This window comes from Eschrichtius robustus, chromosome 2, assembly GCF_028021215.1.
Source record: "Eschrichtius robustus isolate mEscRob2 chromosome 2, mEscRob2.pri, whole genome shotgun sequence".
Lineage (NCBI taxonomy): Eukaryota > Metazoa > Chordata > Mammalia > Artiodactyla > Eschrichtiidae > Eschrichtius > Eschrichtius robustus.
Window position 1 is genome coordinate 38,856,848 of NC_090825.1, and position 144,179 is coordinate 39,001,026.

Sequence of the window (144,179 nt, forward strand, 5' to 3'; positions counted from 1 at the left end):
TTCCCAACAATATTGCTAAATGAAGGAAATTATGTCTTCCAAGTATTGTTTTGATCCCAGCCTAGTATAGTAGCCCCTAAATCACACAGTAGGTATTAATGTTTGTTGTTCCAACTTTTTTTTCTGCTGTCTTTGTTTTCTTTAGCTTCTTATAGCTACATCTTATTAAGAGACCTCAATGGCTAAGCCAAATCTGATGTACACAAGGTGCATCAGTAAACTCACACCTACTACGGGTTAGGGCTTGACTTTTAGTCCTGTTATTCCAACCCCAGGATCTAGGTTCCCCAACTTCCCTAAATCCACTGTACTGCCAACCAGACTTGGGGTTGAGCATGTCCAAGGGGCCTCTAAGTCATGGCTTAGGGTGGTATTTGGGTTTGGGTGACTCAGCCCCATATTCTGCATTGGTTCACTACTTGAATTTCTCCATCCTCTTCAGAACTGAAGCCTTGCCCTTTTTACTGTGCCTTGGGATTCTTGAACATCACTAGGTCCTGTCAAACTCCCCCATGATGGATTCCATTATTGATATTTTGTGAGGGGCCCTACAATAACATGGACAGATCTTCTACTGAGTAAACTCTAACTTTTTTCCCAAATTATAGTGCTAGGTTATATCTCTCACTACCATGCCCCCCACACACACACCACTGAGCCCTCCTAGAATATATAGCAACTGATGCAGAGTCACTCTTCTCTCAGTGCACAATAAACGAATATACCTAACAATGTATCTGCAATCATTTAGGTTTCTTTCATAGTGATGTTCTTTTAATGATACAAGAAAATGGTGAATTATTATTCCTGTCAGGACAAAAAAAAGGGTGCAAGATAACTTAGAATTAGACAACTTAGAAATAGATATTTTAAAAGGTAAAAACAATTTTTTAAACAGTTGCTTTAAGTAATCCAGTAACATATCATTTGAAAATATCTCAGTCATCCAGACATATGATGCCATGAGAGGCTCTTTCCATTTAGTAGATACATTGTCATAGAGAAACTACACTTTAGGGATACTATCTGCAAATGTTTCCCAGAAAAAAGATAAAGAAACTATTCATTTTTAAAATAAATATGGCATCTCACTGGTCCTCTATTGAGCCTTACGTTAGCAAATCAACAACTGTGTAAAATTCCAGATTTATCTTAAAAATAGATGCTCAATAGTAATCATCTAGCAAAATGATTTATAAGCATCGAGAGGAGAGAGGAGAAGGGCAGGGGGAATACAGATTCAGCTTGCTATGAATACACTCTGTCATCCCATCCAGCAGTCTGATACAGACTTCGTGCTTTAGAGTGCAGAAAAGCACAATCTGGGAAGTCTTCCAAATCCATTTTTATAAGGAGGAAGCACTTGCCAGGATACAGGAAGCACAAACTACAGTCCTGGTCGTTTGTCATGTTACTTCAGCAAGCTTTGCCAGAACTATCCAAGAAGGTTTGAATACTGATGGGTGATGAGAAATTTGAAATTTGAAATTTGAGATATGACCTTAGCCCAATGTCAATGAACTGTTTTTCTCTGGGTGTTAACTGTTCTTCTGTCAAGTATAAAATGAAGGGTTCTTAGGAAAATGAGAGTATTCACAGGTACAAGATCTGACCCTAAGAAATCTAGCACATATGTTGATTTGTTTTAAATTTCTTATTTACTTTCAGCATTGCAGCTGGAATATTAGGTATTATAAGAAGTCTGTTTCTGTGTTCTAGTCTAGTTTCAACCAGGTCTTCACTGACTTTGCAGAGGTATCTTTGATTAAAATTTAAAATAAACAAATCTAATGTGGTTTTACTAGGTATTAGTTTATCTAGTTTATAAAAGAATTATTATTTTACAACAATTTACAAATAACTATTGCAGTGTAATTGGGGAACTAATAAAGTCAAAATTATAGGCTTCTTGCCCTCAAAACATACACATCCCTTCTACTTCTTCTTTGAGAAAGAATTTTGATCTCTTTATATAAAACCATTATATAAGCTTATTTGTTTGTGTATTTATTTATTTATTGCCTTGTTCTTAACAGTAAGGTCTAATGTAGAAGTATATGTACATCATAGAGTTAAAAGAGGGTGAAGTCATTATCACTCCTTTGAGTTTAGTGATGTAATTTTTGTCTCTTTGCAAGCCCTATAGTAACTGCAGCTTTTATTCACACAATTGAACAATCAATATTTGTGTGGCCAATGTAATTAGCTTATACTCTTCCCGAAAGAAGTGAAAGGTTTCAGGCAAAACAAATTATGTAATCATTTTTTGTTGATTTTTTTTCTAATATCTTGTGGAATTTGGAAATGGCTCCAGAATATTACATTCACAAAACATAGTTTAGGAAAGAGTAAAATCATCTATACTGAAAATAAATTAACATAGTATTGAAAAGTCTACATGGCTTAACTAAAGTGTTAAGGGGGTTGAAATTAAAACCAACTGCATCTGCCTGAATTTTATTAATTCTTTTATAAGCTGTTTCTTATTTGATGCTTTCTTCCCATTCAACCTCTTACTGCACCTAGACCACTTCAGACCTACATTACCTCATACACAGACTATTGCAACAGCCTTAGTCTGCTGCCTTAATCCATTTTGCACGATGCTTTCAGAGTAAACTCCCACAGTACCACCAATGTTCTTGTCACGCTCTGACTCAAAAATATTCAATTACTATACCTATTAATTTGATTCCAGTCTATCTTATCAAATATCTTTGACTAATATTTTAAAATGAGCCTCTATTTCAACTGGTTTACTCAACTTTATCCCCTGAATGCTTCTCATATTTATTTATATTTACTCACTCTAATGCCCTTGTTTATAGTTGCACTTTCAATAATGCCTCTTACCTTATAAATAAAATAACAATAAAATTAATAATAGTAATAGTCATAACATATACACCTTTAATGACTTAACACAAATGTTTCCTATTTTATGAAGAATTCTATGATCGACTCAACTGGTGAAAGTATTTTCTTCCTCTAACTCCCTTTAAGCATCTAATACCAATACATTGCTGTGTGCTAATGATAATCTGAATCTCTAATTGTCCTAGAAAAAGTTTAAAGGTATTATTGCTCTTGCACTGTCTCTCAGTATTGCTGCCCCTGAGTTTTAGGATAAATAGAATGAAAAAACAGTTTTTATGGCAGTTGAGGCAGAGAGCGCATGTCAGAGATGTTCTTTCTGAATCTGCAGCTGATCACAGACATGTTGAAATGTGCCCTGACTGCCCCATGGCTGAGCAATTAGGGGTTATTCCTCTGATTCTTATTTTGATACAAACAAATGGAAAGCCAAGAAAATCCTCTAAGGATCTTTTTCAGAACTCCAAGGAATCTATAAAGACATTCAAAAGGACTTAAAGTTAAATCCTTTTATAAGCAACTTACATGAACAGCAAAATTTTACTCTAGCAAATCTCAGGGGAAAATATTAAGCTTAGTCCTTACAAGCAAAAATGGTTTGGTGCTATGGTTGCTTATAGCATGAATTCACTGAGACAAAATAGAGAGGTACAAATTACTTCATGGTACTTTGAGGTATTTCTCTCAAGTTAATAGTCCTCAATTTAATACAAACTCAAAGGAGGTTATCATGGAGATTTTAATAAAGAAACTATTTGCAAAGATCTGAGGTCTACAGGAAAACCAACAAGAAGTAATGCAGCACCCAGAGGTAGCAATCAGGGAGGCTTACCCACCATTAGCCCTGTAAGTACAAGTGGGGGGGGGGGAGCAGTTAATATAACCTGGCAAGAGCTATAGCTGTAGTTATAACGTAGGAAGGGACGCCTAACAGAAACTGTGCCCTATAGGAGAATAAGATCACTGACAAATTGAGGACAAGCAAGGAAGGAGCTAGAAGAATAATTTCCCTGACATTTCTCTCTTTACTCCCCTCATCCTGGGCCAGAAGGACCCAAACTGATGAGGGTTATAAGGTTCAACCTTTGGGGCACAGAATAGAGTGCAGAATAGCTCTGGAACGACAAACAGAAAATAGCCAGCACACTCCCAAAAGTCACGCTATATGGGAACCAATTACCCCAGTCATTACATCACATTTGATTAACCACTTCAAGTTGAAAAATCATCATAAGGGGAAATCTATCAGTACTATCTACAACCTGTTCTCAGATATGGACATCCATACCCTACATACTCTTTACACTAATTCTTTTTGTAAAGTTTTCCACTCAAAATGCAGACTTCCCAAATTTAGGATGCAGAATTTTGCTGGATAGGATCACAAAAATTTACCTGTGCATTTCCTTCAGTGAAGTACTCTTTAATACTACAGTCTATATGATTATTAGATTTCACAATTTCACAGATATGCTAACCTACTGCTATATTCTATTATATACAATTAAGAAAATGGATAGAAGAAATTTAATATTTTTCTAGCATTGATTGACCTAGTAGGCTTTGATTCCGTGAATTTTGTGGAGCGTGTCTGTCCTTGAGCTCAGTGTAATGAGCTCCATAAAGGCTCCAGGCTTCCATGAAGCTTTTAGCACTTACCATATGCATTTACTCATTCATTATATATTTACTCATGGTCCAGTACATACCAAGCATTCTGCTGACCGCGGGGATGAATGACAGTATCAGAGTAAGGAGGAATGGAGTTTTGACACATCTTTACACATTATGAAGTTTTTAGATGTTCAAGTTTCCTTCTCCTGGATGAGATCGCACTACAGTTTTCTAGTATTGACTTCTAACATTGAGTATGTTCTGGGAATATTTCAGATGCCAGGGATTTAAGCTCACAGAGCTCTCAATGTATCAAAATAGACTTACAATCCTTACTACAAAATGTACACAGGAGTCAGATCTGAGTCTTGTAAGTTTAGAAAAAGAGCTTGATATCAGACTCTATCCAAATGACAATGGGAAATCATTGACAAGCATTAAGAATGGAAGTAACATAATTACATCTAAGTTTTAGAAAGAGTTCCCAGGTTACAGCAAAGAAAATGGATGGAAAGTAACCAAGAATACACATAATGACATAAGTTACAAACTATTTAATAGTCCAGAATGAAAAGTGGCAATGGTCTAGATTACACGGGGACAATAGAGATGGACAGAAGTAGACTAATTCTAGAGGCATTCAGAAAGTAGAATTCTTGGGACTTTATGATCAGTTTCATGTGAATAGTGAGAAAGAGGAATCAAGGAAACTCCAATGTTTAAAGCATGGCCAACTGGATATAGAGAGTGTTATTTGCCAGGACAAGGAATAATAAAGATGGATTGTTGCTTTTTGCTTTGAATTTTAATGTTTCTGTTATTCTTTTGTCAGTAGCCATCCATGATTTTTTTAAAAAGGTTTTCTTTGCCTTTTATATCTTCTTGCTTATCCTTATTTTTCAACTTTTCTGTGCCACTTTATTTTTGGTGTGTCTCTCTTAACAACCCATAGCCATTTATACTTCTTAATAAAATCTTATGTTGGCAATTTCATATTAGAGTTTAATCCATTAATATTTATTATGATAACTGACATTTGGCCCATTTTTTATATTAGTTCTGCTGTGTATATTTTACGTGGTTTTTCTCTTTCCTTTTACTCAATTTTCTGTCATCAGCTATAGAATCCAATTTCTTAATTCTTCCTTTTCTCTAACAATTTGGAAGTTACATATATCATTTCCTTTCTATTAAAGATTATCTTTATACCTTATCTTGAACCTGTGTTTTTCTATCAGTATTAAGAACGAAAAAACCATCACCACTACCTCCACTACTTCTGCTCTTTAACACACTGACCCACATGTTTTGTTTTTGTACTGTCTTCTTGAGTGAGTTCCAAATCTGGTTGTTTTTTATATCTAGAATATGCAAAATAATTTATTTAGGAAAAGTATGAGAGGCATGCCTTATGAGGCTGCATTGTTCTGAAATATTAATAAATAAATATTACATATATATTCTTAATGGTCCAATTTTTGCCTATAGACATATCACTTATGCATTTTAGTCACATTAAAATGGAGGTGAGGCAAGTATAAGAGACTTTTATGTGAATTCTAAGAAGGTATGCTCTGACACTCTAGGGGATGCAAAACTAAATGTTGATATTAATAAACATATTAGGAACATTTAAACATATGAAATTGAATATGAAAACTACCAGCCACTGTTTTAGTCCAATATTGTTTTGCAGTACATTGATTAAGGCATTTATTAATTTTTAAACTCAAAGTTCAACTACATATTGAGTTTTCTGGCAATAGAACCAAAGATGTCAGTTGACTTCTAGTTTATTTTGTTAGTCCCAAAGGTTTTTTGTTTGTTTGGTTGGTTGGTTGGTTTTGGTTGTTTTTAAGGTAGGGAATAATAAGCCTTATATGGTATTGCAATTGTTTCAAATAGAGAAAGATCAACTCTAAATTCAGCAACTAAGAGATTTGTTTGCATTTTGGATAGATAGTTAAGGGAAAGAGAATAAGATATTTCTTCTTATCTTTCATTGATGACCTACTTGCATTAATTGCAGTTACATGTGCATCTGGGAGTAGGAGTGCTCCATTATTTGCCAACCGCAAAAAGACAATGTTATATAGGAAATTCGTATGAGCCATGGTCTTTTTTTCCCCAAAGTATCACTCTTTCCCTGCCATTAAATGACCTTTATTAAATTCAGCAACTTCTCTCAGTATGATTAATGATGAAAAAACTCGATTAATGGATGTGTTCCTTTTCAGCATAAATAAGACACACATATCTTTAAATCATTCAATGGATTATTACAGCTTCTGGGAATGAGCCCAAGTTACTTAGCATGCCATATAAGACCCTTCTCAGTCTTGCCCTACATTCTTCCCTCTTCACATTATACTCAAGTTATATTAAAATTCTCTCCGTTCCCCAAATCACCAAGGTCTTCTTCTTTTTCCTCCTCCATGACTTTACAATTACAGCTCTCTCCTGTTGGACTGCTTTTGTTCTCTCTCTACCCCTTTCATCTGGACAACTCTGTTTCAAATAATTAAACTTTATTCATTTGAGAATAAAGTTTCAAAACTACTTCCCCCTAAGAATTTGTTCTGATCACCTCAATATCACCAAAAATTAGCAGGCATTCTTATGTCCAACAATAACAAGCTATGCTTTTCTAGTTTATAGCACTTATAACAGCAACTTATAATGATCTGTTTATTTGTCCACCTCCCCCAAAAGACTCCATTTCTTCATAATGGGGATTGTATCTCATTTACCTTTCTTATTTAGCACTGAAAATATTTATCCACTATAATGTCCTACCCCATCCCCCCACAAAATCTTAATTGACAACATTTGAAGCAATGTTGATGTAAAGATTCTCTTGAAATTTTGAACATTTGAGTTTTGCTTCATTGTCATTATACTGAAATGAACCTTCATTTTGAAAAGACCACATCATAAAAGTTGATAGAACATCAAGAAATCTCTGTCCTGATTTTGGTAAGGATGGTGTGCAGAGCAAATGTTTTAGGAGATCTGGAACTCTCATTTTCTCTGCCTGTGGTGGAGCTATAAAAAAAAAGACTTTGGGAAGATAGAATGGTAAAATACCTCAGCTTTATGATAATAACAAAAATAATAATGATAGCAATAACAAAAATACAGAAGTTCGGGTTGGATGTTGGAATCCTCTGTTGAGTTTTAAAAAATATAGATGGCTTTATTTCCAGACACACTGGAAATTTAGAGTCAGAAATTTAATGCTTGGGGAACTGGTATGTTGTGTTTTCTAAAGTCTCCAAAGGCTGCTCAAACCTACAGATGACTTGAAAACTACCATAATATTATTTCATAGCACTTATAACTTACATGTTGTTTTTCCATATATCTTCCTTTTAATTGTCACAAGAGATAAGTAAAGTATATCCTATAGCCCTAAGAGATAAGTAAAGTATATCCTATTTCATAAACGAATAGGCTGAATTTCAGAGGTAGTTGGCAATATTTAGGGGACTCATAATCAGTTCTGCTTTCAAGCCCCAACCTTCCCTCTAAAACATTAAAGTTAAATATTTCAAATAGCTAAAACCAAAGTGCCTGTCTTACATTTGTTTAATGCTCTGAGATTTATCATTATATTTCTGATAATAGAGAAATTGGAAAACAGTTTACTTCATTTTGGTAAAATGTGAAGATACTCTTCAAATGTTTAAGGACTTAAGATTTTAAATTATGAAATCAGGGATACAACAGTCATTATTTTTATGATAGTCTTTTTTTTAATGATTCAAAGTCATTATGACCTAGTCATTACTATCAATGAGGGTAATTAAGACTTTTCAAGTAAAACAAAAATTTTAAATGGGACCTATTCCTTTCATCTCTAAATTTGAAATCATTTACGATTCCTTGTTTCAGTTATTCTAGGAAGAAAAGTAAATGTATGGTATTTTTATTTTTGATTGAGGTGTAATTATAGACAGATTTAAGTTATAATATGTAGATGTAATATATCTTAACTCCATAAACTCATAAATATTATTTCTCATAATAAAGGGCCAGCAGCGTATAATAATTCAAAATTTTACAATGACTGGTGATTAAGATATTATTTCCTAGAAAGAAAAATATTGTATTTATACTAAAGAAAACTAAAAAGTACTTTTGCAGTAAGAGCTAATTTCAAAGGACATAGTTGATGTGCTATAACATTGAGCCAAATTTTCCCATTACAGAATGACTCTAAAGAGGATCTCTTTAAAATTCATAGGCTAATCCTTCCTTCAGTGTGTATTTGCCTTTAGGTCAGAAGGATGGAAGAAAGTGTTGGTCATTATTTGTAACGTGTTCCCATCTGATAAAGAAAATCAGAGCAAAGTGTATTTTTATATCCAAAGCATCCTTAATTTTCTCAGATTACCTTGCCTGTCTTTTAAAATTCTCATCTTGAGAAATTTTGAGAGTGACATCATTCCTTTACTCCTTAGCTACTCTTTAGAGTAGATATCGTGAATGGGCCATGACAGTCAGTTTGTAGCACTATGAATGAAAGATTTAAGACCTTTAATCTTGAGACTACCACTCGGCGCCAGCAGACAAGCAATATGCTCCTTTACCTGTCCTCCCACTATTCTAAGCTATCTCCTCCAAAAAATATGAATTTACTTGCAGAGTACAGAGATATAAATCTAGGAGCTCTAGATTTAGCTCCAAATCTAAGAGCAACAGATACATATTCTTATTTCACTTAAACATTTTCCAAAGAAAGAAGATACAATATTAAAGTATGATTAAATGATTTTTCATGTGTGAGACAGAGCTTTTGAAACATGGCTTTTAACCTAAATGCAGGTGGTTAGGGGGCTACATTTCTTCAAAATATTATTCAAGCAAAGTAACTTGTATGCTCTATTGACACTCCATAATTTCCTTACAATGACAATGGGAAAATGAGCATAATTACAAATTTCAAAATGCTTTTTTCTAGTTTTCCCAAATGGCTGTTCCTTCGTCATTCATTCAATAAACATTCATGCAAAAGACATTGAATACAGTAATACTTAAAATTAGAATATAAAATCCATGATGCAGGTAGGGATTTTTGTTTGCTCTCTTCATTGATTGGTTCCCAGTACCTAAAAGAGCCCCTGTGGCTCTTCATATACACACAACAAATATTTGTTGAAAGAGTGAAAAGTGTAATAACGAATAGCTAAGCATTTTAGATAAGAAGATAAAATAAGAAAAGATCCCAAAACTCCAGAAGCTCACAGTCCTTTCCCCCTCAAGTTATCTTCCAAAACTAACCTCCGTATCTGTAGGATAACAGGTCAGTCTATGTAACAGGACTATAAAGGAGTGATATTCTGGAATACAACAGTGGTAGAAAGTCTCTTGTCCACTTTAATATCCAGTGTTGTCACTCTATACAGCGAAAACCTTTCAGTAAATAGTAGCACTGAAAATATTTATTTTGTTTAATCTTTGAAGGTTTACTTTGATAAGGAACATAAAATCCAGTCCCAGCTGGGAAACTAAAACATATTTCCTATGTTGCTTCAGTCAGATTATTAAGGCATTTCCAGGAATCCATTTATAGTTCATTTGTTTTTCCATGTAAGTTTAATTTTTTGTTTTCTTTCAGCTTTTGCTTGTCCAATGAATGATCTACTCAAGAAACTTATTTTCTTACAAATTAAAAAGAGTCTTCATTATAAGAAACTATTTTTTAGAAAACTAGCACACTTTAATACCAATGTATATAGATGAATAAACATATTTGAGGTGTTTATAATTAGCTTACTAGGAAGACTATTAACTCTTTTAGTTACATAGGAAATTACATAGTAATTTACATAGTAAATTTACATAGTAAAATTACTATGTAATTTATTCCAGTGCATCAGATGCCAAAAAGAGCTAATACACCTCAGAGTTCATAACAGCAATTCTGATGTGAGAGATTTAACGTACTATTTACAGAAAGATTATTATTCTCAAGTACTACGTTTCACATATGTGTTAATGTGTAATTTCTCATATGGTGAAATTCACTGGAAAGTTTTGCTAAATTTAGTACTCTTCAAAATCATGTTCTCAGAGAAACACATCTCTGAGGTGTTAAGCTAATAAAACAACATTCCCACAACCTGTTTGGGTCACTGAATTCTGAAAATGAGAGACTTCCTCACCCAGACTCAAGTAAGGTTCTTCCAATTGGTTCTTAAGAACTTCAGGATGTTCAAAATTAAGCAATAAAATTGCCATTTGATATGTCTGGAAAATTAGAGGAAGACAAAAGAGTACTATTTCATTATTACAGTTGAAATAGCCACTATTTAAATATTAAAGTAATGTTTTACAATCTAAATCAGAGAAGAAAAGAAGTCAGTTTTCTTATGCACTGTTCTTGAAAATTGCATGTTTTTATACATTTGTAGAGTCCACTTTAAAACCAAAGGTACATTTTCAGGGAGGTCAGCTCGGAGCTTTGTGACCACCTAGTGGGGTGGGATAGGGAGGGTGGGAGGGAGTCGCAAGAGGGAGGAGATATGGGGATATATGTATATATATAGCTGATTCACTTTATCATAAGCAGCAACTAACACAACAATGCAAAGCAATTATACTCGAATAAAGATTTAAAACAAAAAAACAAAAAAAAAAAAACCCCAAAGGTGCATTTTATTTTCTGTGTACAGGTCACCTGATGCTGTTTATGTTAGCAAGTGTGGATGTATACATTAGCAGTGTACGGACAAACATAATGTGGTTCTTGATTTCTGGAAGAATTCAAGTATAGAGATCCAAAATCCCCTTTTATCCTTCAACATATAGAACCCTCTTGTTTTGCACTGAGGAGTTAATTTAGCTCTTTGCCCATACTGTCTTCAGCCTTTGTCCAGCCTTCCATAGATGTAAGCAAAACTATTTACTTTGTGCTAAGCTTATAATCCTTTGCATCCAAGAATAGTATTGCTGACACTGCTTACAAATCTCTTTCTGTGTGTGGTACTGTGTCTGATATGACCATATATGAACAGCAGTCCAGATCATCCTGATGATCCAAATTTTCTACCCTCTGGTCAGCAGACACGTGCCCTTCTTCACCATTCTCCTGGAGAGTTCAGGAATCAAAGGAACACTAGTTTGGGTTTAATGACCAAACATTTGGAATTTTTAAAAAAAGCTAATTGTATCATTTTTTAAGACATTTATTCAGTGTCATGATCAGACTATTACACTTAGCAGTCAACAGTGTGGGTGCAAAATAAAAAAAAATTTTAAACTACATTAAAACTTTTGTTGGAATGCTTTACACTTTCCACAGAACAGAAACTAAAATAACCTGTATACAATTAGTCACAGGTACAATCCTCGAGCTTTTTCACCTATACACATGTATTGTCTAAAACATGTTTTCTTTGTATCAGCTAGGCCCGGCCACCACTGTTCTTGGCTGAGTTCACAAATCTGTTGTAACCTGTGGCTCTCCTGCCACTTCTCTGGCTCTCCTCTCCCTGCTAAACTTTGTTTCCTGGCAGTAATTAAAACCTTCTGACACTGCCATAGCTACTGCTGCTGCTGAAACTGCCAGAGCCACCCTGGTTTCATGGTTTGGCAAGGTATTGGTCTCTACCACCATAGGGGCCAGAACTTCTGCCTCCAAAGTTTCTTCCTTTCATGGGTCCAAAATTTGAAGATGGATTAGTGCAATTGCCAAAGTCATTGTAGCTTCTGCCACCTCCAAAACTGCTTCTGTCATTACTAAATCCATTATAGCCATCCCCACTGCCACCATATCCATCTGTCACCAAAGCCACCTCTGTAAAGTTTCCTCCATGACCAAAGTTGTCATTCCCACCAAAACCACCTCCATGATCACCACCAAAGTTTCCAGAACCATTTCAACCTCTGGCTGGATGAAGCACTAGCCGTCTCTTCCTTAGGGCTTTCCTCATTTCAGCTGTGGCCATTCACGGTATGGTATTTCCAAATGACAGTCTTGTCTATGGAGTCATGGTCATCAAAAGTTACCAGAGCAAAGCCTCTCTCTCTCTCTCTTTTTTTTTTAAAATGAGGTAGGAAAAATCAAGAAAGTCTTTGGCTCTCAAAGTTTTGCTGGTTAGTTCATGACAAAGTTCTTAAAAGAATTGTTGAACATAAAGATAGAATATATTTCTTTTAAATATGTAAAATTTGCCAAACTTAGTGTGATTACAATGACTGCCCATAGTGTCCTCCCAAGATTTTTTAAAAACATAAACACATGTAATCTGTCTGTTGGATTTAAAGTTGGGTGTTTCAACGTGTACGAGTAATTACTTTTCAAAAGTAAATTCTGCAATGGACACAGCATTTTGAAGAAGATATTTGGAAATGTTTCTACTCTTACAGAATTTTATTACTAAAAAAAAGTGTCATCTATTTTTTAATGGTCTTTTCTGTATTTTATTTATTTTTTTAACTTTTTATTTTACATTGGAGAATAGTTGATTAACAATGTTGTGTTAGTTTCAGGTGTACTGTAAAGTGATTCAGTTATACATACACATGTATCTATTCTTTTTCAAGTTCTTTTCCCAATTAGGTTGTTACATAATATTGAGCAGAGTTCCCTGTGCTATACAGTAGGTCTTCGTTGTAGCCTCTCTTCTTGCCACTGCCTCAGTTAAGATTTCAATCACTTCAATTTTCTCATACTGTTCAAAAGAATCTCATTTGTTTGTTTTTGTTTTTATTTCCACTACTAAAATCTTTTGCACAGCAAAGGAAATCATAAACAAAATGAAAAGACAACCTGTGACTGGAAGAAAATATTTGCAAACAGTGGGAATGACAAAAGATTAATTTCCAAAATATACAAACAGCTCATACAGCTTAATATCAAAAAAACAAACAACCCAATTGAAAAATGGGCAGAAGCTGTAAATAGACATTTCTCTAAAGAAGACACACAGATTGCCAACAGGCACATGACAAAACGCTCAACATCACAAATTATTAGAGAAATGCAAATCAAAACTACAAGAAGGGGCTTCCCTGGTGGCGCAGTGGTTGAGAATCTGCCTGTCAATGCAGGGGACACGGGTTCGAGCCCTGGCCTGGGAAGATCCCACATGCCGTGGAGCGACTAGGCCCGTGAGCCACAGTTGCTGAGCCTGCGCGTCTGGAGCCTGTGCTCCGCAACGAGAGAGGCCGCGATAGTGAGAGGCCCGCGCACCGTGATGAAGAGTGGTCCCCACTTGCCACAACTAGATAAAGCCCTCGCACAGAAACGAAGACCCAACACAGCCATAAATAAACAAACAAATAAAATTAAAAAAAAAACAAAAACTACAAGAAGGTATTACTTCACCCCAAGTCTACAAGTAATAAATATCGGAGAGGGTATGGAGAAAAAGGAACCCTCCTACACTGTTGGTGGGAATGTAAATTGGTACAGCCACTATGGAGAACAGTATAGAAGTTCCTTAAAAAACTAAAAAGAGAACTACCATATGACCCTGCAATCCCATTCCTGGGCATATATCTGGAGAAAACTCTAATTTGAAAAGATACATACACCCCAATGTTCATTGCAGTGCTATTTACAATAGCCAAGACATGGAAGCAATCAAAATGCCCATCGACAGATGAATGGATAAAGAAGATGTGGTATATATACACAATGGAATATTACTCAGCCATAAAAAAGAATGAAATAGTGCCATTTGCAGCAACATGGGTGGACCTAGAGTTTATCATGCGAAGTGAAGTAACTCAGATAGAAAAAGACAAATATATGATATTGCTTATATGTGGAATCTAAAAAAAAAAAAAAGATACAAATGAACTTATTTACAAAACAAAAACAGACACACAAACATAGAAAACAAACTCATGGTTACCAAAGGGGAAGTAGGGGGGGGATAAATTAGGAGTTTGGGATTAACATATACACACTACTATACATAAAATAGATAACCAACAAGCACCTACTGTATAGCACGGGAACTATACCCAATATTTTGTAATAACCTATAAGGGAAAAGAACCTGAAAAAGAATATATATATATATATCTGAATCACTTTGCTGTACACCTGAAACTAACACAACATTGTAAATCAACTATACTTCAATGAAAAAATAATAATAATCTCTCAGGTGATGTTCTTTAGCATCTTCTTTAATGCACCAACAAAATCTTTTTCACAGTTAAGTGGGCACCAGGTCTTTGAGAATCTTCTTTTGTGACAGCCCTCTTTGGTTCCATAACTCTTCCACCCACCTTGTGTGACTTTGAATGTGTGGCTGCATGCATCTCCTCCACAGTTGCATATGTGACAAACCCCAAGCCTCTGGAGCACTCGGTGTTTGCATCTCTCATTACCAACAGTCCGTGAGTGTTCCCCATGGCTCAGAAAGGCTCCTCAGACTCTCTTTAGTTGTTTCAAAGCTCAAGCCTCGAATGAAGAGCTCTGCAGCTTTTTTGGCTCTTTGGGAGACTCTGACCTAGAAAGGAGGACAGTGGCGGGGGAGACTTTAAAATGCTTACTTGGTGATGTTCACTGGTAGACAGGGTAACTGTATCATTTCAAATTCAATTTTTAAAAAATTCAATTAAAAAACAATAATTTGATTTGTTCCCTACTCTATTTGAACTTTGGAAAGGTCAACAAACTCTAAGAATTCATAAGGTGTTGTTTTCCCCATCCTGTTTAATTTTTGTTGTTTCCCATTCTTCTGATATGATGAACTCTCCTGAACTGATCTCTACAGCACAAGATTTTATGTCCATGTTTAATGACTGTTCTATAAGACTTCCTTATGTGAAGTCATTTCCATTTGTTGCTACCAATGAAACACATTTATGGACAAAATATGTAACAGCAGTCATAAGTCTCACACAAACTTCCTATTCTCCCCACCTCTGATTATGGGGGCCTATCAGAGCTATTGCAAATTTAGATCTCCTCCAGAAATCTTGGACTCATTAATGTAGCAGAGGCTCATAGCAAAGCTTCCCAAAGTACATTACTTGATCTCTCTAAGATGGCCTCTGGGCCTTCCATTGAATGGTGACAAGAGTCTCCATTCTCCAATAGTCAAGTAGACTCTAGCTTCCTTTCCAGCAATATCTGCAACAGTTAGCCATTTAAAAACGCATTATTTTCCTTTTGAAAACTACAGTCCATAATCCTTCCTGTTAATCTAGAAGAGATAGCAGCCATAAATAGGGATCGCACTAAAGGCAGCACATGGAGGAAATTTTGGTGTTCCTAAGAAAGGACTTGCTTCGCTCAGGAATCTGAAGAAAATGCAAATTTAGAAAATTTCATTATCGTCATACTCCAGATTCTTTTCTGCAATGTTTCTACATGTGGTAGTCTTTTCTCCTGCCCTCTAGTTTTCTATGGCTTCACGTGAAATTCTGGTTATTCCTTTGGACTTTTCCCCGATATGGATCCCGATATTCACTTCACCGAAGGTAATTTACATTAAAGTGTGAACTTACAGATTCAATCCTGGTGGAAGGAAATTTGGAATCTCAAAGAGTAAATTCACTTTAATATCTCAAATATAGATGCAAAGATAGATGTTAGATAACTAGCAGGCTAGCTAAATAGATGGCTAAGATAAACAGATACCTAGATAAAAATCTTCTTGATGCCTCTTGTGCACTCATATTATTTCCTCAAACTAAAGAGACATAGATCACAGGGATCAACAGTGGGTACTCCATTTATGAAAGCTTGCCCATATCTTCCTTGAATAATTCATTATAATTTAATAAAAGCTGAAGACTAATGTGTCTGCTGATACACAATATAGGCATCATATTGTGAATACTAGATCTTAAAAGACATACTTGTACTAGGTTTTAAGTAAAAATATGATTTAAACATTTTCTCAATAATAGTATGTCTGACCACAGTACAGACTGTTCATTAAACAGGCTTCCATCTTTATGTACATTCTGCATTAAAATTATAACTAGATCAACAAAGAGCATCTTCAAATCTGAACATTCTCTATGATACAATTAATATTTTGTTTTTCTCTTTGGAATACAGCTGGATTTCTTAAGGGCACATTCTCATTGATACTGTAATACATGACATGAAAACATAGTGCTGGTTTCCTTAATTTTTCTAACAGGGTATGACTCTCCTATCATCATCTAAAAATCTCTTATTTATGTTAATAGTGGGTGCTATTGCTGATAAGCTACTTGTAATAAATAAGTCAAACAAAAAGGCACAAATTCTGCAGATGGTGGAATAATTCAGTGGGATAATCTGCATAAGCAGATTCAGATTTTCATAGAAAACATTTTAATTTAATGTTGAGCTTTGATCACTAGCTTACTGAACATCCCTAATTTTTTTCATCTAGTTCCCACTTTCTTTTTAATTAAAAATTGTACTGCAATTAGTGATTAATCTTTCTCCAAGTAGCAACATGATTATATTATGCTATGTTATATGGCACAGATTTTCCATTGTTATAATTTTACTCAGATATATAGCTTTATGTCACCTGCTCTCTCAGTGGAATACTGTTCGATGTAAAGGAAAAGCAAACAGTTCAATGTTAGCTTGTATTTTATTCATCTGAAAAGAAAGCACAGGCTTTCTGGTCAGGCATGTAATGAGTTAGAAGTCACCACTTCATTCTAACAACAAGTAAGGAGCTGAACAAACTGAAAAATCAACTCTTTTTAGATCCATCTGAGAACTGAGGTCACAGGACAAACTACTGCCCCCCAAACTGGAGAAACAGACAGGAGGGTACAGAGATTAACCATTCACTAGAGCAGAAATTTCTACAGGAACTGGTGCCAGAGTAGGAAAACCTCAACTGAATTGCTGAATATCTGAGAAAAATCTTCTGCTTCCAGCTGGTGAAGGAAAAAAGAAACCACTTTGAAATACAGCAGAGCATTCTGTTCTTAAGGAGGCCTGCCCTCAGGAGAAACTATTTTACCAAAGTGTTAACTACTGGGGTTTCTTTCAGAGCCCAACCTAACTGGAGGAAGGGAAATACCCAATTCCTGCTCTGTCAAGCCTTTCATGTGGAAGAAGGGAATTACCCAAATTTAGCCCTCTCTAGCTATTCACTCCCATCTAAGGGAGGGGTGGGGAGGGACTGAGAGGCACTGGTGCAGTTCATAGTCCAGGGGCACAGGCTCACTAAAAGACTGAGACCTAATCATGTGACTATAGAATACTTCCTCTCTCCCTACACCTCACCGTCACATTATTAATGGCCTATTTACTGCAGTGCCTTTTATCCAGTACATCATGTCCACCTTTCAACAAAAAATTACAAGACACAATAAAAAGCAATAATATGGTTTGAAGAGACTAAACAAGCATCAGAATCAGAGTCAGATATGATAGGAATGTTGGAATTATCATACTAAGAATTTTTTAAACTATGAATAATAAGCTAAGGCCTTTAATGGAAAAAGCAGACAACACTGAAGAACAGATGATAATGTAAGCAAAGAGATGGAAATTCTAAGAAAGAATCAACAAGAAATGCTAGAAATGAAAAATGCAGTAACAGAAATGAAGAAGGCCTTTGATGGGCTCATTAGCAGACTAGACATGACTGAGGGAAGAATCTCTGAGCTTGAGGATATAACAATAGAAACTCCCAAAAGCGAAAATCAAAGAGAAAAAACACTGAAATGAACAGGACAGAATATTTAAGAATTGTGGGACAACTACACCAAAAGGCATAACATACATGTAATAGGAATACCAGAAAGAAAGGAACAGAAGTGATATTTGGAGCAGTAATGACTGAGAATTTCCTCAAATTAATCTCAGACAGCAAACCACAGATTTAGGAAGTTCACAGAACACCAAATAGGAAAAATACCATAAAAACCTACACCTAGGCATATCATATTCAACCTTCAGAAAATGAGAAATAAGCAAAAAATCTTGAAAGAAGACGGAGGGGGAAAAAAAAAAAAAACACCTCAGAAACTATGCAGGCAAGAAGATAGTGGAGTGAAATATTTAAAGTGTTGAGAGTGAAAAGGCACCAAACTAGACTTCTGTACCCTGTGAAATTATTTTTCAAAAGTGAAGGAGAAATAAAGACTTTCTCATACAAACAAAAATTGTGGGAATTTGTTGCCAGTAGATCTGCCTTGTAAGAAATCTTAAAAGAAGTTCCCCAGAGAGAAGGAAAGTGATATAAATCAGAAACTCAGGTCAACAAAAAGAAAGAAAGGGCATCAGGGAAGGAATAAGTAAAGGTAAAACAAAAAGTTTTATTTTCCTTATTCTTATTGATCTAGTAAATAACAATTGGTTCAAAATAATAGCATGAATGAATTAGAGTATATATATATGAATATATACATATATATTATATATACTCTCTCTATATAGAGTATAGATGTGTATATACATATATATATATACACATATATACACTATATATGGAGTATGCTTATGTGTTCTTATATATAGGTAAAATGAATGACAGCCATGATACAAGGGATGGGAGGGAGGAATTAGGAATATTTTGTTATAAGGGACTTTCACTACTCATGAAGCAGTATGATGCTATTAGAAAGTGTGCTTGAATTAGTTGTAAATTAATATTGCAAACTCTAGGGCAACCAATAAAAAAGCAAAAAAAAGAAGTATAATTGATAAGCTAAGAAAGGAAACAAAATGGAATCCTATAAGATGCTCAGTTAAAATCACAAAAGGCAGAAAAGTTGTGGAACACAAAAATAGGAAAAATGAACAAGGACAATTAAAAGAAAACAGTAACAAATATGGTATATATTAATCCAGCTATGTCGATAATAACTTTAAATTCCAATGATCTAAACAGACCAATTAAAGGACAGAGATTGTCAGAATGGACCAAAAAACAAGACCCAACTATACATTGTCTACAAGAAATCCACTTTAAATATAGACACATATAGATTAAAAGTAAAGTGATGAAGAAAGATATACCATGCTAACACTAATCAGAAAAAAAAAACACAACAACAACAAAGTAGGCATATTAATCTCAGACAGAACAGACTTCAGAGCAAGAAAGTTATCAGGGATAAAGAGGAGCTTCACATAATGATAAAGGGGTCAGTACTCCAAGACAATATAACAATCCTTAACGTGTATGCACCTAACAGCAGAGTGTCAAAATACCTGAGGCAAAACTGATAGAACTGCAAAGGGAAATACACTAATATAGTTGGAGACTTTAACACCCCTCTTTCAAATGGACAGATCCAACAGGCAGAAAATCAGTAAGAACATAGCTGAACTGAGAAGCATCACTTATCAACTGGATGTAATTGGCATCTATAAACTACTTCATCCAACAACAGCAGAGTACAATTTCTTCCCGAGCTCACAAGGAACACTTACTAAGATAGACTTCATTCTGGGCCATAAAACCCACCTTAACAAATCAAAAACAAAATAGCAACCATACAATGTTTGCTCTCAAATCACAATGGAATTAAACTAGACATCCATAACATAAAGATAACTGAAAAATCCCCATATACTTGGAGATTAAACACACACTTCTAAGTAATACATGGGCCAAAGAAGAAATTCCAAGAGAAATTTTAAAATATTTGAACTAAGTGAAAATGAAAATATAATTTCTCAAAATTAGTGGGATGCAGAGAAGCAGTGTTAGAGGGAAATTTATAGTAGCAAATGCATATATTCGAAATGAAGAAAGAGAGATCTAAAATCAATAATCTAAATTCCTATTTAAGGAAAGTAGAAAAAAAGCAAATTAAATCCAAAGTAAGCAGAGAAAAATAAATTATAAAAATCAGAACAGGGCTTCCCTGGTGGCGCAGTGGTTGAGAATCTGCCTGCCAATGCAGGGAACACGGGTTCGAGCCCTGGTCTGGGAAGATCCCACATGCTGTGGAGCAACTAAGCCCGTGTGCCACAATTACTGAGCCTGTACGTCTGGATCCTGTGCTCTTCAACAAGTGAGGCCGCGATAGTGAGAGGCCCACACACCGCGATGAAGAGTGGCCCCCACTTGCCGCAACTAGAGAAAGCCCTCGCACAGAAACGAAGACCCAACACAGCCAAAAATAAATAAATTAATTAATTAATTTTTTAAAAAAATCAGAACAGAAATCAATGAAATTGAATACAGGAAATCAATAGAGAAAATCAGTAAAACCAAAAGCTAGTTCTTTGAAAGGATCAATTAAATTGACAGGCCTCTATCCAGCCTAACTAAGAAGAGAGAAGACAAAAATTACTAATATCAGAAATGAAAGAGGGGTCATCACTATAGATCTCATGGATATTAAAAAAATAATAAAGGAATACAGTGAATAACTCTATGCCTGCAAATTTGATAACCTAGATGAAATGGACCAAATCCTTGAAAGACAGAATCTGCCAAAACTCACTCAAGAAGAAGCATGTAATAAGAATAGGCCTATATTTATAAAAGAAATTGAATCGGTAATTAATAACCTTCCAAAACTGTGAGCACCATGCCCAGATGGGTTCGTTCACTGGTGAATTTTACCAAACATTTAAAGAAGAAATTATGCCAATTCTCTACAATCTCTTCCAGAAGATACAAGCAGAGGGAATACCTCTTAACTCATTCCATGAAACCAGAATTAGTCTAATACCATAATCAGACAAAGACATTACAAGAAAAGAAAACTACAGAACAAAATCTCTCCTAAACATAGTTGCAGAAATCCTCAACAAAACTTTAGCAAACTGAATTAAACAATACATAAAAAGAATTATACACTATAACCAAATCTACAACCAAGTGGATTTATCCTACATATGCAAGGCTGGTTCAACAGCATTCATGGATAAGAAGACTCAATATTGTCAAGCTGTCAGTTCTTCCCAACTTGATCTAAAATATTAAATGCAATCTCACTCAAAATCCCAGCAAGTTATTTTGTGGATATCAACAAGCTTATTCTAAAATTATTGGGAAGAGGCAAAAGACCCAGAATAACCAACTCAATATGTAAGGAGAAGACCAAAATCAGAGGATTGGCACTACCCATCTTCAAGAAGAATAACTTTCTTAAGACTTACTATAACGCAGTATATCAAGTACTCAAGACAGTAATCAATTCAGTGTGGTACTGGCAAAAGAATAGGCAAATAGATCAATGGAATGGGAATTCAAAATGGTACAGACATTTTAGAAGACAGTTTGGCAGTTTCTTATGAAATTAAACATACTCTTACCATACCGTCCAGCAGTTGTGCTCTTTGGTATTAATCCTCGTGAATTAAAAGCTTAGGTCCACACAAAAAGCTACACAATGATGAGTATAAAAGCCTCATAATTGCCAAAACTTGGAAGCAACCAAGATGTCTTTCAGTAGGTGAATGGATAAACAGACTATCTTGCATCCAGGAAATAGAATGTTATTTAGTACTAAACAGAAATGAACGATCAAGCCGTGAAAAGACTAGAGGAAACTTAAATATAAATTACTAAGTGAAAAGGTACATACTGTATGATTCCAACTATGTGACATTTTGAGAAGGTAACACTATGAAGACAGTGAAAACATCAGTGGTTGCCAGAGGTTGGCGGTGGGTGGGGCTGTAGGGAGGGATGAATAGGCAGAGCACAGTGGAGTTTTAGGGCAGTAAACTATTCTATATGATATTACCGTGATGGATCCATATCATTATACATTTGTCCACAGAATGTACACCAAGAGTGAACCTTAATGTAAGCTATGGACCCTGTAGGCTCAGTGATTGTCACAAATGTACCACTGTGGTCGAGATCAATAGTGGGGCAGTTTGTGTATGTATGGGAACAGGAAGTATACGGTAACTCTCTGTACTTTCCACTCAACTTTGCTATGAACCTAAAACGTCTTTAAAAATTAAAGTTTATTAATTTAAAAAAAAATACATCAAAGTTTTTACAGAGCACACATAATTAGCTGGTTCGTTTCCACAGAAGAAATATGCATGGTGCTCAGAATCTGCTTCTTATACATTTGTTCATTAATTCACTCAACAATTACTATTCTCTTTGGATGACAATCTTCACATACAGTAAGTTGAAACTCCTCTAACTTAACAGAAACAGCTATCACTGAAATCTTTTCCCTCACACTGTTTTTCACAGGAGGCTGATGATAGAGTATCCAAGAATCCCTAGCCTGTGAGATAGATGCTAAGCCAAACAAGGATGACATAAGTGAAATCTCAGGTCTCTGTTGCAGTGACAACCACGTTCAAGTCTAGCTCAAATAATAATAGGAAGTGAGACAAGTTTCTGAACAGTAACCTATGGTTCTGGTCCTTTTGTTTTTCATCCTCCTCCTCTACTTGCCTTTAATATGTGCCTATCAGTTAGTCACTGTCTTAGTCTCTTGGGGCTGCTGTAACAAATTACCATGGACTAGGTGACTTGTAAACAACAGAAACTTATTTTTCACAGTTCTGGATGCTGGAAGTCCAAGATCAAGGGGTCAGCACAGTCAGGTTCTGGTGAGGACCCTCTTTCAGGTTGCAGGCTGTCAACATCTTGTATCCTCACGTGGCAGAGCCCAGAGAGAGGAAGCAAGCTCTCTTGTGGCTTTTATAAGGACACATCTCACACATAGGGACACCTTACCTACTCCTAATTACCTTCCAAAGGTCCTACCTTCTAGTATCATTATATTGTGGGGTAGAGTTTCAACATATGAATTTCGGGGGACACAAACAGTCCACAACAGTCACCAAAACATAACCATCTTGCTTGTTATTGTTATCGCCCAATTGTGTACTTAAGATTTGGGAAATTTTATTTATATTCTGTTTGTTTTTTGTCTGTTTTTTTTAGCACACAGAGTTTAATAAATTTGTGAAAAGCACAAAATTATTTCATATTCCTATGTGGGAATTGGGAATTAATAGAGAAATATATTGAGGAGGATTCTGAAAATTAGTTTTACATAATAACAAGAAACAGAGAGAATACATGAAGGGAAGTGAAATCTTACCAATATACCTGGAAGCAGTAAGCCCTGACCTGGACCCACAGAGAGCAGCTACTTATATTTCAAGTGAGAAAGCTGTCTTTTGATCTACGTAGAAGGTATATCTTTTGACCTCAATAGGATATGTTTCAGCAGGAAGGTTCAGACACATAGGTGTTCAGATTTGAATAGCAAGTTATTGATCTTCTGCCAGTTTACAGGATAGAACTATGGTTCTCAAGTTTTAATGTGCCTTAGAATAGCCTGGAGGGTTTATTAAAACCAGATTACTGGGTCCCCAGAAGATCTTAATTTAGTAGGTCTAGGGTGGGGTCTTGCTTTCTAGCAAGTTTCCAGGGCATGCTGATGCTGGTCAAGGGACCACATATTGAGAACCGGTGGGGTAGAAGGTACTGCTGATTTAATGTATTTGCATATATCCTCAGAATGTACTAATTTGTTATTTGTATACCAACAGTCCTCCTCTTTCCCACTCTATATAAATAGCTCTTTAGGTGTGAATTAGTTTTGTTAAATGGGTTTGTCCTATAAGCGCAGTAACTTTTGTACAAAACAAACAAACAAAAATACCAGAGGAGGCCTGAATTTGAAGTAAGGAAGTTTGAGTCTCAGCTTTTTCACTTTTCTGTCCTCAGTGGCTTGGGACGATCAATTACTATCAGAGGCTCACTTTCTTTCTCTATAAAATGGGGTTGATATCCATCTCCCAAAGTTATGAGTGTTAAATGGGATGAGGCATGTGAAAGTGTCCTGAAAACAGCAAAGCACTCTACAAAGGTAACAGTTTATTATTATTGATCTTATTATTGATTTCAGAATGACTCCCCACCTCCAAAGCTCCTGGTAAAGAAAAGACTCATCATAGTGGGTGAGTTTTGTCGACTGACCATAGTAAGCAGTCAATTAAGTATTTGTAGACTGATGGATAAAGTGAGACAGACTCAGTTCCTTGAAAGACATCTTGCAATATATAGATAGATTAGCTGAGAGAACTCTACTTTTCATTTGTAATAGCAAACGAAGGGAAATTAATTGAATACAACTGAATAAGTATTTATTAAGTACCTGCTCTGTATCAAATGCCACGATTAATCATCCCCTGTTAATATTTTAAGTTATTTCAAATAGCAAACACCAAATGAATTACCCATTTGAGACCCAATTGCATTTTGAAAACAGTCCCAGCAAAATGAGAAGTTAGCCTACATAACTCTGCTTTGAATTTATTCAGTATGAATTATCATACATTGTACTAGTGAAGTTAAATATCGAATTCTAAATTGGTGATCTAAACAAAGAATGTTAAGTGAAAACTTAAAATAAAATTACAGAGCAACACAAATCTAGCAATACAAATGTGTATCATCTCATCTCTATATACTTTTAAAATCCATTATACATGGATGGCATATATGGAGTAATGAAAAACAGGTATTTATATATATATATATAATATATATATATATATATATATATATATGAGTTGATAGAGGTTATTTTTGAGGGGAATAATAAAGGGGAAATTTAACATTGTACTTTGTAAATTTCTGCATTGTTTATATGTTACGAAAATATTCATATATATAGAAATTTTGTACTGAAAACAATTAGAAAGTAAATAATTTAAAAAAATATATATCGTCAGTACACTTTCAGGGACTCCTGCTTGGAAAGCAGTATTCTCCCACATGATGAGCTGCTATTCCCCTTCCAAAATATTGACCTGTGAACAAATCATAAGGCTTCCTGACCTGGCTAACACAGAATCCCAATCCAGTTCCTTTAACTGGTAATTCCTTCAGGGCCAGTTCACACGATTCCCATGCTCTGTGTCAAAAGGTACCACCGCTGAGCCCTGGGCTGCCCTTCAAGCGGTCAGTAGGAGTGATGTCTAATCAAGAACAACTTTCCCTGCAGGTTTCTTTCCTCTCATTTACTTCCCACTGATTCTCAGAGAGGTGATTCCGCAGGAAAACTAGAGCTGCTGTTTAATCAGTTCCCTTGATTTCCTTCTGAAATCCATAGGAAGATAGTGTTGTTGCAATAACTCTGTCTCTGGGGCGGCTTTAGAAACTTCCGGCATTTTGCTGACAAGCCGTGTCCGAGCCGGCTCCGCTCTAGGCACTAGATCTGCGTAGAGAAGAGAAGCGAAACAGAAAAAGTGGTCGGCACTCTGTCCCCACGCCGCCTAGAACACAAAGCCAGGAGGAAGGCGTGAGAGATTTGAGTCTAAGAAGAGAAATCAAAATTGGGTGGAAGGCAGCTTAAAAAGGAGCAGAGGAATTAAGGAGGGTGAAGAAAAAGAAAAGTAACTGGATCCCTTTTTTTTTTTTTTTTTTGTAGAAAAGGTAAATTAAAAGTTTTGAGGATTAATGAACCTAGCTCTGAAATGTAAGTTATAATGTAAAAATTTTTTTTAAAATGCCCAAAGTTTCTAAAGCCACCCTAGTGACAGGATGTTATCACCCAGAGAAGACGTAAGTAGAGTCTGCTTCCTAAGACGAGGCTCTCCCCGGCCTCAGGGCTGCCTCAGTTAACGATCAAATTCCACTGTCACGGTTTGTCTGAATGTCTGTCTCCATTCTAGGCCACAAACTGTTCGAAGGCAGAAATCCAGCTCTTTATGCCAGTTTTGCAGTGATGACTGTATCACCCAGACTTCATAGATATATTGAATAAATGAATGAAAATCTTTTTTGCTTTTTTTGAAAAGTGAATTCCTAAAACAATCTAATACTGAAATGTGTTCAAAGTTGTTTTAGAACGATCTTAGATCATCTTAGATCTTAGATCATCAGGTCCTATATTTTTCAGGTGCCATTAGTTAGAATTCTATATATTCTATTCTCACAATCGCATTCATTTTTTTCTTTTATATGGAACCCTAATACATCTTTTCTTTTCATTTTTTTCTAGATTGATTTCCAAACTCACCTTCTTACTCTTAAGCTGAGCTTCTTAATTGTGAATGTGGTAAAACTTCTTAGTCCCTTTATTTTGTTCCTACTTTATGTTAAAACAAAATAAAATGAAATTGAAGAAACCTTGTCAAGGTGACTGTTGAGAATGGAACTCTGAAAGAAGATTGCTGCCAACAGATTTTTTTCTGAGCTAGAGAAAATCACTACGATTTTGTTTGTCTTTGTGCGACTCCTTTGCTACACACTGATTGTCACTGTGGCAAGTAATAGAAGGGAAGGGAGAAATCATTTTAGCACAAGCCTGGCAGCGTGATTTGGGATGCAGAGGAATTCCAGACCTGCCCACCACCACAGGAGTAACCAGACTGCTAGGGAGAGACCAGGAGAGAGCAATCGAGGGCCATTCCAGGCAAGAAATTAGGCCTAATAAGCAAGTGCCAAATGAAAGTCCAGTTAATTCAGAATGGAATCTGGGGCAAGAAGAGAGTAAATGAATTAAAATTATAGAGAATTATAATGCCGCACCGAGCCAAATTTACAGTCTTAATAAAACCTAAATCACACCTCCTCGTGCCATTCTCTCTTGACAACCCCAAAGTGATGTGGGTTCTTTTTCTGAACTCTTCTAGTTTTCAGGAAATGCAACTCCCATCAGATAGCCAGCAAGTACTACTTTGTGTTCAGGTTACTTATCTTGAGCCTGTGTTTTTCTATCAGTATTAAGAACGAAAGAGAATCCGGCCATCACCACTACCTTCCCTACGTCTGCTCTTTAACACACGGATCCACGTGTTTTTTCTATACTGTCTTCTCGAGTTCTAACTAAAATATGCAAAATTATTTAGGAAAAGTATGAGAGGCATGCCTTATGTCTGTATTGTTCTGAAATATGAATAAATATTACATAATGTACTCTTAATTGTCCAATTTTCGCCCTATAGACATATCGTCTATGTATTTTAGTCACATTAAAATGGAGGTGAGGCAAGTGTAAGAGGCTTTTATGTGAAATCTAAGAAGGTATGCTCTGACACTCTAAAGGATGCAAAACTAAATTTTGATATGAATATGATATGTGATCTCTTCTGCTGGGTTATAAATTGCTTTTTAAAAATGTCTACACTGATCATCTCTTATATAATAAATATAAAATTATTGTGATAATAGTTATCATGGTATGATTGAATGATAATCCCAAAGCCTTCATATGAATAATACTGTTAGGTCATCTCAAATCAAGTTCAAAAGATAAAGCCTTCATTCCCTGGTACCTTGCACACCCTACAAAACTGATAAGAAGTAACACATGTCATTGGTACATGGAAGGTGTTCATAATAAATATGTTGTCGACCAGCCCCAGACACTCTCATATCACTATTTTAATTCCTTCACACTCTTAATACTACCTGAAATTATTGTGTTCTCTTTTTGACTGTCTTTTCCCCCTGCTAAACTGTAAGCTCTGTATGTGCAAAGAGCATCTCTGTCTTCCTCACTGCCAAATCTTCAAGACCCAGAAAAGCAGCACTTAGTAGGTGCTCAATAAATATCTATTAAATTGAAAAAGTGTTGTTGATTCTGACCACTCAATATAAAGTTCTACAATACCATGGTCTTGACAGAGCTTATGAAATTAAGACCTTGGTAGAAGAAATTAGGCAAGGGCCTGATTGACACAGAAAGATATTAAAAGATGTAAAAGTATTAATAAATAAGCCATAGACCTGTATAGAAAAACCAGAAATACTTTCAGGAAGAGGCGAATACAACTTCTCAAAGACCAACATGAAGATTTCAGCTCACTATTTACCAGTCTATGTGGAATTCTCCTAAGTTTCATGGCTTCTGCTGTGTTTTATGCCTACCAACATGGATGTTCAAAATTATCTTTACAGTTAGGTTATATAGTTAGCCCTCCATATCCATAGGTTTCACACCTTTGGATTCAAAGAACCGCAGATCAAAAATATTAAGAAAAAAAAAAAAAACCAGAAGTTTCCAAAAAGCAAAACTTGAATTTGCCATGTGCCAGCAATTATTTACATAGCATGTACATTGTATTAGGTATTATAAGTACTCTAGAGATGATTTAAAGTATACAAGAGGGTGTGAACAGGTTATATGCAAATACTACATCAGGGACTTAAGCATCTGCTGATTTTGATATCCGAGGGGGTCCTGGAACCAACCTCTGGAGGATACTGAGGGATGACTGTATACTTAATTCCACCAGTCACACAAGTACTCATAAGAGAGTTTTAGCAATCTGTCTTGCCTTTTGAAGTCCGTCCTTCCATGTTATCTCCTTGACTAATACACATTATAGGAGAAACTCACAAAGGACAATATGCACACACACTGTTCGCTACTGCACATCAAGGGTGAAAGTGTAAATCAGTGCAGCCACACTAGAGATCAATATGGGACCATCTAGTATAGATGGAGAAAGTCATGTCCTAAGTCTATTGAGGACACCAACCTGTGCATGAGGAGACATACACAAGAAAGATCTTTGCAGCTTTGTCAATAAAAGCAGAAAATTAAAAATAAGCTCAAGTTTCATTGCCTTGGAAATGGACAGATACATTGTGATACATTCACACAAGGGACTATTTCACATCGGTCAAAACAAATTAATTACCGATGTATCTGTTAACATGGATAAATCGAAAAAACATAATAAACAATAAGTTAGGTATAACATGCTTTACAAAAAGTAGGAAGTCTAGTCTACCAATTTCTTGGAAGAGAAAAATCCTGCAATGAACCAGCCTGCCATTTATCAAATGGGGATTTGCTCAAAGGTACATATTCCTATGAGAAAAAAAAAAAAAAAAACAACAAAACTCTCAGGTACTTCTAGTCTCACTAACTGCCTCGTCTGACCCAAGTACCCATGTTTTTGGCCAAGGAAAAGAAAATTAGATACCCTTTTATTGGAGGATTTCTCTTCCTTAAGTAACCTAGAAAGCAAGGGAAGAACAGAGAGAAAGGGGCAGAGAGAGTGAAAGAGAAACAGTGAAAGGCGGAGGGATTAAGGAAATAAATGTCTCCGACTAGAGTCAAGACCATCACTGAGAAAATGTTAATAATCATTTTCATTAAGGAAAACACAGAAGCTTTGAACCTACAGATGCTGTTAACTAAAATCACAGTTAATTGTTCAGCTCTCCACTTCCCTCTGCTTATCCTGAAGGAGCACTAAAAGATATGAACTAATTCTGATGAGTTGGTTAACTACCTTTAGTGCTCATGTTAATTGACTATTTACATATGACACTTTATTTGAAAAGGGAAAGAAAACCTCTTTTTGGAACAAAGGTGTGTTTCTCAGGATTTTCAATGTTTTTAAAATAAATACATAGAGTTTGAATAATTTAAGACCTTCCGTGTCAGTCTTTGAAAAACTTAAAAGCATAGGTAAAAATATTTGTGGCTAGCTTGCACACAGTTTCCTCTTAAGTGGGATTATTAATTATTGAACTTGTCTGTACCGGATTTGTTATTTTGAGTTGTTTTGACTCAATTTTGTAGCCATGTTCTCTGTGGTGATGTTCAGTTCTCTTTAAACTCTATTTTATAATCACCTAGCTTCCATTTCATGAAGTTCAGATTTATCCCAAGCAATTTAAAGGACATTTGCACATCATTTGCTTATTACAAAGTAACAGATGTGATGGGAAAGGTGATGAGGGGTAGGCAGGGTAATTGACTCTTTTTAAATTTCATATTTCAAATGGAAGTTGGCTCACTTAATTTCTGCATTAAAACAAAGGTGTGTACGTGTAATATCACCGTGACATTTATGCCTGGAAATGACAAGGTAACAAGACAAATGGCTCCTCCAAACAGAAGTCCTCATTTTAGAAAATCAGAGGAGTTTAGAAGTCAATCTCTTAGTCCAGCTCCCATGGAATGGGACCTCTTGGACAGATGATATTCTGGATTGTTTGAAACTGTGATGTATGGCCAATTTTTCCTTGTAGAAACAGCTGATTCCATTACTGGAAAAGTCTTATTGCCCTGAAAGTCTTACGTATATCAAGCTCCAATCTGTTTCCCTGTAATTTACACCACTGGTTCTCTCTCTGCACTTGGAAACAACCTAGTTCAAAATGCCTACTTCTAAGGGCTCGATGGCCCACAAAAAAATTCATGACCACTTTCTTTTCTTTCTCTAATCTTCCCTGCTTTGGGGTATTTATGGTTAACTTTTGTCAACAACTCCTCCTGGGACACAATACGCAAAGCCTCCATTACTCTGATTGCCCACACAACAGATCTCTTTTGTCTAACCTTCAGGATAGCAGGGAAAATTCCTAAATTGTAGCATCAGAGAGAGATCTTGTTTGAGATCTTAGCTTCACTGCATTTTAGCTATGTCACTGCATAGGATAATGTCGCCCACTCTAGCCCTCCTTTATTGAACTTCCTCTTCCAATTACCAGCAACTGCATCATCCATCCCCAACCCCCCAACCTCCCCCAACCCCAGGTGTTCAGAAGCTGGCTTTGTCTGCTGGCACAGAGTTAAATGTACCTCGAAATGTACATCCCCCCAGAATGAGCCTCCACAAAGGACTGCTCAGTGAGGGAGTATGAAGACCTGAGTTCCCCAGCTTCAGATCTGGGTCACCTCCAGGCTAACTCACACTCCAGAGCTCACCAGTGCTAATAAGCTAAAGAAAGACACACTCTGAGACTTTGCCAAGTTTCTTCCTTACTCTGCTTCCTTCTCTTCCCGGCCCTGCTTCTCCCACTTTCTTAATAAACAACTTGCCCCAGAATTCTTCTCTCTGGTTCTGCTCCAGGGAGAACTGGATGAAGATGAGAAATTATTGTGATCACTAAACCTCATTTTCCATAACTATAAGTGGGATCAAAATTGCACCTATTTCTAGAATTAATGTAGGATCAAATCAGAAAAAAACAAATAGCATGACACTGTTTCTGGCATGATGTAAATGCTCACCGAAAAGTAACTATTATTATCAGATTCTCTGGGCCCAAAGTTGAAAGCAACCACTTAAGAGGCAGAAAGTTCAGGATACTGGGGAAGCCTCATTTCCACTCATAAAGCCTAAGAATGCTGGCTTTCCTTGAGAGGGGACAACACTGATGCCTGCCATGGAATTAGAGCCCACTGCCAAGAGGCTGCAGCACTTGTGCATGGCGCCCAGGAACCGCTCAGAGGCCTTTGCTGCGTTCCTTTCTCTTGGCAGCGAGACAATAAGGCTGGATTGCCGGCAGTATTATTTTGCTGTCCTCTCTGAAGCAGCCAGAGGGGAAGGATGTTCCCAATATGAAACAGAGCAAGTCAAAGTCTACAATGCTTGTCCCAAATATTCATTTGCACTCCTAGGGATTAAATGTGGTATAAATCTATATGCCCCAAAAGTAGAGGGAAACAGAGGCTTTCTGGTCCTTGGATCATTTGGACCTCATAGTTGAGAGTCATAACATTGTGCAACCAATTATGAGATGAGATTGATATTCAAGGGTTGCACTCACCCAGCTGCAGAGCTTGGTCAGGCTTATATGCGCAGCTGAAGGCAACTGAGCAACGGTTTTAATTAATTGGCAATTTTGAGCCTCTCATGCTAAAAGCTACCTTAATGATAAAACACGAAATGATATGGGAAGGCAATACAATTTGAAACATGCAGCCTGAAACAACTGCTAGATTACCAACTCTGAGCTTTTAAGCAGCAACCCATCTTTCTTTTTTTTTTTTTTTTTTTATAAACTTATTTATTAATTTATTTTTGGCTGTGTTTGGTCTTCATTGCTGCACGCGGGCTTTCTCTAGTTGTGGTGAGCGGGGGCTACTCTTCGTTACAGTGCGCGGGCTTCTCATTGCAGTGGCTTCTCTCGTTGTGGAGCACAGGCTCTATGTGCGCAGCCTTCAGTCGTTGCGGTGAGCAGACTTCAGTAGCTGTGGCACGTGGGCTCAGTAGTTGTGGCGCACGGGCTTAGTTGCTCCACAGCATGTGGGATCTTCCCGGACCAGGGATCGAACCCATGTCCCCTGCATTGGCAGGCGGATTCTCAACCACTGCGCCACCAGGGAAGCCCCGACAGCAACCCATCTTTCACTCAGTGGTTATATGTTAAATATTCTCTAGTTATAAAAATCTTACACAAATGGAAATCAACTTAGATTTATGAGTTTAATAAGTGCTTTCTGGCTCCTGAAGAAAATTTAATTGGACTCTAACATTGTTTGCTCTTCAGTAAAAGGTACAACTATTCTATTTATTTGCATAACATACCTACTATGATTGCTAAAATGGACACAGTGCTTTATGATTTATAAAGTCCTATTATACATTATTATCTCATTTAACCCTCAAATCAAAGATAGAGAAAAGTTATTATTACCATCAACCCAATGTTAAAGAAAAAGAAAATAAAGTCCTAAATGTTTTAAATCCATCAGGGATTATAAAGTAAGTGGTGATGTGGACCCACTGACTCAGATCTTCTCATTCCAAATTGCATTGTCAGCTCAACTCACATCGACCTATCTCATAAGCTAGTTGATTTATCCAACCCAGAACAAGGGATTCTATTTTATCATGAGCAAAACATTAAGAGAAATAAACTCATTTCATAATTGCAGTCCAGTTCAATTACTACTCAATGCTAAAAATATAAATCTTTCCTTCAACCATGATCCAAGTGGAACCCAGCTTCCACCTTACTTCTCCTATCAGACATTAAGGGGTGGAGTCACATCAGTATGATACTCACATTCTTGATAAGCAAAGCTTCCTTATTTTTTGGTAAATATGTTTCCTAAATAAATGAATGAGTTTTCTTGGGAGTGTACAAGTTACACGAGAATTATCATACATGAACATTGCTTGGGAAGAGCTTACTGAACTGAACTTAGAAAAAAGATACATATGAAAATAAGAGCAGGTGGGAGGGAGGGAGATGCAAGAGGGAGGAGATATGGGGATATATGTGTATGTATAACTGATTCACTTTGTTATAAAGCAGAAACTAACACACCATTGTAAAGCAATTATACTCCAATAAAGATGTTAAAAAAAAAAAATAAGAGCAAGTAAGCGTGAAACTAAGTAATGCTAGAGACACGTTTTGTGAAGTTCAATCAACAGAGAGCTACACTGCTAGAGAGGATGCAGGGAAACTATAGCTGACGCCGTCTGTGCTCTGTTGACCTCCATCACATTACCCGTCTTGCTCTCAGGGCTCCACGTGCTTCCGTTCCCAGCAGCCAGCATCCAGGTGTCTTTGTCAGAAGGAAGCTGGAAATGCCTGTGAATTTTGACCCCTCCCCTTAACCAGGCACAGCCCTTAATCACAGCCTTTGGGGACCCTGACACCTGTGTCGTGGATGAGACAGTTTGGAGGTGTTATGACACTGTCCCCAGAGCTCCCCTGTGAGGCTGAGCCCAAGTGACCCCCATGGGACTTCACTCCTATGGCACCCTTACTTGGCCCCTTCTCATCCTGGCCCAACTTCCTCTTCCGCTGCCTACTTTTTCATGGACCTTGCTAATAAATCACTTTCACACAAATCCTCTTTTCTGGGTTTACCTTTGGGGAACTCAGTCTAAGACAGAGAAGTTGGAAACTTACATAGGCCTTAAATATTATGCTTCAGATTTGAGTGGCCTTTTGAAAGGGAGAGAGGATGTCGTGAGCAAAGGCACGGGTGGGGTTCTGTATTGTTTATGTAGATATGGGGGGAGGGGGCGGGGGAAGGCTTCCTGACAACTAACTATGAGTTTTGTAAGCTGGGGACATAATTTGGGGTAAGTAGGACAATAGGGCAGAACCAGATAGGGTAAGTCCTGAAGGAAAAACAACAGAAATTTGAACTTGATGTGATAGAGACTAGGAAGCTGTGTTGAGTTCCTAACTAGAAGAACACAAGGAAAGCAGGCTTTTCTACTTGCCATTTTAAAACCATAGTTACAGAGCCCCTGTCTCTATAGATGCCATGTGAAGAAAAGGGTCTCTGGTCAAATAAAGTTTGGAAATACTTTATACATTTAGCCCATTGATGATTACCAAAGGACCATAAGCCTATGAAAGCTGGGGTCAAGGATTAGTTTGGGATTTGTGGGGGTTTTTAAAATCACTAACCTTTCCCAGATTGAAGACTATACTGCCTTTAGTGTGCATGCTATTCAAAGTGTGGCCCACCTGCTGGTAAGGAATCCTCTGTGCTTTATCAAGCATTTCCTAAGCACATCTGCCCCCCACCCTGCCCCGAACACTGTGGGGAAGTGATTTTCATTAACATAGTATAGAACGGGTCTTCCTGTAAACATACTTCAGGAAATCCCATTTTAGGAAGCTCAGTGAGAGGAGTAGAGACTGGATAGAGGCCAAGAGCTCTGGTAAAGAAGAGACTGGACTGGTGGCTAGAGAAATGTAAAGGAAAGTGAGAATTGGAGATCATCTATCAATGGAGAGGTGGGAGAAGATGAAAAGACCCCGAATTCTCCAGCCTTCCCCACAGTGGAGTGAGTAACATAAGTGAGGCAGTTCAGTAGCGCCACTCTGGTGGCCGATATCTAACAGAAAACAGGAATTTGGACAGCATCTGGAAGTGGAAAATTTTTTTAATTAAAATTGAATGATTCAGTCCAACGGGCTATATTACCTAGCACCATTTTAGCAATAATTAAAAGGTTGTTTTATTGAATTTAAACATTAAAACCTGATGACATAAAATTATTTTAAAAATATTGTCTGTAGTTTCTGTCTACGCTCACATAACATAAGGACGAGCAGTTTTGATATCGTTTTCTGGGTAGACTGAGCAGGGTTGTTTCAAATTTAATGGGCATATGAAACATCTGGAGATCCAGTTAAAATGCAGATTTCAATGTAGTAGGTCTGGGTGGAGCCTGAGATTTTACATTTCCACCATGCGCCCAGGTGATGCGAGGTTGATGGTCCAAGGACCACACTCTGAGCAGCAAGAGGGTCAAAGATAAGGTCCAGGGGACAAAATAAATGCAGAGACTCTAAATTGAAACTACAATAGAAATTATTTTTACTCTGTCAGATGTTTATTGTATTCTGTCTGTGTTATAGTTGTTCATTTACTTTATCAATTTATTATGATGATTTTATTGCAAGCTGAGCATATGAGAGAAAAAGAAATGATGGGGGGAAAGATGTGGGTAAAGGAAATTTAAATGAGATATAAAAACCCTTTGGAAGCTCTAGTGAAGACTCACGGTGTGCTTTCAGAATGAGTGTTTGGTATACCCGGGAGGTCCCCATGCCTAATTTACAAGTTTTACAGGGAAAGGGAATGTTTAATCAAGATACATTGTTTAACTTTTTTTTTCATTCTGAGTTCTTCTTTTAACTCTTAATTTTTTACATGCTGTGAGCTGAGAAATATGAATAAGATTTCCTCTTAATAGCAGTGTTATACAAGGCCAACTACACCAGTTTTTAACAGAATCTTTCTTCTCTATTATATTTTGTTATTTCAGTAAACTTCATTCTCTAAGGAAGTTTCCAAGAGTATTTCCTTCATTTTCATATGTCAGTACCTTCTTAATTCTAAAAACATAAGCCAACATCTAAGAAATAAGAGAAAGCATCCTTATAATCATTTATATTCAGGACACAGTGGCAAAAGAGAAATAGTGGTTTTCATACATATCTTCGTTACTTTGTGGAAACAAAAGCAAGTGGATTTAAATAATAAGCCTTTGAAATCCTGGTGGTTCCTGAAATAGAAATGATGAAAACATAAGCTCTATCCTTTTGCTTTTCTAAGATGGTCCTATTGACCATATCTGACTATTTTAACCCAGAGGTCCACTGTAAAATTAATAAGGGAGTAATAAACATAATTGTTCTTTTTAAAAGTCTCATGCTGCTACAGGATGTTATATATAAAATAAGTTCTCGTTTTACTTTTAAAATATGACTATACCTTTATTATATATGCAATGTATTTTTCAGAAGATTTATAGGTAAACTTTCTATTATGTTATTACCCAGCCATGGCTTCCTCTATGGATTAAAGAATTAAAATGTTAATGGGAAATTCATGGCTCAGGAACTAGAAAGCTTCCTTTTTCCTCTGAATGACTGAGTATATATTTGGCTCTTTCCAATATCGTGACTCAGAAAGTTCATTAGATTTACATTAACAAAGTGAGCAGTATACATTAATTTTCTCAGTCTAGAAAACAGGTAAGAAAACTAACAACTCCTGAGTGTCTCCAATGTCCCACTTAGTCATATCATAAAACAACTGGAACGCAGGTCTCTACTTCAAAGGATAGAAAATTATAGACTCTCTAAATGATTAGAGTAAAATCACTATAAAAAAATTCTAGTTCAAGAAATACAATAGGTGACAAGTAATGACTGTGTTCCTCACATGAAACTTGAGAATTGATTAGAGATCCAAGACACTGAAAAGAAGTCTACACAGGATGAGGGTCTACCAGATCATCCTCCTAAGACTAGACCTTTGCCAGTAGATCTGTAAATTTGGGGTTAACTGAAGCCTCATTTCCCTCCCAGAGACTACTGTATTTTATGCTTGCATTTCTTAAACCCAAAGGCAAATGAAGGAGCCTTCGCTAGAGGGTATCTTTAAAACTTGCCTTGAGTTTGCAAACCCCTTTACTCATAAACACTTTATGTTAGAGCAACTCCATCTTTAAGAATTGAGTTAATAAAGGAAATAATACCTATAGAAGAATTTTCAAGTAGAGAAAATTAGCCAGCCATTACGAAAATGAGTGGAAAATGGGAATCAGAGTACCTGAATAAAAATATAACAGATAAAGCAAATAAAAGAATGAGAATTTTAAAATTGTGTCTGGAATTGTATGAGTCAAAAATCTTATGGCTAAAGAATTAGTTTACACATATTTCTGTTGCTTCCCATTGGGGAAATCATTACTCTAACTAAACAAAAGTCTTTTTTTTTTTTAAACATCTTTATTGGAGTATAATTGCTTTACCTTGTTGTATTAGCTGCTGCCCTATAACAAAGTGAATCAGCTATACATATACATATATCCCCATATCCCCTCCCTCTTGCGCCTCTCTCCCACCCTCCCTATCCCACCCCTCTAGGTGGTCACAAAGCACTGAGCTGATCTCCCTGTGCTATGCGGCTGCTTCCCACTAGCTATCTATTTTACATTTGGTAGTGTATAAATGTCCATGCCACTCTCTCACTTTGTCCCAGTTTACCCTTCCCCCTCTCTGTGTCCTCAAGTCAATTCTCTACGTCTGCGTCTTTATTCCTGTCCTGCCCCTAGGTTCTTCAGAATCTTTTTTTTTTTTTTTTTTACATTCCATATATATGTGTTAGCATACGGTATTTTTTTTTCTCTTTCTGACTTACTTCACTCTGTATGACAGACCCTAGGTCCATCCACCTCACTACAAATAACTCAGTTTCGTTTTATTTCATGGCTGAGTAATATTCCATTGTATATATGTGCCACATCTTCTTTATCCATTCATCTGTCGGTGGACACTTAAGTTGCTTCCATGACCTGGTTATTGTAAATAGTGCTCAATGAACATTGTGGTACATGTCTCTTTTTGAATTATGGTTTTCTCAGGGTATATGCCCAGTAGTGAGATTGCTGGGTCATATGGTAGTTCTATTTTTAGTTTTTTAAGGAACCTCCATACTGTTCTCCATAGTGGCTGTAACAATTTACATTCCCACCACCAGTGCAAGAGAGTTCCCTTTTCTCCACACCCTCTCCAGCATTTATTGTTTCTAGATTTTTTGATGATGGCCATTCTGACCGGTGTGAGATGATACCTCATTGTAATTTTGATTTGCATTTCTCTAATGATTAGTGATGTTGAGCATCTTTTCATGTGTTTGCTGGCAATATGTATATCTTTTTGGAGAAATGTCTATTTAAGTCTTCTGCCCATTTTTGGATTGGGTTGTTTGGTTTTTTGATATTGAGCTGCATGAGCTGCTTGTAAATTTTGGAGATTAATCCTTTGTCAGCTGCTTCATTTGCAAATACTTTCTCCCATTCTGAGGGTTGTCTTTTCGTCTTGTTTATGGTTTCCTTTGCTGTGCAAAAGTATTTAAGTTTCATTAGGTCCAATTTGTTTATTTTTGTTTTTATTTCCATTCCTCTAGGAGGTGGGACAAAAAGGATCTTGCTGTGATTTATGTCATACACTGTTCTGCCTGTTTTCCTCTAAGAGTTTTGTAGTGTCTGGCCTTACATTTAGGTCTTTAATCCATTTTGAGTTTATTTTTGTGTATGGTGTTAGGGAGTGTTCTAATTTCATTCTTTTACATGTCGCTGTCCAGTTTTCCCAGCACCACTTATTGAAGAGGCTGTCTTTTCTCCATTGTATATTCTTGCCTCCTTTATCAAAGATAAGGTGACCATATGTGTGTGGGTTAATCTCTGGGCTTTCTGTCTTGTTCCATTTAACTATATTTCTGTTTTTGTGCCAGTACCAGACTGTCTTGATTACTGTAGCTTTGTAGTATAGTCTGAAGTCCTGGAGCCTGATTCCTCCAGCTCTGTTTTTCTTTCTCAAGATTGCTCTGGCTATTCAGTCTTTTGTGTTTCCATACAAATTGTGAAAGTTTTTGTTCTAGTTCTGTGAGAAATGCCACTGGTAGTTTGATAGAGATTTCATTGAATCTGTAGATTGCTTTGGGTAGTATAGTCATTTTCACAATGTTGATTCTTTCAATCCAAGAACATGGTATATCTCTCCATCTGTTTGTATCATCTTTAACTTCTTTCATCAGTGTCTTATAGTTTTCTGCATAGAGGTCTTTTCTCTCCTTAGGTAGGTTTATTCCTAGGTATTTTATTCTTTTTGTTGCAATGGTAAATGGGAGTGTTTCCTTAATTTCTCTTTCAGACTGTCCATCATTAGTGTATAGGAATGCAAGATATTTCTGTGCATTAATTTTGTATCCTGCTACTTTACCAAATTCATTGATTAGTCCTAGTAGTTTTCTGGTAGCATCTTTAGGATTCTCTATGTATAGTATCAGGTCATCTGCAAACAGTGATAGTTTTACTTCTTCTTTTCCGATTTGGATTCCTTTTATTTCTTTTTCTTCTCTGATTGCTGTGGCTAAAACTTCCAAAACTATGTTGAATAACAGTGGTGACAGCAGGCAACCTTGTCTTATTCCTGATCTTAGTGGAAATGGTTTCAGTTTTTCACCATTGAGAACAATGTTGGCTGTGGGTTTGTCATATATAGTCTTTATTGTGTTGAGGTAACTTCCCTCTATGCCTACTTTCTGGAGAGTTCTTGTCATAAATGGGTGTTGAATTCTGTCAAAAGATTTTCTGCATCTATGTAAATTATCATATGGTTTTTATCCTTTAATTTTTTAATATGGTGTATCACACTGATTGATTTGCATATATTGAAGAATCCTTGCATTCCTGGGATAAACCTCACTTGATCATGGTGTATGATCCTTTTAATGTTGTGCTGGATTCTGTTTGCTAGTATTTTGTTGAGGATTTTTTCATCTATGTTTATCAGTGATATTGACCTGTAGTTTTCTTTTTTTGTGACATCTTTGTCTGGTATCAGGGTGATGGTGGCCTCATAGAATGAGTTTGAGAGTGTTCCTCCCTCTGCTATATTTTGGAAGAGTTTGAGAAGGATAGGTGTTAGCTCTTCTCTAAATGTTTGATAGAATTCACCTGTGAAGCCATCTGGTCCTGAGCTTTTGTTTGTTGGAAGATTTTTAATCACAGTCTCAATTTCAGCGCTTGTGGTTGGTCTGTTTATATTTTCTATTTCTTCCTGGTTCAGTCTGAGAAGGTTGTACTTTTTAAGAATTTGTCCATTTCTTCCAGGTTGTCCATTTTATTGGCATAGAGTTGCTTGTAGTAATCTCTCATGATCCTTTGTATTTCTGCAGTGTCAGTTGTTACTTCTCCTTTTTCAGTTCTATTTCTATTGATTTGAGTCTTCTCCCCTTTTTTCTTGATGAGCCTGGCTAATGGTTTATCAATTTTATTTATCTTCTCAAAGAACCAGCTTTTAGTTTTATTGATCTTTGCTATCATTTCCTTCATTTCTTTTTCATTTATTTCTGATCTGATCTTTATGATTTCTTTCCTTCTGCTAACTTTGGGGTTTTTTTGTTCTTCTTTCTCTAATTACTTTAGGTGTAAGGTTAGGTTGTTTATTTGAGATGTTTCTTGTTTCTTGAGGTAGGATAGTATTGCTATAAAGTTCCCTCTTAGAACTGCTTTTGCTGCATCCCATAGGTTTTGGGCTGTCGTGTTTTCATTGTCATTAGTTTCTAGGTATTTTTTGATTTCCTCTTTGATTTCTTCAGTGATCTTTTGGTTATTTAGTAGCGTATTATTTAGCCTCCATGTGTTTGTATTTTTCCCAGTTTTTTTCCTGTAATTGATATCTAGTCTCATAGCGTTGTGGTTGCAAAAGATACTTGATACAATTTCAATTTTCTTAAATTTACCAAGGCTTGATTTTTGACCCAAGATATGATCTATCCTGGAGAATGTTCCATGAGCACTTGAGAAGAAAGTGTATTCTGTTGTTTTGGGATGGAATGTCCAATAAATATCAATTAAGTCCGTCTTGTTTAATGTAACTTTTAAAGCTGTGTTTCCTTATTTAGTTTCATTTTGGTTGATCTGTCCATTGGTGGAAGTGTGGTGTTAACGTCCCCTACTATTACTGTGTTACTGTCAATTTCCCCTTATATGGCTGTTAGCGTTTGCCTTATGTGTTGAGGTGCTCCTATGTTGGGTGCATACATATTTAGAATTGTTATATCTTCTTCTTGGATTGATCCCTTGATCTTTATGTAGTGTCCTTCTTTGTCTCTTGTAATAGTCTTTAGTGTAAAGTCTATTTTGTCTGATATGAGAATTGCTACTCCAGCTTTCTTTTAATTTCTATTTGCATGGAATATCGTTTTCCATCCCTTCACTTTCAGTCTGTATGTGTCCCTATGTCTGAAGTGGGTCTCTTGTAGACAGCATATATATGGGTCTTGTTTTTGTATCCATTCAGCCAGTCTATGTCTTTTGTTTGGAGTATTTAATCCATTTACATTTTAGGTAATTATCGATATGTATGTTCCTATCACAGAGAGTCTCTCAGAGAGGCAGGAGGCAACTGGAACTCACCCTGCTAGTGTTGGAGGGTCTCCTGCAGAGTTGGGGGGTGGCTGTGGTTCACCACGGGGACAAGGACACTGGCAGCAGAATTTCTTGGAAGTATTCCTTGGTGTGAGCCCTCCCACAGTCCACCATTAGCTCTACCAAAGAGCTAAACAAATGTGTTTAGGAAAATTTTTCTGGAAAAATCACATCACACTACTGTGCTTCAGTCTTGAGCACTCATAGTTCTGTTTTGTCTGGTTTATTGGCAAATTTGCACTGAAATCGTTAAATTATTTTTAGATTTTATCAGAAACTATGCCTCCGAAAATGAGTTCCAAATTTTCCCTAATGTATTGTTTAGTTCAGCTGTAGATAAAGCAGGAAGAAAATATTTGTAGGTATGTTAGATTTTTTTCTTTTCACAATTAGAATTTTAAATTTCTTTCAGCTGTCTCAATCTGTGAATTATTCTTGTTCTGTGTAAACATGACCTTATCCTCTACTAAATTGCTTTTTTTGGGGTCTCATTTTTGTTGCTAAAGTTACCTCTACTTTGTTTTAGATACAACTTTTCAAACAGTAAAAATTTGCCTTATGAAAGACAATATTTTACAGAAATTTCAGAAAATACATTGAGAATTTCAATGTACACACCAAAAGAAAAAGCACAACGTTCATAATTATTAAATATGTTTAGGAAAAAATTGCTGAAATAATAATACATGTGAGTGTCACCAGTGTCCTATAGTAGATCCTGAGAGGCACCTGATATCTATAATCTCATTTAATCCTCATCACAACACCATGAGATTGATTCTATTGTTATTATCTCATGTTACCAATGAATTTTTTAAATTTTTAGTTCATTTTTGAGAAAATATTTTTCTATAAAAATTATATACTCTTCTTATATAAAAAGAAAATCAAGCAATTCATAAAAGTGTAAAAAAGAAAGCAAAATATCTCCAAAATTTCACCATGCAAGAAGAAAAATGTTATTAGTGTTTGCTGAAAAATATTCCAGACATGTCTTTTTGTGTGTATAAATACAGAGGGTATTGCTATGTATTTGACCACATAGATTGACAGATGATTGATCATAGATAGATGAATAGATAAATAGATTAATATTTAGAGTGAAGATAAATAACAGATAGATAGAAATCCAGCTAATAGTTTGAAAAAGAATGTATTTTTCTTTCTTATCTTTCCCTGTACATAATCAACCAAAGGAACCTGTGTATGACAGACGTGGTGAGATTAAAATGTCTAAAGAAATGCAAGGAAAAAGGAACAGTTACTATTCAGAGCCTGATATTCAAAACAAGATTTTAAGAAGACATTAGGCTTGAAAGTCACACATCATGAAAGGGAAGGAGAGTATTTTATATATTCCTTTATCTTCCCTTTAGTATATCAAGAGCCAGTCTTCAAAAAGTAACCCATAGAGTTTTAAAAATATGATTTCCATAGAGGAAGAAGTCCTAGGTGATCTCCATCTTGCCAACTCCAGGGGTCAACTCTCAATCATCCTCTAACACAAGGGTAAATGACGTTTAACTACTTAACAAATTTGTAACCATAATTATATTACATGTACAGAGTTCTTTTTTAATTTCTTAGAAATTGTTCTTATTTTTATTATCATGTATATTTTTCCCCATATATTTCCATAACCTTGTTGGCTTTTAAAGTTTCTGTGTTTATATTATTAAGACAGGTATTATTACTTACTTTTCTTACTAGTTACTGAAGTACCCAGTGCTAATCATAACCCAAATGATAATGTTTATTGCTTGATAATAATGCTTTGGGTCAACTGAGAACTTTTATACTTTTCAAAACCTTTATAAATGTTTTTTCTTGAAAAGTTTTGACTACTAATATAATAAATAAAAAAGTTAAGTTCCCATCTAATAGAAAAAAAATTGAGTCATAAATTTGTTTCCTCAGGTCATACAGCTAAAAGCTGGCTGGTAGCTAAGAACAATTTAGATCAGTTCTCCAAATTCCCAGCCCAGTCTTACTTTCATTAAACATCCCTTTGAAATTATCTCTAGACAAATTTCTTCTCTTTAGGATTAAGGTAAAAAATCGCAAGCAATTGCTGCCTGACAAGAAGATCTATTAGAGTGAGTCTATTCCTTCCATTGTCTAGGTTAGCTCAGCAGCAAACACACAGAATGAATGTGTCTGATCAGCATATCCAAACTAGATTCTGAACCACTTGTGCCTGTTCCTCGTTGTAATCTTTTTCTTTGGTAAACCATGCTTATTCTTTCATTTTCTTCTGTCCAGGCCCCAACACTGACACAGTGAGCTGACCTGGAAATACAAGGAAATTTCCTGGTTTCTGTGGCTTTGGGATGTCTGTCTCTGCCAAGCTGGTCATTGCTGTCATAATTTTGTCCAGTCCAGTAACAAAAATTGGACATCAAAAAAAAAAATCAATGTAATTGCATATTTTTAAATGAGTAAGGGAGCCCCTTTAAAAACATTGCTTCTAGGCCAAGGATTAAAATGCAAAACAGTGATTATATACTGAAGATTAGATACGAAGAAATAGTTCAGGAGTCCATAAGCCCACATTTCACCAGATATGGACTCACTTCATACTTAAAACAAGGATGTTATGCCTACAGTTTCTGTTCATTCACTTTGCCTATAAAATTTAAAGAAAAAATAGGAAAATGGAAAAAGTTCATAATATTAAATTAAAAAATCCAGGCTAAAAAGATCAAAAATACATAAAGTGAAAACACCTTAGAGCATCTCAGAGCTTAAGGTCAAAGCACTTCAAATCTGATTTATAGATACTGCCTATAGCTGAACATTTTTATTCTCATGTGTAATAGAACTAATCACACACTAAGAAACAGAACCAATGGAAAACAACATATGAATTCAGAGTCTCAAAGAAAAACTGACAGACTTTTTCTCATAACAAAATAAAATACTTGAAATATTCCCTGCCCAACAAATGACTATGAAACAATGGAGGAGACTGAAAGCACAAAGAGTCAAACAAATAAGAAATGAAAAAAACCGTTATAACTGTAAAGTGTGCTCCTTCATTATTGTAGCACATTACAAACTTTCAAGCAGTGCTCAGCCTGGTTTTATATAAGCCATTCTTGATCCTGCCTCATGTTTTGTTGAATTTGAAAAAGGCTCTTCTACTTCAAACCTCTAAATATCAGACTGAGGAAGCCTGACTTAAGAGCACTTACGAAGAGCATTTCACGCCCATTTATTACATTTAAACCACCTTGAAATCATTGGAGTGTCTCAGCTAGGTTTCCCTTGAACTTATTACCTTACAAAGGTACACAGAGGTCTTTCCCAGAGGCAGTATCTTTTTCAAAAGTACCATCTCATATCAGCTTATTAACTAAGATGGCCACTTCAATTGGTTGGCAACTTAAGGGGAATAGAGGTCTCAAGTATACTGAAAAGTTTTTGATGACTTAATAATAGTATGATATGGTTTTTGTAGTGTTTTGTTTTTTCAACCTTCCTCTTGGTCCTCCATTCTCAGGATCTAAGAAGGTTTTAGCCTAATGTCTAAAACGCTCCAGTAGTATTCAGATTTCATTTTGTGAAAACTAGTGGAAGAAAGAAGCTAGCCTCTCATGGAGTGATAATGGGCAACTGCTCATCCACTCCAAGTTCTTCAGTTGTGGGATATGGTAGCATTTAGCACCTTCACTCCGATTTTACCCATACCACTCAAAATAATGGGACATTTTCACTTTTATCACCACTCTAAAAACTTTAGAGGCCACGTTATCACGTAAAATTTTTGGCTTAATTGATAGCATGAAGCTTAGATTTTTCTCTGAATTTTTACACTTTCCTATTGCTCCATGACTTAAGACATCCAAAAGTCAGCTGTTCAGGCACTCTTACAGCAAAAACTATTTTTATAACAAAAGCATCAACACATTTCTACATGTCAGAAAAGTCAAAGCTAGAAGTGATTGTTTATACCAAGCCCAGTTTTATGTGGATAAGGAAGCAGAGGCAGATCATTCTGATATTTCTAGTCTTAACATTTTTTTTGAATTACAGTCCAGTGTTTCCAGCGGCCTACTGGTCACAAAATCCAGTTTCCCTGCAGCCCCTCAACCTCAGTAGGTAAAAGATGAACCTCATCTTTCCCCACAGAAGTTCCTCAGGGTCCAGCAAGGAAAACAAAAATCACACTAGGTATTTCCACAGAAAGAATTTAATATAATGGGTTAAATAGATGTCAAATGGCAAAACAGAGATTATAAGCAGCTTCTTGGGAAAAACCAAGGGAAGAGGGTTGAACTGAGCTCAGTTCACAGAACTTAGGATTTTGTAGGGGGAAGCCCATGAACTCAGATCTGTGAGGAGGGGTGCTGCCTCACTAGCACTGGTATACCGGGAGTCGGTTCAGCGGTGAGCAGAGAAGGGCACTCTCTGAGAAGGGGGCACGTTCAGGCTGCTCCTGGTATCTCTGAGGAGTCATGATGAAGCTGGTTCTTGGAATGCCACAAAACAGCTGGAGATTGAAACCAACTGCCGGAGTGGCTGCCGGAGTGAAGGGATTTCACTGGGGAGATACTGACAGTGATAGCAAGTACATAGGAAGGCTCAAATCCTATCTATCTCCCCAACTCTTGTCTCCCAGTTTCCTTCCAGTTTTCCCACTGGCAAAACCTAGCAGGCAGGCAGCGGGCAAAATAAAAATGGTGTTTTCAGGGTTATAGTCGCAGCCTCACAAATCAGAAGATATAAAGGTGGACTTTGATCTGAGAGATTATAGCTCTTCTCATCTTCTACACAGCTGTCATCTCTACTCGTCCTTCAAGTCTTGGGGAAGAGATCCTTCCTTGACCTCAGAGATAGGGCTCTCGTCATTTCCTCCTTCTCTTGTTCTCATGTATTTGGATTAGGGGCAAAGGACATAATCATGAGAATCACACACACACAGAGACACACAAAAGGAGAGATGGTCAATAAACTTAGGAAAAAGGTGTTCAACCTCAGCATTACTCAGAATCAAATAAACACCTAATAAAGTAAGAGGTACTTTTCACCTATCAGACTGCAAAAAAATAAATGGATAAAATAATGCCATCAGTGATCAAGGATTAGTAAAAAGTAGTTGCTACAATGTAAACTGGTGGTTTATCATACTATTGCAGCAATTTGTTCTCTGAAATTCCCTACAAGAATATACAGCTTTAAAGCTTCATCATAGTAGAGGTGCTTAACAAAGATGTTGCTGAGTTAAAGAAAAAGGCAGCTACGGGATCCTCCTGAGGTCACAGGGTGAATGCAGGAGACATGAGAATCCCAGGTTCTTGGATTTCATTCTAGAAGTCTCAGCACCACACCACTCCAGTGAATGTTCCTGCTCTTTTTATGTATATAAATCTCTCTGTAAAGAGATTTAAGTATTTTATTAGTTTTTTTGAATATAGAGATGTATAAAGAACAAAACCAAAAAACCCTATAATTTTACCATCTAGATCATCTCAGTTGACATTTAAAAATAAGTAATATATGTGCATACTTAGAAAAAAATAAAGCTGTTCAGGGAAGTTCAAAAAAAGAACATGAAAACCTTCCTCTCTCTACTCCAATCCCTTTAACAAAAAGATTTTTGATTACGATTTTAAAGATTTCAAATGTTAGAAAAGCTTACGCTAGGTATAAAGATATAGTTGTTCTGTTCTAGTTCAAGCTTTTTATTTTCAGTCTACATTACATTCACTTGTATTCCTGGACACTATACATCCTCTAAAACCATCATGTTAATATGGCACCATGATATGGTAACATGATAAAATTGGGTAGGCCTTCAATAATATACAGTGTAATTCTCTCATTATGGAGATGAAGAGAGTTTAGAGATGGAGAGAGTGTGTGTAACTAGTAACTAGCCTAAGCCCAAAGTCAATAACTAATAGAGTCACTAATACAATTCAAATTTTCCATCTTTAATGAGTATGTTACACTCAAATTCAAGAATCAAGAGGCAAATATAGAGGAATTAGAAATGTATGTCTTAATGACAGATCATCTATTATTATTTTGCTTCTATAGAGAGCATATTTTTGATAAAAGATAGTACTTCCTAATATTTGTGCAGTACTAATGTTAGAACTATTCAGGCAAAAAAAAAAAAAAATCCACATTTCACCAGCTGTTTCATATGAGTCTGACAACTGTTTTTAAAACACTGCTAACCTTTAAGCTTGTATCCTAACATAACTTGTGTTTGTGTACCTCATTACAAATAGAAACGGGAATATTCTCTAAATATTAGACTCAGCGAGAATTTCCTTAGCAATATCCTGGCCTCACACGCCCCAAGACTGTTAATGAAAGGAGGTAACAGTTCTTTTATATTAGCAATATTTTATCTGAGATGCAAATGCTCTGTTCTTCAGATTTCTTTGCCACTGTCAAAGGTATCATTATCTTGACAGAGTGAGAAACTTGAGGGATGGTGTTGCAGGAGGGAAAAATACAACACAATGTTTGAGCAAAGTTTTAGGAATACTAAGTAGAAAATAAATGCAAAAACTCCCTAAAATGCATGTGTGTTTATGGAAGGAAGGAATTAGAATTAATTACTAAAATAAACACATCCAGAGAAATTAATACATTCAGTCTGTGTTCTTTGGGGTTAATATTCTGATGAAGGAACAGAGGATTTATTAGGCATTTCATAAAAGAAAAAATGCAAATGATCCATTAAAATAGAAGATTACCTAATAATCAGATTTGAAAAATGGATAATAATGATAATATCCAATGTGATCAAAAGTGGGAAAATGGAGTCTTCCATACACTGTTGCTAGGGGTGCAAATTGGTCCAATTTTCGGGAAGGCAATTTGGCTTGTCTTTTAACATTTTAAACGTGCATGCCCTTTGATCCATCGAGTCCAATATTAGAATCTATCCCAAGGAATTAATTGAAAAATGCACCAAAAAACCTAAGTGAAATGATGTTTATGGCATAGCTTATAACAACAAACAGCTGGGTAATGTCCTATATGTCTGTCAATACAATATTGGTCATTTATTTAATGAATATATGGCCATTAAAAAGAATGAGGGAGACCCATTTACACTGACACAGAAAGATGTTAATGATATACAATTAATAAAAAAGAAAGAAAAATAGGGAATAGGCTACCAAAAATATGTTTAGAATGCTGTGTGTGTGTGTGTGTGTGTGTGTGTGGGTATATACAGATATACACTTAGTTTGACATGGAATACTTTTATGTACTTCTTTATACACTTTTGTATTGTTAAATTATTTTACAACGAGCTTTTATTATGTTTATAATCAGCAGAGATAATAAAGATATTCTAATTTTGGAGGAATAAAAGAACATGCACATAACTGTTCATTTTTTTTAATTGGGTCGTGGGGAGTCATTTAGTCAAGTTCCATAAAACACTGAGGTGTTTTGTTTTCCTCTTTTTATTCTATATAATGTTAGCATTAAATTTTGCAAGTTGTTTTTGACATGATGTAGGCACAATAAGAATGCCTTGATTATGTTAACTCAGGAGCTCTGATTCAGTATTAATATTTTGCCTTCATTTGTTAAGCTGTAATACATGCTACAATGATGTAGGGTGAAGTTATTTCCTAGTAATAACAGATAATATTAATGGAAACTTACCACATGACAGGTACTGGTCTAAATGCTTTAACTGTATCAACTCACTTAATCCTCATTATAACACTGAATAGTAGGTGCTAATGTTATCTTTCTTTTGCATATGAATTATCTGAGGTATCAAAAGTTTAACTAATTGGCCCAATATTGCAGTGCTAGTAAGTAGCAGAATCTAGTAAAGAAGTCCGACCTCTGAGCCCAACGCCAGTGCTTTTCTTTTGAGAAGACTTGAGATCCCTCGCTTGATTTATGCTTCCAGTAGAGGGGAAAAAAGTTACATGCGTAAAGCTATTTTCTGGAAATTATATAAATTAAGAGGCTTCTGAGAATCTTCTCTTTTATCCACATGTAGCTAAAAACCAGCATGAGAGTTAAATGCCGCACATTTAGAATAAATCAAGCCCTACAGCCGAGGAGAAATCCTGAAGAAACAAACTTCCGCGATGAGGATGCAGTGTATTGATTGATACATGCGCTGTAATGCAACGTGGAGGACGGAGGCGGAGGACGGCGAGACTCACACTCTGTGCGGGGGAGGGGAGAGGTGCTGTTGAGGGGACAATGTTAAAAAAACAAACGAAGAGGATTTGTTTGACAGGAGGAATGAAGGCTGTAGGAAGGTGGCAATAAGTTCTTGAAAGACTGATATTATTTATAAGTTTTATTGTTCTGTGGCAAATATAAAAAAACACAAACTCGTAGAAATCTTAGAAAGTACAGAACATCATAAAAACGACAATAAAGTCACCACATGCGGAGATCATCACATTGGAGGATGTTACCAGCTGGGTACAATTTTAACAGGCAGTGGTCAGAGTGGAGACAATTTGGGGAGAACAAAGGCAGAAAGATGGGAAAGACGACTATATTCATGTGTTATTTAAATAACTGGAACAGAAAGAAGTGGAAGGTAAATCTGAAAGAGTAGAGGATTTGATCATAGAAGACTTTAAACGTGAGGGTGAGGGTGAGCAGTGGGGAGCTACTGAAGGTTTTAGTGCAAAGGAAGGATGTTTGAAGCCCAGCTTAGAAAGATTAACCTGATGGTAGCATCAGGAAAAACTGGAGAAAGGAATGATGGAAGTTGAGAGCACTTAATAGTTTATTACTGGGGGGAAGTCATGTATGTAATCCTAAACCAAAGAGAAAATAATAAATAGAAAAGGGACACATAATTGCAGGGATAATAAAATCCTGCACATCTTGCTTAAAATTACAATATCTCTTTGTGTGCTGTTTTTATCATCTTTCATTCTATTTTTCTTGTTTTGTAAGAGCTGTAATGTTGCAGGACTGTAGACCATCATTTCTGACAATTCTGTAAGAGTGGATAGCCTCTTAATAAGTAAGTTGTTCTATCTTTGGAACAGAATACACAAGGCAATTAAGAATGAGTTCTTCACAAACTAAGAGGCTATGTTACAAAAAGATCAAGTTTTTACAAAAATTTGAACAAAAGCCCTGAAAAATTTAATTTTTGCCAAAAATAAATGTGTCATAAGGATTTATCGAATGTGAATCTTTTTCTTGACTTCAGTTGTTGCATTAATAACAGTTTATATAATATTTCCTATAAATTATATGACTTAGAAATGATAGACAATTCAGCAAGTCATTTATATTTAAACTTAAGGGGAAAATGATGTTATGATGACAAAAGTTTAGTACCATCTCTACATACATTTAATAAATTGCCTTGGTTTGCTTTGCATTTTTAGATATTGTCTGTTATTTTTTTTCCGTAACTAGTGCTAAATGGTGTTATAATTCCTGCTGAAGATGAAAGAAACATTTAAGAGCAGTTAGAAGAGTTATTTGTGTAGGCACTCTGGCTTCTTTTCCCAGATCTGACCTAGGAAATATATGACCTCATGCTTCATTTTTCTAATTCCTGATGTAGAAATTGAAGAAATTGTAGAAGCTGAACAAGTCAGAGAAATTGAAAAATTGAAGTCCCCATCTGTATGTGTGTTTATATATACACTCTAGGCATTCCTTAAATGTATACACAGTATAAACATATGTAGAAAAAGTTTTCCACTAAATTTTGCAGGACATATTTGCAGTGAACCACTGTAGGCATGCTTCCAGATCCCCTTGCATTCCTTAAACCACTGCCTTCTGCTGCCTTAGCCAATGACTGATCAATGAGGGAGGAGGAAAGCCCAGCTTCCTTGCCTAAGTGGGGACAACTCTGATGCCCCAAGTTACCCTTCATGGGATTTTGCCTGACATGGCACCCTTCTTAGCTTCTTCTCTCTCCTTCCCTGTCCTGCATTCCATAGCTCCTTATCACTCTCTCCTGGGAGCACTTAATACTCTCCTGTACATGAATTCACTTCTCAGAGTCTAATTCTGGGCAACCCAACCTAAGACACTACAACCTAAACAACAAAAGTGAGCTAGTGTAAAGTTTACTGAAAACACATTGTCATCTTCTTTTAGAAAACCAGGCCATGGATATGATAACAGCAACAAGATGACCGTACAAATACATGAAAAATCATGGATTTAGTAAGAGCTTCTAAATGTGCTTTTCCAAAAATATTACCATGTCAGACTTAAAAGGAGAAAACATTCAATGTGATTCATCCTAATCATAACTAATAGCTGCCATCTATTGAATTCTTACCTATGATGATCACCGTTTAGCATCTGTACATATCTTATGCCATTTAGTCTTCATAACAATTCTATGATGGAGGTGTTTTCTTTATTTTTCATATGGTTAGAGTGTGGCTCTGAGATCACACAGCTTACCAAATACCTGAACCAGGATTCAAACCCAGATCTAATTTGAGACTAAAGTTCATAATCTTTCTACTTTGTCTCATTGACTATTTCTTCTGTAAGAGCATCCTGCAAAATAGTGGGTGCCTATGTGTGTTGACTTACTATTGATTTTCCTCTGATATAGACAGGAAATGATGAGGTAGTATTTATCCAATGACCTTCAGCAAAGAACTTACTCTTTGCAAATGAAAGCCAAACTATTCCAATTACTTTGAAGTGTTAAAAAGCAAGATTTCTCAAATCTTGTATTTTAAGAATGCCAAGATTTGTCTGGTTCTGGTTATGTTATGGAGGTGCCCATTAAGGAGGTCATCAACAACTTGCTTGACCAGCTAGTACAGGAAAGATAACAATAAACAATTATGCAAGTTCTGAGTCCAGACAGGGCTATTATGCTCTATACCCGAGGCTCACACATAACTACTTAGATTGTTTAGATGAGAACTCTGGCCAACCATTTTTCCGTGGTGGTCATTGCTGACTCCTGAAGTCTGATCAACTTATTAGATTCCTATTACAGAAGGCAATCATGAAGCACATTCAGTTGTAATGTTGTATCTTTTATCTGTAACAACTGTGAGAAAAATCAAGAATGTCCACGCAAGTATGGCACAAGGAGCTGGAGTCATTTCGCTCTTTGTGGTCAGACACAACAACATATAATTCATATCAGTCTTTGACACTGAAAGCAGCATAACTCAAGGGGAGGGCATTGTATGTGTCTGGCCTTGCAAAATAAAAATCCCATCTTCACATCCTGGGAGCTCTTCCTTTAACCCTATGGAAGAAAATGCTTTTCATCCGTGGAATAGTTCTACACCTGGTGTACCACCTTGAGGATTTTCTGTTGCACCTTAACAATTACTTGGGTAAAGGGACTCCATTTAAGAATGGATGCCATATAGCCCAGGGAGATCAGCTCTGTGCTTTGTGACCACCTAGAGGGGTGGGATAGGGAGGGTGGGAGGGAGATGCAAGAGGGAGGAGATATGGGGATATATGAGAACGGATGCTATAACTGAATCACTTTGCTGTACAGCAGAAATTAACACAACATTGTAAGTCAACTATATGTCAATAAAAAATAAATAAATAGCAAATGATCTATAAAAAAAATGGATGCTAAAGTTGAGTGAAGGAATGAATTGTTGAAGACAGGAAAGCTGAATTTTATTTCTGTACCAGTTGATTACTTTGGAATCAGAAGTAATTGATTCCCAATTGTCTCTGTAAACATGGAAAGTAATTGGATGCCATCATGGGTTGAATTATGTCCCCCCAAAAGATGTTGAGGTCCTAACCTCTTGTATTTGTAAATGTGACCTTATTTGGAAATAGGCTCTTTGTAGAGGATTGAGTTAATTATTCATGGTATACCTATTCAGAAAGTTTGCAATTCCCATTATTATTGTTTAGTAAGTCACTAGCCCAGTATTGAAGGCCCTCTATATTCCTGACTCTATGTACTATTTTCAACTTCATTTTTTAATAATATCACATATAAATCATCCATAGTCTAGTCAAGTTGATGTCCTCAGAGTTCATTACACACACTGAGAAAATCCCCAACTTTCTGACTCTGTTTCTACCTTTTGGTGTGTTAAAAATGCCCTCTATTCTCTTCATTTTTCCAGGCCCTATTTTTACTTCAAGTTACAATTTACCTCTCAGGATTCCCATAAGAATTTTCCAGAATGCACTGGAGTGGGTAATGGTCTGATACTTTGAAATCCTATGCCACTCATTGCTTTGTATTATTTGATTCTCAATCTATCTAAATATGTTTTAAGTATGACTTTTTTGTGTATATCTTGTCTCTCTAACAAGCCTCAAAGTTATCTCTTCGTAGTCTTACTATATAAATAATTATTATCCAATAAACATCAATTGACAGTAGTGACACGGACAGTAATTGTCAATTTTTCAAGAAAATTGCCTGAAATTTAGAGATACCTATAAGAAAAGGGTAATCTCTCTATAGCTATCTCACAAGGCAAATGAATCAGTGTATTATCCGAATGTCCCAGATTGAGACAGATTAAATGGCTTCCCTAAAATTAATTATCCCCAGTGTTCAAGGTAAGATGGTCAAGAAAGAGGCAGAACCTGAATACAAACTCAGTTCTTCTAACTCCAAGCCCAAGACTTAGTTACTCATCTAGCATTTAAAAAATATGAATGGGGGTTTAAAATGAAGGAGACAAAAATAAAGATGAAGTCACTACCCTCAAAACATTTAAGATGTTTTGGGGATAACAAACATTTGATACCATACATCTGCCTCCAGTGTACCACCCAGTTTCCCTGACATAGAGAGGTTTTATTAATTACAGTATTTATTAGAGAATATATAGAAAGGTATTACATATTTTGTCTTTCTGTAGCATGTGGCCCTGAATGCATAGTCAAATTTTATTGAGGAACGAACATGGAACTACTGAAGAGAACAAAAGATGTGGTCAATTCCTAGGCGAGGACTTACAAGACCTGCTTAATATACGAGAACACAATTCATTTGATCCGTGGTGTAGGACGAATAGTGCTAAAAATGTAATTTGATGAATTACTTTCTGAAAAAATCTTTAATTCAAAACTTGCTAGCACTTGTACAAGAGTCTTTATGAGCATATAATATATATCAGAGTGAGAGAGAGCAAGAGAAGCACCTTGTAACCCCAGCCAAGATTTTCCACCCTTTCAAGAACTCAGATATAGCTTGTCAATGGGAAAGAACAATTATTGTTCTTGTACAAATATGGTGCATGTAAGCAGGTGAGTACTTAATAGGTGCCATATTTTCCTACATGCCTGCTTTCCAAACATATAGATCAGCATAAGAGAAAATGTGCAAGAATACATCAGGTTTAAAAAGTGCTTCACATACCCAAATCTACTTCTTTTCTTGGTTCTTAGTGCATTTTCCAGTCTAGGTTAACTTAATCTCCTCAGCACTTGAAAATTCAGTAGGTGAGTATCAGAGTGGCAGTTAAAGTATGGACTGCAGTTTTGTTGCTGACAATAGTAACAGTGTATTCCGACAAACTGTATGTCTCATTCTCTACAAATGAAGGAATTGAACAGTACATGAATCTTTTTAAAGATCGCCAATTTATTTACTAGTGGGGAAAATCTCCTACTGCTTCTGCACACACCATCCCCTCCCATCAGTGAGAATAAAATCACGTTTTTTATATGCAGGGTTTGTAAACTTGGGTTAACAAACCTGCCAGGAGACATGAGGGAGTCCCAGTAATCGAGACTGAGAGAATATTAGCTGATCAAACATCAGCTCCTTCCCTTAACTACTTTTCATGATTCCTACCCTCATCACTATGCTTTTTGAGATGATCACTGAATTCTCACCAAACTCATTAAACACATCTATGGTTTTTTTCTCACTTTATGCACTATACACTTATAAGAAAGTCCACAAATCTAGCAAAAATATTTTAATATAACTTATATGGTTTTGCTTGGGTATATGATGAACAAGATGCCATTGTGTGTGTGTGTGTGCGTCTAATTTTTATCAGGCCTCTCCCTTCTCTCTTTAGGTTCATCTTTTTGAAACTGTCTTATTTCAGCATTAATTTTTTAAATATGTAATTTTTAAAAATTTCACACTTTTATCTTGTGCTTTTCACTAATGATATGGGAAAGGAATTTTTTAAAAAGCTAGCTACACCAAAAAGCATGAAGATTGAGCAAGCCGTAATAGATATAGATATCCTATAGTCAATAGAAATGCTATATGAAACTGTTTCCATTCCTTTACATTTACAGAAAGTTCAAGAAAACTTCTTTTTCATTACCAATTTTAAGCCGCAAACAAGCAGATTAAAAAAGGCAGGGAGACCATTACTGTCCGAGAGAATTCATGTTTTTCATGTAGGGGTGAAATAAGAACTATATCCTGAGCTTTCTTGGAAAGAAGCCACTTATCTTCCACAGAGGTCTGGTGGGGTTTCCTGAGCTTTTTCCTGGCAATAGTCAACTGTTGTTTATGGGACCATGCCAAGACGCCATGGGGTTGAGGGACTTTCATTTGGACGGATGGTCTGTCTGGCCCTCTCCTTGGTGCTGGCTGTTTCCAAGGCACTTGCTTCTCCAGGCTTTGTTTTAGTAAGCCAGGCTGGAAAAAGGCCACTCTGCACGGTCCTTGATGGATTAACAACCCCAAATGATTTCTTGGCTTTGTTACCTCGACCTGAACCACCTCCCTACAAAGCTTTCCTAAATTGCTGCAGCCTCTCAGCACCTAAATTCTATCTTTCCCTTGGCACACAGCACATTTTGTACGGCTTTGGAATTCAGCTTGTGTGTGGTTTGGTTTCTACTGGGTTTGTAAGCCATATTTGAGTGAGCACTTGCAGATTGCTTTATACCTATAGCACCTAGTATGTAGTAAGTCCTCAAAAACTATTTTTTGATAATAGTATTTTCCTGTCGTCTTCTCAGGAAGCAAAACATATAATTTTTATATTATAAGATTCTGTCATATTCAGAAAATATTTGAGATCATAGGTCTAGGTGTGTGGCCCACAATCTACATTATATGTATCTTTCCCTTCCTTTTTTATAATTGCACAAAACTTCTGATCCTTCCCTGTTTCCCTCTACCTCTTTCTCAGATACTAGCACACACACACAAACTGTAAAAATGTACAACAAACTTCCCACACACATGCTCATCTTTCAATAGGATTCTGTGAGTAGAGGTTAAGAGCATAGAATCTGAAACTAAACTGATCATTCCTATACCAGCTCCCACAATTAGCATCTATGTGACAGTGAGCAATTTTGTTAGTATCTCTCTGCCTCAGTTTCCGCATCTATAAAATGGGGTTGATAATAAAAACTAACCTCATAGTTTGTTGAGTTAATCATGTAAAACTTCTAAAAGAATTTCTGGCTTCTAATGAGTTGTATCTTGATATTGTCCACTATTATTATTTTGGAGTGTTTTAGATAAGATGTTACTTCTCCCTCTCTGGATCACCATATCAGATCTGATTTCCCAAATGTTCAATCTCAACTCATTGAAGAAGTGGCAGCCATAGTAGAGGCAAGAATCTAAATAAAAAAGCTAGGTGTTCTTCCTCTTGATGGAGGGGGTCCAAATCACCAACATTTAGTTATTTAATAGAAAAGATGCTAGTCATGAAAGAGCAAATGATTTAAATAAATAAGTTTATTTGGACCGCAGAGAGGTTTATAAATCCTTTGTACAATTTGGATTTTATATGGCTTTGCACAATCACTTCTCTTGAAAGTTTGTGTTTGGAACAGCTTATCTGAAGAGCTGAGATTGGATACATAAAAATATTAGTGAGTCACAGTAGGAAAAGGTCCAAGGAAAAAGATAACCAATTTTTAGGTGCAATAGTTTGGTGCTAAAATGATGCTTTCTGTTGCTTCATCTTTGTACTATTTCTTGGTTTCCCCCATGAAAAGCTTGCTAGTGGATGAAATAGCAGATCATCAAATGCTCAGTATTTAACATGGTTTTGAAAGGACCTAAAGGAATGGCTGAAAGTGAGGTGGAAGACTTGAAGATCATAGCAAATGAGGCTTTAGGGTTTAGCTTCAATGCAGGCATATCTTTGGCAGTGATAATGCTGCCTCACTTGAAGGTTCCCCAAATTATGCCTATCAATGGGGATTTGTATCTTGTACTGTGGAATAAACCCAGAAGCATGACTCCCGAGGTTATCTAATAATTGACACCTGTTCTAATTCTGCAGGCGGTGTCACATTGTTCTTGGAAAACTGAAGTTGATGCGGTGAACTTGGCCCAGGTGAGAATGTCTGCAGTATTTGTCCCAGCAAGGATGTATACTGGACTTCTCCAGCTTTATGTGTATAATGGTCAGTCTGGAAGTAAAAGGTTATGTTTATAGGAGACCTCACTTAGAAGTCATTCCAGTTATTTATGGCTAAATAACAAACCATTCCAAAATGTTGTGGCTTAAAGCACCAGCAAGGACTTATTTTGCTCATGAATTTACAAGTAGGCAGGAGTTGGCAGGGTGGCTTATCTTTTCTCTGTGAGTATCAGAAGAAGTGGCTTGACTAGGACTGGAGGATCCATTTCTCATATGGCTGGAAAGTTACAGTTGGCTGGCAGCTGGGAACTTAAGAGCTGTAGGCTGGGAATTTTCTTCATATAGTACTACTGGAAGCTGAGCTCTAAGAATGAGTGTTTCAAGATGCCTGGTCAGAAGGTGCAAGGCTTCTTATGATCTTGACTTGGAAGACCCTATCATATTATATTAGTAATTAAGAAAGTCATTAAGACAAGTCCACATTCAAAGGGAGGGGAATTAGACTCTACTTTTAATCTACTGACGAAGTTATCATTCTCAAATTTCTACTTATCAGTGAGGCTATTGATGATCTCTCTACTATATATACTCATGGTGTTGACTTCTTTCTGTTTGTTTTAGACAAGAAAATCTTGTTTGATATCCCAAGAAGTCTTTCTGGTCTTTTTGTCTGTCTTCCTCCCATGGACATTTGACAATAACACCATCTGCATGTTTCCACATATATCTCTATCTTTTAATTGGTGTATTGAGACCACTGACATTTAAAGTGATTATTGATATAATTGAATGAATACCTACCATATTTATCAGTGTTTTTTACTTGCCCTTGTTCCTTGTTTTCATTTTTGTTTTCCGCACCTTTTCTGCCTTTTGTGGTTTTAATTGAGCATTTTATAATTCATTTTCTCTCTTTTCTTGGCATATCAATTATGTTTCTTTTAAAATATTTTTCAGTGGTTGCCCTAGAGGTTGCCATATGCATTTACCATTAATCCAAGTCTACTTTCAAACATTACACCACTTCATGGGTAGTGCAAGTGCCTTAAAATAACAAAATATTTCTAAGTCTTCACTTCATTGCTGTTATTCATTTTACTTATGCATAAGCATACAAAAGCATATATACATGCTTATATATCCTATGTTCTGTGACATCAATCAAGAATAAGGAAAATAAAAGATTTTTGTTTTGCCTTCACTCATGCCTTCTTTGATGCCCTTCCCTTCTTTTTGTATATCTGAGTTCCTGACATAATTTTCTTTCTCTTCTGAAGAACTTCTTTTTAACATTTCTTGCAAGGCAGATCTACTGGCAACAAATTCCCTCAATTTTTGATTGTTTGAGAAAGTTCTTATTTCTCCTTCACTTTTGAAGGATAATTTCACGAGGTACAAAATTCTATGTAGGTGTTCTTTTTCTCCCAACACTTTAAACATTTCACTCTATTCTTTTTTTGCTTGTATTGTTTCTTCAGATGTAATTCTTATCTTTGCTCCTCTGTAGATATTTTTCCCCTCTGGCTTCTTTCAAGATTTTTTCATCTTTGATTTTCTGAAATCTGAAGGTGACATGCCTTGGGGTGTATTTTTTTTTTTAGCCCTTATTCTGCTTGGTATTCTCTGAGCTTCCTGGGTCTATGGTTTGGTGTCTGGCATTAATTTGAGGAAATTCTCAGTTATTATGCCTTCAAATATTACTTCTGTTCCTTTCTCTCTTTCTTTTCCTGATACTCCATTACACATATATTATGCCTTTTGCAGTAGTCTCACAGTTCTTGGATATTCTGTTATTTTTTTCAGTCTTTTTTCTCTTTGATTTTCAGTTTGGGGAGTTTCTACTGTCATATCCCCAAACTCAGAGATTCTTTTGTCAGCCTTGTCCAATCTGCTAAGGAGTTCATCAAAGGTATTCTTCATTTCTGTTACAGTATTTATGATTTTTAGCACTTCTTTTTGATTCTTTCTTAGAATGTCTACCTCTTCACTTACATTATCCATCTATTCTTGCATGTTGTCTACTTTTTCCATTAATAAGCTAAAGCCCTTAGCTTATTCACCATAGTTTAAAAACATTTTAGTATGATAATTCCAACATTCCTGTCATACCTGACTCTGATTCTGATGCTTGTTTAGTCTCTTCAAACTGTGTTATTGCTTTTTATTGTGCCTTATAATTTTTTGTTGAAAGATGGACACAATACACTGGATAAAAGAAACAATGGTAAATAGGTCCTTACTAACGTGTTGGTAAGGTGCAGGGGGAGGAGAAGTATTCTCTGGTACTATGATAGGTCTCAGTGTTTTGGTGAGCCTGGACCCTGGACTGTGAACTTTGCCAGAGATTCTCAGGTTTTCCCTTCTTTAGTTGGGACAGTATAGCTAGAGGGGACTGCAGTTGGTTATTTTCCTTCCCCAATTTAACTTAGGCTCTGATAAAACCTCATCAGGTTAGACTTTGGTAAAATACTTTCTCCTGAGGGCAGCCATTATTAAGAACAAAATCCTCTGGTGTACGGTAGTTCTATTTTTAGTTTTTTAAGGAACATCCATACTGTTCTCCACAGTGGCTATATCAATTTACATTCCCATACGTGGAATCTAGAAAAATAGTACAGATGAACCTATTTTCAGGGCAGGAATAGAGACGCAGATGTAGAGAATGGATGTGTGGACACAGGGGGGAAGGGGAGGATGGGATGAATTGGGAGATTAGGTTTGACATAAATACACTACCATGTGTAAAATAGATAGCTAGTGGGAACCTGCTGTATAGCACAGGGAGCTCAGCTCGGTGCTCTGTGATGACTAGATGGGTGGAATGGGAGGGGAGGGCCACGAGGGAGGGGATATCCATATACATATAGCTGATTCACTTCATTGTACAGCAGAAACTAACACAACGTTGTAAAGCAATTATACTTCAATTAAAAAAATTTTTTAAAAAGAACAAAATGCTCTGGTGTATTTCAAAGTGGCTCTCTTTCCCCTCCTTCTGCCGGAACATGAGAGGAGTTTTCTCCGTTATTCAATGTGAGTACGTGGTAGAACCCTGGAGATAAAACTCACTGAAGCGCTGGGCCTCCTATGACTGGGTCCCACTGGAGTTCTTAACCCTCAGACTTGTCCACCCTAAGTCTCCAGTCCAATGGAGGTTTCTGCTCAGGGATTTCTGCTCAGGTAAGTTGTGATTCCCTGTGTTCACCTGTTGACCTCTCTCCAATTTGGGGGGCAGTAGTTTGCTCTGTGACCTCCTTCTCTGATGGATCTAAAAAGAACTGTTGATTTTTCAGTTTGTTTAGCTATTTGCTTGTTGTTAGGATGGAGTGTCCACTTCCAAACTCCTTACATGCTGATGGGAAACCACAAGTCCCAATTCATTACGTCTTTAATGGTTAATATCTGAATTTCAAGAAAAGAATTAGACACTTAGATATTTTGCTGGCAATAGCTATCAAAATAGAAATTTTAAGTAAATTATGATTTTGAACTATATTAGTTTAATAAATGTTTGAAGAACATATTGAGGGGAGTTTAGAAAATATTTCCGCTCTGTGCTGTCTACTCCATACCAGCATGTACCGTTTGAACGTGAGGTAAGATATGGGGAAAGAAGGAAAGAAGAAGCAACAACAAAAACAACGAACAGAGGGGTGAGATATCCACCAGACACTTGCTGCTGGGGGGAAATTCATATTCTCTTATTCTTATGACTGAATATATGAGTATATCATAAAAGTAGACATTCAATTAGAAGAGAAATAAAATAAAGCAAATTGTGACTTCTGTACTGACTAATGCTGGCTAATGACTAATGACTAACCCTCATTTCTTTTATTTCATAAAACTAATGTCTGAGTCTTTTCTCATGATTTTCATGTATATGAAAAAAGTACTATTGATGCCTTAATGCTAACGTAGAGAATAGTCACATGGGTGCTTGTACTTCTAACCACTGGGAAAGGAGTGTGTTATCTTCCAGGGCAAAACTGTCTTATTGTTGCAGTCATTGTGGCTGGTATTGAATCCTTGGGAGCAGGCAGCATGTGGCACAGCTTGACCTTTCAGATCAGGCAGATTAAGAACATTCTATTTTCCACCCAGTCAATGCAAGGCCCATGGTTAATGATTACTTAGAGCATAAATCCCACAGCTGATTTGCTGTCATTTGGAAATGATCAGAGCCCATGTCCAGCAAAATCTGGCAGTGACATTTTTGGCAAGCTCTTTCAATAACAGATGCTTTCAGAAACGAGAGAGAGCAAGCCAGGATTGGGGGTGGGGGCTTGGGTGGGGTCTGAGGGGGTGAAAGGAAGCAGCATATATTTTACGTAAAATTTACTTTGCTTATAGTTCGACCATGTACCCTCATTCTTTCAAAATGATGGGTTGATAGTGGAGACTTGGAGTGTAGTCATACGTTACATGTCACTACTAGGATGGAAGAGCATTGTCTGCTTTCTTACACCGAAATAATTTCAACCACCTCAGGCAATAACTTTTTCTTAATATTCATCAGGATACTTTTTTAGGTCACTAAAAGGGGAAATCTGCAATGCTCACCTTTATTAAAATAGAGAAGAGGATATAGAGGAGTAGAATTAAGGTGAAGAGTCATAAGAATAAGAGAATATGAATTTCCCCCCAGTAGCAAGTGTCTAGTGGATATCTCATCCCTCTGTTCACTGCTTTTGTTGTTGCTTCTTCTTTCTTTCCCCTTGTCTCACCTCACATTCAAACTGTACATGCTGGTATGCAGTAGACAGCACTGTGTGTCTACTGGATAAAGGGCCTAGGCTGAGCTGGGGTAGACTAAGGTTTCTAGCCTGTGAGGTTTTCTTGATGGCTGTCAGCAAAGCCTGGCAACCTATGCCACCCTACATTTGAGATGTGTCCCAAAAACACAATGCATACAACTAGATAGCTGATCAAAATTGTAAGGGAGCCGGAGTTAGCTTTTGATCCTGCTCATATTTCTTTTTTTGAACTCTTGCTTTTCTGACTTTCAGTCACACAGATCCCAAGAGTGGCCAATCTATGGCTGTCCAGATCCACTAACACCACCTAAGGCTACTCTTAACCAAGTGCTTCATACTCGAAAACTAAATCTCTGGTGTTCATCCAACTCACTTTCGATCTATATTCTTATTATTCTCTGAGCTCTGCTAATATCAAGACTGTATTTATTTGGATCTATGATTATATTCATAGACATCAAGTTATGAATGACTGACAGGCAACTCTTTCTGAAGTATCCACATGTAAAACAAGTGCTTATTAGAATAAATTATTCTTGAATAATAAGATGACTAGATTGGAAGATGAAGAAAGAGTACACCTATAAGACATTTGATAATTTTTCTCCCTCTCTTGTTATATGTACAAGTTAAACAGCTGTATTAAAATGACCTTAAAATATAAAGATAGATAATGTAAGACTGATATAGAAATACTGCCTTCATTGACATGTAGCTCCCATCAGATCCAAGTCAGCTGCTCAATTTGTTGCTATCTCCCAGTAAGTGGGAAGAGAAGGGAAAATACATATTGTTTCTACTCCCATTCCATTGATCAGCACATAGTCACAGGACCTCACAAAATTTCAAAGAAGCCTGGGAAACATACTCTCTTGCTAAGAAAAGATATTCTTAGACAAAACTACCATGCTTTAAAGAATGTGACCATTACATTATCAAAGAAAAGGAGAGTGGTCAGTGTTAGATAAATACAAGCACTACAGCATTTGGTCCAGAAGACAGGGCCATTAGGTAGATTTGATGTTGGTTAAACTATATTACCCAGAGAGTTTTGAGTCCTATATTGATTGCAATCTGACATGGTTATTTCTTGAGGTAAGCCAAGAAAAGCTTCACTTGAGCGTTACCCCATGTACCACAAAAACAAAGATAGAGAATGTGTTCTCATCAACTTTGAAGATGACGTAAATGTGAGTAGGGAAACTAGTTCACAAGAGGACAGAATCCAAATTCCATAAAATCTGGGCAGATTGAAATAATGAGCTAAAATTTAAAAGATGGGAATTAATAAATATTAAATGGAAAGTGGCTTTAAGCTCAAAACAACTATACAAATATGGAATGACTTGGCAGTTCATGTACTAAGGATATGAGTTTCCTTAAGCATAATCCAATAAACATTAGTACTGAGGCATAGATGCCCAAGAAGTAAATACATCTTTTAAAAGGCAAGTAATGATTCTACTGAAGTCTGCATCAAATTGAACACATCTTTATCATTGTCATTAAGATAAATGCCACATTTGAAGGGGGCTTCAACAACATAGAGCACACATATAAAAGGACAATTATTTCATATCTCGAATGATTGAAAGAACTACGAATATTTTGGAGAAGACAAGGTTTATGAGAGACAATGAATGATGACAATCTTCAAGTATTTGAAGAACAAAATATGTAATCCTTTAGCACCAAACTGGAACATTTGGGTTATACAAAGACAGATTTTCAATTCAGTATAGGAAAGTTATTTCCAAGAGTAAAACTTTAAAAAATGGAATATCTTTGAGGTGAGCAATGTTTCTAATCTGTATTCTTTCATAACTTCCAAAGTTTCTTCCAACTCAGAGATTCTATAATACCATTATGTATTTTTGAGCAAAGTGATTCCTTCAATTCTGCATATGCATGGATATACAGGCATATATACAAACATGCACACAAACAGTCCATTAGACATAGGATAAATGGCACTCATATTGGTTCCCTGCTAGGGTGCACTACATAACTACTACCTCCACCAATCTTTTACCTTTGCCGTGACTTTCCCTTCTATAAGGGGTTAATTAAAACATAACCATGGTTGCTGGTGTAGTATCAAGGAGTAGACAGTATGCAGCTTTGAAAACTAAAGAAACTACTGCAAGTAATTAGAAAGCCAGAATGCATTCTTCCACTCCAGTTTCAAGATTGTAGATGTGATCACATGGTTCTTACTTTATCATTGGGGTGTAGTGGTATAAGCACTCTAAACTTAACATCACATGACTTGAGTTTGAGTCATTGACCTTGGATATCTTTAGTCCCATGAATTTTGTCAAATCACTTAGTCTCTCTTCTCCTTGATTTCTTCATGTTTAAATGAGAATAATGACTGTCTTACAGTATTATCCTAAATGTCAAATGAAATAACCATGAAAAAACTTCTGTAAATTCTATACCAGTAACATATTATTAATACTCTTCCTGGACCACTGAAATGTTTTCAAAGACTAAATTTTTTCTTATTCTGAATTTCTTATTTATCCTGTGGATTATCTGTATCCTCTTTTCAATTTCAGTCTGGCTTTTCCCTGCCACCTGTCACACATCTGGACCATTTTTTTCCATTCCCATGTTTGTTCCCTCATCCACTCCCATCAATTACTGATTTCTCAAATTAAAATTCATTTTTAACATTAGATGAAGAAAAAGAACACGGGGGGAAAAAGTGGCTGTAAAATAGCATATAAGCAGCAAGCCAGATATAACTGCTCTTTAAGTTAATGGAAGCATTGAACAAACTCAAAGAGCAGCAAGTTAGCTAGAGCTCAAAACCTAGAAGGGTTTGGAGGATTCCAAAGATCATAAACTACTTAGTATCTAGAAAAACCAACAATTTGCCAGTAAGGAAGCCATCGGTCACTACAATGCCCCACACACCCTTCCTCATATTTTGTTGCCTCTTCGCCTACCCTGGCTCCAGTAGCTTTTGTGCCTGACATCAGATAATCACTTTCATCTTCTGGGGCATGTCTGTGAGTGTGTGTCTTCTCCCAGGGACAGAAGCAGATGGAAAGGTGGAAATCTGAAGTGAAAAGGGCTGGATATTCATTTCTCACAAGTGGCAGCAGGGGCCATTGTAGCGACTAGGGTGCCCATGCCAAGAGGCAGTAAGAGTCCATCAAAAAGACATGAACGAAGGTGTAAGTGTTACCTCTGTAGGAAGTGGAAACTGTTCCTGGCAGATGCAGAAGGAAAATCAAGGAGAAAGATGTTCATCCTATCCTACCTGAGGTACAAGCTTAGCCAGCTAGAATCAAACGTCTAAAGTGCATTAATGGTGGCTATCAATGACCTTGCTAGGCTGCTATGGAGAACACGAGTTCACTGGAAGAACTAATGAGCATCCTAGGTATCTTCTTTTTCAAATGAGAATTAGGGTAGTACAATTTACAATTTAAATTACTGGCCTAGCAGAACAGCACTTTAAAAAGGGACTCTTCTTACATACAGATGGCCAGTAGGCACGTGAAAAGATGCTCAACATCGCTAATTATTAGAGAAATGCAAATCAAAACTACAATGAGGTATCACCTCACACCAGTGAGAATGACCATCATCAAAATTCTACAAATAATACATGCTGGAGAGGGTGTGGAGAAAAGGGAACACTCCTACACTGTTGGTGGGAATGTAAATTGATACAGCCACCGTGGAGAACAGTAAGGAGGTTCCTTAAAAAACTAAAAATAGAACTACCATATGATCCAGCAATTCTATGCCTGGGCATATATTCGGAAAAGACAAAAACTAATTTGAAAAGATACATGCACCCCAATGTTTACAGCAGCACTGTTTACAATAGCCAAGATATGGAAGCAACCTAAGTATCCATCAACAGATAAATGGATAAAGAAGACGTGGTTCACATATACAATAGAATATTACTCAGCCATAAAAAAAAATGAAATAATGCCATTTGCAGCAACATGGATAGACTTAGAGATTACCATATTAAGTGAAGTTAAGTCAGACAGAGAAAGACAAGTATCATATGATATCACTTATATGTGGAATCTAAAAAAATAATACAAGTGACCTTATTTACAAAACAGAAACATACTCACAGACATAGAAAACAAATTAATTTCCAAAGCGGAAAGGGGAGGAGGGATAAATTAGGAGTATGGGATTAACAGATACATACCACTATATAAAGTAGATAAACAACAAGGATTTACTGTATAGCACAGGGAACTATATTCAATATCTTGTAATAACTCATAATGGAAAAAAATTTGGAAAAGAATATATATATATATGTAACTAAATCACTTTGCTGTACCCCTGAAACTAACACAATATTGTAAATCAACTATACTTCAATAAAATAAATAAGTAAATATAAAACAGACTCTTCTTCCATAAGTAATCTAAAAATTTCTCTATGATTTAGAAAGGACAATTGAAAACTGATGTCCAAAGCTGTTTACATGAAAGCACTGTCTCAGTCTTCTTTAGGTCAGGTGAAGCTTTGGGGCTTAGAGCTCATTATGAATGTAAAATTTTGTATGAAAGTGACCAACCCTATATATCAGCATATTCTTCATCTAGGGTACAAGGAGGGTCACAGTCCTCCAATTGCAAATGACAATTTTCAGAATGTGAATGCGTAAATGGAGATTGGCAAAGAAAAGTGATAGTTGAAGTATTCTTTAAGCTTCAGGTTTTTGTTATTAATCCCAAAAGTCATAGTTGAAACATTAATAAAATTTATATTCATTGAACCAGAAAGGAAATTCTGGGGTTATACTACACATTTCAGCTAATATGTGCAACATTTTATAATACTTCTCAAAACTTCAGAAATATCTTAAGCCTCCCCCCACCGACTCCTCTAGTCAAAGTTAATTATTCATACCTCTGTGTTCCTATGATGTCTTGTACATATGTTAATTATAGCACTAACCACATTGAACTTAACCACATAAAATTTAAGCATGTTGTTTTTCCATGTTAAGTAGTGCTACAGACTGCATATAAGGGAATTCCATTTCTTGAATGTGATCCACAGTCTCATATCACTTTCATCATTTATTCATTGCTCAGTGAATTGTGCCAAACATTATTCCGGGCACTAGGTATGGCTCATGGGAGGTATTTGAGGAGTAAACATAAAAACATATCTTTAGAATTCAAAAAGATACATACTATTTTAAGAAAGCAATCTTTATTTTCTGAAAATCAGAAAGACCTCACAGAGAAAGTAGCATCTGAGATGAGTTGGGAGGAAAGATAAGATTTTGCAGGTAGAGGTTTCAAGGAGAGTGTGGAAGCATCACAGGCACATGGCAATGCAATTATACCATCTCATTTTACCCATTAGCCTTTGAGTTTCTCAGAGCCAGAGACAGTGTTTTACTCATTGTGTTAGCTTGCTAGGGCTACCATAACAAGGTACTACAAACTGGGTGCTTAAAAACCAAAGAAATTTATTGTCTCACAGTTATGGAGACTAGGAGTGCAAAACTGAGGTTTTGTCCAGGGCATGTTCTCTGTGGAGTGTCTGGAGGAGGATCCTTTCTTGCTTCTTCCAGCTTCTGGTACCACATGCATTCCTTGGCCTGTGGCAACATAACTCCAATCTCTGCACATGACCATTCTCTCCCTGTAGACAACGTGATGTCTCTACACTATCTTCCTTCTCTGTATGACTTTGTGTCTTCACGTGGCATTCTACTCTTTCTGTGTCTGTGCCAAGATTCCCCTATTCTTCTAAGGCCATCATTTATATTGGATTAGGGCCCACCCTAATGACATCATCTTAACTTGATGACAGTTGCAAAGACCCTATTTCCAAATAAATTCACATTCACAGGTACCCAAGATTAAGACTTCAACGTATCTTTTTTGGGGACACAGTTCAACCCTTAACACTCAAATTTACAACCCAAATATCTATCAATGAAATCTACCAAATTCTAGGCACCTGGTACATGCTGGCTAAATAAAATGTTCTTACATCCTACTGAAATCCTTACACTGTCATTTAAAATTATATAGTTTACTATTGATTCAGGAAAACTGAGAAATTAATGATTACTATTATATGAAAATATTCAACCTACTTAAAAGTTGTATTGTCACTCTTAGCCATGTCTTTCTCTAGTTAAACTATTCAAACACTTTTCCATATAAATCCTATTTTCTAGCTCTTCAATCATCTTTGTTACCCCTCTGTATCCTAAAATTGAACTTTTAGTTTATCCTTTCAGAAATATATTTTGGAAACAAATACAGTATGCTAACACATATATACGGAATCTAAGGAAAAAAAAAAAAAAAAAAAAAAGGCCATGAAGAACCTAGTGGCAAGACGGGAATAAAGACACAGACCTACTAGAGAATGGACTTGAGGATATGGGGAGGGGGTGGGGTGAGATGTGACAGGGTAAGAGAGTGTCATGGACATATATACACTACCAAATGTAAAATAGATAACTAGTGGGAAGCAGCCGCATAGCACAGGGAGATCAGCTCGGTGCTTTGTGACCACCTAGAGGGGTGGGATGGGGAGGGTGGGAGGGAGGGAGATGCAAGAGGGAAGAGAAATGGGAACATATTGTATATGTATAACTGATTCACTTTGTTATAAAGCAGAAGCTAACACACCATTGTAAGGCAATTATACTTCAATAAAGATGTTAAAAAAAAAAAAAAAAGAAATATATTTTGGGCTACTTCAGACCCTCAAAAGATTTAATATGCAATATCATTTTTCCTAAACCCTTGTTCCCTTTCCTTTGAAACATATTTTTCCATGTAGTTAACATGAAGACATCGAACGCTTTATAATAACTTCGGGGTTTGAATTTAATAATTTTTCATGAGGAATGATCAAAAATATGGCCAGAGAATTCATCTATGAACTTGATGACTTTTTTATACTTTAAAATGAGAAGAAGTCACATTGAAGACGATTGAAGTTGAATTGGCGTGTTTCCCCTAACCTCCCAAGATAACTTTTCAGTTGTGTTTGATTAAACTCTGTGAGTCACAGTGCTGTCTCTCAGTTCAGGGCTCTTTGCTACCTATGGGCCTTATTTTACATCAGGAGCAGCTGAATTTCACACCTATATTTGCCACCCTTCTGGATCCTTCCTCCTGAGCTTATTAACACCATCCAGCAGCTACCTTGAAGATATACTGCCAGGAAAAATAAATGTTTTCTGCAAGGAGCAAAAAAGTTTCCTACTCGCATATGTCAGCACTTCAGATCAGGCCTATTGCCGAAAACTAATAGCATTTAAACAATAGTTTATTCAGGTGAGAGTTACGAAAATGCTCCTCTTCTGAGATGATTCACCAGATCTTATTATTCAAGAAAATTGGTTGATTTTGCATCAAAAAACTGAACACATTGAAAATGAAGCTAGAGATCTGATTCCTAGTCCAAGTTTCACACATAATTTGCTCCTTAACAACGAATTTTCACGTGACCTTTCAGCATCTCCATTTTCTCATGTGTAAAATTAAGAGAATACCATCCTTTTACCTACTGATTATGAGGATAAAGAGAAATCACATGCAGAGTCAATCTAAAATTATAAGGCACTGAGCATATTTCAGATATTAATATTCCAACTTAGAATTATAAAAACGCTAAAATCTATAAATCAAGAAAAGTGACAAAAGAGCATCATTGCTGATTAATGGTTATTCACCATTCTGTGTCTGAATTTTGGGAAATTATCTATTTATGTTTTCTTTGTGTGTGGACTTTCAACCCAGAATATAATATGAAAATTTCATGTTATTATTGCCTTACATTTTTTTCTGACATAGCTTACAATACTTTGGAGGAGAAAACTATATAGTATATAGTATATACACCATATACTATATACTTTGGAGGAGAAAACTATATACTCAACTTTAAGTTGAGAAAACTCAACTTTTGGTGAGTTGAGTTCAATGTCATAGAAAGTCACATATCCAAGATCCTGGGCTGAGGGGTAATAAACTTATTACCGCACTCACTCCTGGCTTGAGACAGTTGCCATCTAGAAATAAAAGTGTAATCTTGCATATAGAATTCAAACAAGTGGAACCAGCCATGATTGTAATAAGGAAAAGTAAAAATGGCTGTAACACTGAATCCTGTTTTAGTACCAAATTATCAATAAAGCTGATGAAGGTCACCTGATTTGAATAAATATTCTGACACAGTTTTGACAGACAAGCGTAGATCAAATATAAGACTCAACAAAAGTATGAACAGTGAGACTGTGCATAATTTTTATTTTATTGATATTTCCTAAATATTATCCATATTTCCTAATATTCCTTCTCCATATTTCCTAATTTTGTTATGATGTACAATATTTACCTGTGAAATTTAAATAAATAAGTTAATTAATTGATTAATCACCACCCAATCTTTAAGGCCAAACATTAACATCATCTCCTTCACGAAGCCTTTAGCAACTCCTTAATCAACAATAATAGCATTCTTGTTTGAATTATAGCTATTTGATAATATTTTATTTTTCTTACAAACTCAAAAAATTGCTTCCACAAATTCAGTTCAATGAATGTCCAGGGTCTGTATTCGGTTTATATTTGTATGCCCCTGTGTGCCTAGCACAGTGCCTTGTAATAAATATTTATTGAATTTGTTGAATTGAGATGGTCATGATGACAAAATATGATAAATCATTGGCATCAACTACAACCATTTGATTACAGAATGAGAAAACTAACATATAAAGTGTGAGAGGTTTTTAAAAAGCATTTGAAAATACACTTTGAAAGAGGTATTAAAATGAATGAACAGCCAGTAGGAGCTTTTGGGTAGAGGAATGATGTGCTCTATGCATGAATTCAGCTCCAGATAAATATACTTAACTGTCTGACAGAAAATGTCACCATAAGATATTAGAACTCAGAGAGAAGACAGAGATTCAAACTATCGAGAAATCAATGTGATGAGTATTCTTGAAAAGGTTACGACTTTCAAAAAGCTATTTGAAATTGTTATTAGCAATAGTATTCTGGAGGGAGAAATGTGATTGTGTGATATTCTGAGGTGATAAGTTGTCTTACCTGGGACCCGTGAGGCCAAAGGAAGAGTTAGTAGGAAAAATGCACCTGATATACGTCCTTAAACTTTGTGCGGTTTGCTCTGGCGTTTGAATACACATTAAAATATATGTCTATGAACAGAAGGTCTTTGTTATCCAGTGATAACCTTGCTGTTTCCTCAACTAGCCCATGAGATATAAAGAGGGTTATTTTCTGGAATAAAGGTCACTCTTCTGTTCATGCTTCATCACACAGATTACTGACGATTAGTGTTCTCCATTCTCTGGCATGGGACACAGATCCCCCCCTTTCGACATTGTAAAGTAATTCTGGCCATAGAAGACACAAAACACTTAGGTCATGTTGTTTAGCTCAATATGCTGCCTTTGGTTTGTAAGCGATGCACAAGGCGACACCCTGCTCAGATCCTCCTTCAATAAAGAACTTGTAGTCTGAGCTACTTAGAGGGCTGTCAGCAAATAGCCTTCCCCTATCCACCCCTTTATGCATTGCTTCAGCTGCAGAAAGCCACCTTGGCCAAGTTCACACCCTTCAGAGCGGGGGCCATATTATCTGATAGATTGAAGCAAGACTATAAAGGCCAGCCTATTTCAGCCTAACTCAGGGCAACTGTGATGAGTCATTTTAGCTCCAGAGCTCTCAGTGGGGTCAGCTGAAGTTGTTGTTGGGCCTGCTTTGCACTTCAACTTCTCCCTTGGCCCAATCTTCTTCTTTTGCTTTTGTTCTGCAGGTATTGATTCCAAGGGCACTCCTTAATATATATCTTGCATACTAAATTTCATGTCAAGTTTGGCTTTGGAAAAACCAATCTAAAATAGGGTGAAACAGACAAACTTGGAAGTTGACTTTTTTTAATTGATTAGTAACCCAAACAAGGACTCAAAGAAAATAATAATAACAGAATACTAGAGAGCCTTCTAGGCAGTATGAATAGTTTATAGGAATGTCTTCAGCAGACAGAGCATGGCATGGATGAAGCTAGAAAAGGTAAGCTTCATAGAAGAAAGAGTGTCACAAAATTAAGCTGAAGAAAGAGGTGGCGAAGTCCATGGCTGACTGTAGCTGACCCTGGCAGTAGGAAGGTGTGACCATATCATTGGGAACATTGAAAGATGGCAAGAGAAAGGTGGATTTTATTTGCTAAGCAATGAGAAGTTAGTGAGTTTTTAAAATAGGAGATGAGAATTTTGTTTTAGGAAACTCTGAAGGAGTCAGCGTGGAAGATGGATTTTGGCAGGGGGGCAGGGAGTTGGAGAAGCAGAGGATGACATTAGGAAGCTGTTCCACCTATCCCTTTATAATGAAAGTCAGAATGAAGAATAAAAAACTGTGTGCATATGTGTGTGTATGAAGAGGGAGAGAGAGAGAGGGAGGAATCTCAGAAATAATCCACAAGAAGAAATGGCAGACCAATATTAAAAACATGAATGAATCTCTTGTCAAAAAAAAAAAAAGAAGAAATGGCAGGAAAAATATATTATAAGAGGCTTATTATATGTGAATTAAATTGAGTAGCAGTCCTTCCAAAACTTTTTCTAGATGTCAAAGATCATTTCGCGAATACCGTCTATTGAACATCGAAATCTACTCAATTTTGTACTAGGTACTTTTAGATATGTTTCGTTATTTTCAGTCTCATACTCCTGTAAAATAGAATTTCTCTTTCTGGTTTGCAAACAAAGAACCTATTTTAAAAGATCAAAATCTAGAATTCTGAATTTAGAAAGGTCAGAGAGCCTTCCAATGTCACCTAGCTAACAAATATCAGAACTGAAATTTTAACACAGGCCCATTTCAACTGTCAGTTCTCTCAATCACTACAATACCACATATCTAAAATATGAAAGTTTCAATATTAAAAGAGTTTCCTTCTTTATTAAGTAGTGTGGGGCAAGCAATTTCAAATCTTCCATCCATGATCACTTCCTGCTGCCAACATATTTTAGAAGTAGTCTAACCCTAAGCCATTATGTCACATGGAAATCCAAGAGTAATAAATGGTCTAAAACTAAACCCACAAGGCAAATACAAGTTCCCTCTACTCCTATTGGCACAATCTATTAACAGATGCTGTGTATACTTTTGAAAACTCATATTTTCTTAGTAGGTGTAGACGTTCTTTATCCTCTACTTAGCAGTTTGATTCTTCAGAGATTCACTGCTCTCTTCACTTGGAAGTTTTAGTGCCACTGAAGAAAGTACTATTCACAAAATGTTTTGTGTTATTTTCTCTGGTGTTCAGTCCGGAGTTCAGTGGAAAAGCAACTTTGCAGCAGGTCAATGATGAAAATAGAAAATAGAAAACATGCATTTGGGAAACTGGAACTGACTTTGGGCCAGTAATAGAGCTGCCTAACAGTTGTAATAAAGACTTACTAGAAAGAACATACAGAGAAGTATTCATATTACATTCTTATTTGCATTACATGTCCTCAATTATGTCTAGAAAGAGCTACGAAGGCATATCTTGTAATATTACCTAATTCAGAAGGACAGTGCTATGTAGACAATGGAGTAATTTTTTGAGTGAAGATAAACCCATTCAAGCTTGTTGGCCAGTTGCCTCCCAACAGCCCTATTCAGGACACCCTTAAATATCTGTATTATTCTTATAATCTGACCATTTACTTAAGGTTATAAAAGGAACCTCTTCACAAATTTCTTAAACACAACTGATTGCATATTTAAGTATTCCATATATTTCATTATTGCAGAAGAGGTTAGTGAAGAACCTAGAAACTCTTGGACACATTATAAAAGGATACTATCAAAAACTGGGTGGGGCCTTTAGGGTCAACATGGATTCATAACAAGGCTTCTTGCTCACCTCCCATGGAAATGCAGCTGCATTGTCAGGTTATAATGTGTATCTTAGCACATCCACCTTCTTTCAATCCCTTAACTACCCCTCCCCTCCTAAATCAATTCAAGGCCACAGACAGAACTCCTATTTCAAGACAACATTCCATGCAAATAATTTATTGATATGCTGCAGGAAAGAACAAATAGTGGAAGATTGACACTATAGAGAGTTATGGAACTGTGTCCATTCCTGTATTATGGTCAGGTCACCCTCAAATAAAGTGCTACCAATTGTTGAGAATAAAAATATCATGTTTATCTATAGAGCTTAACATTCTGAAGAAGTGTCATCATGATGACAGGTCAATTGCATGGAATAATCATTTCAAGTAGAAAATCAAGAGGGTTAGCAATAAACTGTATTTTGTAAAACACACATACAATATATCCTCACACACAAGAAAAATGAGATTCCCCAAGGAAGCATTAGATTCATGTTTGGGTTTCTGGAGATCATGGGATGTATATATATTTTACGGGAGTTGATGTCAATGGACAATATCTAGACAATATCAGCATCATTTGGATAACTAATGTATGCTCATTAGGTACTTTCAGAAGTCTTTAAATTTGTCCTTTGATGATAACATGATAGAAACATAGCTGATTCCTCCTTCTCACTGAGCTTTTGCCTTTAATATCACTACTTTGGAAGGCCTTCCTTGACCACCCAATCTAAAGTAACCCTTTTCCTCTAACACATTACTCTGCTTTTTTATTGTCCATTAATATATCATTGTTTGATATCTTCTTATATATTTAGGTAATTATTTTATTTCTTTCCCAACTAGAATTTAAGCTCTCTGAAAGTAGAACCCACTTTGGTTTTGTTCACCACTGTGTCCTTAATACTTGGTACATAATAGGATCTTCATGTGAATGTATAGAAAACACATTTTTAAGTTACTCCAAGCCTAATGATATTTCAACTAACATTTATTAAGGGAATATATTGTGCCTGACTCTTAGCTATAACAATAATTACAACCTTTAATCTTCAGAACAACCTTGTGAAGTGAGCATTAATTCCACCTTCCATAGATGAGAAACCCAAGGTTCAGAATTCTTTTCTTTTTACTCCAATGCCCCACATGGTACATTTCCACACAGTCTATCACATGATCATGCACTCTTATTTAGGCTTCTAGTTTTTTGTTATCTATAGGTATTACCAACTATACCTTAAGCTCCTCAACAGTAGGGATATTGTCTTCTATTGATTTTGTCTTACGTTAGTATTCATCATGGTGGTGGGCACATAGTTGTAGTTGACAAATGGAAAGGTTAAAGTGGTTATGTAAAAAAGATGGAAAATACATCCCCATAACTGGAGCAGAATGTGATCCTTTGTAGAGGTCATGGAATCTCCCCTCATATTCTTCAGGGAATAGATTCCTGGCTAGGAACTCAAGATCAACTGACATATCTGGTCTGACTCAAAGCTAATAATGGGCATCATGAATTCTCTGTTTTGGGATTCCTTGGCAGGGAGAAAAGCATGTACAGTTGTACAAGACTCCCACCTCTATATTTCTATGTTTATAGATTAAGAAACTGAGGCACAGAGGCTGAGTAACTTGTTAAAGGCCATACAATTAGTTAGTGGCTGATAGAGAATTGTGGCAGAAGATGCTGTAATTGAAATTGCAACACTTAAAAAATCAAGCTCTGAGCCAGTTCTGAATGCATTCTCTACCTTCAGAATAAATTTAGAAAATGTGTGTCCTATGATGCAGGAGACTTCTTCCCATTGGAACTTGGTTTATATGTCTTTTTTTTAGAGTGCTTAGTTTAAAGTGTCTTAAAGCCATAGCTTTTAAACTATATTAAATAAAAATAAGGAGCAAATGCTACATATATTTTAAAAATTTATGATAATAATATCTTTGTCACAAATAGGCATTTTTGAATAGTCAAAATTCTTAGCACTGAATTTTTTCTAAATAAATTTTAAATTAATAAAGGAGTTCAAACTATTGATAGATCTTTTGCTATCTACTCATACCTCTGTTATATTACTTTACAGTTCCTATCTGTGAAATTTCCTTTTATTAATTAACTAAGAAAACATGATGAGTTAGACATGCTATTTCATGTACTTTGGGCAAGCTTCAAAAGTGAGATAATTGAATACAGTTATTGTTTCCAGTTGTATAGTCCTAGAACATAGAGATGTTAAATAATGCTAGAGATAAATAAAATAGGTGTTGGAATTTGAATAATACTGTCATTTAAGATTTTTAACAATACTGTAGACTAATTATTTCAGGTGATTCTACTGTCCTATACAGCCATGATATATTCCATTTACATTATAACTGATATAAGATATGTATAAACTATTGAAAATATACTTTATCTCCATGAAGTTGTTATAAATTAGACATAATTATGCATTTCTACTGGATTAGGATTTCTACCCAGGAGAAATTTCCTTCTTTCTAGCTTTCTTAAAATAGAGCTCTAGATAGCCAGAGGAAATAAACTGGAGGAAATGAAGTCATTGAATTATCTAGTTTGATAAAGATACTTTCACCAAACACCACCTTTTTAATAGATAATTTCTTCCTAGTTCATTATCCATTACTGATATTTGCAGTTTAATTTTCTTTTTTCTCTCTACTAAAAGAATTTTTTCAATTTCAGAGGTGATTATTAAAAGATTTCACTGTATTTTTTTCCAAAGAATGTTGAATGAATTAGTAAAATGTGAAAGACTTGATTCAAAGGAGTGAAATGGATTCTCTTGGCACAAAAACATGGTACTTGTATACAAATTGTTCATTTGAATAACAAAACCTGTAAATATAGGCTGGGTAACATACTTGCACACGAACCAAAATATAACCTAAAACCATATTATCATACTTTAACTGCTTCGTTATAGAATTCACTTTTAAATTAGCTATAAAATATCACATTTAAAATTTTTGTATGTAGAAAAATGTATGTATTTGTAATCATGAGGCCATATTAAATAGAGATCTCACTTGGAAAAGCAAATTAAGCAAAATCCATTATTTATTTTAATACTGAAAGAACAGTAAAATCTGGCAAAGGAATAAGCTGTCAAGTATGTAACTCATTTTAAATTACTACCAGGTTTCCCTTTGTTTACATGACAATGGTACTCGCTCTCTGCAATAATGCAAAACAGTTTTCCCATTTTCAGAATTCTTGAGACTTAAATTCCAGAATTGCCATGTGCCCTATCACTCAACTAAATCTACATTTTCCAGTTTACAAATAAAAGGAATGAAGTGTGCTGTTAAAATCCATATTTTAAGAGCAGATTCTTTTAGAATAATATTCTCGCGTATGTTCCTAAGTGCTTAGCATCTGCTTAAAATGTATATATTAGGAGTAGATTATTTTATTTATACATCAAGCACAACACATTCATTGAGTTAGGAAAGCAACATGTGCCATTCATCATTTGGATCTGATGAATTATTAAATCTTATCAATTTGTCCAGTATTCAACTCCTCTAGGAATATAGGTCGGCCTCATTTCAGAGACACGCTTTTAATGTATTGATCTTCTATCCAGAAAATTATATCGTTTGGTGTTAAAGAGAAGAGACTTTTATTTCAGAAAAACATAATTTTTAGCTTTGAAATTACCAGAGGAGGCTTTGTCCAGTTTACAAAGGGACATTAACAGGAGTGTTGATATAGATAAACACGTAGATCAATTGATCAAGCTACTATTTGTAATATGAAGTGGATGATCCCAGATTTGGGATTTGGTATCCTCTTAGAATAATGTATGCACAGCTTTCAATTAATATCACATTATTTTGTATCTTCTGATTGCTCATTATATTGTATATACTCAGATTGCTCCCAAGAAACTTAACAGGAGCAAGTGTTGCCTTTCTCATGGACCCCAAGCCCACCAAACCAAGGAATCCATTTTTTCACCTCCAAGTGTCTAATCCCATGCTCTAAACACAGTAGGGAATAAATTCTTGTTAACTAGGGTAAATCTATATTATAGACATCTGACATTGCTAAGATATTCTGAATTCATTCAGAGTTGAAGGATTTTCAAGAAATCTTTCCATTCAATATGTCTGTAGAAATCTGACATTTAGGTTTCCAACAACTATGGATAGATATGGTCATCTGAACTTGGTCTTTATATAGGTTAGAAGGTGACAATATTCGTTTAACTATTTTTGAAAGAGTAAGTTGTAAATGATGCTAATTCAACAAAAATTGATGGAGTGCAGGCTATGTGTCAGTACAGTGCTGGGATATAAAAGTAGCTTACAGTGTAATGGTGGGAACACGGTACCAAAATCAAATTATTTCAATATAGTATGGTGTCTCAGCCAAGTTTTCTCCAAAAATCATGGATGATTTTTGGATGAAGGCCTGAATATTAGCAATTTGTATGGGAACATGATCCCAGGTAGCAGAAATACAGGATGGAGGGAGTAATAATCCTGGGATCATCTGAGGAACCTTATGAAATGCATTCCAGAACAGTCAGCCCCAAGGGTTGAAAGGGAGAAGCATTTATCTATCATCTCCAGTCACACATCAGTTAAGGGTGTTTCCACTGCATTAATTTCAGGAGAATTTAGGTTGCCTGTGCATAAGAGCTGCCACATTCCCATAGTCATTCCATGCTAAGACGTAGAGAAGCCTGGGGCAGTAAATGTCCTGACCAGTTGCACCTAATCCAAGCCAGCCAAAGAATACTCCGGTTCTGTCATTGCTGCTGGAACACAGGCTGAACTATAAGGTAGAGCCTAGAGAATACTGAAGTGCCCAATTCATATGGTAAATACTAATATCAAGGGTGATGTAGAAGCAAAGAGAAGGAGCCTTTTTAATCCAACTTGGGCTTTAGGGAAGACTTCTGAGATAATATTACACCCAGATGAAGCAAAATATAAATGTAAGAAGATGATATTGATGCCCAGAATGGAAATCAAAAGAAACCTAATTAAAATTTGATATTTGGGAAGTTTGTCAAAAAGTTTTAAAACACTTGGTCAAATAAGATCATAGGTCACTGTGAGACAATACTTATCCCTTAACCAAAGTTACAGAAGATCTCAAAAGCAAATACAAGTCACTTAAAGGCAAAGAAACTCACACAATCTGTTGTCAATCTGTTGTCAAAAGCAGCATATCAAGAATACTTTGGAGGGAGAAATCAAATCCAGTCTGCTCTAGCCCATTCCTAACAAAATCCATTTACCCAACTAAATTCAATCCAATCTTAGAAAATCCTGATCATGCATAACTCTTTTCAGTATATTTCATTCTTCACACCTTTTACTAAAAACACATATCTTACCTTTCTTAAAACTTTTTTTCACATTGAGTTACTTTTCTTGTTGACAAATTTGTAACAGATAGAATAAGGTCTTATTTGACCTCTAATAAACCTAGATACAACACAAGTATTATACTTGACATTGATGACTCTAACATGTCTACATTAATCAAACCAACAAGCTTAAGCCACTTTCAATACCAGTTATCAGTTTAGTACTGAATATTTCCAGATGACATGAACCTGAAATTCATTCTGGTCAGATTGGTTTTTATTTCTGATTATTTATATAAGAGCTTAAGTTTTTAAAAGCCAATTAAGTAGAGCTCTTTTACGAATTAATTTTTGGCAATACCATGCACCTACAACACACATATAGATACATATGAACACACAAACAAACACAGAGACCTCATACTTCCCATTCCAAAATTTCAGCCCTGAGTCTGGTACAACATAAAAGCCATCAGTTACAAGGGGTTGGATTCAAATTGGGCTTCTAGCAGATGGAACAAATCAAGGTCACCTACCTAGATGGCTAAACCCTTTTTACTAGTGTTTACAGAAAAGACACTTATGATTTCTATTTATCCTTGACAAGTCAAGTTCTGAATTACTTTACCCTCTTTTTAAAATTTAAAAGTCCGGGGCTTCCCTGGTGGCGCAGTGGTTGAGAGTCTGCCTGCCGATGCAGGGGACACGGGTTCGAGCCCTGGTCTGGGAAGATCCCACGTGCCGCGGAGCAGCTGGGCCTGTGAGCCACAACTACTGAGCCTGCGCGTCTGGAGCCTGTGCTCCGCAACGAGAGGCCGCGACAGTGAGAGGCCCGCGCACCGCAATGAAGAGTGGCCCCCGCTCGCCACAACTGGAGAAAGCCCTCGCACAGAAATGAAGACCCAACACAGCCAAAAATAAATAAATAAATTTATTAAAAAAAAAAAAATTAAAAGTCCAACACCACCTCCTTCACTCGAGTTCTAAGTTGCCCAGAACACAGGATATTGGATCCTGAAGGTTATAGTAAACCCAAAACTGGGGAGAGGGGAAGGGATGGCGGGAGGCCCTGGAGGTTAGATAAGATTGTGTGCTGTACTCTAGGTGGGACAGCCACAGCATGGCACAGAGAGGCACATTCATTAGAATCAGAAGAATCTGAGATATCTGGCTGGTTGGGTTGGGGGGAAATCACAAAATGTTGGGTAGTTTCTTAGGAAGGACCTCTTCATTGGGTCCTGTTAGAAACAACATCTGTCCACACCAAGCTCACAAATAACAAGGTAGAACAGCCGACCAAATAGGGGACTACAAGACTACAATCTTGCCTTCCTTTGTCTCCAACAGTTAAGGAGGTAATTCAAGGAAGAGGGGTGAGTGAGTGTGTGCATGTGTGCATGAGAGAAAGAACACAAGCAAACTAGCACTCTCACCCCTTCACTTGAATTAGCCTGTGCAAGGCATGGGGGTGGGGTGGGCGGGTGGAGTGAATCAATTATGAAGTTAAAGTTTTAAAACAAACAGTACCGAGTCTTAAGAACTTAAGTGAGACTGTTTGAATAAACAGAGGTCAATGAAAAACTGTAGAATTGGACTAAAATGTCCCATTAAGGGAACCCATTACATTCCCAGAAAAGGAGGATCTACTAGAGCACAGCTTGCATCAGTTATTAAAACATAAACTCATATTATATCCCAATAACTCCTTAATAAACTGGTTATAAAGCTATTATTTATTGAGTCCTTAGTATGTGATCAACACCTACTAATGCCTTCACACTCATAATTTCATCTAAAGATAGGAATTACTTTTGAATTCATTTCATGAATAAGGTAACTGAGGTTTGGAGAGATTCAGTAACTTTTCAAAGAATCCAGAGTAGAGTCAAGATTTAAAAAATCAATCTGTGTGCCTGACTCCAAAATACACACTCTTGACTACTATGTTACAATGTCACTCTGGAAAGGACATTGCAAGCAAGCAGAAGAGGGTGAGCAAGGCGGAGTGGTTTGAAACAATAAGATTTATATGTGGAGTTCTATGATATTTGGTATCAGTAAAGTATTAAAAGTGAGGTGGAGAATAAAAAGAGATAAAAGCTTGGAGGCCGGGTCAGGGGGTGGAAACAAGTTCATGGAGACCCTTTTGTGCACACGACCTGGCCAACTGTAGACAGGAGGCAACGGGAAAATTCGGGAAGGTTCGTTAGGCAAGGGAGTAACGTAGTGAGATCTGAGATTTCTGCCAAGGTTAACCTCTCCCATATCTATTCATGTTGCTTTAACCAAATACTGTACTCTCAGTCTTTGCCTACCAATCTTAAAATTCATTTTGGTAGCAAGGAAAACCAAGCAAGAGACAACAGAAGGTTGCGGTTCACAGCCACGACCACTGTTAGAAAAAACATCTTAAAGAACATCGTTACAGTGTCCATATTCAAGAATTAAGAGTGAGACCATTCCATTGTCAACCCTTAATTCAAAATGTTACAATTCATTTTTTTTCTAGAATCACTTTCCACATAAAATTGGAATAACTAGTTCTTTAAAGATCTTTGTAATTCAGCAGCCTTTGAAATTTGACTATGGCATTTATTTTTTACAAGGAAAGGTTGCTCGTGAGGTACTTTTAATGCTTATGCCTAGAATTTCATGTGACTAATTTGAAGGTCATACTTCTTAGCTGTTATGAATAATTTTTCTACGGCTCTTTTGACATTGTAAAATGAAATATAATCTTATAACAGTTTAAAATTCCTTTAACCTGGAGATTTTATTTCATACCATGGGCAGTTTCACATCTTGAAGGTGTGAAATTTCAAGCCCAATTCTTAGAAGAAAATTAGCAAATATTGTGAAATTGATTATGTTGGTTATCCAACATGAATAGCATGTAAACTCTCTGAAGTATCATATAAAGCAAAGACTACTAAATTGAAGTGTTTGGAAAAAAAGCCAAAATGCAATCATCTGTGAATCTTAATCAGAATCCTTAAAGAAGGCATATTTAATAGTAAGAAATAAACCTCAAAGGATACATACTTAATTACAAAAAATAAAACATTCTTATGTTTAGTATTCATATATAATTCAATACAATTTCAAGTTGCTAAAAATACCTTATCATATTTTCTAGTGTTTTGAGGTATAGAGTTAAAAAAATAGAGACAAACAGATATGAAAGGAGCCTCTCATCTAAATACATAGGGATATTTGTAATTTTCTAGGCACCACAAAATGCATGGCATTCTGGCTGCGGCATTCAAATCAGAAAGTAATATCTTTTAGATGACATGTTAAATCGAAGTTTTCCAGAGATTAAAGATTACATGGTAAAGCTGGTAAAGAGAAGGGGTTATAAATCCAGAATCCTGAAAAACGTCTTCAAAACTCTTCTTATCCCCTCCCTAAAACAAAGGCCTCAATCTAATGTTAACTGGCAAAAAGATTTTCTGTTCAAAAAAAACTGACAAGAGATTATTGGATATTTAGTATTGTAACACATCTATAATCTGCAATTTATGGAATGCCACAGTTTCATGGTTACGATAAAGCTCAATTTTGTTTCTTTTCATGGCATACTGAATGGACATGGGTTTGTTTTACCCCATAGAATCTGGAAATTTGCAATATGACAGTAAAATATTAAAGAATACTGATTAAAAGAGAATGCTAGGCAACTGATTTGAAGTTGCAGGACTCTTTTGCAAGAATCTTCTTAAAGGGATCATTTTCTTCTTTTACCTTACAAAACAAGGTCAAAATCATAAGCACGGTTTATGCTCAAGCAATATTAAAAAAAAAAAAAAACTTTAGACAATAAAATATTTAGAATTCACAGTCAATTTTTTTTTTTCATTTAGTACCACTGGTTTAGCTAAATGCATTTTAGGAAGGAGGTAATAAAAATAATAATAATTATAACCTAGAAAAATTAATTCTGATATAATAAGGAAGTCTGTGCTATTAGTAATTTTAGTAATGATTATTTATGCTAAAAGAGATTTGTTTTTGAATCAGTGAAAATAGTGAATGAATTATTATAAAATATTTGTCTCAGGTCTTTCCATTTTTAGCAAAAGGTGGATCAGTACAGATCTCCTAAAATTCTGAATGAACTATTTTTTAAAAGTTTGTTGGAAGGTATTCCTTGAGGTGGTAGGTGGAAAATTAGGAATGTCCTCCAAAACCAGAAGCAATGAAAAAGCTCAAATTCAAAGGGGCAAGTCAGTTTTGGAACATCTTGTGGGGGCATGTGATGACCCCTAGTGTCTCTGAACTTTATTTTTAATAGGCACCATAGTGGTCAGAAGACAAAGCCAGGACTCATGAATGGAGAGATTAAAACAGAGACTTCTGCACAAAGCCAGAATTCCCAAAAGCAATACCTTCCCTGGGAAAACTAGGAAAAAACCTGCCTCACAGAGGGAACTGGAGGGAAGTCTTGTTTGTCTGATCTTGGCTCTAAGTGGAAGAAAAATAATGAAAATTCTTCCCAGAAAATGCCTACTAACAAAGCCTTCATTTAGGCCTGACTCCAGAATTCTTATATCCTCAGAATCTGAAAACTCCGAGCCCCAAATTAAGATGACAGTAGTCCTGTGTCAGCAGTGCCCCTCAAGTGCATGGAGGAAGCACGTGCAAATGCTTTCTGGGAAGATATAATATCAATCCTGGCGACTGCCCTGGCGGTCCAGTGGTGAAGACTCCGAGCTTCCAACGCAGAGGGTGCGGGTTCAATCCCTGGTCAGGGAACTACGATCCCACTTGCCGCACAGTGAGCCCAAAAAGATTAAAAAAAAAAAAAATATATATATATATATATATATGTATATCAATCCTGGCATCAAGGAATTCTCACAGATAAAACTCCAAAGAACACAAATTCAGAAGGAAAAGTTGCAGAACAAATGAGAGAACATCAACAGATACAGCAACTGCAGAAATAGTCCCACAAAAACTGTAGATATAATGATCAGAAACAGAGTGTGAAAGAAATGCTTGATATCTTTAAAGAAATTAAAGTGAGAGAATCAAAAGTCTGACTAAAGAACAAGAGATTATAACAAAAAAAGTCAGGGTGGATTAGAAAAGAATCACAGAAAATAATCATAAATAGGACTACTAGAAAGAAAAAAATACAGTAATTTAAAAATATAAGAGACAGGTTAGTCAGCAGATTAAACATGGTTGACAACAATTAGTGAAGTGGAAGAAACATATTAAGAAATAACCCAGAAAACAGCACAGATAAGCAAAGAAATATATATATGTATATATATTTAACATATCTATCCTGCAGATACAAGAAGATATTCTAAAATTTAAAATGCTTTGCTAGTCTGCTAATTTACAACCTTAGCAAAGATTAAAGTCAGTTCACGAAGCTAGTTTTTAATATTAACATGAATATACTGTATTTTTCATTGTTAAAAGTGAATGATACCTTGAGTAAATAATGGTCAAAGAAAATCCATCTTTTGTGAATAATATTAAACCATGGATCTGAGAAACTCGATGAATCCAAATCAGAATAAATAGACAAACACAAAACAGAAAGCTTACAACCAGAAAAATAAAAGTGAATGCTACCTAAAATACAGTATGAATAACAATAATCAGTCTACAAAAATTCCATTTCCTGTAAAATCAATTTTATGTAAAATTAATTTCATGTAAAGTTAATAGAAACTGTACATTTTGAACATATCTTACATTACACATTATATTGAAGAGAAATCTTAAGAGACTAAATTCATTTTTTTAAATTTCCAGATATTTTGAAATCTATTTAAATAAAGGCAGAGTAGTAACAATCAAATTTAGTCAATTTCATATTCAAAATGTATGTACCAGTATAAATTCTATGTGCTAATATATTCATTTTGTTCTTCAGTCCTAAAGTAATTTTAAAATTGAGGATCTACTCTACATGATATAGAAAATATTATTTTTAGAAAATTATAATTAAACTGTAAATCACTCAACACTATGCAAATTATATTTTTATATAAAAGAAAGACCTGATCAATAAATATGACTAGTCCTCAATTAGTCAATGCATATATATTAAGCTATTGTGTACCCAGTATGAGATATACTCTGTGGAGGACACAGGCAAGTAGGGATTTGTATTTAATTGAAAAGACAAGAGTGCACACTTTTTCTTTTAGAAATTAGAGAAAACACACCGTAAATGATAGAGTGCATGTAAAAAAACCAAAAATCAAAGATGCAATGTGAGTACAGTTGGCCCTCCATACCTAGGGTTTCGTATCCTCAGATTCAATCCACAGTGGATCAAGAATATTTGGAAAAAAAATTCCAGAAATTTCCCAAAGCAAAACTTGAATTTGTCACACCTCTGACAACTATTAACATAGCAATTATATTGTATGAGGTATTATAAGTAAACTAGAGATGATTTAAATATCCGGGAGAAGGTGCATAGGTTAGAGGCAAACACTATGCCATTTTATATAAGGGACTTGTGCGCACACTGGTAAATTTTGGTAACCATGGGGGTCCTGGAGCCAATCCTACCTGCAGATACTGAAGGATTATGGTACCCACCTGTTTCAATAAACTATTACAATGTTATCATATATAATAGATTCAAAATTATTTGAACTAGGTTTAAATATTCAAATTAATGGTTTTAAATTTATTCACTACCTTAAATTCTTTGCAAATACTCACACATTCATATTCTTTCTTCCTCTCCTTCTCCCTCTCTCTGTCTCTCTCTCTCCCTCCCTTTCTCTCTATTCTATAGAGACAAATTTAATCGTGGTTATTTTTTTAAAGTATAGTGTAAATGTCTTAAATGCTGTTTACTAACATTTTAACCAAATTTGCATCTTAAATGGATTTGCTCATGTATATTCAATCTAAAAAGTCTCATCTAGATAATAATATTACTGAAGTACATATACAGTATCATATAAATTGTATAAAAACTCATGAAAGTTTAGCAAAATATTTACACTGTAAAGTTACAGGCAGTTTAAATTCACATAATAGTATTGCCATATATTTTGTATACATTTAAAACTGTTATTTTAGGAGTTTTGGTATTAAAAATAAAACAAAACATAAATGTTGCATTAGGATCTTAAATTAATGTTAAAAGTAACTATTTGAGATCAATAAATAACGCTAAATAAAAACATCCTGTTTTAGCTTACTGGTTGACATACATTTGTTAGATAAATAAATGACTGATCAAAAAGATCTATTGGCAAAAAGTCAAGATAAATTCCTATGAAACTAAGAATTACAATTTTATTTTTACTTCAGAAAAATGTAATAATTGCTTTCAAAACTGGTTTACACTACTAGCTACTATTTAAAATTGATGCTCCCCTGTATTTACTTTGCTACAATTTACTGTTATGGATGACAAAATTAACCTCCCAATAACGGTTCAAATTCATGAAAAAATAGTGTTTTTTTAATCTCTGTTTTAATTATTTATTTGTTATAGCAATAATAAATGTGTATATTAGATCAGTGTTCTGAGCCCTATAGTCTTTAAGAAAAAGTGAACACTTCTTTTAAAACACAGGTCATAAAGAACAATAGTGATGTACATTAAATATACTGTCACATACATCACTTTCTTAAATCCTTCATTCAATCCTGGCAGAGACCACAATTAATTTAGAGCTTCTCATTTATTTCCTATCAAACATTTAGCTATAGTATAATAAAAGAATAGCAAAACCCAACATTTTTTAAAAGGTTCCACTTGCTTGAAGTGTAGATGCTGAAGCCAAAATTGAAAATGACTGGATTTTCCTATAAACTAGTTGACCTGTTTATTCCAGAAATGGTCACCATTCAGCCACACTAACCATGACAAATCAACACCTTGAGGATTTATTGAATGTACCAGTGTATGTTCAGTAAATGTTCATATGTATGGCTTTACACAGACTCTTTGAATACTACAAATTATCAACTACAGATATTTTTTAAGTAAAACTTTTTCTTGGGTAGGAATAATAGTAAATGACAAATCATAAGTTAAAATTCTTTCCCAGTTCTGAGAACTGTAGGCAGAAAAGGAAGGAAAGTATAGAGTGGCTAAAATTAACATAGCTTATTTGAATGTAAAGATTAATTTGAAAACACTTCAAGTTCAGAATACTGTGGTACCTCTCAAAAATGGGGATGGAGTGTATATTTAAGTGTGAGACAAGACAGGTGGGGAACTTTAGTCCTACCAGTGATGGACTTGCACATCCACAGAACTGGTCCTCAGAACAGAATTAGTGCCTGGGGAACAAAAAGGAGAAAGTCAGGGTGATGGAGAAAAAAAAAAAAATTTACATATGTAGCTAACTAGACTCCTTGATGAACAGAAAGAAAATCTCTTGAAAATAAGGCTTAATTTATGGTGTTTATAAGTGAAGTTATGAGGAAATAGTAAATAGTACTTTTCTAGTTTCTAGAAACAGATAAAAAGTAAACGACAACAAGTATCTTGCTTGTTTTATAATATCTTTAGCACAAACTAAAGTGAAACAACTGTAATGGAGGGTAGGAAAAAACCAACAAAGTTTTCTTAAAGTTTTCAGACCAAATGCCAACATTAAAACACAATATTAAGTACATATAAAGGAAGGAAGTTTGGCTCAGACAGGCTGGCAAATATAATATTTAAGTGAAAAAAAGCACCAAAATGCTGCCTTCTCTATTAAAACCCCAAAGAATTTTCACTTAAACTTAGAGTTTTAAGTAAAACATTACACATTAATTATCCAGTCTCCAAGGACATGCAAAATAACGTCTTTTTGCAGGAAGTTGGTTCAGCATTGACTAGTTGCCAGCTGTCAGACTAAGGAACTTTTAAAGAGAATTGAATGCAGAGGTTTAAAAAGGTAGAGGAATTAAGATAATATATACATGTATAAATAATTGGTATAGCTCTTGTTATAATTCTCTGTAAAACTATACTTTTAAAATGAAGAGAAGCATATTGCTATTGGGAAAGTTTTCATTTACATCTTTTAAAGATAAGAAATAATATTATCATTCTACATAAATTGTCACTTTTTTGTTTTAAGAAAAATAACTTTAATAAAAAAAAATTCACGTTTAAAGATTTATGTCCTTACTATCCACAAATCTTTTAAAATTTATTTCCAAATGTTTATTTGTTCAAATAAATAAATGATGAATCTGTAAATTAAATACACAAATGGTGAATAATGGTATCTAAATGAATTAGTAGGAATTTCTTATATGCAAAATATGTCATTCTTCAAAGTTTACATGTATATAATACAAGTAATTGAACTTAAAACACAGGAAATCATCATGCCTAAGAGTCTGATGTGGATTATAAGCCAGTCATTCAATAAATGAGAAACTTTAATCCAAAGCTCCAGACCAAACACCATTAACTGTAGTAAAGCTTCCTTTGGGAGAGTTTCATATTGCCTGAAATTTTCGCTCCTAGGAAACTAAGGGAGTTGTTGTCATCTACCTCCATCTTCCGATGGTGTTTTGCATATTGCCATGTGCACAGAGTTTCAAAATATGAATATTTACATGTAAGTGGAAAACTATATTCAAATTAAACATTTAAGAATAAGAAAATTTATTCTGTTTTTAGACTTGGTATTGCCATTCCCCACCCTCATTCTGCTTTTCTTCCTACAACCAGCCATTTTAAAATGCTTGAGGCATAACCCTTTGTTTAAATGCATTCTTTTTTTTAAAAATAAATTTATTTATTTTATTTATTTTATTTTTGGCTGTGTTGGGTCTTCGTTGCTGCAAGCATGCTTTCTCTAGTTGCAGCAAGAGGGCTTCTCATTGCGGTGGCTTTTCTTGTTGTGGAGCACGGGCTCTAGGCGCGCGGGCTTCAGTAGTTGTGGCACACGGGCTTAGTTGCTCCACGGCATGTGGGATCTTCCAGGACCAGGGCTCGAACCCGTGTCCCCGGCATTAGCAGGTGGATTCTTAACCACTGCGCCACCAGGGAAACCCTAAATGCATTCTTATAAGATGTGTATTGTGGTTTTGTGCTCACGTATTTTAAATTTATAAACATATTTTGCTCCAGAGTTCCTTCTGCTTCTTACTTTGTTTTAATGCAACATAATATTTTTAAGATCTATATATTTTCTGTGTTACATTTAGACTGAGGGAGCCAGCTCCCAAGATGGCCCCCAATGATTCACACTTCTTGGTAATAATGTGCATGTGTGATTGCCTCCTGTGTTGAATCAGAGCTGGCTCTGTGTGACCAAAAGGATGCGGTAGATAAGAAGCTGGGTGACTTCTGCTGCTAGGCCATAAAAAGCACTATGGCTTCTGCCTGACTCTTTCTCTCTTAGGACTCGTGGCCCAGGAATCAAGTGGGGGAGGAAACCCAGGCCAAAGGGAGAGGCCACATTTAGACATTCCAGTCAACAGACCCAGCCAAGGTCGTAACCAAGAACCAACTTCAAATGTCAAAAATGCGAGTCAGTTTTCAGATAATTCCAGTCTCTCCTCTTTGTGTAGCTCCAGCTGAGGCCAAATGGAATGAGATGTGTTGTCCACATTAAATTTCAGGCCTGTAAGTATGTGAGTTTGGGAGTTCTGGGAAGTAAGTGCCAAACAGAGATCAGATGTGCAAGAAATTTGTTGTGAAAAATGCTTGTGAAGGACAAAGTGGGGTGGCGGGGGGAGCAGAAAGAAAGAAGAGCCTTCAGACTGTGATGCAAGTATGACAGTTTTGAAAAGAGGGAAGGAAGAAAGGAGAGTTGGTTAAAAAGAATTTCAGGCTACACTGCATTTCCAAACAAATCTTGACTAGGCTGATGGGGACTCCCTAGGCAAAAGTTGCCCGTAAAGGAGTCCCGGATCAGGCAAAAATGACTTTGCTCTAGTTCCTTCACCATGCTCGGTCGCTGGCTGGGAGAAACCCTGGGAGAAGAGGGCCGTGGCATGAACACCATAGCAGATTTGATGACATAGTAACTGGAGACTGTCAATGACCTATGTTCCATGAAGGTTCTTTTCACAGCTGCCACTGCCTATTCCATTCAATGCACAGATCCACTTACCTATGAATCTTTGGGTAGCAGCCCCTCATACCTTCCATGGACTTCTCCTTAAAAAGTTTTATTTCATCGGCTCTGATGGTGCTACACGCCAGTGATTTTCTCTGGCTACCCCCCAGTCTCCTTGGCTGATTCATCTTTCTTTTTATAACCTTTTAAATAAGGGGTCTCCTCAGGAACTGGCCATAGGTCCTCCTCCTAGAAGATGAAAATGAGTGGGACAAACGACTGCCCTCATCAGTGCAGCTCAGCTGCTCTCAGGATCACAACTGGTATTATGTCCCACCTCCACTGTCATTACATCTATTCATCTCCAACCTCTGCAGGTCTTGGTGACTGTATATATATAAAGGGAGTCAAAGAGAGAGAATTATTATAAGGAACTGGTTCATGCGATAATGGAGGCTGAAAAGTCCCAAGTTCTGTAACTGACAAGCTGGAGACCTGGGAGAGCTGATACATAACTCCAGTCTGAGTCTGAAGCCCTGAGAACCAGTAGAGGCTCAAGACCCACAAAGAGCTGATTTTTCAGTTTTAGTCCAAAGGCTGAAAAAGACCAATATCTCAGGTGCAGCAGTCAGGGAGGAGGAGTTCCGTCCTACTGGAGGCGGGGTCAGCCTTTTTGTTACATTTAAGCCTTTAACTGATTGGCTGAGGGCCACCCACATTAGGGAGGGCAATCTACTTTATGCAGCTTACCAATACCAATGTTAATCTCATCCAGAAACGCCCTTACAGACATGCCTAGAATAATGCTTGATCAAATGTTTGGGGGGTCCGGTCTAGCAGACACATAAAATTAACCACCACAGTGACTAACCTGGTGGTACGACCCAGACCTTCTTTCCTGTGGGAGCTGAGCTCTAGGTAATTGCATCATTCTCCAGCCAAGTCTGCTGTGCCTTTCCATTCATAGTTTCAGCTAGAAAATATAGTACCTCAAGGTGCCAAAGTGGACGATGCATCATATCAAGATCACCAGCAACAGGAATCAGTTTGTCTACATGATATTAAATGTATTTAAAAAATCTTGTACCAATATGTGTGGTCTTCTTTTTTGTCTATTGTTTAGCACCAGTTAAATGAATTCCTTGCTCATAAATTCTTTGCTATTTGAAGCTAACAGTTCTTCAACGTTCTCATTATTTACTTCAATAAGTCTAATCTTTGCAAGCTCTAAGATTTTTTGCTTTGCATCGATCATTTCCTTAAGCTTTGGAAAAGAGCAATGAACTGTGAGACGAGTGTCTTCCATACTTTTTCCTTGTAGGTTGTGTTACAATTTGTCAAAGCCTGATTGATAAGTTTTAAGGAACTCCTTGATGTCAAGACTATTCCATAAATCCTTTAATGGAGGACTGTCACACCAGATACTACACATAATATTTGAGAGGCAAAAAAGACCACTTAGGGCTTCCCTGGTGGCGCAGTGGTTGAGAATCTGCCTGCTAATGCAGGGGACACGGGTTCGAGCCCTGGTCTGGGAAGATCCCACATGCCGCGGAGCAACTAGGCCCGTGAGCCACAACTACTGAGCCTGTGCGTCTGGAGCCTGTGCTCCACAAGAAGAGAGACCACAATAGTGAGAGGTCCGCGCACCGTGATGAAGAGTGGCCCCCACTTGCCACAACTAGAGAAAGCCCTCATACAGAAACGAAGACCCAACACAGCCAAAAATAAATAAAAATAAATTAAAAAAAAGAAAAAAGACCACTTAAATAGAATCTTCCTAATCAATAACACTACAGTACAACAGGCCAAAAAAAAAAAAAAAAAGACTACTCAGATAGGATGTTCCTAATCAATAACAACAGAGGAATGTCTGGGAACATTATTATCAAAAGAGACTTGTTTGCAAGATTTCCCTTCTTCATGTATTCCATTATGAATAACCATGAAGATAACACTTCCTATAATCATTAAATATCTGCTTTGCAAAGCATTCTTCAACAGTCTCTAAAGGGCCATGCGGTTTGCGGAATGATAAACCAACAACTTGTAGCTTAACAAATTCCACCTAAAAGCAACATTAGCCTATCTTTGGATGCTTCAAGTGCATGGTACTGTTTCCTCCTAGAAATTTGAAATAAACCTACATGATGACAGTCATCTCCAGTGATATCTAGTTTCATCAATATTGAACATGTGTTTTGTTTATCAATAGTTTTCTGCCATATAATGGGGAGAATCACTACTGTTTCAGTATTAGCAGCTTCACGTATGACCTTCAAGTTACATAAGGTAAGGTCTTGTGAATATCTCTCCTTTCCATCTCCTTTTTCTTCAGGTCTTTGAAGATGTTCAGTTCTTTCTGCTGTATCAGCATGGTTCTTAATGACATTCCACAATGACTGAGGTTATCAATACACAGCACGTGGTTATTTCTCCAGTTTTTTAATACCAACCACACTTTTCATATTTTTTTTTCTCGTTTTACTTTCTCACATGTAGAAAATCATTGTACGCTTGGTAAATGAAGACAGGTGCATTACCAGATTTTGTCTTTTATAAGCTCTCCTCTCTCAAGTCAATTCTCAATTCAATTTAATGCTTACAATTTTTCTTCCAATGGATGGGTTTGTCTGGACTTTAGGCTCACCTAATTTTTGAAAAGACATTTTTACTTAATGTAAAGAAGACAATAGATAATGCACAGTACTTTTAGACAAAAATGATATTAGGAGAAAAGCTTAAACTGAAACACAATCTATATACATCCTCTCATTCAAACTCTTAAAGCAATTTAGATGTTTTTACTGGCACATCAAACTATGTTTTCAATAATGAATGTGGCAAAATTTTTGCAAGTATTTATAGTGAATATATGGTTAAGATTTCAGATAACTAGAGACAGAATATTTGCAATATTATATGACTCACTGATGACTCACCCACATGAGAAGAGAACATGTTCTTATTTGGACCTATAAACAAGTATGAGCGGGATATGGCTGTCAAGAGCATTTGAATTTCTTGATGGTGTCGGTACAACAATGCTTTCAAACCCAGAAAGAAAATACTATTTACATTTAAAACTATGAGACCACTGGGAAAAAGGAAGATTGATCTGAAAAATAAGAAGACTAAATGAGTGTTCTGTCATAAAAGCAAACATAAGAGAGATTACATATTGAATTATGCCAAAAGTTTGAGAATATATCAAGTTTTTTTTCACATGGAAAGTGGGGATGGCCCTAAATCATCCTAGATTTGTATTATCGATTTAATTATCATTCCAAGTAATATTTACACTTTTGATGTACCTTAGAAAATAGTAAGATAAATTAAATAGTTGTATTTTGTTAGTAAAGGACATTTTAATATAACACATCAAATAGTAGCTCTGGAAGAATGCCAAAGAGGGGGCAAAAAATGGTTGTCTTTGCATTCTTGTTAATACTTGTTTTGGTCTCAAGTCTATGCTACCTAATAAGAATGCACCACCACCTTGTGGAAATTCCTTCAAACTACAGACACATCATCCCAAGATCCAGATGGATCCAAGAAACAGACTACCAGATCAACATATTTCATTTTTATTTAATTTAGTTTTACTATTGTTTCTATGTAGCTCACAACCAAATCTTAGCCTCTCAACCCAGCCTCTCCAGCTTTAGTCCTGTCTTTACAACTGTTTGGTTCACTTTCCCACCTGATGCTTTGCTGGCACTTAAAATACCATAACTTCCAAACGAAATTCTTCATAATCCTTCTAGTTCTAGTTAAATGAATGGACACTCGTACGGTAGTGTTAAGTCACCCAGGTTAAAAATGTTGGCCTTCTTTGACTTATTCTGCCCTGAAAATCCACTCCACCTTAAAATGAATCGCCAAGTTCTGTTAGTTCTCACTCCTAAATGTCTTTCCCATTTTTTCTCTTCTTTTTATCTCTACTGACAAAATCCTAGATTATGCCTTCAAATATGCATACCTAAGCCATTATAACAGTCTTATATCTATGCTTCTAGCGTCTCCTCTTCCCCCACTGCCACTACTGATGCTGTATCTCTCTCCTGTGTTAATCAGTTTACTTGGTTTACTTAGGCATTACAGCCTCCAATACTCTTTTTTTTTTAAATTAATTTTTGGCTGTGTCAGGTCTTCATTGCTGCATGGGCTTTCTCTAGTTGCGGCGAGCAGGGGCTACTCTTCGCTGCGGTGCATGGGCTCCTCATTGTGGTGGCTTCTCTTGTTGCGGAGCAATGGCTCTAGGCGAGCGGGCTTCAGCAGTTGCGGCACTCGGGCTCAGCAGCTGTGGCGCATGGGCCCAGCCGCTCTGCGGCATGTGGGATCCTCCCGGATCAGGGCTCGAACCCGTGTCCCCCGCACCGGCGGGTAGACTTCTAATCACTGTGCCACCAGGGAAGTCCCCGGTCTCCAATACTCTTATCAGTGTCTACATGTTCCCTGACTTCTCCCCCACCAGTGTGCTGAATATCTGATGTTCTAACCATAATCTCTACTCCACCATAATCTCTACTCACTATGTCCCAAATGTGCTCTAGTGCTTTCCTACCTCTGCTACTATGTTCACACTCTCTCTGCCATGCCTTCCCACCACATCTGGAAGTCAGAATTCTTGTGAATGTTTGAAAACATTTTCACAGCGACGTTTAGCAAACGTGAAGACTTTTGACAGAAAAACTGTTTACTCACTCTGAAAAGATATTCCAGTCTGATGTTAAAGGGATACACATGGAGTAATGGCTATTCACTTGACAAGCTAGGTAGCTAAATCCATATTGGTAATGAGTGGCATTAAAAAAGCTGACATAAGGAAGAAGGGAATGTCTCCTATCATATCTTTTTTTTTTTTTTTTGGTAATAACTTTATTTTTATTTTTTTATTTTTTTTCACATAGTAAACATTTTTAAAGCAAAACATGTAGTCATTATAAAATAAAATTGAGCTTTTTCAGGTCCCTGAACTGTAACACTTTTTGTGTGTGTGTGTGTGTTATTTTCTGCTTTATAACAACGTGAATCAGCTACACATATACACACGTTCCCATATCTCCTCCCTCCGCATCTCCCTCCCTCCAAAAAGCACCGAGTTGATCTCCCTATGCTATGCGGCTGCTTCCCACTAGCTATCTATTTTACATTTGGTAGTGTATATATGTCCATGACACTCTCTCACCCTGTCACATCTCACCCTTCCCCTTCCCCATATCCTCAAGTCCATTCTTTAGTAGGTCTGTGTCTTTATTCCCATCTTGCCACTAGGTTCTTCATGACATTTTTTTTTTTTCCTTAGATTCCATATATATGTGTTAGCATACTGTATTTTTTTTCTCTTTCTGACTTACTTCACTCTGTATGACAGACTCTAACTCCATCCACCTCATTACAAATACCTCCATTTCATTTCTTTTTATGGCTGAGTAATATTCCATTGTATATATGTGCCACATCTTCTTTATCCATTCATCTGATGATGGACACTTAGGTTGCTCCCATGTCCTGGCTATTGTAAATAGAGCTGCAATGAACATTTTGGTACATGACTCTTTTTGAATTATGGTTTTCTCAGGGTATATGCCCAGTAGTGGGATTGCTGGGTCGTATGGTAGTTCTATTTTTAGTTTTTTAAGGAACCTCCATACTGTTCTCCCTAGTGGTTGTATCAATTTACATTCCCACCAACAGTGCAAGAGGGTTCCCTTTTCTCCACACCCTCTCCAGCATTTATTGTTTGTAGATTTTTTGATGCCCTATCATATCTTAATTTTGATTCACTAAAGTTGCTATGTGGCTTTTATTCCTTTCGTATAAAATTCTGAACAATTATTTAACTTAGAGTTTAGCAGGCATTTTGATCTTTCAGTTTTATTTGCTAGCCCAAATCTCCTTACTGACTAACCTTGCATTTTAATCAAATGAATTTTATGCTTTTCAAAAGAATAATGCAGGGCTTCCCTGGTGGCGCAGCGGTTGAGAATCTGCCTGCCAATGCAGGGGACACGGGCCCTGGTCTGGGAAGATCCCACATGCCGCGGAGCGACTAGGCCCGTGAGCCACAACTACTGAGCCTGCGCGTCTGGAGCCTGTGCTCCGCAACAAGAGAGGCCGCGATAGTGAGAGGCCCGCGCACCGTGATGAAGAGTGGCCCCCGCTTGCCGCAACTAGAGAAAGCCCTCGCACAGAAACGAAGACCTAACACAACCATAAATAAATTAATTAATTAATTAAAAAAAGAAAAAAAGAATAATGCATATAACTTTAGTTTTCAACAGATAACTTTTTTGTACTTGACAATACAGTTTAGGGTGAGTTGATGATAGAGGAACTGGCCATAGGGTGGTAGCTCTGGCTAGTAACTAGAACTGGGTATATGTTTAGAATCAGATCAGATAAGAATTGCAACAGTGGTTTTTCAAGAGATTTGGTGGGGTTGGAAGGAAGCAAAAAAGATCACCTTTTAAGTAAGATGTACTAGAGACAGATCAGAGGAGCAGTATTCAAAAGATTATTAAACAGAGGAGACAGTCTTCGGTCAAGTTTTTAAGCAGCACCAGGGAGAGCTCCCTGCATGTGTTAGCCTCCACTGGGAGGAAACTAATGGTCTGTTCTTTTACTGCTGGCAGCTGGGAACTTTCCAGATGGACTTGATTCCCAAAGGTAGTCTATCTGGCAGCATAAGTCTCAGTCCTATTTAGTCCGATCCCAATCCTCAGTGGATGAGGCTGCATACTCATATAGCTAAAAATTATTGGGATACATAATCCAGGTCAATTGGGAGTTCAAGCTACAGGATGAATTTTGGTGGAAAGAGATTCTCCTAAAGTCTCAAGGTCTTCTTGGTTAAAGTTTTCTTTCTCCATCATATAATCATCCTTGAGAAATGGGCTGAAAAAAAGTCACCTTCCCCAAGAGTATACCTCCCCTGACCCCACGTCCCAGGGCAGCGCACAGCCCTGGTTGATACAGTGTTATAAAAGCCAAACTCTCTTTTCCCAATTCTGGGCAACTCTGAAAGGCCATTAAAGCTTCAAGGCCTTCATGGGGTCACCTGAAGTGTTGCTGGGACTATACCATAGCCCAGCTTCTTATTCATCCCAATTCTGCTTCTTTCCCTTCTCCCAGAAGTGTTGATCATGAGAACAACCACCATGGAAAAAACATTAAACAACCAGATTGATAGAACAATTCAGCCAGTTGACATCAATCCCAGTCTGTCATTAACCACCACAGTGCTGATACAATGGACACATAAATGGAGTAGCCAGAGTAGCAGGGATGGTAGCTAAGCAATGGCTAAACAACATGAATCCTCACTTGCTAAAGCTGTTACAGCAGAATCCCAACCTGCTAGAGACAGAGACCAATACTGAGCACCTAATAGGGCACAGCTCTTTGAGGAAACCAATTGCCCATTTGATGGCAAGTTTATTATATTTGATCCCTTCTACTATGGGAAGGGACAGTGACACACGTGGTTGGTAACTGACATGTATTCCAAGTGTGAGTGTGACTTTATTGTCCACAGAGTTTTAACTAGCACCACCATTCAAGGACTTACGCAATGTTTGATACACTGATACATCATCCTTTATACCTTTTCATTAGAGCTATGGGCCCACTTTACAGCAAAGGGGGTGTGATAGTGAGCACATGACCATGAAGTCCACCGGTCCTGTCACATACCATGCACACAGTAGTTGATGGCCTCATAGAGAATGTAATGGCCTACTAAAAACACAGCTGAGGTGCCAGCTGGAAGATGATACCCTGCAAGGATGATGGGTGTTATCTTCCTGGACACAGTGTACATGCTAAATCGATGACTACTGTAGAGTGCAATGATCCCAGTAGACAGAGTATATGGTATATGGGTCTGGGAACCAAAGATGGAAGCAGGAGTGGCCCTGCCTACCATCATTCTCAGTGATCCACTTGGAAACTTTATGCTTCCCAACTCTGCAACTCTGTCACCAGGGAAAACAGAAAGAGTCTCACTGAACACTAAGCTACAGCTGCAGGGGTAAGAGCTCCTTTCTCTGAAGGAGAACTTGATAGGTTGCCTAAGCACTCTGAACAACTTTTGCCAAGGTACTCAGCAAGCAAAAAGAGAAATTGCCATTCTGGCAGAAGTAATTAACCCAGACCACGAAGAGGAGGTAGGGATGCTGTTACACAATGGGGATAGGAATGAATGAATATATTTGGCATCCACGTTGTCAAATGAGATGTGCATGAGACCAGAGCAACAGCCTCAAAAGAGCATGGTAAGAGGACCTTGCACCCCTCAGATCAGGGTCTTGCCACCCCACCAGATAAGCCATCTAGACCAGCAGAGTTGCCAAGGATGAGGCAAATCTAGAATAGAAAATAGAGGAAGGAGATGCTGAGTATCAGTTGCAGCCTTTAGACACGCTGCAGCACCAGAGGCTGGAGATCAACCACTAAACCTTCTCTTATTTGTTTTGCTGAGGAAGAGGCCCATCAGAGCCCTGAAGGAGTTGCTCTCGACCTCCTCTAAAGCAAGTGGAGGCAAATAGCTCAAGGGTTGGACTGTGAGAGATGCTGTGCTGTCCTATTCAAATCCTCTTTTCAGGACTGAAGAAATGATTCTTCAGCTGCTGGGAAGTTTGTTGAAGGTTTTCAGATCTGTTCTCAGCCCCTCACAGAATTACCATAAGCTTCAGAGAGCCAGACAGCTGTCTTGCCTCTCAGAGGAGCCCCCATCCAATGACTAGTAAATATGGGGTTATAAAGGCTAGGCTCCCTCACCTTAACTTGGGACAACCTTGAAGGACCATCCCAGCTTCAACCATGAGGTTGGCTGAGACCTTTGCTGCATTTGCATCACAGCCCAAATTCTCCTTCTACTTAATCCCGTTTCCTTCTTTTTTCAAAAAACACCCTAGTCAACTTCCTGCATACTAATCTTCCATTTCAAAGTCTGCTTCCCAGGGCACTTAATCTGATATCTACAACAGTAAGTGAGTTAGGTACTTCTGAAAATTATATAAACTTTTGTTAATGGCTAAAACAGATATAACCTTCATGGTCTGTGAAAGAAATACCCATTATATTGTGTGTACTAAGTTATATCATCGATGTGTTCAATTTATGGAAAAGTATAAATTCTCTGGAGTTATTCTGATTTTTATCCAGTAGGAATGTAGATATGTACATTTCAAAACATCCTTAAACGTTAGGAAGATACCTTAACACTGAAGAGAACTAAAGTTATAAATCCTTAATGTCCATATCCCATAATCATAGCCAAAGATTACATCATATATATAAATTAATTTTCAACCACAATATCCCAGGTTTTAGTTTCAGGAGGATCATTACTCAAGTAGAGTAAACTCTACTCTATTATCCATCATGAGCAAGAAAAGGAATGTGTTGATTAATTATTTTCTTTTTAATGGAGATTGCATACATACTATGTTTGAATTACCAATTTTCAAATAATGCAACACATCAATATACATTTAAGATCCAGGTGACTAAAAATAATCTAACACTTTTTTTTACAATGCAAAAGTCATTTTAGGATCTTGTTACATCACACGTTTATCAATATAGACATTGTCATTTAGACTTGCAGGAACAACTACTAATGGAGACTTCTGCTGTTGGGTCACAGAATAATTATTATACTGTTATAACACAGTTTGAACTACATGTTCTAGTTGCAAAGACCACCGGAGACCATCATGCTATATCTTAACTGTACCCCACAGTTGAAAAGGAATAGATGAAGTGTTTGTTTAGCTTTCAAGTTAGAAACTAGTTGGTCAGTATGTACAACATAAGAATAACTGGGGGAAAAATGTGAACAGTAGTAGTAAGCTAATGCAAAAATATGATAGGCCAGGGTTGAATAACATGTGTATCTATCCCCTCAGCTCCATGGAAATCATTGGCGACGTGAAGCTCCTTCATTAGCATCTTTGCTCATGAAAGAAGACAAGGTTGCTCTGATACATTTCCTCTGAACAACTACAACTCATTTTATGAATACATCTGACATGTACTCAGTATCATTTCAGTGCTTACACTACCTTGTTGTCAAGGAAACAGCCATCAGGATCACTTAGGATGTAGTGAAAAGAAACCTGTAAAAGAAGAGAAGTATATTGTATGTTGCAGTGGAAAGAGTTTCCTTCTCTGAAGGAGAACTTGATAGGTTTCCAATGTTAATGAATAGAACCCAAACTCACTGTAAAACATGAAATCTGAGCATGACAGAAAAGATGTTATGAACAATGCTTGCTGATGGCAGAAAATTAACAAGGGTGAACTGGCCTTACATTTACAGAGAGATTTAGTATATAATATACTCATTATATCCAACATAAGGTATGCTATGTCCACATTTGAAAATTAATAAACTGGTTGAACTTAGTAAGTTAGTCATTGTTTTTAAATTAGTTACTGTAAACAAGTACATAAGCAGTTGACCAAATGAAACTAAGTTATTTCAAGTTATAAATTCACTTGCTTGGGGGATGTGTTTTTGTTAAAGTCACTACATTGAAATGATTAAGAGCTCAGCTTCTAAGTCAAATATCCTTGTAATCAAATTGCAGCTAACTTCCAAAGGGAGAAAAAAAGATGGCACCTTCAGAAGGGTTTAAATAAAAATCATTGAATGGAGGAATTATTTGCAGAGGTGGGGGAAAGTTGAAGGGAACAACAAGGGATGCTGAAGAACTCAGGGACTCGCAGAAATGGGAAGCCATTGCTACTCCCAGGAACTCAAGAAACAGTATTACCAGAATTTGGTGAAACACCAACAGGAGCTACGACTGTATGGGAAACAGACTCTCCACAGCCAGGCAGGAAGGGAGCAGGGTGGCAGTAGGGTAGGGAAGAAAAACACTACTTCCCTCTTCTTTCACTTCTAAGACTCCTGCTGAGATCTCCCTTGTGTTGAAGGCTCCCAGAAGCCAGGAGAAAAGGAAGCCTGGATGATGCAGTTTGAATAATTTTGCCTCCCAGAGCAGGGGAGAGGAGAACAGAAAATTGACCTAGGGAAGCAAATGGAAAATGATAGCCAACATATCCGCTTGTTGGTTATATTACCTGAGACATATTACTTCTGTCTCTGTTTCATCATCTCTCAAATCCAGCTAATAATAGTATCTTCTTCATAGGGATATTGTGGAAACAATATATGAAAATAGCTAGAAAATCATAACTACTCAATACAACTTAGCTATTATTTTTTTCCAAGTCAGTTTTTTTTTTTAATAAAAATTGTCAAAGTAATTCAGGCTATGAGATGTGGAGAGGATAACTTGGGAAGCTGAAAATTTGGAAGAGGTTCAAAACATAAAGGCCTAAACATATACAGCAGTGTTAACACTAAATGGAACATTACTTTAACATTTTTTTTTTTGCATTCCTCCAAAAAACACTTTTCAAATTATGCAAAGCAATTCTTTCTTAGTTGTACCATGTGTAAACAAAGTCTCTAGTTTTAATCTCCCAAGAGCAGAGGCATCAAATTCTTTCACATTCATAGCTAGTTGGGGGTCTGTGATCTGAACACAGAAAAATGGCTCCCCAAAGATGCCCAGGTCCTAATTCTTAGAACCTGTGAATATGTTACCTTATACTGCACAGGAACTTTACAGCTAGGATTAAGTTAAGGATCTTAAAATGAAGAGATTATCCCGGATTACCCAAGTGGGCCCAAAGTAACCACAGGGTTCCTGAGGAGAGGAAGGCAAGAGGGTCAGAGTAACAGAAAGCAACGTAATGACAGAAGCAGAGGTTTGAGTGACTTGAGGAAGGGGTGACGAATCAAAGAATGCATGTAGTCTCTAGAAGCTGGAAAAGGCAAAGAAACGGATTCTCCTCTAGAGCCTCCAGAGGAATGCAGCCCTGTAGACACCTTGTGTTTAGAACTTTAGCTGTAGAACTATAAGGTAATACACCTGTGTAATTTTAAGGCACTAAGTTTGTGGTCATTTGCTACAGCAGAAATAAGAAACTAAACAGGGTCTCTGCTAATTGTTGCTTTCTGACATCCCAGATCCATTTTCCACCCTTTCCTGTTTGGGTCTGTGCCATAGGAGGCTAATCTTTGGCTTCTAGCTGAGATCAGTGAATGGAGGCACGGGCAGGAATGGGGAAGGCGAAGAGAGACGCTGGAGTATTTATCCCTGCCCCCCCCAAAGATCACTGCATTTTTGGCCTTTGATGGTGTCTCCCTACAACCCCCATTCATAATAGGTATCCTGACTTCCACAGCTTCAGGATCCTAGGCCTAGGGCAGGTCACACCCCACGGTGGCTAGTCCCAAATGCTTCACTACCCCTGTTGGTTCCCTTAACCCTGCCCATACTTCCCTAAATCCTTAATAATTCTCCGGTTAAGCCCTTTGAGTGTGCCATTTCTTTGCTGCTGGTAAACTGTCTGATTCAATACAGAATATCTTTTTCATACTATTCATTTAAGACTCAATTAGTTGAGTCTTACATTTTCCTTGAGGTGCTCTGGAAGAATACCAAGCATAAGAAAGTTCAAGACAGTGTAATCGTCTACCAGTAATTAAAATTATAATTTGTTCATCTTTTGAATTGAGTTATAACATGTCTGTCCCCACTTTAGAAAAACTGAATCCTCCTTCACTTAAAAAGCCCACAAAAAGTGTTACCAAACATACCTTTAGAGAGTAAATACTTTCAAGTGTTTTAGGCACTTTAAACTATTTAACAAAGGCACAAAGAAGAGTGGAGAGAAATGCTTTTCATGAAGTAATACAGTTCATTGCAATACTGAAGGTCAATCAGATAGACATAACAGATCATTACAGGAATAAATAAATGGTAACTAGAATTTAAGGATTTAATTTTTAAAATGTATGTGCCCATCAAGAGCACATTTATTTTGTTTATAATCTATCAAAACTATTATTTAACATGGCTGCTTTTAGAAACTACATAAATGAAATGTCAAATATCTGGATTGATCAAAAACATTTAGTCAATCTTCAGGAGATTTGCTATAATATGGAAAATAAGTATCCAAAATGACTGATATCTGAAATGCATTTGTCACTTTATGTCTAGATTATTAAATGTGTGTATATATATATATATATATATATATATACTTAATAATGTATATATATACTTAATAATATATGCATAATTAATATATATGTGTATATATATACACTTAATAATTATATATACTCTTAATTAATACACTTAATTACACCTAAGTGAGAGTTGGTCAAAGTTGCCAGAAGAAGAAACTTTCTTCTCTACATGCTTAAATCACAAACATTCACACTTTATTGAATTAGACAAATTAGGTAAAGAAATAAGATAGCATAATTTAAAGAACCCTCCACCAGTCCCCTCAAATTGGTCAAATAACTGTATTTCAAAGAAATCATGAAATCCTCTCTCCTTTTGGAAAATATCAAGCCCTACAAGATTAATTTATGCTGTACAGGCAGATGATGAAAGATTCTGGGAAATAAAGCCAAAGTGGGCTTGAGATTTCTCACATCAATTAAAATTGTTTTCAGTTACCATTTTGCTACAGAGTCTACCCCAACTCAACTCTTTCCACATTGTTCACAGATGAATGTCACAAAGGAGAACAGAGAACTGAGGATGACTGCAGACACATTACTGCTCTTGGAAATGCCACAGAGTCTTACATATAGAGACACGATAGTGTCAGTTTTACAGTCTCACTGAAACAAAGATACAAGAACAGGCTTCACTCTCTAGATATTGCATACTATAAAAAAAAAAAAAGCCTCAAATCAAAGGGTTGTGAAAATACAAAATTAACTAAATACACACACTAAGATTATAATTTTAGCACTTGCATTTAACTATAAAATAGGCTCCTGTTGGGCTTCCCTGGTGGCGCAGTGGTTGAGAATCTGCCTACCAATGCAGGGGACACGGGTTCGAGCCCTGATCTGGGAAGATCCCACATGCCGCAGAGCAGCTGGGCCCGTGAGCCACAATTACTGAGCCTGAGCATCTGGAGCCTGTGCTCCGCAACAGGAGAGGCCGCGACAGTGAGAGGCCCTGCGCACTGCGATGAAGAGTGGCCCCGGCTTGCCGCAACTAGAGAAAGCCCTCGCACAGAAACAAAGACCCAACACAGCCATAAATAAATAAAAATTAAAAAAAAAAAATAGGCTCCTGTCTCTACAGGCTTATTCAGAGCAGAAAAGATTCATACATACATTGTCTGCACTAATTACTTGTTTGAACTACCCTAAGCTGCCTTCATTAGAGTCACTGGTACACGTTAGTAAAACATAACGTGCTTGAAGTGTACAAGTATGGATGAATGCTTGCCCTTCCAAGTTCAATTTAACATTTTTACATAATATTGTAATAAATAATTTGTACTTTACAAGAGAACTAAAGACAGGACTTTAATTAATATATATGATAATTTGTCTTTGGTATGAGGTATCAGTGCCTCTTTAACTTGATGTGTACTATATTGTAATATACATGGAATCTACATTATAGTAGTGTAATATATTACACATTACATCATGGATAGTACTTATAAAATCTATGCACAACATTCATAAATATGTGCTTATATTAGTATTTTTGCATGTTGTATATATATATAATATTCCTCTGGCATCTCTAAGAAAACAACAAAGCTATATATTTCTACATGGCTAGAAAAATTATAATCATCAGCAATCTATCAACTAGCAATTATGTCTTTAGTGTATTTCCCATTCTAAAGTCTTTTGCCACTTGAACAGGAACATACATCTACAATGTCCTTCCTAATGCTACTACTATATACCATCAATGATAATAACTATAGTACTAATAATGATAGTTATACTGCCTTAACTACAATGCCTATAGAACCAAACTGCTTTCTATTTACAAATTATTTTCACATCCATTACCTTATTTTGTTTACATCAACCTTGTGATATTCAAATATAATCTTTAATGATAGAGGTATGCATTGCAGGGGGTAGGAAAGAAAAATTAGATCATATCTCATTTATCTTTTGCAAGTAAGGGTTACACTTTACGTTCCCTGTGAATAGACTTTCATGCATGAGTGCCTTTATGAAATCTTAAGCAGATACCTTCAAAATGGGTTTTCTGGGTTGGTGCTTGAAAACCAACCAAACATCAGCTGATATGGGGCTGCCTCAACCCATCAGGCGCATCAGTTGAGAGCAATGAGGGTATCTGACCGGCTACATGAAAACAGGGAACAAATCTAGAATGCACAAGCCAGGGCTGAGAGAACAGGACCTACTGCATGATAGTCCAGATCACAATGTTGGGCACTAGAGCTCAGTCAGGATCAGTGTGGGTATCCAAACAACACCCACAGAGTTCAGAGTTTGGCAGGATGGCTCCTTAGGCATGCAGACCACAGTACTATAAGAAGTGGAAGGTCAGGGAGCCTGATTCCTCCAGCTCCATTTTTCTTTCTCAGGATTGCTTTGGGTATTTGGGGTCTTTCACCTTTCCATACTTACAATAGTGAAGACATGGAAGCAACCTAAATGTCCATCAACAGAGGAATGGATAAAAAAGATGTGGTACATATATAGAATGGAGTATTAGCTGTAAAAAAAAGAATGAAGTAATGCCATTTGCAGCAACATGGATGGAGCTAGAGTTTATCATACTAAGTGAAGTAAGTCAGATAAATACAAATATCATATGATATTGCTTATATGTGGAATCTAAAAAAATGATACAAATGATATTTACAAAACAGAAACAGACTCACAGACTTCAAAAACAAACTTCTGGTTACCAAAGGGCAACCATGGGGTGGGGGAGGCATAAATTAGGAGTTTGGGATTAACATATACACACTACTATATATAAAATAGATAATCAATGGGGACCTACTGGATAACACAGGGAACTCTACTTAAAATTCTGTAATGACCTATATGAGAAGGGAATATGAGGAAGAATGGATATATATATATGTATTGTGTGGGCCAAAAAGTGCCTTTGGTTTTTTAGTAAAAATAAAAGACACATTTTTCATTTTCACCAAGAACTTTATTTAACAACGTATTCACCCTTTTGTTCCACTACTTCTGCCATTTTTCAGGCAACTTCATAATTCCATCTTCCCAAAACTTATCTTTTTGAGCAAAGAACTGTTCCAGGTGCCTTTTACTGTCTTCCAGGGGATTGAAAATTTTTCCATTAAGAGAATTTTGTAAAGACCTAAATAAATGGAAATCCGAAGGTGCAATATCTGGTGAATACAGCGAATGAATCAGAACTTCCCAGCCAAGCTGTAACAGTTTTTGCCTAGTCATCAAAGAAACATGCGGTCTTGCGTTATCCTGATGGAAGATTATGCGTATTCTGTTGACTAATTCCGGGCGCTTTTCGTCGAGTGCCACTTTCAATTGGTCTAATTGGGAGCAGTACTTGTTGGAATTAATCGTTTGGTTCAACGGAAGGAGCTCATAACACGGGACTCCCTTCCAAGCCCACCATATACACAACATCACCTTCTTTGGATGAAGACTGGCCTTTGGTGTGGTTGGTGGTGGTTCATTTCACTTGCCCCACAATCTCCTCCATTCCACATTATTACAGTATCCACTTTTCATCGCCCATCACAATTTGTTTTAAAAACGGAACGTTTTCATTACATTTCAGTAGAGAATCGCATGTGGAAATATGGTCGAGAAGGTTTTTTTTCACTTTACTTACGTGGAACCCAAACATCAAAGCGATTCACATAACCAAGCTGGTGCAAATGATTTTCAATGCTTGATTTGGATATTTTGAGTATGTCGGCTATCTCTCGCATGGTTTAGTGTTGATTGCTCTCAATTATTGTTTCGATTTGACTGCTATCAACTTCAACTGGTCTACCCGATTGTGCAGCATCGTCCAATGAGAAATCTCCAACATGAAACTTCTTAAACAACTTTTGACACGTTTGACCAGTCACAGCACCTTCTCCATACACTGCACAAATCTTTTTGTGCGTTTCAGTTGCGTTTTTACCTGTCTTGAAATAATAAAGCATAATATGCCGAAAACATTGCTTTTTTCCTTCCATCTTCAATATTAAAATGGCTACACGAAAATTCACCAATTTTGATGTCTTTTTTAAAATTCACATTGATATGACAGCTGTCACATACAATCTAACAAAATTGTTTCGAATGAAGTTAAAGACAACCAAGTGATACTAGAGCCACCTTATGGAAAAAAACAAACAAAACTTTTGGCCCACCCAATATGACTGAATCACTTTGCTGTATGCCTGAAATTAACACAACATTGTAAATCAACTATACTCCAATATAAAATAAAAATTAAATTAAAAAAAAAAAGAAGTGGAAGGTGTGCTAAAAATCAACTTGCTTCATCATTCTGCCTTCTCAAGAGACCACAGAGCCTACTCCCTTTTCCTTTGATTCACCGGGTAACCTGGATATGAAGTGGCATATGAAGTAGATAGAACACCTGGCGGGAACAAGGACCAGGAAACTGAATAATGAACTGGGTGTCTTTTGGCTGCTAAACTGATCTATGGTAATTGCTTACTCACCTCTAGCAGAGACTTGATGTAAACACATGTTCTACGGCACCTTTCCAGGAGTTTTGGAAAGGAAAGAAGGTACAGTATTGTGCTTATATTACACCTTTTTCAACAACTTTAAATAGATTTGTGGAAGATTTCATCCTTTGAATACTGAAATTCAATCTAAACACTCAGAGATAACTTTCATTTTCTAACTTTTTCCCCCAAGAAATTACAAGTCATCCTAAGTAATTTAGACAAGCAACCCACAGTCCCTTTCAGATAACTCTGTAACTACTTTGTAGACAAGGCTTACAACACTTACTTGAAAGACCAGGAATGTGAAAAATACACATGACTCCAGTTGGAACTTCAGAATGAACTTCAAAGGGCTCTCTTTCTCTAACAGAAAAATGAGAAACCAGGCTGGTTGGCTCTGGTAGAATCTCACTTACTCCAACTTTAGAGAGAAAAATCATTAGAGCCCAGATCTATTTTGCACCAAGGATATTTCGATTACTAGACAAGAATGCTATAAACGCTAGAGAGAATTGAACTGTTCTTCATTTGGTTTCAGTTGGAAGTATTTATCTGCCCACCCAAAAAGTTTCCCAAAATATAGCTTATTGAGATTATTAAAAAAGATAAATATTTAGAAGGACACAACATACTCAGCATATTTTTAGAAAATGTTGTTGATATTAGCAGCAGCAGTTGGTTGTTTATACAACTGTGAAACAAAGACCAATCAAGATAAATCCTACAAGTTCTAACTAGTATACTGATTCAGGATGTGATAGCTAGTAATACTTTCTCTTAACAAAGTATATATAAATTATATATTATAAACATGTCTATAGATACCTTTAGAGTAATGCTTTCTCTTAAAAAGTATATATATGAGACATATATAAAACATGTATTTCATATATGTTTGTAGGTGTGGTGTGTGTGTATCCCACCAACATAGGATATTTTCAGACAATATTGAAATGTCTCAAAGTCTAGAATTATCAACTACATTATGATCCTACATATATAATTATGCATGTGATGGATAGTTTATAAGTGTTCTATCTCCAAATCAATGCAATATATTACCTCATTTGTATCTTTCTTTTTCTCTCAGTAGATAGATTCTCTGGGAGAATGAGAAAAGCAGCTCCTGACATCTGTGAACTTAGTCTGACACAGCTGGGGCTCAGTATTGCTAGGAGCTGGCCTGGCCCTCACACCTAAGGCTCAGTGTTCTCCCGTTTGACCCACCAAAACAGTCTCACAGATATCAACATGAAGCGAGGTTTCTCTGTGACTCTAAAGACCAAGACCACTTCATAATTTTGTCTACTCACAAGACAAAAGCCAAGTCACTGTACAAACCACAGAAATGTCAAATATCTCCTGGCTCATTTAAGTGAGCGCTGCTTCTTTAGCAATGACAGCTTTATTTTCCTTCTGGTCTTCCCTCCTTCTAGAAAAGATTGTTAAGATACCCAATCACCAAATTATCCCCACTCTCTGATAGCATCCAATCCAGAGTGTGCAAACCCCCATTGCTTTGAACCCTCCCCCCAAATCACCCAACTAAAGTACAAATCCTCAATTCTTTCTAATACCCTTTTATCAAGACACTCCCAAGTTCTCCATGGTGTGCAGTCTCTCTTGCAGCAATGAACAATAAACCCGACTTGTTCTAGTACAAGTGAATTCCTGGTGGTCTTTGGATGGAAGGCATTAACAGACATAAAAATCCTACAACAATATTATGCATCACATGATTAATTTTTTAATAAATATAGATGTGTTATATATGTATAAAATATAATTAAACGTTTTATTATATATGTAATACATGCATATGGGAGTGTGTGTCTGTAAATGCACAGAAAAATGACTGTGACTAACAGCCTCTACTCTTAGGGAATGAAGAGGTATTGGGGTGTTTGAAAGAGGGTTTTCGCTTTTGACTTTTTTTTTAAATTTACAAACATATGTTTTTGTATTAATTTTGAAATTACTTTTTTTTACTCAGTTATTTCTTTATATATTTTCCCTTACATTTCCAGAGATTGTAACAGTTAGGAATTGTACTTGGTTGTAAGTATCAGAGATGTGTCTGTCTATGGTGAAAGAAATGAGGGGTTTATCCTCTGAATGTAAGGGAAGCCCATGGGCAGAATTCTAAGACAGCCTCCAAGATTCTCAGCCTCCTGCTATACGTGCCTTTTGACTGTGGACAGGACCTGTGAATATTATGGGATGTCACTCCAGTGATTAGGTTACAGTATGTGGCAAAGGCAAAAGGACTTTGCAGATGTAATTAAGGTCCCAAATCAGTTGATTTTTGAGTTAATCTCAAGGGAGAGTTCATCTCCCCTCATCAGGTGAAAGCCCTTAAAAGAAGGACTCTTCTTCTAAAAGAAGCCCTTCCTGAAGAGAGAGATTCTTCTGCTGGCCTCGAGGAAGCTAACAGACATGTTGTGAACTATGGAGATGGCTACATGGCGAAGTCCTGAACTAGATGTTGAGAGTAGTCCCTGGCCGACAGCTAGCATGAAAATGGAAACCTCAGTCCTACAACTGCGAGGATATGAATTCTGCCAACAACCTGAGTGAGCTTGGAAGCAGATTCTTCCCTCAGTCAAGACTCCTGATGAGAATGCAGCCTGGCTGAAACCTTGACTGCAACCTTGCGAGACCTTGAGCAAAGGACCCTAAGTGGGTCCTTTGCTCAAGGACCTAGGCCATGCCCAGACTCACGACCCAAGGAAATTGTGAGATAATAAACAGGTGTTGTTTTAAGCTGATAAATTTGTGGTCATTTTTTATGCAGCAATAGATAACTAGCACAACATTTCAGAGATGGTATCATGGCTCTAGAAAATAATCAGAGATCCAGGAAACTCTTCCACCTGCTCACTGTGCCAGGCTTCTTCCTCATGGTCATCCCAAAGATACAATATGGCTGCTGGAGCTCCAGCCACAATGCCCAAGTTCCAGTCAAAGAGAAGAGGGGAAATAAGAGCAAGAGAGATGCATGCTAGTTGTCTGCTACCCTTTAAATAGTTTTCCCACAAGACCCACACATATACCTCCACTTACACCTTGCTGGCCACTCCTATCTACAAGAGAGGTTAGGAAATAGAGTGATTTAGCTGGGAATATATCCAACAGGCAAACAAACAAACACCAAACAGGATTCTATTAGCAAGGAAGAAGCGGGGTGGAAGAGGAATGGATATTGTGAGCAAACAGCAGTCTCTTCCACAGAGAGAAAAGGAAAAAAAAATTGTTCTGGCAACAGCCTTTCAAATATTCTTTTTTTCTGCCACAAAAGTTTTCTGGGAGGGTGAGCAAAATAGATGAAGGGTGTCACAAGGTGCAAACTTCCAGTCTTAAAATAAATGTCTTGGGGATATAAAGTACAGCATGGTGACTACAGTCAATAATACTGTATTGCATATTTTGTAACTTTGAATGGTGATGGGAGAAACTAGTATGAAGAAAGGTTTCTAGGCAATACTAGTGTTCTTGATCTTGTTCCATCTCCTCTGCCCTCAAATGCCTCATACCCTTCTCTGACTTTAAGGGAGGTATGTGTTCACCCATGTGGTACAAGTCCTGCCCTGTGGAGAGACCCACAAATATAAGCTACAGGCAAAGAAACTAGCTGATCCCTTCCCTCGTGAGTGATGTTTAAACCCCAAATCCAAAACACGGAGACACAAATCTTACATTTAAGCACTGCCACATTAAATCATTTCTCTTTCCCCTTCTTTCCACCCCACAGAAGGGCCTGTGTGTGTCTGAGTGATTAAAGATAGAACCAATGTGATTACTTGAAGATCAGAAATAGAGGTCAGCTCACAGCAACTTAAGTTGACAAGGAAGAAGTGAGCTGGGGATGTGCTAGAGACCCATCCACAGGGACAAAAAGAGGGACGTGGCAGCCTGTCTAGAAAGCCATGGGCTGCAGCCAGGAGTTGAAGGCAGTGCCTGAAGGGTGTGAAGAGCTCAGACATAAATCAGGCTGACTTTAGGACCTGCTGGGTGACAGAACCAAGTGTCCAAGAATACTGTTCAGGGGAGCCACACACTGACATCTGGAGGAGTTCAGCTGAAGGCAGCAACACTCATCTGGCTGGGAGACCATTAGATAATTCACCAAAGATCTGTAGATAGCCAATGGTTTATAATAATGGACTGGATGTGGACTCTCTGTTAAGACTTTCTGATAGTGATGGAAAAACGTATGCCTAAACAAAGTAGAAAGTGATGTATCATAAAAAATTATCAACAAAGTGCTAAAAATGATAGAATTAATTTGACTTTGGGGAAAGCAGGATATTTGAGAAACCTTCTTGAAAGCATATCTTGGGATCCTCCCTAATAGTGATAGTACAAGAGGAAGGGAAAGTGCTTAAAATTATAGAATTAGGCAATAGAAAATTCAGATTGGTGTACCTGATCAACTGCTGACAAAGCTCCAATCAGGGCAATGGCTGAGGTTAAGTTCCTTCTCTCCTCAAGCACCTTATTTCATCATGTACAATGCTGTGCATTTGTCCTTTCCCTTATCACCTCACTGTAAAAAGGATATAGGAATGATAATAATAAAGAATGGGGCAACACAGTACTTCAAGCTTCTTTCTTGAGGTTGATTTTTTAAGAGCTTTATTGAAGTATAATTGATGAACAATAAACTGCACATATTTAAAGTATATAATTTGGTAAGCTTTGATATACACCAGTGAAACTATCACCACATTCAAGATAATGAAACTCCAAAAGTTTCCTTAAAGGTCCTTTGTAATCCCTCCCTGCCTCCACTCCATTACCTGTCCCATCCCCAAGCCCCTACTTCTCCAATTTCTGTCACTATACATTAGTTTGTATTTCTTAGAATTTTATATAAATGGATTCATACAGTGTGTCCATTTGTTGGTTTTACTTCTTTCACTCAGCATATGTATTTTGACTTTCATCCATGTAATAGCATGTATCAATAGTTCATTCCTTTTCATTGCTGAGTTGTATTCCATTGTATATCACTCATTTTTAGATCCACCATCTTTGTTTCCTTTTTGACATCTTCCTTCCTCTTTTCTTATTGTCAACCTGCTTATTATAGAAACTTTCATAATAACACAAAAGGGTAAAGGAACAGGGAAAAAAAAATCACCTACAGAAAGCTTTGATATTTGAAATAAAAACCAACAGACAAAACTAAACAAACACCTCTGAAGACTAAAAAGCCTTTTATGAATGTCAAAGAAGTAAATCCTTACAAGAGTTATTCGGTGTCCCTTGATAGATACTGGGGGAGGGTTGTGGTGCTATTTCAGTCTTGGTAGCCTTGCCTAGAGCTAACGTTTAGAGCTACCTGTTCAGTCCTTCAAAGGCCGTTACGTAAATGTTTTACTTACACAAATGATGTCTTAATGAGGAGAGGTTATGAAATGAGGCAACATGCTAAATCTAGTAAGATAAGGGATATACATGAAAAGTCCTGAAGATCCACAGGCTAATAGCAACCAATAATCTTTATAAATCCGTGTTACTCCCCAAAGTGAGTGGCATGAGCGCTGAGAGGGAATGCAATTTTGATTACCATGTGTTATCAGAAGTATTTCTACTGTTAAACTACAAATAATTTTTCTTTTTTTTTTTAACATTAAAAATCTTTGTGTCTTCCATCTGCCATGGGATAAGCTCAGCAGCTGCTTCTTTTAGCCTAGCAAAGATCAACCTGACCTTGACCAATCAGCTTGTACTTTGAAGAGTGTACTTTGTGAAACATGTGAGTAGAGAAGTATTCATGCTTGGCAGAATTTGCTGTCTCTTCTGCTCAGTATTTTACCATGATTAATCCCCATCCATCTCTCTTCACTGCTGCTGCCACTGCCGAAGATGACGCTGTCAGTCTCATATTTCTTCTCTATAGCAGACGCCTTTCAAATGTTGTTGGATTCTGGCTGGGTATGACATTTTATGGGGCACTGCTGCCTCCAATCAGGCTTTTATGGGCTCGTTGGTTTGTGCACATGTGCAGACATTCTGACCCCATGACCTCCGGAATAGATTCTGAGAACAACTGTATCTGACCATTCCAACATTTTGGACATCCCAACTCCTCCCAAGGGCATGGGTGCGAAGAGTGCTCCCTTGTGGTTTTGGCTTACATTCTTCTCACATCAGAAGAACTAGTCTAGGAGAATGTGAAGCCAGGTCAGAAATGCTAACAGAGCAACGATTTTGCTGGCAGCCCTTTAAGTTCCCTGGCATGAATTTGAACATAGGTAGTTTTTTCACAACATCTTTTTGTTTTTATTATGGTTTAAGTGAGCAGTTCCAAATATGTGAATCACACTTTCTGGTATAATCCAATCTGTAGAAAGGGCAATGACTGACAAAAACTCTGGAAAACTTTGAAGCCATTTTATAAAATTCCTTCTCAGATCTAGTCCTTTCTCCTTTCTGAGTCCTGAATCTTGTTGTTAAATGAAAATAGTTACATTAAAAAATGTAGGAATCCATTCTGTGGTATTTCTAGTAATTTTAGTTTGTATTTTCTGTGCTGATTCAGTTTAACAATAGTGAGTTTACTTTTGGTAAGCATTCTAGCATAAGACATTTAAAGATGCAGTACAACTTTTTAAAATTATTGCCAAATAGTCTACAAAAAATCTCCCCCCTTAAATCAGAGTTTTAAAGTATAAATGCCAGATTAAAATAATTATAAAGTCTATTTTTTCCCAAATTCCATCTACTGCTAGTAAAGATCTGGGTGCCAGATGAACTGGGTCATCAAGGCCTGTTCCTTTCTTTTGTTCCTCTTGACATTTACTCCACTTTTTCCTTTTCCTCAATAAGCTTTCTCTTACCCTTCTCAAAATTGAATACTTTTCTCTTCTTAGTCTAACATCTATTTTCATCCTCTCTTTTGATGGCTGATAAAGTCATGTACACTCAATTCTTTCTCCACCACCATATTCAAAGGAGTGATGTTCTACCCACTTACCTTTTCTTCCACTTTGAGAGCTGTACTCATGTTTCCTCCTCACTACTGGCATAATTCAAAAGAATATACTTGCCCTGGCACAGCATATCCAAAATCATGTCAGCAGATCTGCAATGACTTGGGTACAGGATTATGGAGAGGCACATCATGTGATGTTCGGGACAGCTAAATCAACATCTCAGGATTGGAAGAAACACACCATCAAGACCTAAAAAGATAAGACTTCTATTTTGTCAAAAACCATAGGAGATTCCAAAGCCAATGAAACTTATCCTGTGCTTCTCATCACTATCCCCAATGGTTTGTGCAGCTCATAAAAAGGAGAGTGAATAATAAATTCTAACACTGAGCCAAGAAGACAAAATAGCACATTGTACCACATTCTGAAGTAAGACATAATTTGAGTCCTGATACTCAAGTGAAAGTCAGCAGGATGCTAGTTATAGGTAATAATATAATATCTGATCTAGCATTACAGTTGATGCAGTGATCTTCCTAGGCTATTACACATATCTAGGGAGTGTGGGGAGGATTCTTAAAAATGACAAAGCATTAATTTAACTACATTCAAGTGAGAGCACACATGATATAACAGTTCAATGTTTTTATAACTAGACTGAACACTCTGATAGCAGAGTGCACAGTTACATATTTGTTACTCATATGAATCTTATTACTATATTTTGATAATAGACCCTAAGTAGACATTACAGAAAGTAATACTTGCTCTTTCACTATATGAATGTCTTGTAAATTATGAGATGGTGAAACTATCTAGTTATATTAATATATTAATATTTACATTTAAATAAAGAAGAGCACAATACTGTCAAATCACAGAAGTTAATCGTAGTCATTCCTTAAGCATTATCTAGGACTTATTCATATTTTAATTCTTGTTGATATGATATGATTGGAAATTTCAGAATAGTAAGTGGTAAAATACATACTTTAAATGCACAACTGAAATAAAATGAGACTGTGCAAAACAGAAGGGTATTTCTTTATAGAATTAACCTGTAGCAAACTAGTTATGGACCACGATGTTTGATGGGATTTTGGTCTATGAAGTTTCAGATTTTGTTCTTATTACAAAGCACCCTGAATATTATTTTGAAGCCTGCTAATTATTTTCTTGGAAGGAGGGTGTTATGTGTACTCTGAAACAGCATTTCAAACATTTCTTTCTGGAATTATATTAAAATATTAAATAATGTTATCATTAGCACATAATTATACATAATTATACATAAAACATATGCTATACACTTTTAATGTTTTTCATATGTCTGTGAGGTATATACAATCCACACACAAGGTCAGTTAAAATAGACCTGTCCTACCATTGTTACCTTTTTGCCTTAATTTCTTTTCATTTTTGGATTGAATTTTGTACAATGGAGGCATTCCGGATACAAGTCAACAACAGGGAACTGAGAAAACGCAACAAGGTAATTGTTACCTCTTGCCTGATGAACTCTTAAATCAACAAAGGAGTCCGCTTCTCCGGCTAATCAACGCATGTGGGTCCCCCGCCTGACAGAAGAGCACAGAAGTGAATCTACGCTGTGGGGTTTCTCTCGTTTTCCAATTCAAACATTTGCCACACAAAGTGAATAAAATAAACCTGGAAAAAAATGCCAATGAATACTTGGGGCTATCTATATTTTGGTGGTGATATTAAGAATTAAACTACCCACTCCAATGTTCTGTATCAATAACTATACCATCCTTTCCGGACGCTGCCACCAAGGCAAATGCAGAGGGAATGTCGTCCTTACATTTTCTGGAATGTAGGCGCTCAGATCAAGTTGAGCCTCTGGCAGCTGGCATAAAGAGATGATCTGACAAAGGGTTTGAAGCAATTAAAATGCTACCTTGATTCTTTCATTTCCACAGGTGTATTCATCTGGGGGGAAGCCCGGGGGATTGGGGTATGGACAGAGAAGGGGGCAACCTAACACTTAAAGTTTTACCTTCCGAAAGGGTTAGTCTCTGAGCCTGCAGTCGGGGGTTGTGCTTTCTTCTCCACTCTTGGGGTCTAGCAGGTTGGAGGGTCTCCCAGCAGGCAGCCCCCAGGTGGCAGGCAGAGACCCCTGCTCTTTTATAGTGTTCGGCACCGCGGGCAGGCGACCTGATTCACTTTTACTTTGGAGTCCCCACCCGGGCCCACCAGTGCACGACAGAGACAGGCCATCCGGGGCTCTGGTCCCAAAGGTGCGTGACAAGCAGATTCACACTAAGGAACTGAGTGGCCTCTCTCGGGGGGCCGCGCTCGCCAACCGGGACGGAAAGAGGTCTGCGGGACGTTGGTTTTTTCCCAAGTCTAGCAGGAATTAGGGCCGGGGGTGTAGATCCAGTTCGATGTTTCCACTTCTTTCAATGGGAAGATGAAATTGAAAAATGCCCTTAAGCGCAGAACACGGGGCGCGGGGACGGGGCGGGGGGGATTCCAGCACAGGGGTTGGCAAGTTGGAAATCCGGAAGGGAGGAGGCCGAGAGACGGAGATGGGGGGGGGGGTGTCTCTTTGTTTCGCGCTCCTCTTATCCTTGGACTCGGGACAGGCTAAATTTCTAGCGACCTTTGGTGCTTGAACGCGGGCGAGTGGGGTTCTAGGAAACACCAGAAACGTGATCACAAAGCTCTAAGCCCTACAGAGAACAGTCAGACAGGGTTTCCTGGGCCCTCGATGAGAGGCTACCTGGGGTAGAGCGGTCGACCTCGCGCCGCGCGGCTGCACCAGGGGGAAGGGATGGCGTTCTTGACCCCTTCCGGGAGGCAAGTGATTAACTCGGTTGAGTTGATCAAATGACGTTCTTTCTGAAAGGGGTCGTCTCCTGGGCCCCTTTCTCAGCTGGTATTTAGCAGGTAGAGGGGCAAAGCAAATTCTCCCCTCAGCCTGAAGTCTCAAAGAATTAATGATTTTTCTTAACACCCTGGATCTGGAGGCGTAGAGAATTCTATAAATGTACACGCCCCCGGAGCTCATCCTCCCATTCACCTTGGCGGAGTCGAATCAGACTGCGACCTTTAAGATTGTCCCTAAAATCATACCTTCCGAACTGACCAGCCATTTACTGGGGTTTGGAGATTTTCCTCCAGCCCCGAAACCACCTTCTCTTCTACGCTCACAATCTGCCGGTAGATGCCACCAATGATTGCCTCCACCCCCCCTCCTTAAAATCAGCCTCCACCCACGCTCCTCTCAGATACAGTAAACGGCCCCGGCACACTTTAGCCACCAGTTTTATTCGTAGAAAGTAGCTATAACTCTTGACATCACCTCTGCAACCCACCCGAGGACTCCAGCCGAGGACACCCTACTGAGACTGTTTTTTTCGAGCACTGAATTCTGAGACCTAAGGGAAGGTTATTTGAGGCTTAGTGGTAGATTTCCGGGCTTCCAATTCCCTCCCCCGCTTGGCCGGTAATTTTCTGCTGCTGTTCCTCCTCCTCCTCCTCTTGACCTCCAGCAAGGTACCTTCGCCTCCCTTCCCCCCACTCGTTCCCAGTAAACCTCCATCGCGCGCTGGAAATCAATCCTTTGGCGCTAAATTCAGAGCTGCCAGTTTTACAGGATTGCAGTGGGGCAAAGGGTGTCACTTCTTTCAGAAAGACTGTCATTTGATCAACTTACACTTGAGTTAACTTGCTCCGGGTTTCCCGAGAGCTCGGGTGGGCCCGTGGGTGTTTTGCTAGATTCGGTGCAGATGTGGTAGCTTTCAGCTGAACCGCCCAGGACCTGGGAGATAAGCTTTTTCGCCCCTCAGGACTCCAATTACCCCCGCGAGAATCCGATGCATTTAATGAAGGCTTTGCCAGAGGTAGGGTTCAGTGCGTCCTTGGGTCAGAACCTCTTAGCCCATTGCACTCACTGACTCCAACCTGGGGTCCACGCAGACCTCTGGTCCAGTTAAAAATTGCCTGTTCCTAGTCACATGGGGTTTCAAAAAGAAAAAAAAAAAACTTTAAAAAGGAAGAAAAGGGTTTCACCTGACATGGCCAGCGCTTTTGAGAAATCATAAATGTTTCTAAAAGCACAATTTTAAAGGGAGGGTGCAAATTGCTGTCCTCGCTTGGTCGAAGTCCTACCGGCAGTGAGATGCGGAACCTCGCATTCTCAAGACTGATCTGAGGTTTGCGGCTTCGCCGCTTCCGGGAGCGTGGAATTCTATCTTGACTGGGAACCGAGCAGCAGACCGCACATGAACGCTGCCTCCCTGGCTGCCGTCCGCCAGGAGAGAATAGCAGAACCGCTGGTGACAGACACAGCGGTTACCTGAATTCAGGCTAAGAAGCTCTGCATGCAGAAGAAAATTCTTGCTAATTCACCCAGATTGTTTTAACTGGTTAATAAAGCAATTGACACTCAACAAAACTACAATCACAGCAGGAGTCCTTGGCAATAAAATAAGAATGACAACTAAAGGTTTGTTGTTGTTAACAACTGCCTTTATTATTATCGTTGCTTAGAATTATTGAAAAAAAAAGTAAAGGGAGAGAAAAAAAGACAATCATTTCATACCCAGTGGTACATAAAGAATATCCCTTCCATTTTTCTCTGAAATTAGAGTGCAGATTCTCTTGATTCATCCTCATTAAGCCACCACCAGCAACTGGAAGAGAGGCAAATTAGTTCTAAACATCCACACCCGGTTCTGGGTGGAATATAAATGGTTAATCGTGACTCCCTTTATATGGCTGTAATTTTATCTGACCCTTGGACGTGATTTAAGATATTGATGGTTTGTATAGCCTTATTCTTATTCCTATCTTACGTAGGATAAGTAAAAACAAAAAGTGTGAATGGGATAAATATACATATATTCCATACCTATCTTCTGAGGTGAATAAAATATGTCCATGTTTCATTTTGACCCCCAAGTTATGTATTTGTGGATATCAGAAAATATTAATCCATCAGTTATATATATATATTTATATCTGAACACCTTACTCGTGGAGATTGGCATTCCAATCGTTATTCTCAAGCCTGATCCTGATGTGGGCTAAACTGAGCATCACCTCCCTGGGAATAAGTTCCCAAACAAATCCATAGTTCAGGAAAAGCTGATTAAAGCTGCCTCTCCTTCCCAATCTTGGTTAGTTGGGGAGGAAAAAGTTTCTCCCCTTACCGTACATAATTTCCCAAAGAACCTACTTAAAATCCACTTATATCTGCCAGAAGTTGTTGGGAAATAAATAAATCCTAAATATGTAATGCTACTTGTCAATTGCAATTAAAGCCTATTTAGATATTTGAAACGTAGCTTGGGAACATGATATTTGTTTAGGAATCTGTATTTGGCATTGTTTGATGTGGAGTGTTTAAATTTTAATCAAAGCAGAGAAAGAAAGCAACAACACACAAAGCGCAGCTGTAAGAGTCCACCAGGCATTTTAGGTGGAAAAGCTGCATTTTGGAAGGTGTGTACAAGCCCATGTGGGTGGATGCCACAGACTCAAGTGGAACTTACTAAATCTTAGCATCCCTTTTATATTCAAAGACACTAAAATATATTTGGGATGGCCAGGAGGTAATGGGAACTATACTTAATAAGAACTCATATTCTTCTTTTTTCTCTCACCAGTAAAGGAGCTGACAACGGGATTCACACAACTGCTGTTTTTAAGGATAGATTTTTTGACCTAACAGAATATACAAAGGTCAAAATTGAATCCATTTTTGACAAGAGGGTCTAATCCCCCCTTTGAACACAAGAGGTCGCTCCTGTGATCAAATACGGGGAGGGGGAAATATTGCTAATCACAGTTTGATGTATTCTATAAAAACATTACAAATTTTTTTACAGATATATTTGATGCGTTAGATGTGTGTATAGAAATCATTTAAACAAACGGGAATAATCTGTGATCGCACTTGAACTTCAAGGTGAAGTGAAACAATAATGCCTGCTATCCTAACTGATTTTAATGCAAAATGTATTAGCAACAGACACACAGAACTCCAGAGTACATCCATCATGGAACAACATAATTGGGTTCCCTCAAATTTCTCCCTTTGACAGAAGGTATCTTCTGCATGATCTTTACCTCTAACAGCTTAGAAACTTCTTAAGAAAATACTTGTTTACAGTAACAGTGTGGGCTGAAGAAAGGAAAACATCTTGTCTTCACCATTATGATAAAATTGCCTATTACTAACGGTTTACCTCCAAGCCACATGCCAGTTTTTCTATTTGGACTTGCTATCATCAGCAGCAATAATTCTTTAGAATAGCTTATGAATTTAGGGAGTTAAAATACCACACTGTGTGCGTGGCTGGTTTGAAGGAGGACGGATAGTGAGGGTGCTTTCTGGATCTCAAATATAAGTCATCAGGCTTCTGGCAGCTTCCCTTGTTTAATTCCATGTTATAAAGGTGGCATGATGGAATATGATTGGTTAAAATTCTCTATTTACTTCCTGGAGATATAGTACCTCTTTTAAAAGGAAAACTAGAGTCAGCTTGGTTATCTGTACAGGAAACATACCCGTATGCTGGGAAGATTTGCTTCGTATTGTCATTACCAGCATCAGTTTTACAAAAGCAGCCTGACAAAAGGCTCCACGCATATAATACCAGCGAGACTAGAAACTATGACCAAAAAACACCCCGCCCCCCCAATCTGGTAAATGTATCAACCTACCTCTAACTTTCGATTTCACACACGCACTCTGATATAACTTATTGATACAATAAAAACAGAAGGGATGAGATCCAGTTAGAAATTTTCCTTGAGAGAAAACAAAACAAAACAAATGCATGTTCTTGGCAAAGCCCCAGCCAGATCAGGAGGAAATTCAGCATCTTAGTTTCTCTCTGCGCTCTGGAGAAGCATATCCCTGTAAACCGAGCCACTGAGACCGGCCGAGGGCTCACGGCTGTTATCAAGGGCTAGATCTGGCGAATAATACAAAGAAAGGAGTTTCCTAACACACCAGGTTTTCTCAAGGCAACAAGACACCGAAATTAAACCTACTACTGCGTGCGTTTGCGGGCCTTTTTAGATAAAATTGGCAGTCACATTAGATAAGGAATAGCTATTTAGGAGCTTTTGGAGGAGTGCGGTGGGGGGAGTCTTCGTGGCCTTCCTGTGACTGTTTTGGGGAGATGGTTAAGATATGACGGGAACATGTAAGAAATTATTGAAAAGAGTTATTTACCGGCGAGTTGCAGCCAACATTCTTCTCTCTCCAGGTTGTTTCCCGAGAGAAAATGATTAGATAAACACACCCAGTGAAGTGAAATAGGTATTTCGCTGTTCTTCTGTTAGACCTCTCCCTAACTCACGCCCTTAGACTGACGCATTTTTAAAATCTCTTAGAGAGAAGTGGAGACTTGTCCTTACAATTATCAAACACCACCAGCTAACTGCACACGTTTGCTTAAAAACAAAGGGCAGGAAACCAGCAGAGAGAGGAACTGGACAGGCTATAATCGCTTTGCAAACTTTAAACTACTGGCCGATCACTTTGCACTTAGGCTTCGGGTTAGTGCACTTCCTAATTCTAAACTGCAAAGCAGACCTCGCGGGTCGGAAGGAGAGAGTAGTCCGCGGAGTCAGCTTGGTTTTACCTGTGCGCTTCCAACCTGATTTTCCGCTTAGGCAAGAAGCGCCCCTTTCCCCCCGCCCCACGTTTCTGGAGATCTGAGGTCAGGGGTAACGGGGTAGTGGGGTAGCAGCAGCGAACAATTCCTCTGGATCTATTCATCCCAGGACCGGTTCGTCTTCCCCTAGGCAGCTCCCAGCGCGCTATGCGCAGCCGGTTCGGGAACTCACCCGCCCCGGCAGCAAAGCCCGGCCAGGCCCGGAGCTGTGCGCCAAAGCGCGAAACCAAATGAGGCAAACGGCCTGTTCCAAGTCGCCCCTCTTCCTAAAACCCGGGAAGGACCTCGTCATCAGGAAGACCTACCCACCAGCCACTCGCCACCGGCGGCGGAAAAGTGAGCCCAGCGCGCAACACGGCCAGCCGGACTGCGGGGACCCCAGGAGCGCAGGGCGGAGGAGCAGCGCGACAGGAGGCGAGGGCGCTGGCGACACGGCAGAGAAGGAGCAAGGGAGGGGGCAGGAGAAGGAGGAGGAGAAGGAAGCCAAAAGCCAGAGCGGCCGGGCCGCCCGAGCATCGGGGGAGAGCGGCCTGAGCCCCGAGCAACTCGCCTCGGGAGCCCTAATGCTCTCCCGCGGGCTCGCTGAGCGATCAGTGGCGCACGGCACCAGCGAGGCTGAAATATGATAATCAGAACAGCTGCGCCGCGCGCCCCGCAGCCAATGGGCGAGGCGCTCGCCTGACGTCCCCGCGCGCTGCGTCAGACCAATGGCGATGGAGCTGAGTTGGAGCAGAGAAGTTTGAGTAAGAGATAAGGAAGAGAGGTGCCCGATCCACGCCGAGTCCGCCGCCGCCGCAGCGCCTCCGCTCCGCCAGCTCCGCCGGCTTAAATTGGACTCCCCGATCCGCGAGGGCGCGGCGCAGCCGGGCAGCGGCTCTCTCAGCCTTGGCAACCCTAGGGGCCACTGTTTCCCACTTAGCCACAGCTCCAGCATCCTCTCTGTGGGCTGTTCACCAACTGTACAACCACCATTTCACTGTGGACATTACTCCCTGTTACAGATATGGGAGACATGGGAGATCCACCAAAAAGTAAGAGGCGATTTTACCTTGTGGGGCTCGGTGTGCTGTTCTTGTGCGGGGGTCTCTCTCAGGCAAGGGTGCCAAGGGCTCTTCGGAGTTCGAGTCATTGCTTGGAGAGAGAGAGAGAAGGTGGCTTTTTCTTGTTGCCGCCACGCCTGCATGCTTGCTGTCGGTTCTGATCTTCGGGAAACTGATCGTACCTTGTGTTTGAATTCTCCTGCGTGCCCTCCAAAACCCTAGCCTTCTGGTGCTAAGCGGTGGTTTCCTCCTCGGGAACCCTGAGCTCTCCGAGAAGGTTATTCTGTTGCAAAGGTCTGCCTGCAAGTACAATACCCGGAGATGTGAATTAGCATTAGACTTGCAAAAGAGAACGAGTGACAACTGTATTGATGTCTGCTCTTGCTAACAATTTCCAGTCCTATGTGCTATTTAAGAGCGTGCTTCATGGAAAATATAGACATCCCTGCGTTCACTTAACGCTGCTAGTCAAAACCTTTTCTTTGACTTGACTTATCCATAATCTTTCCCAATGATTATGGCAAAGAGGGAGGAGGGAGGAAAAAGAAATACAAAATGAACGGGTTTGATTGTGTGCTAGGCTTACAAATGTAGACTATTCAAATCTACATTTTACATATATTCCACCTCCTTTTAAAAATGAGTCAGGGTTTTGATGGCACACTCCAATTACCATCCCAAAGTGCAATACTCTTAAAAAAAAAAAAAAAAAAAAAAACTCCCAGAGTACGCCCTATAAGAGAACGACACTAAAAGTGTGTTTATCTCTGTAGGAAGTAAACGGTTAGTCAATCATGTATTTATTTTCATTTCAGAAAAACGTCTGATTTCCCTATGTGTTGGTTGCGGCAATCAAATTCACGATCAGTATATTCTGAGGGTTTCTCCGGATTTGGAATGGCATGCGGCATGTTTGAAATGTGCGGAGTGTAATCAGTATTTGGACGAGAGCTGTACGTGCTTTGTTAGAGATGGGAAAACCTACTGTAAAAGAGATTATATCAGGTACGCCATTTATACTGCTTCCTTAATTTTGTGAGATTTCCCTCTCTCTCCCCATTCGTTATTATTTTGTGTGGCTTTGTCCTTTGGTGAAGTTTGCCTTAATGGATTCCAGCGTGCAAAAGTTACCCTTGTAAGTGTAATATGTAAATTAACCTATGCTGTTCATTTTACTTTTTAGAGGGAAAAAAACCCCCGCGAAACTCGATAGTAGTTCCCATAAATTATGTGGCATTGAAGCTTGTATAATTGCTCTTGGAATTTGTGATGCTCAAATTATTTTCCTCTGTTACCCTCCCCCTTCCAAAACAAACAAAAAATTCAAGATGGAAAAGTTGGGGTTTCTAAGCTTAAAAAAAAAAGGTTGGTTAGTGTTTATTGTATCATGCAATGTTTTTTCTTTTTTTATTTATTTTAATTAAGTATTTTATTAGTAACTTCCAGATTCTTCCGAGATGTCAATGCAATAGGTGAAATAGTTTGACCTAAGCATATTTAGAGATGTACTTTGAAAGAGCAAATAGAGATATTGCCCTTTTACTTTTAGGGTAAGGACTCCTGCCTGGAAAATTTAAAAACCAACACAAATATTCTCTGTAAAAAAGACCGGAAATTTAATCTTTTTAAATATTAACCCTTTGGTGACATCTGACTGTCTTCTTTCTTATCTTATCTGAGCTGATGAATTAGACAGAGCAGATCAAATTGCCCATCATCTGTCTACGAACAATTGGTATATTTAGATAATTGAACAGCTTCCTTTCTCACATTAAAATCTGGTAACTGATAAAATGAGCGAATTGCCCTTACTGTCAAGAATAAAACCACATAAGGAACTTTCTGAATTTTTTTCTTTCAATTTATTCTGCGTCTAAACTTCATGCTTTGCCAATCTCAAATTTTCTGACTTGTGTATACATATGTCAGAAACTTCATTTTCTGCCTTAGGAAGGAAGTAGAATTTCCAAAGAAAATATTATTGTTTTAAGAACAAAACAAAAGAGATAACACCTTCGTTATTATGTCGAATAATATCAAAATATTATATTTAAAAATAAGTTCTCCAGTGGCTGTTAACAAGTAATTAGCTCTGTAAGTCATAGAGTTTATCGAGCTTAGAACTTACCTTAAAGTTTAGCTGTGATTTAAGTATGCAGTTACAATATTTTCCTGCTCACTTAGTGTGCAGTGTTTTTTCTTATTTTAAAACCATGAAGTGGAGACTGTAATTTTAATAAAGCTGAACAGTGCAGAAAAAAAAAGTTTATTAATACTTTGATGGTGGGGGAGGAGAACAGGAGGAAAGAGGGGAAGTGGGGAGCTAGAGGAAGGGGGAGGGATTTTCCAAATTGTTTGGTCACAGGCAAGGTAAAGTCCTCATCCTATGAAGTGGAAGATCTCACATAGAGTAGGCGGAGGGAGGGAAAACTTTTCAATCTACCTTCTAACCTCTGACAAATGAGCCATTTTCAATTGTTTACTTGATTGGTTTGTGACCTGGAGATTCTGGAGAGGGAGAGCTCACTTCTCAACCCCAGCAGTAGCTTTACTCCTGTGGAGGTAGTGTTTTGCTCAATTGTATTCAGACCTGCTTGTGCCTAATTCTGGCTAAACGTTAGTGGAAGGAACCAATCTCTTTTACATTTTCTCCTCCACTCTTTCAACTGTGTGTGTGTGTGCGCGTGCAAGTGTGTGTGTCCCTTTGAAATCCTGTAGTTGTAAAAGCAGAACAGAGAGACCGTTTAGATTTCCGAATGCCTTTCCCCCCTTGGGGGAGCGAGGCTCCCCCTCTTACCCCCCCTTTGTGTAGGTCTTTTCCTCTCCTCCATTCTCTCTGTTTGTAGGAACGCTCCTGCTTTGGTTATTAGGGATAACGCGGAGAGGGGGCCAGGGCAGAGCCTCTAGATGAAACCTACAAGGATTGTCTCTTGGTAAAGAAAGATCATCAGTGAGGAAGACCTTAGGAGTGGGTCTTTTCATTTTTCTGTCCGGTCAACGTTCTCAAACAAACTGAAATAAAGGTAGATTCTTCAGCAACTTGAAAAAGATGGAGGGAACCAAAGCAGATTTTTAAAATAATAATAAAAGGAGGAAGGGAGAGGAAACTTTCTGTTAACATTGCTGCCTGAGGAAAAGATCTTTAGCTGGGGAAAAGTGCAGTGGGCTTGTGCAGAAAGGGCTCTGGAAACCCTCAGAGGTTTCATTTTGTTCTTCTGCCTGTGCATTTGTGTGTTTTCAAACCGAGTGGGGTGACAATCTCATTCCATAACCTCATTTTCTTTTGAAAGGAGGATTTGGGTTGCAGTTTTAGAGACGTTTCTAGCAGCAGAAATTGGGGGATAGGGAGGCGAAAATTTGGGGCCAGTGACTCCCGGAGTCCCCCTGGACCCCTTCCTGCCAAGAGCGGCAAGGGCCACCCTGGACTGGTCGCAGAGCAGCGGCCCAGGCTTCCAACACGTCAAACATTTTTCGTTAGTTTGGACTGGGCGTTTTCAACTAAGAGGTACGGATCGAGACACAGAAGCTCATAGGAAAGGGAAATGGAGCGGGAAACGAGAGAAATCTAATCATTTCCACCCTCCCATTCCCAGATTGTCTGCGAATGCTGATTTCAGTGTCTCCGGGCGTTGTGGCCGAGGTTGCCAGCGACCTTGGGTCGGGGGCAGCGCCCGCCTGAAGTGACCCCCTCTCTCTGTGCTTCCCTCCCGCCCCGGGCCCGGCTCCCGCGCAGGTTGTACGGGATCAAATGCGCCAAGTGCAGCATCGGCTTCAGCAAGAACGACTTCGTGATGCGCGCCCGCTCCAAGGTGTACCATATCGAGTGTTTCCGCTGCGTGGCCTGTAGCCGCCAGCTCATCCCCGGGGACGAGTTCGCGCTGCGGGAGGACGGGCTCTTCTGCCGCGCGGATCACGACGTGGTGGAGAGGGCCAGCCTGGGCGCCGGCGACCCGCTCAGCCCCCTGCACCCGGCGCGGCCGCTGCAAATGGCAGGTACTCCTGGGCGCGGAGGGAGGCCCTCCTCGGGGAGGCAGGCGCCAGGCGAGGCCAGCGCCACCCCTGCCAGCGCGCCAGCGGCCGCAGCAACCCTGGGACCCTTGCGGCGGTTGCTGCGGTCGGAAACGGAGGGTTCTGGGTGCGGTTTGCACCGCGCTTCACTCTTTCGCAGCAAGGTTCAATGCCCTCACTGTCTCCCTTGACTCCCCCCAGCACAGCTACACGTCTGTGTGTCTAGATGTGGGTGCCCGTGAATGTACACCGCTTGGGCACACGTGTATGCACACGCCCAAACAGTACTTCCAGTTCCCCTTGGCCTCCAAAACGCGGCTTACTGAAAACGGGCTTCAGCTCCCCGCCAGGTATTCTGCCCGCCGCTGCCTAATTAAAGGGGTGGAGCTCTGGGCCCCTGGAGCTTCCTCCTTTAACCCAATGAAGGAAGCTTAGGTGGCCTCAAGTTATTCAGCCTCTCAATTCCTTTTCCCTTGCAAACTGCCCCCCACTCCAAAATATTTTAAAATTTTATTTGTATCCCTTTGTGAGAGAGTGGGCCTGAAAAGATACAGTTTTAATAATTGCAAGCCTTTGCACAGAGCCGTAATTTAAAACTGTCAACAAGCTTATCTGCAGTAATTGCCTTTTAAAAGGGAGCCTCCCTCTTTAAACCGTTCATTCTACTTGATTTGGTGAGAATTTCATCTTCGGGCCTGTTGCTGTGACACTAAATTGACCCCATAGGTGTTGACCTGACCCCCGGGGGTCCTGGAAAGTGCAGGATTTGTAACAAACAGATCTGAGGGCCTTTGCCCCAGGAAGGAGAGTAGAAATAGAGCAAGGTTGGCCAGGAGGGGGGGCCACAGGTAAGAAGGCAGACAATGTTTCCAAACCTGCTTTCCGGTCTTGATAAATCTGCCCTGTGCATTTTTAAAGTGTCAATTCGCCCTGAGTTCTGGCTGTGAGAAAACTACAACTCTTCCTCCTCTGTTCTCTGGCAGCTCTGAGAATCCCGTCCTGGGGGATTTGTGACTTAGCTTGCAGGGGGGCAAAGCCAGAGGTGGCAACTTCTGTTAGGTGCAACCTGTGCTCTGCTGTGGGAAGCACAGAAGAGGCCGAAGTATTGGGAGGGAGTCAGGAGCCAGAACACTCCCCAGCTGTCTTTTCTCTAGAGGCCGGGCAGCTCTAAAGAGTTTCGGTTTTCCTTTTCTTGGGATCAGATCACATCAGGAACGTCCAGGTAGATTTAGTAGATCCAGGTAGACTAAGAAAGATCAAAGGCTGGAGAGATGGCCGAAATCCCGAATTTCTTTATCCCCTTGATACAACTGTACCCTGGGGACTGAAGTTCAAGCTCTCTGTCAGAATTCTCCTCAGCCTTTGCGCTGCAGACATCCCGCTGGGGTAGTGTCTCTGGCTGTCACTGGGGTGTTCTGCGTTTCCTTCCCTAGTACCGCCTGTGAGTTGGGGGTGGGGGGGGTGGACTCGGTGTAACCTGGGCCCAGTCCGGGTACTAGAAAAGGCGAGGAGGGAGGAGAAAAAGGCAGAACGATGCCGCCCCTGCTGTGAGCAGGGGGACAGGCCCTGAGACGTGCGCCCCTTTGCTGACTCCCTGTTGACACGAGCAGGGGCGGAGGCTGCTTTCCGGGCCCGGATTACTGAGCATTGACCTCTGAGATTAGAGAGCGAGATTTTATTCTCCCTTTCGCGCCCCTTACCCCCACCTCTGCCGCCCCTGCTTTGTCTGTCGAGGCTGCAGAGAGCTGCCCGTTGTCCGGGAGCGGCGCGGGCGGGCAGCCCGGCCCGCTCACGGCACCCCTTGCCCCGCAGCCGAGCCCATCTCCGCCCGGCAGCCGGCCCTGCGGCCCCACGTCCACAAGCAGCCAGAGAAGACCACCCGCGTGCGGACTGTGCTGAACGAGAAGCAGCTGCACACCTTGCGGACCTGCTACGCCGCCAACCCCCGGCCCGACGCGCTCATGAAGGAGCAACTGGTGGAGATGACCGGCCTCAGTCCCCGCGTGATCCGGGTCTGGTTTCAGAACAAGCGGTGCAAGGACAAGAAGCGGAGCATCATGATGAAGCAGCTCCAACAGCAGCAGCCCAATGACAAAACTGTGAGTGGCCCTGGGGCCCGGGCAGGGGACGAGAGGGGGAAGCCGAGGAGGCGTGCGTGCCGGCTGCCCAGGTGGGCCGGCGCCGTTTCCCTCCGGCTCCGGAGCAGGACCCGGCACTGGCGGCCCCTCCCCCTCCCCCCTGCCCCGGGGAGAGGCCCCCCCACCGGTGCCCGGCCCAGTGGCCACACCGCGGCCCGCGCTGCTCCGGGAGGCCCCAGCCCCCGGGGGTGGGCTCGTGCCCTTCAGCCTCGCCCCATCCCGGATCCGGAAGGGCCGTCGCCCCCTCCGTGGGCAGTGAGGCCTGGCGCTGGTTTTGCCAAAGTTCCGGTCATCAGTTCCTCAGGCAGCCCAGAGGAGGAAGGGACCACTCCTTGGCTTCCTTTTTAATCCAGGGTCACCCCGGCGTCCCCGGTGCGCAGCCTGCAGCAGAGCCCCCAGGCGGGCGAAGTGCCCCAAGGTGACCCGTGAGAACAGGGCACCCTCTGCTCCAGGTCAAGCCCAGGTCTCCAGAGATGTCAGGCCCCTGGCACTATTACCCACTACCATCCCTGGCCCAGAGCGGCACCCAACTGGCAGGCCTCCTGGTTAAGTTAAACTAAAGAGTTTCTTTCTTGCCCCCCCACAACCTGCTTTTTTTTTTTTTTTTTGTGCTTTTTACTGCTTAGGCCCTATTTTTAAATGCCATAAAACCTGCTGTCATTAAATTTGGCAGACTCGCCAAGCCTGGGCCAGGGCACTTTCTAAGTTGGTTAGTGCATAATAGCACAATAGCGGCCAGACCCAAATGCTTGGGAGTCGGGGTTGGCTCCCGGAGAATTGCCTGCAGAAAATCTACCCCCAAATCTGACTAACAAACTGCCCAGAAAACCACCATGTCTAGAGGCTGAAGGGAGGCCTATCCTGCCTCAGCTTTCCACTGAGACGCTATGGCCTGGAAAGGCAGATGGGCAGAATTGGGATGAACAGTGAATTTAAGGGGAAAGAAGAAAGTCGAGACAGAATTTCGCTTAATAAGGTCCAAGCCGACCTAATAGTCCAGCCCACAGAAACAGAAGAACAAAATGTAATAACACAAAACTGAACCCTGGCTAATATCCATACGCGTAGCAGATTAACTGAGTCAATAAAGGCCACTATATAGATAAGATAATGCCAGGGTATATTTGCTTAGCCTGCACAGACAATGGAGGGAGGGAGTTTGCTCATTAACATGTTGGGTTTGGGGGGGACCTATTCACAGAATATCCAGGGGATGACAGGAACTCCCATGGTGGCCGCCAGTCCAGAGAGACACGACGGTGGCTTACAGGCAAACCCAGTGGAGGTGCAAAGTTACCAGCCGCCTTGGAAAGTACTGAGTGACTTCGCCTTGCAGAGTGACATAGATCAGCCGGCTTTTCAGCAACTGGTAAGTGTCAGCTCCCAGAGTGGGGAGGCTGAATCTCCAAGGAAAGGAGATTCTGGTTAAACTGTCACACAAGGGAAGAGTCTGGGGGGGTTAGCGAGGAGGGTGCTGCCTGTCCCCAGGGTTGGGGAGAGACGAAGGGGGTGTGTTGGAGAGAGGAGGCAAGCACGCAAGGAAAACAAACCTCTTGTGAGTCTTTTCTGTGAGAGTTCATAGTTTGACCATATAGGTTGAATTTTCTATCAATCAGGCCTGTTCTGAGGGATTAACTTCAAGGTGCCTAACTAAATAGACACGCGTGGGAAGGTATCCTGGGTTGCAGAATCATACATCTTCGACTTGTAGCGTCAGAAGGGACATTAGAGATCACCTTGGCATTTTGATCAGCAGCCAGTAAATTAACTCCCTTCTCAGCTCCTAGAGCATGGTATAGTTAAGGACCTAAATCAAGGTGATTGTAATAATAATCAATGTTGTAATACATAATCAATGTTATTATCAATGGTCAGCAGGCACCTATCTGTGCACTATTCAAATATATCAATAAAGAGTTCAGTTATTCAAAGATATGATTGATACTTTTTGTGACTATATCTCTTTCTGGGACTATAGCTTAATCTAAAATGTAGGACTGCTTAAACATTTTTTCAGTGTATAAGTTCAAATATCATACACAGTCACATACTGTGGGGCATGTATAGCAAAAGGAGCCTGAGTTCTACCAATCAGAGAGATAATAATGTGAAAACCGGTTTTAGTGTGAATATGTTCTACACATCCAGAGAAGAGAAAACTCAACTCACCTTTCACCTGGGTGAAGATAACTAAGATTATTAAGTATATATCTTTTGTGAGATGATATATGTACACATATGGTTTTTTTTTCTTAAGTAATAAACAGCCCTGTAGGATCTTGTTCTATAAAACAAGATCCATCTGAAAAACTTGTTCCTTTCTTTGAAAATAAAGCTTGAATTGAGGTTAACTTTTTACCCTCACATTTACCTGGAGGGCATTTTCTTTCTTTGTGGCAACAGTTGGGTAATGGGCCACAGGCAGTGGTTAAAAGGGCTTGGCCCAGGTGTCTGTTTGCAAGTGGGCCAGTCTAGAGGAGGCAAATTTGAGAAGTCCCTTGGCCTCACAGTGGGAAAGTTCAATAAGATAGCAAGGAAGGTAGACCCTGGAATTAGGAAAAAGAACTCATTTTTACTGTCAGGCTAATCTTACCAGTTATTTGGATCATAGAAGGCGGGTAAGGGGAGGGTTCAGGGCAGCCAAGTGTTTGCACCTCCTGAAACTTTAGTGTCAGCTGAGAGCAGTGGAAGGGAAGCCGAGGATGGGGAGGTGTTGGGAGCAGAGTGGAGAAGAAGGTTTACAACAGCAACACAATACTTTCGGCTTAAGAGAAGGAGCCAGATATTTATAATGTGGATGACATTATAATATATGGGTCTCCTCTCGGAAGGAAGAGCCTGATTGAAAGAGAGAAAGAGGCCAGAAGGCAGCAGGACCAACAACAAGGAAGAAAGGCCACGCTGTGGACCCTCTGAGGAGTTAATCATTGTTCTGTGGAGCCTCCTCTGAATCCCCTGTCACACGATCTGAGCGGCGTGTTATGGATTTTCCAACTCAAGAAGAGAGGCTTTGATGCCTAGAGACTGAGAACTCGCCTGCTCCCAGGGCAACACGTAGCCGGCAGGATAATTTTATTTCGAGCATGCATGGTAGAGTTGTGATGCCATTTTACAGTGGGAAACACATTTGTTCTTAAATAATTTAATGCAACATAATGTTGGGAATTCAGTTTCAGTTAAAACAGAGATCTCTTGGAAGATGGGAAAGCGAGAGGATTTCTTCCCAAGTTCTTTTCCTTGTAGGCTTTCTTTAAGCCTGTTAAAATTCAATTATATATGCGGATATCTCTATCTATATATCTGTCTCTGCACACAGACACACACACACACAGAGGACAAGTTTATAATCCTTTTGTGAATACGATCACAGCCTCCTTTATTCATTTCTTAACCTTCTATGCAGGTCAATTTTTCAGAAGGAGGACCGGGCTCTAATTCCACTGGCAGTGAAGTAGCGTCGATGTCCTCTCAGCTCCCAGATACACCTAACAGCATGGTAGCCAGTCCCATTGAGGCATGAGGAACATTCATTCAGACGTATTTTTTCCCTGTTGGAGAAAGTGGGAAATTATAATGTTGAACTCCGAAACAAAAGTATTTAACGACCCAGTCAATAAAAACTGAATCAAGAAATGAATGCTCCATGAAACGCACGAAGTCTGTTTTAATGACAAGGTGATATGGTAGCAACACTGTGAAGACAATCATGGGATTTTACTAGAATTAAAACAACAAACAAAACCCAAACCCAACATAATGCTATCCAATGACCTTAGGAGTACTGAAAAAAAAAAAAAGACGTTTTTAAAACGTAGAGGATTTATATTCAAGGATCTCAAAAAAAGCATTTTCGTTTCACTGCACATCTAGAGAAAAGCAGAAATAGAGATTTTCTAGTCCATCTTTTTCTGAATGGTGCTGTTTCTATATTGGTCATTGCCTTGCCACACAGGAGCTCCAGCAAATGAGCGGGAAGAGAAACTGGCCTCTTTGGCTGAAAGAGTCCTTTCAGGAAGGTGGAGCTGCGTTGGTTTGCAATGTTTTTAGTTGACTTTAACAAGGGGTTAATTGAAATCCTGGGTCTCTAGCATGTCCTGTAGCTGATTTCTTTTTTCCTTTTGCCCCTCCCCATCTTTTTTTTTTTTTGAGATCCATCCTCTATCAAGAAGTCTGAAGCGACTTTAAAGGTTTTTGAATTCAGATTTAAAAACCAACTTATAAAGCATTGCAACAAGGTTACCTCTATTTTGCCACAAGCGTCTCGGGATTGTGTTTGACTTGTGTCTGTCCAAGAACTTTTCCCCCAAAGATGTGTATAGTTATTGGTTAAAATGACTGTTTTCGCTCTCTCTGGAAATAAAGAGGAAAAAAAGGAAACTTTTTTTTTGTTTGCTCTTGCATTGCAAAAATTATAAAGTAATTTATTATTTATTGTCGGAAGACTTGCCACTTTTCATGTCATTTGACATTATTTTTTGTTTGCTGAAGTAAAAAAAAAGATAAAGGTTGTACCGTGGTCTTTGAATTATATGTCTAATTCTATGTGTTTTGTCTTTTTTCTTAAATATTATGTGAAATCAAAGCGCCATATGTAGAATTATATCTTCAGGACTATTTCACCAATAAATGTTTGGCATAGATAAATAAATAAACACAATGATCCAGGGTCCCTCTTTTATATGTTTACAAGTTAAGTCATTAAAATGTCTGAAATTAAGGACTGCATGTGAATCGGGGTAAACTGACATATAATAGGTATGATATTTTATTGCAGATAGTTAAGGTTGAAATTGCAAGTTTGCATTTCAATAGTTGGATCAAAACTGGTTGGAAGCCTTTAGCTCTCAGCTGTGATAATGTTACTGGTTTTTTGAAAATGAGATGCTTTCCTCTGTCCTGTTTCCCACCTTTCTTTCCTCCTGTCTCTTTTCTTGCCCTACCCTCCATCCCACCCCACCCCACCCAGAATAGGAAGAGGGTCCTGCTTAAAATGGATTTTGATCCTGAGTCACTATTTTTATCTTCTTAGAGTGCTTTATACCAAAGTCTTCTGCTTAGGGTCGTTGAAATGACCCATATTTCAAGTATAAGCTCTCGCTAAAAGAGAGGCTTTCTGCCTAGCCAGTGAAGTATGACCATTATTTACCAGTGGCGGCTGTCAGCCGTTTGAGAAATGCTGCTTTATTTGCGCAGGAAGACCAGACAGAGAGAGGGGAGTTTTCTCACCAGTTCCCAGACCAGTCAGTGGGTGTCTTTTCTTGCCTCTCCTTCCCCACAGTCTCCAACTTGTTTCCTACCCCCACTCCCCTTCTCTCTTTCTCCCTTAACTCCGACCCCCAAAACCTTACGAGGGTGATTGGTTAGGGCGGAGGGGCGCGGCGGGGACTAGATGGGGAACCGCCTTCTAGGGGCAGGGGTCCGGGTTGCGTGCGGTCGGAGTTTCGTGGACGTGCGCTCTTAACACCTTGCCCGCTGGCATTTAGCAGCGGCTCCTGGGCCAGAGCCAGAACCCAGGGAAGGAGAAATGGTCCTGTTCGAAATCAGGCTTCTCGGTTCGTTTGTGGGTGTAGAGTTAGGATTTGGGGCTCCATCCTGTCTCCTCTCCTCCCCTCCCCCCTCCCCCCATGATACTTTGGCTCTCTACAAACTGAATGCATTTGTACGCGCGAGTGTAATGCCTTTTTAAACATCTGACAACTCGTAATAAATACGAAAGCTAACGTACCCTAATGGTGTGTCTCGTGGCGTGCGCCCCTTAGGACCCCTGACGGCGAGCGGGGCGGAGGCCGGGCTGGAGCCCCGGGAGCCCCGCGTCTCCCCAGCTCTCAAGTCGCTTTCACCCTCTCCAAACCTGCCGCAAGTCGGGAAACGAGCCTCAATTAGGCTTTTGTTTGGCTTTGTCCTACATAAGGGGTTAATTACAGGCTCTAACGTGGTGGGGGCAGAGAGAAAACAAACTTTGCATTGAAAATGTTACAGTGCATTAGACATGCCCGTTGATTACTTTGATTGTTGTGTCTAATTCTTGACAGAGGGGTAATAATTTGGCCGGCAGTAATAATGGCTTGTAGTCATCTGTTGAGAAAAACAGGAGTTACGTCTTATCTCACCCGGATCTCCTCCAAGAAAGGCCTTTTTTCTTTTTCTTCTTCTTCTTCTTCTCCTTCTTCTTCTTCTTTTTTTTCTTTTCTGTCCCATCTCTCTCCCCTAATCTCTTGCACCAGACTTGACTTTTCCAGATTCCCATTCACTGTTTCTATTCGCCTGTCTTTGATTTTCCTTTTTGCTCCCCGTCATACCTGAGACGACTAACTAATAAGTGCAAAGATGGCAGGTACAACATGAATATTGGTGTCAGGAGTGCAGAGTTACTGATAGCCCAAGCCCTGGTTTGAAAACCATTAAGTTCCCTTTCCCAACCATAGCCTTTAGATGACACTTTTGAAAACATTAGGACTTGGAAAAAAACTTTATTTAGGGTTTGAATGCTATAGAGGTACTTAAGTGAGGCACACATCTTTGTGATGGTTTTTCATGCTGACATTTATTTCTGAGATTAGGTTTGTGTGTGGGGAGATAATGTTTTACATATATAGATGTCAGTCTGTTCTGAAGTCCACAGCTCGAATTTAAGTACAGTAATTTGGGAGGGAAGTGTTGAATGATTTGGTTTCACTTGCTAGATTCAAGCTATATGTTGCCTGATGGCTGAGAATGGATTGATGGGTCGATAGCATTCCAGTTCTTGTATTATTCATATGAAAGGTGTGTTCCCTTCTAGACTCCTCAGCATGTGCTCTACAATGTGTAGCTGAAATGTCTTCTTGTTTGCAAACCATCTTTTGCACATAACTCTCCTTTTCCCTGCACACCTCTGGAGACCGAATTTTGAGCGGTGCTCTTCTAATGAAATTCCTCCTGTTTGCCATTATCTTTGATCCTCCCTCCCCTTATTACTCTGAATTCTTCCTTCTGGACATTATGACTCATTTCCTCCAGCTTCTGCAAGCTAAAATTTAATGCAACTAAAAACATCCAGGACGCTCTTCTTAAATCAGGGAATCTATATCAACATCTATACTCCTAAAAAGACAGGATTTTTTTCTCCCTATTGTTCAGAGCAATAACCCTCTGTATCAGTTTACTGTCTCTGTCTTTTCCTTTCATCAAATGGACCTGGCTTTTCTTACCATTAAAAAAAAAAAAAGGTCCTTTCTAAGTTAGAATCATATTTGAAGAGATTTTTTTTCTTCATTGAAATAACATTTCTGGTTATTTGAGATTCTGTGTGGGTGTGTCTACCCACTTCCCAATTCACAACTTTTTTGGAATTCCAGATTAAATAGATGATTTTGTGTTGCTCTGCGGCTCTTCACCCTGATCAAGTTGTTAAACCTATCTATTGACCCCCTTTTTGGTCTATCTTATCCTTTTGGCTAAAAGCCAGAAAGACACAATGTGCTTTTGAGGTACCTCAAAGTACTTGGCATTTTTCTAGCACCTTGAATTTTTAAGCCATAAGATCGATCTCATTGAAATATCTCTTATAAGCCCCATGTGGATTTACTTAGCCTTTTCCTTTTTCTTAAAAAAGAAGAAAGAGGAAAAAAAAGTAAAAACTAGGTCCATACCACCAGAAGAGCTAAGTTTGGATGGAACCCAGCCAGTTTGAGTTTAATCTCCCCTCTAATACAAGTAAACTAAGCAGAAAGTACTTGTTTTCTTATCTGTAAAGTTCAGTTTAGTCAACTTTTGTAAAGGAGATTTATAATCCAAATTATGCTTGGGTTCTATTCATTAAGGGCTGTTTACTTCCTCGCTGCTAATCAACAATTAAAGATTATGTCACAACAAGGCAAGTCAAATTTTCTTTGGGGGCTCTGGGAGAAAGGGGGAGGGGATTATTTTTGTGCCTTTATTTTAAAAGTGTTACTTTCAAAAAATGGCTGCAAATCTTGAATTCTCATTAATTATTTAAAATAAAAACAATTAACTTGTACAGTGTGAGTGGGTATTTTTAAACTAAAGTGTAAGTAGTTAATTCAGGGCGCTGGCAGCCGATTCTGTTTACTGATCTTTTCTGATTGTTGTTTTCTTGATAACCGAGCAAGCCACTGAATGGCTGGTTGAGCCCAGGCGCCACAAACATAAACTTCACAGCTTACAATGTCCCAAGTCGTGATGGAGGATCTCTCCACACCTCCCGGAGACTTCTGAAGTGTAGACAGAGAAGTTGGTTCACAGGGAGCGAAGGAGGGGGAGGGGCAGGAGGGAAGGCTGCTGAGTGTTTGCTGTGAGCATTGTTACTATCACATCCTTTAATTTTTATGGCGCTTAAGCTGTTGGCTCCGAGAAGCCAGTTTCTATGCCTTGGAGAAACCAGCCTCTCCCGGAGCCGCACTTCAGAGTACTTCATTCTTTTTAGTTTTTTAACATTTATTTTGCAAATCTTCCTGCTTAATTATGCCTCTGAAAAAGCGCTCAGCAATGATAAGCAAAGCGTTCTAAAAAGAAAACCATTTTTTTTCTCCAAAAGAGGACGCCTAAGATTAGGGGGGAAAGTTGGTAAGATTGCTTTTCACCAGATGGGAAGAAAGGCACCTTGACCTGAGCTTTACGAGAGCCCTACGGGGAGATTCCGCTCAGCCCTCTCCACGCCTAGGACCCTCTTTCCCTTCCACTGAGCAAAAGTTCGTGCTCATTTCAGGGTGATGTTATTTGTGGATTTGATTGGGTTGGCAACTTATTTTTCCGGTCTTCCTAGTGGTCTCCCCTCTAAAGTGTTTCCCATGTCCAGCGGGCAGGGTAGAGCCGGGGTGCACTCGGGTTTGGGGTGGGTGGGTGCTAGGAATGGGGGACCCGACACGGGTCTAACCAGCCCCATGACTCCCGCAGGCAAGTCAGCCCTTGATCCCTTAAAGCAGGGACAATCGTGGTCCGGGAGAGGAAAAAAGGGTGTTGCTGGGCCCTTCTCTTTCAGGGGTTGATCAGGTTGGCAGATCTGGAGGGCTAATCCAAACAAGGCGCTTGACTTGTGAGGTCGCGAGTCTAGACAGAGCTGGTGGCTCGGCGGCTCCTTATCTTTCCCTGGAATCAGCCGAAGAGGCGCTCCCCGGCCCACTGCGCTCGGCTCGCCCCGGCCGGAGCCACAGCGCGGCGCAGACGGCACAACAAACACGGCACCTGAGGCTTTACAGCTCGCTTTATTGTTTAATGGGGAGGGCCGCAAAGCAGTCATTTGTTTTCTCGGCCCCGAGCCGGGCCGTTCTGCGTGGCGGCGGGCCTCGGACACCGGGTGGGACGCGCGCCAGCGCAGCCGTCCGCTCGGTCCCCGCGGGCCACCGCGCGCGGCCATCCGGTCCTGTGCCGCCCCCGCGCAGCCCCTGGGAAGGGCTCGCCGGAGACCCCAGCGCGGCGCGCATCTTTATCCGCGCCTCGGAGGCCGAGGGGGTGGCGGGCTGTAGGAGAAAGCTCAGCGCGAGGTGTCCTAGACTAATCCAGTATCTCCTCTTGCTGCCTGGAAATGACAGGTCTGCGCTATACCACTTACGGTCTGCGGGGTCAGTGGGCTCTGACTCAAGGGCAATCAATAAAAACATTTAGTTCAGTAATAAGCTTCTCCCCCCTTCGCCCCCCACCGTGTACCGAGAAAGATGCGTCACCATCTTAGAGTGTCCCTGAGCGGCGGAGCGCCCTTTCTTTCCCAGCAAGCACAAGAAGTGGCGTCACTTTCTTGTGTTTTCGTGACCAGTTCACTGGGCAAACCGTGGAAGCCTGCCTTGATCCTCCAGCTGGCTTCCACCACAGAGAGGCTGGCACTACCATCCACTTGGGAGCGAGGGGACCATTGGGACAGAGCTTGCAGTGCCCTTTTTGGAATGACGAATAACCCAGCTCGGGGATTTATAACCAAGGATTTTGTGGCTTGCATTTCAAATTAATTGAGTAGCATTCAGTTAATTATAATTTTGGTCCTTCCCTGTGGGGTTTTTCTCTTGTTTCAAAAAGAAGGGAGAGTTTCTAGTTACATCTTGTTACTATTCTTCTAGTTTGCAAACAATGTATGTGTGTATGTGTGTGTATCTTTGGCTGCCTCTGTTTGAAAACTAACCATCAGTGGAGGTCAGAAAATTTGGTTATTTGCTTCATGTGATGGTAATACAGACAACAGCATCTCCCAGCTTTGGAGGTATACGAATTCACATCATGTTCTTCCTTGCCTGGTCCCAGTCTCACAAACGTGTCAAATGAAAAAAGACAAAACCCAAGTTTCGTGAAATCAAAGAATTTCTGTAGGGAGCTTAAATTTTTTTTTTTTCTTTCTCCAGAAAATAATCCTTAACTGTAACTCAGGCATTGACTTTCCTTTTTCTCATGGGTAAGAGTTGCTGTTTATTTTGACCTGTCACAAATACAATGTGTTGTTTGAAACTTGTTAAACTTAGCAGGTATATGGAGATAATACTAGACAGGCCACTGAATATGATAAGGTAAAATATGGTGGGAATGAACTTTTAGGGGCTATGAAGGATTTTACTTTTTCCCAATAGCTTTTTAATTAATTTCTTCAAAATGTTACATCTATTTTTTTCCCACAGTTCTGTAATATCATACTGTAAACAGTTGTTCAGAGCACAGTAAAGACATGACTGGCAAAATGCTACTTGTGCAGATTCTGGTCTGCAGTTATTTTGATAATTTAGATTACTTATAGTCTCAATTAGTTTTAAATAAGTTTTCTTTACCATTAATAAAAAAATGCCCACACTTAATTAGGATCATGTTTTGCCTTAAAATTTTCAATAATTACTTATTAGATCAAATATTACTTTGTTTTTATTGTATACAGGAGGTTTACTTTAAAAATAGGTTTAGCAAAGGAAAAAGAATATCTGACTTCGGGGGAGAAGTAGCAGGAAATAGAAAAAAAAAGAGTTTTATTTGGGAAGAGAGCATATATACTTTGAAACAGTATATTTTAAGCAATAAATGGGAAAGTGCTTGTGGGCTAAATAATTAAAATCTCATTTTAAACTCACAGACTATAAATTATAGTTATTTAAAATTTTGTCCAAGAGTTTTTGTTGTGGGATATACGTTCTCAAGAAGAAATACTTGAAATAAAAATAGCCTGGCAACCTAAATAACATTTAGGATTTAATTCCTGAAACAAAATGAGTGATTTTGTTTGTAAAATACAGTAATTTTCTTCTACTAACAATGAATGCTGATGTCTAAAATGATGAAGTGCGGAAAATACATTATTTTCAGTTTCTGGAGAATGAAACTGATTATCAGTTTCTGGAGAATAAAAATGCTGAATAAATTCTGAAATCATTTACTTTCTTCAGTAATGTATGGAAATATTTTAGAGATCACTACTTAGAATTTCATTTTTGTATCAAAGTACATTTCGTATTTTTAAGACTATGCTATATCCTTGAAGTCTTTACAGCTTCACAGATACTAGTCACTGTGGCATTTTATGCATGGCCAAATTTCTCCCTGTTTACCAGAATTTGAACACTTGGATGAAGGATTGTATATCACCAATAGAAATTCACCTTTTAGTTCTATTATCCCATCAATGGATTCATAAGTCTCATTAATGTTAATGTGTCATTTGCAAAACAGGGCTTGGAGGTATTTCACCCAGCAATGTCTTTATAGCAAGTATGTCAAGGCCAAAACGACCTAAGAACTAATTTCAGTCACACCTAGGCCTAGATAATATATTAGTCTCACAGGTGAAAATCAGCATATGAAGTGGTAGGATTAGAATTGACTTTAAAAACAAATGCATTAATTTTTTTTAAAAAGGCCTAAAAATATTTTCCCTCACCTTTTAGAATTTTAGGAGTAATCCTTATTAGTTAACTGATTGTTCAGAAATATTCCTGCCAGGCCAGGCAAATAATACAGCTTCTCTACCATTGAGATCTAGGACCAAAGCTGGTGATAAACTGCTTACTCACCATATAGGACCTTGTTTCTAATGAATTATCTACCGGAATTGAGTAATGCTTTGTTTATTTGTTTTCATTTTGTAGTGGTGATGGACTCTATGAAATCATTCTTGTGGATAAATGTGTGCATTTGTAACCTGTATTATGGCAGCCTTTGGCCATGGCATAGAGTTTTCTCGAGGGCCGGGCTAAGTGGCTGGTATTAGAATTGAATCTGTAACATTACAGAATTGAGTGATGGTCCAAGAATATAAATGATGAATGTTGTTCATCATGAGTGTTGTTTTGGTTATTCAAGCTAAAATCTTCTAGAACCACTATATAGACTAAGAATATTTTAAATCGTCTTTATAGGGAATATCAGGGAAGGAGGCAGTTTCTCCTAAAGCAAGAGACGCATAGTGGTTGTTTCTGCCATGACATGACACTTTTCTATCTGTAAAGCACTTTACAGTCATTAGTTATGCATGAGAGCCACCCTGAGCCCGTTTTCCTAATGACCTCTCTACCTGTTTCTCAGCACAATTCTCAATTCCCTTGTCTTTGTCACAGCTTACCCTTCCCCCTCCCCATATCCTCAAGTCCATTCTCTAGTAGGCCTGTGACAAAGTGAGAGAATGGCATGGACATATATACACTACCAAATGTAAAATAGATAGCTAGTGGGAAGGAACCACATAGCACAGGGAGATCAGCTCGGTGCTTTGTGACCACCTAGAGGGGTGGGATAGGGAGGGTGGGAGGGAGGGAGATGCAAGAGGGAAGAGATATGGGAACATATGTATATGTATAACTGATTCACTTTGTTATAAAGCAGAAACTAACACACCATTGTTAAGCAATTATACTCCAATAAAGATGTTAAAAAAATAAAAATAAAAAATAAATTAAAAAAAATTCCCTTGTCTTTCCCTCATATGTGTAAGAGCAGAACATCAAAGAAACAATACTTTGTCCTTGATGGCTTCAGTGAGGACTACATTAGATCAGAGAATGGAAACCATTTTATAAACATCTTCAGTGAGGTCCACTCTCCTTACTTCCAGGAATTGAGGGGAGATGCTGAATGGTGCAGTGGGTGTGTGAAATTGACTAGCAAAACTGTAATTTATCTCCTTAAATAAGTGACTCTCAAACTTTTTGATTCAGGACCCCTTTAAACTCTTCAGAATTATTGAGGATCTCAAAAAGTTTTGGTTTATGGAAGTTATATTTGTCAGTGTTTACTATATAAATTTTAAATGATGATTTTGAAATATTTATTATTTATTTAAAATAATGTGCTATATGATCACATAAATTACTTTTTAATGAAAAATAAGTATAGATTACAAAGCAAAAATCTAGTAAGAGGAGTGATATAGTTTTCTTTTTTAAAATTTTTTAATTTTTTTAACTTTTTATTTTATATTGGAGTATAGCTGATTAACAATGTTGTGGTAGTTTCAGGTGCACAGCAAAGCGACTCAGCCATACATATACATGTATCCATCCTCCCCCAGACTCCCCTCCCATCCAGGCTGCCACATAACATTGAGCAGAGTTCCCTGTGCTATACAGTAGGTCCTTGTTGGATATCCATTTTAAATATAGTGGTGTGTACATGTCAATCCCAAACTCCCTAACTATCCTGTCCCCCCACCCTTCCTCCCTGGTAAACATAAGTTCTGTTCTCTAGGAAGAGAGTGGTATAGTTTTCTACTTTTGCAAATCTTTTAGATATCTGGCTTAATAGAAGACAGCTTAATTCTCATATCTGCTTCCTCATTCAAACTGTGGTCATATCACACATCCTGTAGCCTCTGGAAAAGTCCATGTCCTCTCATGAGAGAATGAAAGTAATAGGGTAAAAAATGTCTTAGCATTACCATGAAAGGAGTTTTGACCTCATAGACCCCCTGAAAAGGTTTCAGAGACACCTCCTCAGAGGTCCCCAGATCACATAGTGAGAATCTTTGCCTTAAAAATGGGCTGTTACAAAAGGATTATAGAGAAACTATTGTTTGAGGGAATTTAATTGCTTA

General features: G+C 38.1%; 1 protein-coding gene and 1 pseudogene across 1 annotated transcript; one reads left to right on the forward strand and one right to left on the reverse strand.

Moving 5' to 3' along the window:
* Positions 1-11,897: 11,897 nt before the first annotated feature.
* LOC137758826 (heterogeneous nuclear ribonucleoprotein A0-like) lies at positions 11,898-118,379 on the reverse strand (annotated as a pseudogene).
* Positions 118,380-123,978: 5,599 nt separating this feature from the next.
* ISL1 (ISL LIM homeobox 1) lies at positions 123,979-133,709 on the forward strand. Its single transcript, XM_068532695.1, has 6 exons — positions 123,979-124,034; positions 124,859-125,048; positions 127,777-128,036; positions 129,864-130,150; positions 131,391-131,558; positions 133,593-133,709. The coding sequence occupies exons 1-6, from the start codon at positions 124,007-124,009 to the stop codon at positions 133,707-133,709; spliced, it is 1,050 nt and encodes a 349-aa protein (XP_068388796.1). The 5' UTR covers positions 123,979-124,006.
* The last annotated feature ends 10,470 nt before the right edge of the window (positions 133,710-144,179 follow it).

Coding starts and splice junctions, on each gene's coding strand:
- ISL1 (XM_068532695.1), top strand. CDS start 124,007: ATGGGAGACATGGGAGATCCACCAAAAA. Junction 130,151..131,390: donor AGCAGCCCAATGACAAAACT/GTGAGTGGCCCT, acceptor ACCTATTCACAG/AATATCCAGGGGATGACAGG. Junction 131,559..133,592: donor AGCCGGCTTTTCAGCAACTG/GTAAGTGTCAGC, acceptor CCTTCTATGCAG/GTCAATTTTTCAGAAGGAGG.